Here is a 108,181-nt window from a genome sequence, read left to right on the forward strand (position 1 = left end):
AACTTTTAAGGCTGCTGCACATCAGTTTTATGTTGTTTGCACAGAAAGTTGTGATGTTTATTTCCATATAATTCAACAGGGTATGTATTGTCTCTAGCAACTTCCATCACCTAAGTTCCTGATTCTGCACTCCTTGTGTATCCAAAACTTCCACTGCCATCAGTATAATAATTATTTGTAATACTTAAGCAGTGATGGGCCAGAAAGATGATATTCAGAACTAGGGATCAGAATTTAAATTCAAATCTGGTCCAGAGCTAAGTTTCAGAGATCTCCTGAGCTGTCCTTGTGTGAGACCAGCCCAAATTGGTGGAATTTCCATGTTATCAGCCATTCTCATGAGATTTCCACCAGACTGGGCTAAACTTTAACTGGATGTGAAAAATAGTCCCTTTTTGGTTTTGGATTCAGCTTGGAATCAAAAGCAGTGTGGCAGGTCCAGATCTGGAAATTCAGATTCCTTCTCCCTAAATATCTGGGTGTTGGGATTTAAAATTCTGTTTCAGACTGATCTCTAAATGGGAAACTATGAAGTGAAAAGGATGAATGAATTATTTGGTAACTTTAACTTTCCCTTCTGTTTATAAACTGTCTGCTGACAGAGTACAAAATTCTTAGACTTATTCATTAGTCAAAACCTACTGATTTCTTCTGCAACTAATTTTTGGCAATTTAAAAGCAGTTGGTTGCCAATATTCACAATTTGAAATTCACCGTCTGTTGATTAGCCCCACAAGCCCATGGTATTGGTGCTGTTTCCTGGTTTAAAAACATGCATATCTAACATAGCACAAATTATAAATTGCAAATTACACAAATTTAAATTCATTTTAGGGAAATATTTGAGCAATCAAATTAAAAAAAAACCACAAACCACTTCAAAAGTATCCGTGGCATACTATAGTGCCTGAATTTCCAGCCGAGGCAATTACATTTCTTGGTTCCTTTCATTCCCATCTTTCTTTTTTCCATGTTGCTTTCCACATGGAAAAAAAAGATTATTCACAACTATGAACAATGCAGTATTTGTAATGGCAACATTCTCTGTGCTAACAGGTATTTGAGCCAAGAGACGATGCTCAGGTTAAGCATGTTTGACTGTTAGATCAAGAAGAAAGCAAATAAAACAAACAATTGGTTGCCTATATAAATGCCACAAAATGCAAAGGCAACAGGATTTGAATTCAAGTCATTCAGCTCCAAAATCACAGTCCTGGTGTATGACATGCTTCTAACTCATAGACTAGCTTAGAGTTACAAAAGTAAGAGATGGAAAGATGCAGTCTATCACCCTGCAAATGCCATTCCATATAGCCGTCTAGGTTCTTATGTGCCTTATTCCACATCACTGTACAGTACTGAAGGGAAAGAAATATAATTTTAATGGTGTAGTGAAGAGAAGTGGGGTACTCAAATGACATCTGCTAAGAATGTACAGAAAATGTTGTAGGAAAAAAACACCTGGTTCTCAAGTGATCTACTATTGGGAATATGTTGGCATAGCTGTTACTGAGAAGTACAAAGTAAGTGCAATAGTAGCTTTAAGCTACCTCAATCCTGGACTGTGTCTGGGGACCGCTTTTCATTATACCTAGCTGTTTATAGACTCAACAGACCACTCCAGCAGCTGGGAACAGTTGGGAGTATAGTGATGCTTTGACCACACCCTCTATACCAGTGGACTAGAAGGAAAGCCTCTATATTCTCCCAAAGGAATCTTTAAATAACTGATTAACTGGCTTTCTGGCTGCTTTCTAGTACAAAGCAGACTGACCATAGGGGAGATCTAGGGCCTACATATAAAAAAAGATGTGCTTGTTAAACACTAAGTAACTGGATGAGGAAACAATCTAGAAATTCTCAAGAAAACATGCAACATCTTGTATCTTATTTCAGTAATTACTGTTTCTTCAGAACATAATTATCAGGGGAAATATAGAAGGTCAAATTCATCCATAGTGTAACTCATTTGACTTCAGTGGAGTTACAAAGTAATGAATCTGACCCAATAATTTGGGAGAAAATTATTATTAATGAAACCCATTGTTGTTGTGCATGGTGCTTTTAAAAAAAAACCACCATAAAATCCAATTAAACCCATTTTGAAAAATTCCAAATATTAAATGATTGAGGGTGGTGTCGTTTTTTTTTATTATTTTATTTTATTTTTATTTTTTGGTTGGTGGTTTCCCTCCCCCTACCCAGAGCCTTGTGAACTGCGTGGAGGCAAATGTGGAGGCAAATGTCCCTTCCCCAAGAGACAATGATAATAAACAACATCTACAGAACAGCCTTTACTGATCGTCTTTACTCAGCTGAAACATTTGCCCCATGTAACAGGATGGCTTTCCCATGGACTGGACAGCCTGGGGCTAAGCCAGCACTGATTATACAATATGACTCAACTGGCAGGAATCAAAGGATGCCAATATAAAAAGCAACAGGATACTGCAGGGGTGGATATGGACAGAGGAGGGGATACTATGTGCTAGGCATCTGCTGAGTGGAATAAGGTCTCTGTGGATGACTGGGGTGTTGGAGATGGGTATGAACTATGGGGCTACTATGGTGGACTTTGTGTTTGGGGCAGTGAGGACTATTTTAAATTAGGGCTATTGACCCAGTGTCAATGGAGTCCTGGTGATAGTACTTAGACTATATGCTGGTCCCAAGGGCCCCTGGGGAGAGGAAGGGCCCTGCCACAACACCTCTGGCCATAAGGTGAAGCCTGGGAAATGGCACCCATGCTACACCAGAGAACTGAACAGGGACCCTAAACACAAAATGGCTAAAAAGCTATGCAGATCACATTAGTGTGCAGTATATAAGATTGTACTTGTATTAATGGCTCATAGAGAGAAATTGCAATTTACTTCCACAGTAGCTTCCTAGCATTGTGGCAACAGCATGACAAATGAAAGGTGACAATGAGAAAATTTTACATTCTCAATCTTACTTTCTGGTATGCTAAAACACCTGGGGCATTGAAGCAAGGAGAGAAAACAAGCTGTGAGCTTTCTCCACCACCGTATCTTCAGATTGCTCTTCTACAGTCACATGTAGCCCCCATTCTTTTCTTGCTTCCCACTGAATGCTGCCCACCTCTCTTCACAGTGGGTCAGTGGTTCGCTCCAGGGATGCTCTGTAAGCAGGCATAGACTTTCTTTTTATGATGACATTAAATCTCCTTTCTCCATCAGTACAATTGTGATCAGTGCTCTTATTTCAGAAGTGCTAGTTAAATGTACAATGTAATTCTAGAAGACTAACTCACTTATCCCATTTATCACACTATAACCTTTCTCCTTTATGTAATACGTAAGTTCTTTCCCCACACTTCTCAGGATACAGTTAGGTTTATTTTACGACTTTTTTCAGGTTAGAATAAAATAAATGCTATTGTGTTGTCTTATTAAGTATCATTAAACTTTGCCTTTATGCTTGTCTCAACCAACTAAAAGACTGCATTTGCTTTTGACATGTTGTTGTGCTTTCCAGACACGGTCATGGACCACTCAGAAAGTTGTATTTGTCCCAGAAGTCCCTTTTTAGCTCAGGAACTAAATCTGAAGTGCACACATTGGAAGTTCTGTTTTAGTGCTACCCCATGGGCCAGAAATCTGATTTTTGCCAGAAGACTTTTTCCTTACCCAATAAGAAATGGGTTTTGATGTGGAGGTATCTTTGATTCCAATAGGCCAGTTTTATTAAAAGAAGGATACTGCTAAAGGTACAAAACTTAACATGTTGTTTATATTATTTAGTAGAGTTAGTGAATGTTGGTTGTTAGCTAAGGTTGTCTAAGCTTTTCCATTCCAATTTTTTTAACTCTTTATGATCTTAGTCAAACTTTCATCTGTGAGTCTGAAAGCTAACAGGTCTTGTCTGTCTTGTTTTCTTTCTCTTTTTTTAAGTTAAGGTAAAACTACTTAGCCATTTGAGTCTGAAGGCCGTGAAGGAAAAATACACTTTTACATTACATAAGAAAAATGCTGAGGTTTTTAAAAATAGCTTCAGAGACTCAGTAACAGTTGGTAGAAATCTGGCACAGAGTGAGATATCACCTTTAAGTGGTCTGATCTGGTGAAAATTAATTTTGATATGAGCAAGTCATAATGGTTAAAAACCTATTTCACCTATGCACACTAATTCTACCCTAACACATTTTTTTTTGTTTTTAAGTAACCTTCCCACAGTTCTATCACTGCTTCTTTTGTGCTAGCAAACTGAATGGAAGCTTCAGTCTTTCAAGGAACATATGGAACAGCATTCTCTGTGATGACTGAAGACACCTATGGAATGAGCCAGGGCCACATAGGAAGCCATTTATGTTTGAAGATGACTAGGGAATGAGGCAGGGCTTAAAAAAGATTTTACCAGAGTGTGTACCTTCTTCAGGACCCAGCACTCTACTGCTGTCTAGAAAGTATTTCCACTTGAGCACAATGTACTTAGATTTGAAACATGATTAAAATCCACAGTCTTGCACAATTTTTCATACAAAATCTTAAACATTTCCCTGAGGAGCCTTGCTCTAGAACCTCCTGGTTAGAGGCATATGGGGTGTCACCAGACTCCACTGTTCTGGATAGCTAATCTGGCCCACTGGGTAAGGCAAAGAGTCAGAAGGGGTTCTCTTTAATTGTACCCACTAGGAACAGAAATGTCTGCAATGACACCATGTGTCAGATCTCATGAGTTAAGCAGGATTGTAGTGAGTCAGTACTTGGATGAGAGCTTGCTATGTGGTTGGCTGCTACTGGAACTGTTATGTGTGATTCAGCAATACCGATGGCACTCTTCATTCTGAGTCACTTCTGAAGCAGAAGGCACTATTGGATGAGATGTAAAACTGATCCTTTTTGTTTGTTAGAGATCTCATACCACAGTTTGAGGGCTGCTGACATAGGTGGTTTAGTGTGTCTAATTCGAACTGTTAATTATATTCTGGTGACCGAAATTTCCCCACAGTTCTTATTGGATGTATTCTCTTGCCTACAATTGTGTAGTTTTGCTGTGTGCTGCCTCTGCATTTCAGTATGCAGGATGAAGTGATCCCTGTGAATAATTTGTATTCCCTTTTATAAAGGACTTTAGGAGGAAAGATGATCTTTAAATATGAGTATCCGATACCTGGCTTGCAGCCCTGTACTGATGAATGATTATACAAGAGATAAATTATCTGGGGAAACGCCTTTCTCTCCTGCAGCTCCTCACACAAGGGGGCCTCTGAGAGCTGTGGTAATATAAACATCAAATAATAATGAGTCAGAACCATATTAATTTCAGCGGTTCCCTCCTCTGTCACTATTCACTATGGCAGATATGATTGCTGGCCTCTGTCAGTGAAAGCCTTAATGACCCTTCCTCATGAATGTAGTGACTTGTTCTCTGTTGCTCTGAGAGAAGGGGGTTGAAGTGCTCATTCCAGGGCACGAAGGAGCTGTGGAGTGGTGGCTGGTATTAAAGGGCTGATTACTGTGGACTGAATTACAAACGTTGCCTCTTTAACAGCAGCAACAGAGTTAATGCAGCAATCGGGAGCCAGTCGCTGTGGCCCTCGATGCTAGGAAAAGGAAGGGTGGGTTTATGAAATGGGGCGCCCGGGCGCCCAAGGATTGTTTTGGCCAGTCCCAAATACTAACACTGCATCACCCGTTAATGTAGGAAACCAGCATCTCTGGGCTGCTGCTTTCTCCCATCCCCGCCTCTTCATGGGCTGGAGGCTGAGGAGTTGCGGAGATCAGACAAGTCGCTGAGGAGCCTCTTCCAGAGGCGTCCCCGGCCGCAGGCACTGCCGCGTGTGCCGGGGCTGCGCGGAGCCAGTCTCCCGCCAGGAAATCCCGAGGAGAGAGGAGGCGCAGACGGAGCAGCGGGGCTGGCGGGCGGGGGAGGCGGGAGACCGTAAGGCCGAGCAGCAGGAGGGGGGGGAGAGGAAGGGAGGGGTGGCTGCCTGGCAGATAGCGCAGCGGGAGGACGGGAGCGGCGCCCCGCCGGGTCTCGGCCCCCTCGCTGGCTGGCGGAGGTGGGACTTGGTGCTGGCCGCGCCCGGGGAGCTGGGCTGCAGCCGAGCAGTCCCGGTGCCGGCAGGATGGGCTGCGGGGGGAGCCGAGCCGATGCCATCGAGCCGCGCTACTACGAGAGCTGGACCCGCGAGACCGAGTCCACCTGGCTGACGAACACCGACACAGAGCCCCCGCCGCCGGCCTGCGGCCACGAGAGCACCCGCGCCGAGGCCGGAGTGCGGGACCAGGGCGCGCCGCACCCGGGTGAGTGCTGGGCTGGGCTTGGGGGGAGGGTCCCCGGGGCCGCAGCCAAAGCCCCTCATCTCCTGCCCCGCCTCCCTCCCTCCGGCTCGGTCCCCGGGGCGAGCTGGGGTACCCCGCCGGCTCTGAGCTGGGGCGGGTTGGCTGGCCAGCCATCGTCCCCCCTTCCCTCCGGAGCCTGGGAGCGGGCACAGCTCCTAGCATCTGCCCCGGGGGAGCCCCGTGTTGTGAGCCGCAGACCCTGGGTCGGCAGGACAAGCGGCTTTAAACCAGCGGCTCCGGCTGATCTGCTGCGAACCTGGCCGGCGAACAGCATCTGTACATCGCGATAAGACAAAAGCGAGGGGTCGGGGAGATCGCTTGTTAAGGCTTCCTCCTAGCGATCTGTGAAGTATGGGCCGTTTCTGTCTCGCACGAGTATACCACGGTACTGCCCCAATTAAGCTAGCCCCAGTTATTGGAAATTCCCGCTGAAGCCTAACATCTGGCACATAGAAAATGTCCTCACTTATGTGAAACACAAGATATTTGAATCCACCCTCCCCAGGATGGACGGACAAACGGCCTGTCTGAATCTCTTTATTGTTCTGTTAAGAGTTTAATCAAATGCATGGACACGGGTTTGCAACTAGCACCAAAGCGGTATTATATGTAGTCTATTTCTCTTTTTCCCCTTGGGAAAAGATGCTTTTTTACGCCTATTAGGAAATGCAGGCATCTAAGTCTGCACTTTAAAAACTTCGGAATTGTACAGCAGCACTGCACCGTGTATCAAAAAAAACCCTTTACTGCCTCATAGTTTCTTGTAGTTTCCAGTGGACATGGAAAAGGAGGAACTTTCACATTCCTGCGCTTTTATTAGAAAAAGATTGTTCTCTACCTACCACACTTTGATAATGATGCTTAATTTTTTGAGAGAGAACATATAAATGGCATTAGTTTTGTGATAATCCCACTGGAAGAGAATGTGGCTGTATGGTCTCTTGGTGCAGAATAAATGACCATGCAAAACAAGGCATTGAGGAGTATATTTTAAAAGTGGCACAAATCAGCCAATCCTCCCTTCCTTAAAACCCTCTGAAAATAAAATTCAATGGACCATGAGGTTGCAGAAAATGAAATTGACCTAACAGTGTGAAATAAGGCAATTGACCTGCAATTTTGACTTTCTATTTTTTTAACATCTGTCACATTGTTAACCAGCAGTGGATCTAAGAATTTACAATGGGGAAAGACAGGATGAGAGAGAAAGGGGAGGTGAGATTCAATATGCAAGTGTTAGATAAATTAGATTCTCAGGGCATTTCAATCTGGCTATGGGATCATAGAGACAAGAGAGAGAAAACACTTAAGTTATTCTTCTGTTTTTCTGGCAGTCTGGGATTGTTCTTACAACACATTTTTGTGTATTGTTGGAGCTGTGTTGGCCCCAGGATATTAGAGAGACAAGATAGGTGAGGTAATACCTCTTATTGGACCGACTTCTGTTGGTGGGAGAGACAGGCTTGGGAGCTACATGGAGCTCTTCTTCAGGTCAGCTATTACTTCACCCATCTTGTCTCTCTAATATATGTATTTTTGTGTTTTGTCCTCAAGTTTTAAATGCTCCAGCTGATGGAACTACCACCACCTCCTTCGATATGATAAGTTCTTGGGGTGATGTGCCAATATGAGACAGGGTTGCTCCTACTACATTTTAGGTATTATCGCAGAACAAACACTGCAATAATAATAAGAATTAACTTAATTCTATTGGGAGGCTATTTCTTAGCTATATCTCACTGTCAGGAATTTTTCCTACTATTCAAACCTGGATTTTCCCTTTCTTGGTTATCCTGTCATTCCTAGTAATACTCACATGTACCACAATAAATAATCTACCTCCTTCTTTGGCATTAATATCTGTCAAAAATATTTTCAGAATGCTAGTACATCCTTCTGACAGTATATTTAACTCTATTTATGTACTTGCACTATAGATAAATGTGTGTGTAGACAAACCTATGATATTTCATAACATTTTGGCATAACTTTTTATTAAATGAAATCACAAGTCATTACTGTATGTCTTTTTTTCTCACAAGAGTAAATACAGAACAATATTAATTGTTATAAACCAATAAATGAAATATTGAAAACTGTAGAAGAACAGATCCTCTGTGCTCTGACCAGGATCATAACAGTGGTAAAATATACTCAGTAGCAATTCATGGAAATCCAAAGCTGAGCCTTTGATAGCACCAAACAGCCTTTCATATTGAAGAGGGAGACAGAGATAAAAATACAGGTAACATTATTAAGCATTGCAGGTGATGAAATTGAAAGAAACCTTTTAAAAGACAAACTTGTCTAAACTTAGGTTGAGTGGTTTCCAGTAGTGAGAAATGAGATTTTCTAGCAGAACACTGATAAGAGCCTCCATTTCATTGTAAGCTAAGAACTTGTCATAGATTCTTTGTTTCCCAAGCCTCCGCCAATGCTCGGGCTATAGTTGGGAATAATAATAGTACTATTTTTCCATAGAAACACATAGGGCTTCATCATGCAACTCCTTACATTTGGTTCTTCTCACTTTAGTTGCCTGATTGACTTCAGTGGAACTGCACGAGTAAGGGTTTACAGGATCAGACTCAGTCACCAATAGGCTAATCCCTCACAAGAAAACCACAGGATAAATAATTTTCAAATAAACACCAAAACTGTAATGTCTCAGTTCATATTTATGAATAACTTGCTGCAAAAACTGTGATAAACATCTAGTGTACATGTAAACAGTCTATTAACTGCAAAACACAACCTCCCATCAAAAACCATTAAGGGGTCCATTAACTAAATTACAACTGAAACCAAACTCAGTATTATTGCTCAGAGGTAGCTTCTTTTAAGTCATTCTATTCCCACTCCTAAACCAGCAGCCATGTTAAACTCAGTTTTTGCTTATTCCAGAAAATGACTGTGACAAGGGTATGGCTACATCTGGAATTTCAAAGCAAGTGTGAGTGTAGTCAGAGCGGCAGCGCTGGGAGAGAGCTCTCCCAGCGCTGCATGTAAACCACATCCCTTACGGGTGTAGCGTGCAGCGCTGGGAGCCACGCTCCCAGCGCTGCTGCCCTGATTACACTGACGCTTTACAGCGCTGTATCTTGCAGCGCTCAGGGGGGTGTTTTTTCACACCCCAGTTGCAGCGCTGTAAAGTGTGAGTGTAGCCAAGAAGAGCACATCTATTGTGGCAGAGCTGAAAAGCTGCATATTGATTGACTTAGAACTCTTATTCTGTACCTCAATCAAACACTAGTTCATTGATACAAGTAAGACTTATTTGTAATTACTTGAGTAATTTTGTTGTTTGACTTGAAAAAACAAATAAACCTTTCGGTATTAGTTTTTGTATACTTTACAGTTGTAACATATCAAAGAACATTATCCACAGTATATTTTATGCAAATCAGCCTGACATACAGTGGTTCTCAAACTTCTTTTTCATGGGCCACTTGAAAATTGCTGAGGGTCTCAGTGGACCACATAATGATCTTTCCAAATGTTGTTTGTACTGTTAGCTAACTATTGTAAAGTGTTTGGATAAAAGCACTATATAAAAAACCCCTTAATTAATGTTTTTTTGTTCTACCAATTAAAACACACAACTCATTAATACCAGTAGTCTTACCTTTCTAATGCGATGGATGTACCCTCTCTCCTCCTCCGTGGCAGCCTCCAAGCTGGGGCTGGGAAGAAGTGTGGGGGTCTCTCCCTCTCTCCCTCACTGCAGCAGCTCCTAAGCTGGGGCTGGGAAGGAGCGGGGGTCTCTTCCCCACCACAGAAGCCCCAGAGCTGGGGCTGGGAAGGAGGGCCATCTTTCCCTGGCAGCTGCAGTCCTGGAGCTGGGGAAAGTCGCCTTTTACTCTGGCCGCTGCAGCCCTGCACATCCCAAATTCCCTCCAGCCCCTCTTCTCACCCCACTGCTCCATCCCACCTACCTCCTATTCCCCCCAAGACCACCACCTCACCTTACATGTGCATCTTCTCCAGGGTCTAGGCACCTGATTAGTGAAGCCATGCCTGCGCAGCTCCACTAATCAAGTGGGTGGCCCTTCATTCTCTCGTGTGTGGCTGCACACACGCGCACCTTAGAGGGAACTATCTGCAGACCACCTGAAAGGAGCTCATGGACCACTGGTGGTCCACAGACCACAGTTTGAGGACCTCTGCTGTAGAGGAAAACATTTTCATGACATTAGCAAAAATAGACTTATTAGCAGAAAAATGTATATATCATGGGCCGAATCCTTCTTCTGACATCATTGGCCAAAATGTCCATTCATTTAAACAGGATCAGGATTGGGCCCTTCATGAACATGTTAGGGAAATTCCACCAGAATAATGGGAGAGAAAACTCAACAGTGACACCAAAAAATTAATAAATTAAGATCAGCTAACCAACAATATCAGACTGATATTTGGCATAATTGTCTCTATTTAGATGCATTTGTGTGTATTTATGAAAAAAATTGTTCTATTACATTTACTTATGTAAAATACTAACTGGAGAATGATATAGTTGTTCTACAAATGTGTGATCACTCACAGCACCAGGAAAGGCTGATAGATATCACCTTGGCAATTAGGCTGAGGATTCCTGCTTAAGATTCAGCATACTTGAAATAAAAAGGGGTTCAAAGCACTGGCCAAATTTTTTATGGAAGTTTCTGAAAGTTGCCCTTCCCTTGTGTGTTGCTTTACAGTAGGAGAAACTGAAAGGAGCTGTAGAAAACCAGGGCTGTTTGAACACTAGTTGCCATAACAACAGAGCAGTATTGGTTATAACCACAGCTGCAATTGTCTGCTGTTCCATTCACCAGGTAAACATGAAATTAGAAGTTTAACGTAAGTGAGGAAACAACAATCAGGTTGCGGTTGCAAATGAAATTCTCATCTTGTGAAAAAGAAAGATGCTTTATTAAATCATTATATCTTTTAATATACTTTACAATAAACAGTTTCTGCTAGAGAGCTCATTAATGCAGTGTCCAGGTTCGGTAATGCATAATAAAGGCATATCAATACCCCGCTCTATGTTCTTATACCTGTCTTTTCCTCCCCCCACCTCTTATGTTCATTTAAGCTCTGGAATATATAAGGAATATGTCATAATAATTACTCTGATGTTTAATCGCTTAATACGAAGTGGTGATTTTATTACAGTCAAGTGTTGTAGTGACCAGTAGATAATTAGGACATCTTTACTGAGTGTAGATGTGTTCCAGAACTTTAGTATAAACATTACTGTTCTATTAAATTACTAGATAATGTGGTCCATTTTTTATTGTCAATGGATTTTATTCTACATGCTCTTTCAACTTCCATTACCCATAACTTCTGCTGGGGATATATTGTATTGAACAGGCCCAGTTCTCAGCAATGAAGAAGAGAGTAAAAGGGAGGAGGAAGAAGAAATGCTAGGAAAATGATGTCTAGTTTTCAGAAAGTGGCCACTTTATGTGTACGCACAGTTGAGTAGACACACTTTTCAAGCATTAATATCTATGCATGCAGGTAATATGCAAAACCTACATACATTTTATTTGTACAGTGGGTTAGTACAGATGTTTGTGCATGCATAAAAGGATGAGTTGGAATAGTTTGTGGGTTGAGACCCCTTTGCAAATCAGTTCCTTAAAATTATGATTTGATGGGGATGTTCTCCAGATAGGCTTTGAATGGCACCAGAGCTTGCAGAATATTCAGCACCCACGGAAGAACATATAAAGAAACCTCTGTGCTGCCAGTACTGTAAGTACAAACACAGTATTAAATGTAATAGCAAGCCAAAAGCAATCTGAAAGAGTGTAAGACCCTGCTGCTTCAGAGGAATTAATCCGAATATGTCATTCACATATGTACCTCTTAGTTCAATGATAGCAAATTCAATTTTTCACAGACTGTCCACCAAAGATTGATGGGAAGTACTGCAGGGACCAAAAAGAAATAACACTGATGCACAGCATAACCACCTTTCTCCCTCAATTTTCCTGCCAAAAACAAACCACATCTTTAATTCAGCCCATGAATCAGGGAATTATAAATAACCTTAAATGGCAGTAGATGAAAAGAATAGGTAACTGGATATAGTGTGCAATAAATGATGGGAGCAAACCCACTGGAATTTGCACTACATTGAATATTTGCATTCTTCATTCAAATATATAGATATAGATAGATATAGATAGCATTCAACTTGGAATCCAGTTAAGGTTTCCATTTTGTAGCCTTACTTATATTTACATTTATATTTAAATTAGACATTGTCCTAGCAGATAAAGAGGAACTGATCACAGAAGTAAAAGTTAATGGTAGCTTAGATACAAATGATCATGACTTGATTACATTTATAATGTGCAAACAGAATAAAGTTCAGACTAGTAATGTAATGTAGCCCTCTCTCCCTCCCCATACCCACCCCCCTACACAGTGCTTTAATAGGGCCAATTTCACAAAACTGAAAACAATTATGGTCCAAATCATAATTTTGGAAGAATTTAAATAGAAAAAATATGAAAGATAATTTGGGAATCACTTAAAAACATCCTACTAGATGCCCGAAGAGCCACAATTAAGGAAGAAGGCCATGCTAGTTTAAAAAAATCAACGACCTAGTTTAGAGGGAAATGAAGGTAGCTATATAATAAATGGAAGAAAGGGAAAGTTGATAGTAAGGAATATAAATCAGAAGTTAGGCATTGTAGAAAATGATAAGGGAAACAATGGGACAAAAGGAGAAATTTATGGCTAGCAGAGGTAAGGACAATTTTTTAAAGTTTTTAAAATATATGAGGAACAAACAGAATTCTGACAATGGTATTGGTCCATTAGCAGAATTATAATGGTAGAATTATCAATAATAATGCAGAAAAGGCAGAAATAGTCAATAAATATTTATATTCTCTATTTGGGGAAAAACAGATGATGTAGTCTCATCATATGATGATAACACTCTTACCATTCCACCAGTATCTCTAGAGAATGTTAAGCAGAAGCTACTAAAGTTAGATATTTTAAAATCAGCAGGTCTACATAACTTGCATCTCAAGAGTTTTGAAAGAGCTGGCTGAGGAGCTAACTTGATTGATAAGGTTAATTTTCAATAAGTCATGGAGCACTGGGGAAGTAAATGGGATAACCCAGGTAATTATAGGTAATTATCTGATATCAATCCTGGGCATAATAGAGTGATAATAGAATGGGAATATATTAATAAGGAATTAAAGGGGATTAATGTAATTAAAACAAATCAACATGGATTTATGGTAATCAATCCTGTCAAACTAACATAATGTCTTTTTTTGATGAGACTACAAGATTGGTTGATAAGGGTAATAGTGTTGCTGTAATGTACTTAGATTTCTGTAACATGTTTGACTTGGTTCCGCGTGACATTCTGATTAAAAAATTAGAATGATATAAAAGTAACATGGCACACATTAAATGGATTAAAAACTGATAGATCTCAAAATGTAACTGTGAATGGGGAATAGTCATTGAGAAGGTGTGTTTCCATTGGGGTTCTGGAGGGATCAGTTCTTGGCCTTATGCTATGTAATATTTTTATCAATGACCCAGAAGAAAACATAAAATGATCACTGATAAAGTTTGCAGATGACACAAAAATTTGGGAGGAGGTCACTTATTCAGAATAATCAGGATAACTTGGAAGCTGAGCACAAGCAAACAATATGTATTTTCGTACAACTAAATGAAAATCTATACATCTCAGAACAATATTGTAGGCCATACTTATAGGATAGGACTCTATCCTGGGAAGAAGTGACTGAAGAAGATTTGGGGGCCGTGATGGATAATCATCTGAACATGAGCTCCCGCTATGATGCTCTGACCAAAAGAGCTAATACAATTCTGGAACACATAATCAGGGGAATCTTGAGTAGGATTAAAGAAGTTATTTTATCTCTATATTTGGCACTGGTGCAACCAGAGCTGGAATACTGTGTCCAGTTCTGGTGCCTGCAATTCAAGAATGATGTTGATAAATTGGAGACAGTTCGTTGAATAGCCACGAGAATGATTAAAGGATAGACTAAGAAAATAAGAATGGCTATACTGGGTCAGACTAATTCTCCATCTAGCAAAGTATCCTGTCTGGTGACAGTTGCCAATGCCAGATGCTTCAGAGGCAATGAACAGAACAGGACAATTTTGAGTGATCCATACTCTGTCATCCAGTCCCAGCTTTTGGCAGTTGGAGGTTAAGGACTCAAAGAGCTCAGTCTGTTTAACTTAACAAAAAGACAGTTAAGGGGTGACTTGATTCCAGTCTATAACTATCTACATGGGAAACCAATATTTAATAATGGGCTGTTCAGTCTAGCATAGAAAGGTATAACACAATCCAATGGCTGGAAATAAGCATGACTTTTTAACAGTGAGGGTAATCAACCTTTGGAAAAACCTGCGAGGGTCGTGGGGATTCTCGTTCACTGACAGTTTTTCAATCAAGAAAGAAAAATATCCAAAGAGATATGTTCCAGGAATTATTTTGGAGAAGTTCTATGGTGTGTGCTGTACAAGAGGTCAGACTAGACAATCACAATGGTTTCTTCTGGTCTTGCAGTATATTAAGCACGTGGCTAGTTCATAGATTCATTGTTTTGCTGGATCAGGGCCATAAATGGAAAACATCCATCCCATTCTCCAGATATTGTGTAGCAATCTTTCACGCCACTCTCAGTTTTATCCCTCCAGCAATCAGACTGACACCAGCACCTCTGTGAAATTAAGATGGCATTATGTTAATGACCTATATTAGAAGCTGGAAATTTGTAGATCAGGAGAAGTAACAGAAATGTTTGGGTTGAAGAGTAGGGACAGTATTTAAGCAATATTTACTTGGTAAAGCTGATTTTTCTGAAAAGCTTTTCTACTGGTTTAGTTTATTCTTAGCTTCCAAGGCCAGAAGCGACCATAATGATCATCTAATCTGACCTCCGGTATAACACAGGACATAGAGCTTCTCCAAAATAATTCCTAGAGCAGATCTTTCAGAAAAAACATCCAGGCTTGATTTAAGAGTAGTCAGTGATAGAGAATCCGCCACGACCCTTGTAAATTGTTCCAGTGGTTAATTACCCTCACTGTTAAAAAGTTACACCTGTACCTTGTTTCCTGTTTGAATTTGTCTAGCTTCAACTTCTAGCCTTTAACCTTCTCTTTGTTAAATAGATTGAACTCTTTGAGTCTGTCATTGTAAGGCATGTTTCTAATCCATTAATCATTCTTGTGGCTCTTCTCTGAACCCTCTCCAATTTACCGGTATGCAGTATTCCAGATCTGGTTGCACCAGTGTCAAGTTTAGAGGTAAAATAACTTCTCTAATCCTACTCAAGATTCCACTGTTGTCATAACATATTTCCCAGATTTGGACCTTAGCGTCCAAAATATGGGTGTTAGCATGAAAACCTCCAAGCTTAGTTACCAGCTTGGACCTGGTAAAGCTACCACCACCCAAAAAATTAGAGTGTTTTGGGGCACTCTGGTCCCCCCAACAACTTCCCCTGGGGACCCCAAGACCCAAATTCCTTGAGTCTTACAACAAAGGGGAATAAACCATTCCCCCCCCTTCTCCCTTCCAGGTGTTCCCTCCCTGGGTTCCTGGAGAGATACACGGAAGCAAGCTCCGTGAATCTAAACAGAGGGATTCCACCCTCCCAGTCTCCAGTCCTGGAAAACACAAGCACCGGGATATCTAATCTCTCTTCCACCCCCCCTTCACCCAGAGGGAATGCAAAGTCAGGCTAGTAAACCTAACACACACAGATTTCCCCCTGACTTCTTCCTCCCACCAATTCCCTGGTGAGCATAGGCTCAATTCCCTGGAGTTCCCCACTAAAGAAAAACTCCAACAGGTCTTAAAAAGAAAGCTTTATGTAAAAAGAAAGAAAAATACATAAAAATGGTCTCTCTGTATTAAGGTGACAAATACAGGGTCAATTGCTTAAAAGAAATATGAATAAACAGCCTTATTCAAAAAGAATACAATTCAAAACACTCCAGCAACACATGTAAATACAAAAAAAAACATATAAACCACTGTCCTTTCTGTACTTACAACTGGGAAACAGAAGATTAGAAAGCAGGAGATAGAAAAATCCTTCCCATAGCCGAGAGGGACAGACACAAGACCAGAACAAAGGACTCACACACGAACTTCCCTCCACCCAGATTTGAAAAAGTCTTGTTTCCTGATTGGTCCTCTGGTCAGGTGTTTCAGGTTACTCCTTTCCAGGTGAAAGAGACATTAACCCTTAGCTATCTGTTTATGACACGCCCCCCAAATTGCAGACAGTGGGAAAGCTCACTGGCGGCGATTTCCTCCTAGAACTTTAAAATAAACAGATTAATACAACACATGCACCTTTACATATACCACTAAGTATATAACTAACAGACTTTTACATTTTAAGAACACTTTTAAACTACTGGATTCTGGGAAACTGTCACGGGAGAGAGCATCAGCTACTTTGTTAGAAGCTCCTGAAATGTGCTGAATTTCAAAATCAAAATCTTGGAGAGCTAAACTCCAATGAAAAAGTTTCTTGTTGTTCCCCTTGGGAGTATGAAGCCACTTTAGCGCAGCATGGTCAGTTTGTAGCTGGAACCGCCGTCCCCAAACATATGGGCGTAGCTTTTCCAGGGCGTACACAATGGCATAGCATTCCTTTTCACTGACTGACCAGTGACTTTCCCTCTCAGACAGTTTCTTGCTGAGAAACACGACAGGATGGAAGTTGTGATCCGTTGCTTCCTGCATGAGCACTGCTCCTATACCACGCTCAGATGCATCCGTGGTTACTAGGAATGGCTTGTCAAAATCCGGGGCCCTGAGCACAGGGTCAGACATGAGCGTTGCCTTAAGTTGGGTAAAGGCCTTTTGACACTCATCAGTCCACTTGACTGCATTCGGCTGGGTCTTTTTGGTCAGGTCGGTCAGTGGGGCACCGATTTGGCTGTAGTGTGGTACAAATCGCCTGTAGTACCCGGCCAAGCCTAAGAAGGATTGAACCTGTTTCTTTAACTTTGGGACAGGCCACTTTTGGATAGTATCCACCTTGGCCTGTAGGGGGTTTATGGTTCCTCGACCCACCTGGTGCCCCAGGTAAGTCACTCTGTTTTGGCCTATTTGACACTTTTTGGCCTTAACAGTTAGTCCGGCCTGCCCTAGGCGCTCAAAGACCTTTTCCAGGTGTAGTAGGTGTTTGGGCCAGGAGTCCGAAAAAATGGCCACATCATCGAGGTAGGCAACTGCATATTCTCCCAGTCCTGCTAGTAGACCATCTACCAGCCTCTGGAAGGTGGCGGGTGCATTTCGAAGGCCGAAAGGAAGGACATTAAATTCATACACCCCCGCATGGGTGACGAATGCTGACCTTTCCTTGGCAGGTTCATCTAGCGGTACTTGCCAATACACCTTGGTTAAGTCTATTGTAGAGATGAACTGGGCACGTCCCAACTTCTTCAATAGCTCATCGGTGCGTGGCATTGAATAGTTGTCCGGACGAGTTACCGCATTTAGCTTACGGCAGTCCATGCAAAAGCGTATTTCCCCATCTGGTTTGGGTACCAGAACCACTGGAGATGCCCATGCACTGGTAGATGAGCGGATTATACCCATCTGTAGCATGTTCTGGATCTCCCGTTCTATAGCAGCTTGGGCATGAGGAGACACCCGGTAGGGTGGAGTTCTAATGGGGTGAGCATTACCTGTGTCAATGGAGTGGTATGCCCATTCAGTCCATCCTGGGGTGGCTGAGAACAATGGGGCGAAGCTAGTGCACAGCTCCTTGATTTGTCACTGCTGCAGACGTTCCAGGGTGGTTGAGAGGTTCACCTCTTCCACGCCACCGTCTTTTTTCCTGTCGTAGTAGACACCGTCAGGCCACTCAGCATCATCTCCCTGGACTGTAATCTGACAAACCTGTAAGTCTCTGGAATAGAAAGGCTTGAGAGAATTAACATGGTACACTCTAGGCTTTAGTGAGGAATTGGGAAATGCTATGAGGTAGTTCACAGTTCCCAGGCGCTCTTGGACCGTGAATGGCCCTTCCCATGATGCTTCCATCTTATGGGCCTGTTGCGCCTTCAAGACCATAACCTGGTCTCCTACCTTGAAGGAACGTTCTCTGGTATGTTTGTCATACCAGGCCTTTTGCTCTTCCTGAGCATCCTTTAGGTTTTCTTTAGCAAGGGCTAAAGAATGTCAGAGGGTGCTTTGTAGGTTGCTTACAAAGTCCAGAATGTTAGTTCCTGGAGAAGGCGTAAACCCCTCCCATTGCTGCTTCACCAACTGTAATGGCCCCTTAACCTCGTGACCATACACAAGTTCAAACGATGAAAACCCTAAACTGGGATGTGGTACAGCCCTGTAGGCAAACAGCAACTGCTGCAACACTAGGTCCCAATTATTGGAGTGTTCGTTGACGAGTTTACGTATCATGGCCCCCAAAGTTCCATTAAGCCTTTCCACCAGGCCATTGGTTTGATGGTGGTACGGGGTGGCAACCAAGTGGTTCACCCCATGAGTTTCCCACAGTTCTTTCATGGTCCCTGCCAAGAAATTAGATCCTGAATCTGTAAGGATATCGGAGGGCCAACCTACCCTGGCAAAAATGTCTGTTAGGGCCAGGCACACAGTGTTAGCCCTGGTGTTGCCTAGAGCTACTGCTTCCGGCCATCTGGTAGCAAAGTCCACGAAAGTCAGTACGTACTGCTTTCCTCTGGACGTCTTTTTTGGGAAAGGACCCAGAATATCCACAGCTACTCACTGAAATGGGACCTCAATTATGGGGAGTGGCTGGAGAGGGGCCTTGACCTGGTCTTGGGGTTTTCCCACTCTTTGGCATACCTCACAAGACCGGACATACTTGGCAACATCCTTGCCCATCCCCTCCCAGTGGAAGGACTTCCCCAACTGGTCCTTGGTTCTGTTCACCCCAGCATGGCCACTGGGATGATCATGGGCTAAGCTTAAGAGCTTCCCCCGGTACTTAGTTGGAACCACCAACTGTTTTTGTGGCTGCCATTCTTCCCGGTGTCCACCAGAAAGAATCACCTTGTATAAAAGTCCTTGGTCTATAACAAACCGGGATCAATTAGAAGAGCTGAGAGGCGGTGGGGTGCTCTGTGCCGCCGCCCAAGCTTTCTGAAGGCTGTCATCTGCTTCCTGCTCAGTCTGGAACTGTTCCCTTGAGACTGGGGTCACCAGTTCTTCCTCAGACTGTGGACTTGGGCTTAGTCCCTCTGGAAGCGATGTAGGTGATGGGGTTGTTTCCGTTGCTGGTGAACCACTCTCCGCTGGTGCACCTGAGGGTATTTCAGGCTCTGGCTGAGCCTTTTGGGTATGGGTGTCTGTTGCTTCTGCCAGTTCTGGCTCGCTGGTGCCCACTGGCGTTGAGTTTGAAGATGTGGTTGCAATTGCTGGTGCTGGTTGCTGTTCCAGTTCCGGGCCTGGGACTGGAGGTGCTGTGGCTGTTTCAGTGGTTGGCATGGAATCTGGGTCCACTACCTCTGTCTGGGTCTCTGATAACACAGACGGGGCGCCTGTGGATGGCTCAGGAACAGGAATGGGTTTGGAAGCTTGCCTGGTTTGGCTGCATGTAACCATTCCCACTCTCTTGGCCCGCTTCACCTGGTTGGCCAAGTTTTCCCCTAGTAGCATGGGGATGGGATAGTTGTCATAAACTGCAAAAGTCCACATTCCTGACCAGTCTTTGTACTGGACAGGCAGTTCAGCGGTAGGCAAGTCTACAGTTTGTGACATGAAGGGGTAAATTGTCACTTGGGCCTTTGAGTTGATGAATTTGGGGTCTACGAAGGATTGGTCGATAGCTGACACTTGTGCCCCCATGTCTCTCCACGCAGTAACCTTCTTTCCGCCCACTCTCAAATTTTCCCTTCGCTCCAAGGGTATTTGAGAGGCATCTGGGCCTGGGGATCGTTGGTGTGATGGTGGTGTAATGAACTGCACTCGGTTGGTGGTCTTTGGGCAGTTGGCCTTGATATGTCCCAGTTCATTACACTTAAAGCATCTTCCAACTGATTGGTCACTGGGTCGAGGTGAGTTACTGGAGACTGGTGAGGTGGAAGAATAGGGCGTCTGTGGCTTTACTTGGGTTGTATGTGGGGTCTTTGGCTGTCCCCGGTTGTAGGGTTTATGGTCGGTGTGCCCCCTGTGGTATTCGTTCCCCTTGACAGTAGCTTTCTTGCTTTCTACTACTTCCATCCATCTGGCTCCAATCTCCTCCGCCTTGGTGAGATTTTTGGGTTTTCCATCTTGTATGTACCGTGTTATGTCCTCAGGAACACCATCCAAGAACTGCTCCATTTGTATGAGGACGTGCAGTTCTTCCAAGGATTTAACATTGTGTCCTGATATCCAGGCCTCATAATTTTTCCCAACGTAGTAGGCGTGTTTGGGAAATGACACATCTGGTTTCCACTTTTGGGTTCTGAAATGCCGATGGGCATGATCTGGGGTTATCCCCATTCTGTATCTGGCCTTGGTCTGAAAAAGTTTGTAGTCGTTCATTTGCTCCTTAGGCATTTCAACCGCCACCTCTGCTAAAGGTCCACTGAGCTGTGGTCTCAATTCTACCATGTACTGGTCTTCAGAGATGCTGTACCCAAGACAGGCTCTTTCAAAATTTTCCAAGAAGGCCTCAGTGTCATCACCTGCCTTGTAGGTGGGAAATTTTTTGGGATGTGGAACCATAATTGGCGAAGGGTGTTAGGATTGGCTGGAGCATGTTGCTTAGCCTTTTCTAATTCCAGTTCATGTTTTCTCTGTTTTTTCCTCTCTTCATTTTCTTTTTGTTGTTTTTCCATGTCTCAGCGGTGGGCCACCTCTTCTTCTTCTAGTTTTCTGTGGCGGGCTGCATTTTTGGCTTCTTGTTCTCTTTTATGGGCTGCCTGTTTGATCTGTTCTTCTCTCTTTCAGCTCCACCTTTTTCTCTTTGTTCCAGTTGTCGCCTGTATTCTGCTTCTTTGATCTGTTCTTCGGCCTCCATTTTTGTCTTGGAAGGCATGGTTCCTGTTTTCTTGTGTTGGGGTGCCCTCTGGTGTTTATCTTCTGAACTGCAGGTTCTCTGTTGCCTGCTGGGGTCTGCCTAGCAACAGTGCCTTTTCCCCTTTTTTCCTTTAGCTAATCTTTTCAATGTAAAGTAAACCAGAAAAACCACTTTATTTGCATGTGTATTGTGCTGGTAATTGCCCCCTAATGGGAGTGCTATTGTGTGACAAAAGACCCATAATAGTTCCTTAATGGTTCCTTGCTTAATATGCAAGCCAAAACTGCCAGAGAGAGCAGAAAAAAAAATTCTCTCTGGTTCCTTTTGAAACCAAACTGTTTCTCTCTGCTTAAAAGCCCCTAGCAGAGAAAAGAAAAATATAATATTCCTACTGGCTTCTGGATTCTATCTTTCCCACAACGCTGCACACCATGTCATAACATATTTCCCAGATTTGGATCTTAGCGTCCAAAATATGGGGGCCAGCATGAAAACCTCCAAGCTTAGTTACCAGCTTGGACCTGGTAAAGCTGCCACCACCCAAAAAATTAAAGTGTTTTGGGGCACTCTGGTCCCCCCAACAACTTTTCCTGGGGACCCCAAGACCCAAATTCCTTGAGTCTTACAACAAAGGGGAATAAACCATTCCCCCCCCCTTCTCCCTTCCAGGCGTTCCCTCCCTGGGTTCCTGGAGAGATACACAGAAGCAAGCTCCGTGAATCTAAACAGAGGGATTCCACCCTCCCAGTCTCCAGTCCTGGAAAACACAAGCACCGGGATATCTAATCTCTCTTCCACCCCCCCTTCACCCAGAGGGAATGCAAAGTCAGGCTAGTAAATCTAACACACACAGATTTCCCCCTGACTTCTTCCTCCCACCAATTCCCTGGTGAGCACAGGCTCAATTCCCTGGAGTTCCCCACTAAAGAAAAACTCCAACAGGTCTTAAAAAGAAAGCTTTATGTAAAAAGAAAGAAAAATACATAAAAATGGTCTCTCTGTATTAAGGTGACAAATACAGGGTCAATTGCTTAAAAGAAATATGAATAAACAGCCTTATTCAAAAAGAATACAATTCAAAACACTCCAGCAACTACACACATGTAAATACAAAAAAAAACATATAAACCACTGTCCTTTCTGTACTTACAACTGGGAAACAGAAGATTAGAAAGCAGGAGATAGAAAAATCCTTCCCATAGCCGAGAGGGACAGACACAAGACCAGAACAAAGGACTCACACACGAACTTCCCTCCACCCAGATTTGAAAAAGTCTTGTTTCCTGATTGGTCCTCTGGTCAGGTGTTTCAGGTTACTCCTTTCCAGGTGAAAGAGACATTAACCCTTAGCTATCTGTTTATGACAACTGTTTATGCATCTCAAGATTGCAGTATCTCTTTTGTTCAGAACATCACATTGGGAGCTTATGTTCAGCTGATTATTCATCAAGACCACCAAGTCTTTTTCAGTCACTGCTTCCCAGGATAGAGCCCTCTACCCTGTAGGTATGGCCAACATTCTTTATGCCTAGATGTATATGTTACATTTAGCTGTATTAAAATACATATTGTTTGCTTGCTCCCAGTTTACCAAGCCATCCAAATGACTATTAGTGACCTGTCCTCTTCATTATTTATCACTCCTCCAATTTGTGTCATCTGCAAACTTTTTCAGTGATGATTTTGTTTTCTTGTAGGTCATTGGTAAAAATGTTAACACTCCCACTCAATGACAATTCCCCATTTACAGTTACACTGAGACCTATCAGTCTCTAATCCATGTAATGTGTACTATGTTAATTTTATATAATTCTAATTTTTTTACTAAAATGTCATGTGATATCAAGTCAAACACTTTACAAAAATCTATTACATTAGCGCTATTATCTTTATCAACCAAAAATGTAATCTCATAAAAAAATCAAGTTAGTTTGACAGTATCTATTTTCCATAAACCTATGTTGGTTTTCATTAATTATATTACAATCCTTTAATTCTTTGTGAAGTCCTATATCAATCTCTCCATTATCTTGCTTGGGATGGATGTCAGTCTACCAGACTATAATTACTCAGGTCATCCACTGAAGTCAATGACACTACTACACACATGCTTAAAATTAAGCACGTGTTTAAGTGCTTTGCTAGTCTGTGGCCTATATTGGAAAGGATACTACAGAAGCAAATGTGGCTACGGGTGATGAATAGGGAAAGTGGATAATTTTTTGAGGGGGCGTGGGGGAAGTTTGTGCTGCATGGCCATTTAGCATTTTTACATGTTATGGGGTTGTTTCTTTTAAAATATTGTTCATTTAAATATATATTTGTCAGAAATACCTAGTGTATTCTGATGGGCTCCTCTAAATACATAATATTCCTCTATCTCCTCCAAAATATTTTTATTTGTTTATTTTTGGTAAATAAGTACCAGAAATCCTTAATGAATAAATTTTAGTTTAAATATTTGACACAATTGATGGAAGGGAAATTGTTTTTGCCATTATACAAACTCGAGTTGTAATCTTATCAGGTCTTGCCCTGAGCAAGGCTGGATCTTTTCAGCACTCAGATGGGAGATTCTCAAGGAAACCCCATGTGCCTCACTAAGTGAGGTTTACAGTTCTGTTGGTGGTACTCTTCCCTAAATCAGTGGTCTTGTATTGAGCTACTGTGCTGATAGAGGTGGGGACTTTAGGATGGGTTGTATAATCAGGACCCTCATCATTTGTGGTTCATCAACAGACCATACCATTTTTCACAAAATCCCAGATGAATTCCAATTTGTATAATTACAATCTGTCTCCCTAGATTCCCCCTGCATTTCAAAGTAGATGGAGTGGGACTGATTCCACATGGCCTTCCACCTTGTGTAGTCATTTGCACATGGGTAAAACAAATTCACTGAATGTGCCTTGTGCATAGGCCCTCAGTAGAGGGCCTCCCTAGCTGTCTTGGTATCTCCAGGAGAGAGGCTAGTGGGTCCTGAGCCATGTGGGATATACAGATAAAACACACACACACACACATACACCGCTAACATTGAACTTGGAAATGTAATGGAAGTTAGTCCCAATCACAGAGTACACATGTAATGTGTTTCATATGTAAACACTGCTAAGGCTGCTGCATTCTGCATTACTGAAACTTCCTAATGGTGTTTAGGGATAGCCTCATGTTGAGAACATAATTGTAATCCAGTCTCAAGGTGACAGAGGTTTGGATACCTGTAACAAGAACAGCATTATAGGCGCAAAACAGTCATAATAACCAGTCCAGTCCCACTTTCAGTGTAGTGCACACCTTAAAGGCAAAAGAACTCAATTGCAGTGTAAGAAATTCTGAGGTTCAAAGTTGTTTTTTATTTTAAGCTCAGATTCAGTTAATGCCAGGACTGAAAAGCTGTGCAGCAATGCTGCTAATTTTTCTTTAACATCAGGCCTCCTGTTGGACAGAGATGGAGCAGTGCTATTTTGTTGGATTATGCCAGTTTTTCTGATCAGATGCAGAGCTTGCCAAGCCACTTCGCAGCACCCTCATTAGCAAAGTGCAGAGCCCTCAGACCACCCTCAAATCTGGTCAGAGGGCAGTTTTTAGTGCTGTGTGACATTGTCTGTCTTTGGCCACAGCCATATGTAGGATTCTCTCATTGGCCTCAGGTGCGGGGTGTTGGAACAATTTGTCTAGTGGGGGTGCTGAGGGCCATTGAACCAAACTGTAAACCTGTATATGATGGAAACCACTTCAAGTCAGGGGCTGCAGCAGCACCCCAAGCATCCCTAGTTCCAGCACCTGTGCTCAGGCATGAAGATGGCTGCATATTGACCCTGGTCCATTCGATATGTGTTCAGAAGGACCCATGAGCAATCTGGGCACGGCAAGTGGGCCCACAATGGGTGCTTTGAAGACAGGTGTGCTTTTGGGTAGTCAAAGAGGAGTGTATGATGGTAGGTTTGGGTTTGCCCTGATCTTCTCAACCATTGAGACTGTAGCATCCTCACAATGGATGTGTGGATGAGTGGCTACCTCAGGGAGCCACAGTGCTGGTGTGGATGGAATCCTCCCAGTTACAGTGTGCACAGTTGAATGTATTTGTGTGTCAACCAACTTCTTGTGAGATGAATGGAGCCAGGCCAGAGTACAGCTGCAGAGTAACAGAGAGCTAACTCAGATGATCAGAGAACTGGAGCATTTGCTCACCACGAAGTCCTGGCCAGTTTGCTTAGAAGATATGTTCTGAGTCCTCACGTTAGGTGCAGTTTTCCTCAGATGGTTAAGATATGTAAGAAATCTATCGAGGATTATGCTAAGGTAGTTGGGTGGGATTCATATTTCAAGTGACAAGAAAGAGGTTCAGCATTTTTTCGTGCAACCCATGAGTACCTGGTTCATACCAGGGAAACTGATGATCCAACCAGCAGACAGCATTTGAAGTCCTTTCCAGGACTGAATCTTGGTCACTTGCCAGCCAACATTCCTGATGTAATTCTGCCCACCCACCAACATTTAAGCCTTTGAACTAGCCCTGAGAATACTACAGCTCAACATTGAGGGACTGTTGACAGCTAAACACAGCATTCTCAGCGATTAGGCCAGTGATGCTACATGCTGTGTGAGTATGTACATTTCCCACCAGTGGACTTGCATAGAAACGATGGCTTGTCCCTTTTTTGTACAGTAATCAGTAATTTGCTCCTCTCCAACAATTTTCTTGGCTGTTGGCTTAAGTACTTATAATTATTTCTTTAGCATCTAAAACCTATTTTGCCTTTTTTTTTCTATTATGATCAGTAACAGTGTATGCTTTTAAAAAAGGAAATGGGTAAATGAAGGTGCAGTTTTGTACTGAGGGAGTTTGTGACTGTGAGCGTCACAGCAGGAGGTCAAGTTGTTGGGTTTTTTTTTTAAAGTTGTTGAATTTATTTTTAAATCTTTCTAGTCAGTTGATTGAAGAGTCAAGTTTTCTGATTTGCCCTCAGCTGGTTGAGTGTTAAAATCTCATGTACCTCATCAAGCAAAAGTTATCTTGACCCTTTAGGTCTTCCTGGAAGATCATGTATTCTGACTGTGTTGCAGGGCAACCCATCCAGGGGAAAGGCTGGCCATCTGCAGAAGAGCAAAATAATTGCCCCATCCCACTAGTTTTGATTTTTGACTCTCCATTCTTCTAGCAATAGATTTTGTTGTGTTTCAGTTCCTGCAGCTACCAACCTTCACACCCCATTCATATCCTCCCATTCCCAGCTTTGTGCCTCCCATGCTGCTGATCCTACGGAATTCCTTCTCACTCCAGCACCCCAAAGCCTACAATCTCTTCTCATTCAAATCCTTCCTAAAGTCTCACGTCTGGAATTCCCGCAAACCTTAACCCACATCAGTTGCCTTCCTTTTACCGGTCCTTTCACACTGCCTCTATTGCACCAGTGGATTTCATATCAGGAAGATCTGAGTCTCAGCATCAAAGAAAAATTAAAGCACTTTATATCTTGCAGACTTCCAGCGCAATAAGGTGGTTGGGACTAGCCTAATGGTACGGAGTAGCACAGTGTACTGCTGTGAAATGAATCAAGTTCTCTGGTACCTGAACAACACATTCAGCTGCTGGGAAGATGGACTACTGTAGCCAATTACTTCATTTTATCATTCATTTATTGTGTAATGTTATGAATAACTAACATATCATGTAATATATAATAATTGTATGCTAAATAGATTTAATTGTAGGATTATAGAAGTATAAAATTGATCAGTAGTCAGAAGGGATAAGAATGCATTAGGTATTTAAGTAAGTAGGGCTGAAACGCAAAGCCTACAGACATGTAAAATGTCAGCTTGGCCATACTAGGCCTTATGCCTAAGAAATGCTTGACATAAATAAAGTGACCAAAGAATGACCCTATGCTACAAGATTACAGGAAAAGATGTGTCAATGGCTTAAAAATTAACTGTAAGAGTAATTTTGACTACAAGATACCTGGTAGTCACGTTGTTCTAACACGGGCCCTAACCGCAGGCTATATGTTATGCATAAAAGCTAAAGAGAATAAAAGGAACTATAACCAACCTATGAAAAATGGGGTACACCCAGGGCTGGTGCAAGGAAGTTTTGCGCCCTAGGCGAAACTTCCACCTTTCGCCCCGCCCCAGCCCTGCGGCAGCTCCCCACCTCCCCCTCCGCCCTGACGCACCCCCCCCACGGCAGCTCCCCCCCTGCCCTGATGCGCCCTCCCCCATGGCAGCTCACCCCCCCCGGGAGCCATGCAGCACCTCCCCACCCCAGTTCACCTCTGCTCCATGTCCTCCCTGAACATGCCGCCACCACTCTAATTCTCCTCCCCTCCCAGACTTGCGGCGCAAACAGCTAATTGGTGCTGCAAGCCTGGGAGGTGGGAGAAGTGGAGCAGCGACCATGCGCTCAGAGAGGAACCACTGTAAAATAAAAATTGGGGGCACTGCTTTTTGGCACCCGCAAATCTTGGCGCCCTAGGCAACTGCCTAGTTCACCTTAATGGTAGCACTGGCCCTGGGTACACCATTATTTTTAAGGAACAAATACAAATAAGGAAAAAGAGGGTGGACACCTTCACACACTTGTGCAGAGTGTAGGTGTCAGAATCACAAGATAAAAGAAGGCTCCCAGACTGGGTAAAATGAGTTCCGTATAGGAAAACTCCAACAGGAACTATCCTTCTACTGATGATCAATTGGCAAGGCATCCATCAGACCTTAAGAATATTGTTAAGGATGCGAATCTGACTATATTTGTAACTTGTCCATAGGTCTTTACATAATTTCCATATGCATGGGTAATCATGACCTTAATTGCAACTTTAATAACACTTGTAAAACATACTAGACCCTGTACTTCAGAATGTATGCATGTCACTATGTGTTCCTAGAGACTCTAAATCTGAAGCAAGTAGCAGAAGTGACTTTCACTCTGTTGAGCTTGAAACTAGCCACCAGAGCCAAACCTACAGTGGCATAATACCACATTACTAAATTCACTTTAAATAACATAAAAGGCTACAAACACCTTGAAGAGATTTCTAGTGACTCCAGCACACTCATAAATAATGCTTATGGGCTTCAGAAGAAGTGAGATCTAATCCTCATCAGTCAGAAAAGAGTCCAGCTTTGACATTATTGATATAAACTGGGACCATATAGAACATGGTTTGCAACCAAGGTCCTGTAGTGGCACCAAATCTTGTGTAAAGGGGGTCATATAAGGTGTCTAGGACCAGGTTATGGGTTACTGGTTATGATTATGCTGTCTGTATGTCTGTATCATTTTGTAGTTGAAGTTATAAGTATTGGCTGTATACTGTCTGTATTTCAAATTGGTGCTGTAGTTCTGGGTGACACCCCAGACACGTTGGTGTTAGCTCTGCTTAGCCTGCTTGATGGCCCATTAAGGACCATCAGCTACACAACTGACCCATTGAGAGGAGGCAGATACGCCTTGTAACTAAGCAAAGTAGGCAGGGACTTGCCCATGTGACTCCAGACTCAATTTTGCTGTAATTTTCCACAGTAAGAACAAAGTGTTCTTACACCTGGAAGAGCCTGTATAAGGCTGCCTCATCTCCATCTTGTCTTCAATCCTGCTTCCTACCTCTGGAGCGATTTTGCTACAAACCAAAGCTCTACACAAGGCACTGATGACCCATCCCAGCAGGGGATGTTCTCCAGAGACTTGATTTGAACCTGCAGTTTACTCCATCACTGCTACAAGCCTGAACTAAGAACTTTGCCATTACTGTATGTAATTGATTCCATTTAACCAGTTCTAGCTCTCACCTCTACTTTTTTCCCTTTATGAATAAACCTTTAGATTTTAGATTCTAAAGGATTGGCAACAGCGTGATTTGTGGGTAAGATCTGATGTGTATATTGACCTGGATCTGGGGCTTGGTCCTTTGGGATCGAGAGAACCTTTTTCTTTTATTGAGGTGTTGGTTTTCATAACCATTCATCCCCAGGACAAGTGGCACTGGTGGTGATACTGGGAGATTGGAGTGTCTAAGGAAATTGCTTGTTTGACTTGTGGTTAGCCAGTGGGGTGAAACCGAAGTCATTTTTGTCTGGCTGGTTTGGTTTGCCTTAGAGGTGGAAAAACCCCAGCCTTGGGCTGTGACTGCCCTGTTTGAGCAATTGGTCCTGAACTGGCACTCTCGGTTGGGTCCCACCAGAACAGCATCGTCACACCAACACATGGTTGAAGGTGAGGAGGAAAGTCAGAAAGGGGAAATGTTGTGAGGGGATGCTATGGTGACTCTTACAGGTCAGAGTAGGTCTTGTATAACCTCTCAGATAAAAAAAAATTTCATTGTTTTGTAATTTAAGACATTAGAACTGAAAATAATTGTTTACCTCCCTCTCTAAAGAAGAATTAATCACCTATTTGCTGTTCTTTACCAGAGTAAAATAATTGATTTGACATATGGATGTGCAGAACATAAATGCAATATTAACCCAGGATTATACGTATGTTACTGTTGGAAAACTTTGCTGTGGTAACAAGTGGAGATCTGAGATCTCTGATAATGTAAATACATTTTCCAGTGGCTGAATAATGAAAATGGACCCTGTTTTGTTTGCCTATGGATTATTTCCAAGGTGCACAATAGGAAATTCTTGGTAAGAGTTGTTGATTGAAGAGTTACAGCTAAAAGGATGTCAGCAAAATAACAAATGAAAATTAGTGTTATATTCTAGTACTTTCATAACCAGAAACAAGAAAAACAATCATCCCCAAAGTTACATTAATATTATTGTTTTAACCCTTGGATAATACAGAAGGAATATTGAATTCCTAGTATTTCTTTAACTGGTTTAAACAAATACATTTTCACCATAGCAACCAAGGAACATGTCAGCTGAGTGATTCAGAAGCACTTTCTCCCATTCAAAACACTGTAATTTTTTATCACTAATTGACTTATTATTGCAGAACCATTTGTGTTGCTATATTTAAGGCTATGAGAACAACATTGCCCAAACCCTGTGGGAGTACTCAGAAAAGTTAATAAAACCTAACACTGTTTAATGTTTCTGCTCCCTCTCCCTGCACTGTGGAATCCATTTTCACTCTTAAGGTGCTTCCAGAGGACTGGGAGGCAGCAAAGAGACACTAGGCTGCCATGCAGGAGGCCCTGGCTTTCTGAGTGTGGCTCTCAGAGGATCCACAGAGAGTGGCAGATTGAACCCCTGCTCCTCCAGGTGGAAAAAGGGAAGGCAAATGCCACCCCAAAATAGAAGAATCAGGAGGAAACTGTTTTTGTTTCCTTCTTCTTTGCCCTCCTCCTGTGGGCACATCAGCAGAAGGAAGAGGTCATGTTAGATGAGTACTGTATCCAGTAAATAAGAGCCAGAGTGCAGGACAAGGAGCCGGAAGGTCATGCTGGGATCTAGCCCCGTCTGGCACTGGATTCCTCTGTGGCTTTGGGAAAAATCAATGAAGGTAGTAATGTTTACCAACCTCCCAGAGGTGTTGTAAGTGTTTGCAGAGTTCTTTAATAACATAAACCTCTTTATATACTAAGTATTTATTATTTAAGGCCTAATAAAAGGGTTATTGTCAAGGCTGACTGGCCCCAATTTATGTTTTGGTTTTGTTTTTTTTTAATTTTTACTGCTCTCCTGGACCTGGAAAGTCATTCCACTCCTTAAAACGAAGACCACAACTTACATTCAAATTTCTGTACGAGATGATTAGACAAGTTTTAAGCCTGTTATTTTGTGTGTGGTGTTGTGATCACAGGCATGTTGTTAAGTTTGGTACCATCTGTATTTTCCTTCCAGAACAAATATAGCCATGATATTTGTCTCTTTATTTTATGATGGTGTATCAGTGCATGGGGTGTGTAACAGGGTAGCACCCACCTCTTGTGAGTGTCCCCAGCCCAGGTGTGCATCTGCTCCACTCTCAGTCTGTGGTGACTCCTGTCAGTGGTTTTTCAGGTAGTTCTTTGGAGACTCAGCCCTTTGACCAAGTCATGCATAGTTGGCGTGCAACAAAACAAATCCCTTCTGCGGCATACAGTCCAGCTGGGCCTACTTCAGGGCCCTCCATAATGTCCTTCATCCTTTCCTAGGCTCAGTCCTTTAATAGTATGACAGTCTTTACCTGGCCTGAATATTGAGCCATACCCCAAGGTTCCTCCATGGAGGCAATGGCTTTGCCCTCTCTGGATCCTTCTGGCCCCAGATCTCCAGCTGAGCCACTAAGCAATTCAGTTCCCCTTCTGAGAGTGTGTACCATTTCAATATTCAGGCCACTCCCCCATGGCTAATGTGGGGAGGGAACCCAGGCCCACCCACTACTCCTGCTCTCAGCCCAGGAACCCTCTGAATAGGAAGTATATGCTACTGTGTCCTCTTTAGCTCTTCTGTCTGCAGTCCTGGACCTCCCTCAGCCATCCAAGAATGCAACCCACACTCCTCCAGCTCCAGGCAGCAACTGCTTGTCTTGAGCACTGCAGTTGTTTTTACATGGCCCTCCTGGGCCCTGATTGGCTGCTCCTTGCAGCCACTCTAGGCAGCCTGGGGACTTCTATATTGCTTCTTTCTGGGATAGTGTGTGGCAGTATCCTGAGGCCTTCAGCAGGTGCCTCTGGGCCTGGTACACCCCATCACAGGATGCAACATCAAGTCTATTTGCAAGACAGTTACAACACCCAAACATATCAGTATCAAGGCGTTATTCTGTATCCTGACATATCAGTGGGGGAAAAATCCCTGTCCCAAAAATCTGCAAAAAAGCTCCATGTTAGTAAATGTCTGTACCTGCACAAGCACAGGGGTGAGTCCACATGGAGCTCACTGCGAGAGCAGAGTCTGTAAGTGCTTGATCCTGTCCTCTGTCTTTCATTAGGTATCACCTGTTGTAGTATATTGAAAAATCACTGATTGCGCTGCATGGGATGCATACACTTCATATTACTTGTGTTGAAAATGCATGAGCTACTTTCCAAACAGAACAGGTGGTCCTGTCCATGATCTGAAGACAAATTAATGTAAGACAAACATACAGAGATTAGTCCAAAGGGCATGACACATAAGAAGAGTGGTGATTGGCCATATCTTGATAAGTTATTTATTTTGTATACACACAAGATATATAGCTTCCTGCTGCTTTCCCAAGCTTTGTGGTATGATGCTGCCAGTCAGAAAGCAGCACTGAGCCCTAAATGTTTGCAAAGGTAGGTGGAGTCTCCCCTCCATGAATATATATGAAGGGGCACACCCCCAAGCAGATCTCCCTCTGTTTGCACAGAATGCCTTCTCCCTGGCATGTAGTGGAAGCTCTTCCAATGGTGCTCTGTACAGAAGGGACTTCTCAGGGGTTTGGGACAGAAGAAGGTGCAAATGTCGCTTCAGCATTTCATACAGATCACAATTCTCCATTCTATTTCTTATGTAGCCTTATTTGCTTTTTTGCCCATAGCTGAACATAGAGCCAAGATCTTCATTGAGCTGTACATAGCGATGCCCAGGTCACTTTCCTTAGTTGATACAGATAATTTGTAACCCTGTAAAGTATATTAATAATTCAAATGTTTCTCTCCAATGTGCATTACTTTGCATTCATCAACTTTGAACTTCATCTGCCACCATGTTGCCCCATCACCTAGTTGGTCAGGCCCTCTGAAGTTCCTCATATCTTTTGTGGACTTAGGGTGATCAGATGACAAAACTGAAATATTGGGATGTGGAGGGCGTCAGAGGGAAAAAAAAGCCACCAGAGTGCCCCCCCCACACCATCTCGCCTCCTCTCCACCTCCCCCCGTAGGGGAAGGTGCCCAGCTGGTGCAATCCCACAGGCAGCCCTAGAGTGGGGGCAGCAGGCCCCAGCCCTCTAGTCCCTCTCAGGTTCCGCAGGGGAATGAACGGGGCTGCCGCTGCCTCCACCCCGGGGAGGGGTTTCCCTACAGCCCGCCCTGCCGGGTGGTGCAATCCCATCACCCTGAATGTGCCCGGGCCCGGCCTGCACCCAGCTGCCCCACAGAGCACCGCAGGTGGCCCCAGAGTGGGGGCAGCAGGCCCCAGCTCCCCCATCCCACTTGGGTCACGCAGGGGAACGAACGGGGCTGTTGCTGCCTCCACGTGGCGGGAGGTGAAGCCCCATTGGAGTCCTCACACAGGCAGCTGCTGCCCCCCCACCCCCACCCATGGGCACGTACAGGGAGCCGGTTCCTCAGTCCAGACCCAGGGCTGCCCCTGCAGGTACCACCCCATCCTCCTGCCTGTGCTGGAGGCCAGGCCGGACTCACTCACTCCTGCCTGTGCTGGAGGCCAGGCCGGACTCACTCACCCCGTGCTCCCCTGCGTCCTCCGGGCCTCCCTCCAGCTCTTGCGCCACCATACAGCTGATCGGCACAAGCCTGGGAGAGAGGAGGAATGGCACGCTTGGGGAAGAGCCAGGGATTTGGGGAGGGATCCAATGGGGGAAGGAGAGGGCAGAGTCGGGGCTAGGGGGCACGAGCCCCTCCGGGCTCCGCCTGTGTGCTGGAGCGGAGGGCAAAATTGCTTGTTTGTCCAGTGTCCCGACTGAACATCGGTCAGGATGTGGGACAAACAAGCAAATATCGGGACAGTCCTGATAAAATCTGGACGTCTGGTCACCCTATGTGGACTTGACCAGCCTAAGTAAGTGTCATCTGTAAGGTTTGCTACCTAACAGTTCACTTCTTTTCCAAGTCATTAATAAATATATTAAACAACACTGGACCTAGTATAGAACCTTGAGGCATCCTGCTGCTAACCTTTTGACATGATGAAAATTCACTCTTTATTCCTACTCTTTGTTTCTTGTCTTTTCACCAGTATCATCCATGACAATACTTTGCTTCTCAGCTGATGGCTACTTTACTTCTTCTGTAGCATCTTGTGAGGAGTATTCGCAATGATCTTTTGAAAGTCTAAATAAATTATGTCAACTGATACCTGCGGGTGGGACACTGCTTCTCTGAGAGCTCTGCAAGTGAAGAGAGAGGAAGGGGTGTGTGAAAACAGGCACTCTGACATTACTATGATAAGAACATAACAATGGCCATAGTGGGTCATAACAATGGTCCATCTAGCCCCATAGCCTGTCTTCTGAAAATGGCCAGTGCCAGATGCTTTAGAAGGAATGAACAGAACATAGCCATTCATCGAGTGATCCACCACCTGTCATCTAGTCCGAGCATCTGGTAGTCAGAGAATTAGGGACACCCCGGACCTATCCTCCATGAACATATCTAATTCTTTTTTGAGCCCAGTTATACTTTTGGCCTTCACAACATCCCCTGCTAATGAGTTCCACAGGTTGACTGTGAAGAATTACTTTCTTTTGTTTGTTTTAAACCTGCTGCCTATTAGTTTCATTGGGTGACTCCTTGTGTTATGTGAAGAGGTAAATAACGTTTCCTTATTCACTTTCTCCACACCATTCATAGTTTTATAGACCTCTGTCGTATCTCCCATAGTCATCTCTTTCCAAGCCGACCAGTTTCAGTCTTTTTAATCTCTCCCTATATGGAAGCTGTTCCATATTCCTAATCATTTTTGTTGCTATTCTCTGTACTTTTCTAATTCTAATATCTGTTTTAAGATGGGGTGCCCAGAACTGCACACAGTATCCAAACCGTGGATATACCATGGCTTTATATATTGCCATTGTTATTTTTGTCTTGTTATCTATCTCTTTCCTAACAGTCTGTTAGCCTTTTTTGTCTGCGGCTGCACATTGAGTAGATGTTTTCAGAGACACAATGACTCCAAAATCTCTTTCTAGAGTGGTAGCAGCTAATTTAGTCCCCAGCATTTTATATATACAGTTTTCCAATGTGCATTACTTCGCATTTATCAACATGATGATGATGACATAAATGCCTCGGCAATTTGGTTTAAATTATACTTAGGTGAGACTCAGATATAGGATGTTTCCACCTTAACAGCTTGCAACTTCCAGATGGTGAGAGAGGGAAAAAATGTAACCAGTCATTCCTTTATTTTTGAGATGGCAGTATTGTACTTTTTTTATAACACTGCCAAATGCTTGCTATCTGGAGAGCAAGAAGTTCTGTGCCTGGTCCTTTCTTTACGACCTTGTTTGTTCTCTAATTAGGATTCAGATATGAATTAATGAAATAGCCAGCATCTAAATTATGTTTCATGTTCTGATTTGTTAACACAATCTTGTGCTCTAGCTTCCATTGCTAATGGATTGTTGTTCTGATTCCTTCACACCAGTGATATATGAAGAGGAAAGTGAATACATTAAGTCCTTAAACTTGCAGCAGATTGTGCTAGAATTTCCAAGAGTCAGTTTTTCTCTAGTCTTGTGAGTGTTTTATGCTTTGTTGTGTCTGGATCTTCTGCCACATAAGGTCTCACTCAGGGTTTGTTGTGGCTGCTTACAACATGGCTTCTTCAGCCTCCTGAGTTCTCAGACAGTTCTCCAGTAGCTGTTGCTTTCAAACAGTTCCTCCCAGGAAACAGCATGCTGCCTGTCTTTCATAGTGTTACAGCCAGCTCAGTAAATCATTCCCTTGTTGATGAACAAGGATTCTAAAATAGTTTCTTACTTTTAGAAAAGCAAACATAATAGCGTCAGACTAAAACAAGGCTAAAGCCTGCAGTACATCAATAGACCCTGATAATGGCAATGTAACTGATAACTGGGCTCAATGGAAAGAGAGAATGGAACTGATATTTGCAGTCCCAGATGCTGATAATTGGTTAGTTTCAGATAAGTATTGGACAGAATGTCTAATCTCAGCAGAATATGGCATTTAAGCAGCAAATTAACAGAGGACACAAATGAACCAAATCTCCCATTTCCACTGTTTATGGTTTTCCACAATCCCAAGAAAGATACATCTATGCAAATAAATCTGTTCCAAGACTAACACGGCTACCCCTCTGAAACCCATCTTTTTACTCCCTGGCTCCTCCTCCAGGTGCAGGCCAGGCAGTTAACTGTACCACCTAGCTACCTTAACTCCTTCAGGCCTCGTGTGGAGTGGACACCCCATCACAGCTTATGTTTGAAATGTCCAAATGTAGGTATTAATACTTAGCACTTATAGCACTGTGCATCTTCAAAGAGCTATAGTAAGTCATGCTTACAACACCTCTGTGAGATAAATTAGTATCCTTAGCTCTGTTTTCAGATGGGGAAACTGAAGCAGGGAGTAGAACCAATTTACACAAGGCCTCACTAAGTCAGTACCAGAGGGGGGCATAGAACTTAGGAGTTCTTGGCTAACAAGCCTGCATTTGTTTCCATAGGCTATGCCATAAATACATAAATAGTTCTTGAGCCCTTGTTCCTAAATAACTGACTGGCTCCTCAGGTCCCTTCCAGCAAATCATCTGAGTGTGCAACAATAGTCTAGAATCCTTTGTAACCCTGATCCATGCCAGGTGACTGGGCCAAGAAAAAAAGTAGCATATGACTTTTAAAAACTAACTTTTTATTTGTAGATAATCTAATATTAGATGTACAGACACTCTTTTCCCAACATATGTATTATATAATTTTTTTAACATTAGCTTTAATAAAATGTTTAAATTTGTTATTACTACTCTGCTGCACACCTTAGTCTGGAGAGTGGCAGGGAGGTCTGAGATTTAAAATGCAAGCTGCTTGAGTAGACTTCATGGAGGTGCAGGAGAGGAGATGTTTATTGCTGAATGTTGGAAGGTGTCAGTGCTGTGGAATAAGAATATAAGAGCTACCACACTGGGTCAGAACATCATTCATCTTGCCCAGTATCTTTACTCCGGCAGTGGCTCATACCAAAGGTTCACAGGGAGTGTACAGAACAGGGCAACTATGGAGTGATCCACCCCCATCTTCCGCTTCTGGGGGTCAGAAATTTAGAGTTGTTCTGAACATTGGATTGTATCCTTCACCATCTTGGCTAATAGCCATTGATGGACTTATCCAGTTCTTTTATGAACCCAGTTATACTTCTGGCCATCACGGCATCCCATGACAATGCGTTCCCCAGGTTAGTTGTGTGTTCTATGAAAAGTATTTCCTCTTGTTTAATAAACCTGCTGCTTGTTAATTTCATCAGCTTTTTGTATTGTGTGAAATGGTAAATAACACATTTCTATTCACTTTTTCCACACTAGTCATGATTGTATAGACTTCTATCATATCCCCCTTAGTCATCTCTTTTCTAAAACAAACCTCATTAATCTTTTTAATTTCTCCTTCTATGGAAACCCTTTATCATCTTTGTTGCCCTTCTCTGAACTTTTTCCAATTCCACTATATCCTTTTCGAGAGGAGGCAACCTGAACTGGTTCAAGGCTTGGGTGTACCAGGGATTTATTAGTGGTATTGTGATATTTTCTGTCTTATTTTCTATCCGTTTCCTAATAGTTCCTAGCACACTGTTAGCCTTTTTGACCACTGCTGCACACTGAGTGGAAGTTTTCAGAGAACTATCCTCGTGGTGATTCCAAGATCTCTTTGTTGGGTGGTAACAGCTGATTTAGAACCTATCACTGTAAATGTATACCAGAGATTATTTTTTCAAACGTGTATTACTTTGCCCTTATCTATGTTGAATTTCATCTGCCATTTTGTTGCCCAGTCACCCCATTTTGTGAGATCCCTCTGTAATTTCTCACAATCTGCTTTGGTGGTAACTATCTGAATAATTTAATGTCGTCTGCAAACTTTGCCACTTCAATGTTCATTTCCCCTTTTCAGAACAGCACAGTCCCAATACAGATCCATGGGCGGCAGTCCATTGAGATCCACCTCTCTCAATAGTCAGTCTTAAAACTGACCATTTATTCCTCCTGCCCTTTGTTTCCTGTCTTTCAACTAGTTTCTGTTCCATGACAGGGCCTTCCCTCTTATCTCAATTGCTACATAGTTTCCTTAAAAGCCTTTGATGAGGACCTTGTCAAAGGCTTTCTCAAAATCCAAGTACACTATATCAAGTGGATCCCTCTTATCCACATGCTGGTTGACTCCCTCAAAGAATTCTAAGAGGCATGAGTTCCCTTTACAAAATCTATATTGACTCTTCCCCGACAAATAATGTTTATCCATGTCTCTGATAATTCTGTTCTTTACTATAGTGTCTACCACTTTGCCCAGTATGATGTCAGGCTCATCTGCCTGTAATTGCCAGGATCAACTCTGAAGCTCTTTGTTAGATGCAGATAAAGAGATGAGAGAAACACCAGTTTTTTCCTCTTACAGAAAATGACAACTTCCAAGCATTAAGGACTTTTAAACATATTTCTTTACATAAAATGCATTATTAATGTTAAAAAAAAAGCCAATTCCATTTTTTTATTTATACAAACCAAGATTATTTGGATTTTTTTTTAATTTCTTTTCAGCTGACAGTCCTAGAGAGAAACTGGCACATGGACGCTCTGTCACCATCTGCTAACAGTTTAGGAAAATGCAATAATATATTTTTATTCATCTTTCTCACACATTGTCACCTTCATCACTTTCAGCATCAAGACTGGAAATTTGGATGGACCTTTTTTTGCAGTTTGGACAGCTGTTTTGGTATGTCCCCTGTTGCTATTTCAGTCAACTTTACTTCTCTCGGTCATTTTCTTTGGAAACCTGTTACTGAAAAGTCTTTCTATTGATAAGGCAGCTTTTCCTGCCAGGTGTATTCCCTGCAGATTTCTGGGTGAGAATACAGAACTACATCTCTTTCATTTATAGTGTCCTTAATGCTACACTTGAATTCATATCTGATTTATGAGACTGGGTTTGGTGATGCAATACACAGTTCAAACAGCAATAAATGTTTTCTGTATAGTTCCTCTTCACATTTATTTCCCCTTTATATCTCTGTACGCACCCTTACTTCTCCATCCAGTGATCACAACACTTGTACAGCCATAAAATAAAATTATAATTTTTTTCTGTTGGCATGTAAGCAAGCCTCTTTATAAATAGAAATTGTTAAGCATTTTTGAACAATGAAAGCTACATTAGCCAAAGTGACACATCCAGCCTTGTTCTTTTTTTTCATTGTTGTTATAACTTTGGCCAGATCCACAACTCAGATTTGAGACCCAGCATTATAACTACAAGTTTAATGAAGTAGGCTTATTATAAATGATAGCTTAGTTCTGTTCATGCAATAAGATGAAGAAACTCTTTTAGGCTAACCCATATCATATTGCTCTATGTTTGCCTTGCAGTACCTTCAACCAGAGCTGAAAAAAATATTAATAATTTGACTATTGATGGACACAATGTTTTAATAAAATATGTTTGTTTGTGACTATTATGCAATAAGTCCTCATAAAAATTAATGGTACCCTTCTAAATAAAAATAATATTTTTATCGGAATATTTCTTACCTACCATTTTTATAAATAACCCCTAAGATTACTAAGGTTAGAAGGGATTCAAGGGGAGAGATGTCTAGTTTTTTTCCAATGTCTTCCTTTTTATGAATTTGATAGTACTTTCTATACAGTCAGCATCATTGTTTCCTTGTATAGTGAGTTAGGACCTGATCTTGCAAGCCTCTCTGCATGGGGAAACTCTTGTACTCATGAAGTCAACAGGGCTCTGAGGTAGAGAGAAGGTCTGCTCATGTTCAGTGGCTTGCAGGATCTTGGCCCATGTTAACTCATATCCCATTTTGTTTGTGTGGGTCTTTCATGCAGTGACAATGATGGGAGAGGCATTTTTAAGACAGAGAAATGTGAAAGTAAAAATCACAAAAATAGATAGGAGACACAGAGGCAGCTTTACTATCTGAAACTTTTAACTCCTTGTTTTATAGAAACTAGGTTTCAAGTTGACAGTATTCTTTAGTTAAAAGTTACAAAATAGTGATACAATGCAAGGGAACGATGGCTGTTAGTGTCAACTGTTGTTGGAATGTGATTTCATGTATTCTTATTAGGTATGCTGGAGGATGAAAAATCAACTCAGACCTGTGTTACCATGTCCTCGACTGCAAGTGGAATAATTAACACTGAGAAGAAAACTAGCTGTGGTACTCAATGCACAAAACCCACGGTCCATGCCCCTGGAACTATGACACAGAAACACAATGGCTTCAGAACAGCAGAGGTCTGTTTATAATTATGTTCCGTGACTCTCAGGGCTAGTGTCAATGGGACTAAAATTATTTTTGTGATAATTACAATTCTTCATTTTACAGTCAAAACCCATTTAACATTTTGAAATACAGTAAAATACTTACACTGCAGCCACAGCATATTGCATGAGAAGCTGCAGATCTGGGCAGAGGCAGACTCTGAATCTACATCTTCTGACTGGTGATTAAGTGCTGACAGGGGACAGACCCAGAGGCCCCTACCCAGCTGCACAGTAGGATCATCAGACAGGTTCTATCAAACATTTACCTTTGAGATGGGAGAAGAAGCAGGGGAATTTGAGCCAAAAAGGAATTTGTCTGAGAAAATGGAGAGCAACTGGAAAAGGGAATTTAGAATGGAAGCCACATCTCAACTTTACTTCTAATGTTCATTAATAGCAAACACAATAGTATGTGTGTGTTTATTTTAAACCTCCTTGTACTGTATTATTCATCCTTCATTGCTTCTGCAGCATGGAAGTATTCCCCTGTGACCTAGACCCCATTGAGTCTTTCCATTTAGTTATTGCAGTAGCAGGAGTACAGGGGCACATTCCACGTCAACATGACTTCAAGCGCCATAAGGGGATTGCTGAAAATGAAAAAGTGCAAATGCTTGTCATAATCATGAGTCCATGGAGAAATTTAATCAGTCAAATTGAATATGGTGTAACAGAATCAATGTAATTATAAAATCCAATTTGTAAGATATTTGGCAACATTTCAGAATTCGATTCTACAAATGATAGAGCTAATCTATTCTTATTTTTTTAGCAACAGGAATACAAACATCTTAAGAGGAGCTCTGTGTAAGTTCGAAAGCTTGTCTCTCTTGCCAACATAAGTTGGTCCAGTAAAAGATATTATCCCACTCATCTTGTCTTTCATTTTATTTGGTGTTACTAGAGATGATGGACCAATTCCTGCAATCCTTAAATCATGTGACCATTGACTGCAATGAGGCTACTGACATGAGTATGGATTACTTAATTGGGCCCTCTATCATTGGCTTGAAATGCATTCTTCCAACTTTTTCTGGCACACAAAGATGCATGCAATCAAATCTTGTTATTGTTATATCCATGTGCATAGAGAAGTTGGTTGACACTAAGTCAAATCTTGGTCATCTGACTTATGTGAGTATTCTCACTGACTTCACTTTGCCTTCTATCTCTATTGGGAGGCAGTGTTGCCTAGTGCACAGCACACAGGACTGGGGCTCAGGAGACCTGGGTTATATTGCTGGGTCTGCCATTGGGCTGATGGGTGACCCTGGGCAAGTCACTTGGTCATGCGGTGCCTCAGTTTCCCCATCTGTAAATTGGGAATAAAGCTCTTTGAGATCTACTGATGACAAGTGCTATCTATCTGTATAAGCTAGGTATTATTATTTATTACAATATCTATTCCTCTGTTGTCTTGCTGAATCAAACTGCAGTGCCAGCAAAGGTGTATGTCAGTACGGTGGAAAGGATATGGGCCTAAAAGAAATTGATAATAAAAACAATTAATAAAATAATGAAGGAAGTGCAACAGTTGGACACTCAAGGGGTTAATGTTGGGTCCTGGATTATTAACTATATTGTATGAAAGATTCGACGGAGGAGGTGCACTGGGAGTTGAAGTTTGCTGACTGACATTAAGTTATTTTGATTAACAAAATCTATGGAGAATTGTGAGAAACACCAGATGGATGTGAACACTTTGGATGATTAGGCAGCACAATGGCAGATGTAATTCAACTTGCGTAAATATAATGTACGTTGGCAAATGTAGGGGCCCAGTTCTGCCCTCAGTTACATGGGTGTAACAACCACTGACTTCAGTGGGAGTTACACTTTTGGAAGTGAAGACAGCACTGGCTCTATAATCTAGATAATCTGCAGGAAAAAATATCAGATTCATTGTGAGTGGCTAATGAAATGTTTGCAGGTACATAGCAACATTTAAAAGACAAATAGGTGAATTAAAATAGAGAGATAATATTATAAGACCATTTCAAACGCTGGTGTGCACTCATTTATCTTGTCCAGATATGGTTAGCACACCTTAAAAAAGGTAGAGTGAGGACTGGAAAGGTCCAGAGAAGGCATGCATATATATAAACTATGCAATAATTATTTAGTCTGGAAAGGCAGAAAAAGACTTGAATGAATTATTCAAATTATGAAGGGCAGATTGAAGATTTCATAAAATACAAGGAGGCAATCACTGAAAATAAAGGGCAGTAAATTTTAGATAATTACAATAAATATTACTCCAGATAGTGTACAGTCAGCCTGTGGAATTGACTACTGCGGTAGGTCAGTGAAGCATTTGCTATCACTAGATTTCTAAAAGGTGAATCTTTATTTGCATGGGGACTATATATACTGTACATGTCCCCAATATGTACTTTATTTAAAGCTCAGCTTGAGGAAAAACACAGCTCCTCCTATTAAAATAATCAGATTAATATGTATGAGCAGAGATTAATGGCGAAGGACAGTTCACATCTGTAATGGGACATATGCCTCACCTTTCCTTGTTCACCACAGAAACTGCTCAGACTCTCTTCTCTTAAGGGGGGAGGGATAGCTCAGTGCTTCTGAGCATTGGTTGTGAGTTCAATTCTTGAGGGGGCCACTTAGGGGTCTGGGGCAAAAATCAGTACTTGGTCCCATTAGTGAAGGCAGGGCGCTGGACTCAATGACCTGTCAGGGTCCATTCCAGTTCTAGGAGATAGGTATATCTCCATTACTATTACTTCTTTTCATGTCCACTCCATATAATTTATTGAAGTCCCTTTAACCAACACCTCTACAGTTCAGTACAACAATTCTACTTCCTGTAGCCCTATTACCATCAGACCCCTGTTCATCAGGGCTCTGGAAGGAAAAGAGATCTCCCTTCCTTGGGATCTTCTTCAGTTTGGGCACAGCTGCCCTGGCCAATAACACTTCCTTCCTGCCTTTTATCAAGCTAGTCATCTGATGAGCTAATTAGTTTCTTAACTCAACCAGTGTCCCCATCTGATTAGCTAATTCCTCCCTATTTCCTCAATCAGATACTGCTGGGGAAACTAACTGAGACTACAGTGATCAGAGAGCTGACTCATCTATTAGGCCTCATCACTCTGACACAACCTCATTTAAAAATGGACCATCTGAGCTACTATCTATATGATGGCACAGACATTCTGGGACAAATCCTCCTGGCTCTACTTGCCCAGGTTGGCCCACAGGTTAACAAAGGATTTGGCCCTCTGTTTCCTGTATTTCACAGGACAATATAATGCATCATGATTTTTACTTCAGGGAGTAAATAGCCAGGGTTACATCATTACATCTGGTTTTAAACAGAATTGCCCATGGACTTCTTGATGATTACTAAGAATAGAGTAAATCAGAAGAAAGCGACACATCTTCTACATCACAGTGATAGAACACCCCAGATTCTCATGACATTTTTTATATATTTACTTAAGTGGAGGTCAAGCAAATTGTCAGAGAAATTGTGCTGGTTTTGAGTAACAAATGTGTGGGTTTTCTTCTTGTACAAAACTTTCAGAAGGGTCAAAGGAGTCCAAATCTATAGCATGGAAAGAAAAGCACGTCTTTGGGAAATAAGCATTAAAAGCTCATGGCCTTGTCCTGCACATAATCCCATGTTGTGCAGGATCCCACACTGCATGGCTGCATCAGACCTACCTAGATCATGGCTCTGAGGGCAGGGACATTGTGCTAGGTGCTATAAAATCACAGAACAAAAAGACGGTATCTGTCCCAGCAAGTTTACAAACTGTCTGTCTGTATCCATCTGTTGTCTCTTGTTTTATACTGAGATTATAAACTCCTTGGGGCATGGATTGTCTTTTTGTTCTACATTTGTATAGCACAATGGGTTCCATGACAAAGGCCCCTGGGTGCTTTGGTAATAGATGTTATTACTAATCATCATCAATCATCAACAGCATCATCATCCAGGCATTAGACAAGAGAGAGATAGACAGATGGGGCAGCATAAGGAAATAATACAACAATATTGGCCATAAGAACATAAGAATGGCCATACGGGGTCAGACCAAAGGTCCATCTAACCCGGTATTCTGTCTTCCGACAGTGGCCAATACCATGTGCTTCAGAGGGAATAAACAGAACAGGTAATCATCAAGTGATCCATCCCCTGTCACCCATTCCCAGCTTCTGGCAAACAGAGGCTAAGGTATGCATGACAGGCAATGGTATCAGCGTACCAGCAAGGACTCCACCTCTTCAGGCTGGCCAGCAGAGCTGATTGGATACAAGAGGGGAATGCTGCTGCATCTTGCAAAGGGCTGATGCAGCATTCTCCTGGAAAAGGGAGCTTTGGATGATGTGTGTTCATAGTGATGTCTTTAAGACACAACTGCTTTCTGTGCTGCGCCATATTCTGGGTTGATCCAAAAAGGTTAGGACACCAAGAGGAGTACCTGTGTAAAACTTATTTGTAAGTGACTAGAACCTGAGGATTAGGGCCAGTCCAGCTCCCATTGACATCAAAGAGAGTTTACCCATCAACTTTAGGGAATCAAACTATTTGTAATTGATTCTATTTTTAAGGGACAATTGGTATTACCAGGATTGGGTTAGCTGCTAGTGAATAAAATAAACTATTAATTTTTTATGTATTTTAACCTTTTTTTTTAAATAGAGTGACTTTTCTTCCATGAGAGCTGTATTGTAAAGTTCTTTATTCTTTGGAAGTGATTTGATACAGAACTGTACCATGTATATAAGACTTAATTCTCTTTTATACAAACCTAAACTATAATTTTGAAAAACCTATTCTGGTTTAAGAGCAGGAGAAACCTAAAGAAAACTCAAGCCAAACTTTGCCCTGAGCAATGTATGTTCAAATCCCATTGGCTTCAATGGGAGCCCCCCAATGCCATCCATTCACTAAAACTAGCCCCATTGTTGTTGAAAGGGATACATTTTTCAATCTGTGCATAGAGGTGCATGCGCAGCAGGGTTAATGTCAGTCAAAAGGATTTATTGGCCTGGTCCAATACCCACTGACATCTATGGGAGTCTTTCCCTTGCTGTCAATGGGATTTGGATGAGGCCAGATAGATATCTATTGTGCTTAACTAAAAAATATACCCCAAATCACAAAAATGGGTGGAGAACACTTGGTCTTTCTGTGTATTTAACATATTTATTTTGACAAACTTCAGATAGCTGTTGTAAATGTCTCACAATTTGCTGCCAAATGTTGAACTCATTATATTGTTTTAAACTTTTTAACAGGGTAAATGGGACACCAAGAAAATGTCCACAAAAGAAGTCACTATTAACGTTACAAAAAGCATCAGACAAATTGACAGCGACAGAAGAATCACAAAGAATTGTGTCAATTAAAGGAGTAAAGCAAAAGTGAAGATGGACCTAACAATACTTTGCTGCACTTTAACTGTGACTAATCACTTAAGATTTGAAGATCTCAAGATGTTCTGTGTTGAAAGCAATGGGCAGTGGCTGCTGAGTGCCTTGAGAAACGTTGTTTTAACTAACAGTAAATAGCTGCAAACACTGTTGGATGTTCAGACATGTATTTATCTATTGCAATGGCACTGTACAAAAATATAACAAAATATGTGCCATTTTTCTCTCCAAACCCTGTGCTATCTAACTGTAGATTTTCTATGCTGCATTGCTGTTAGGGATTGGACAATTAGAGCTGCAGTTCATCTCACTTTAAAACAGAGAATAATTAATCTGTCAAGTATCAGAGGGTAGCCGTGTTAGTCTGGATCTGTAAAAGCAGCAAAGAATCCTGTGGCACCTTATAGACTAACAGACGTTTTGTATAGTCTATAACGTCTGTTAGTCTATAAGGTGCCACAGGATTCTTTGCTGCTTTTAATTAATCTGTGTTACTAGTAAGTAGCCTGAATGTGTTACCTTCTGTTTTATAAAGTTAAAGATCTGACTTTCATAAAAACTCAAACCCAGATATCTCAGAAGTAAAGAAACACAAATGGCTTCCAATTTTAAACTATATATGTGATCCATGAGTCATATTGTCTTCTGCTTAAATTACCTTGTTTCAAGTTAGTTTCTATATCAGAAGAGTTTAGGTCTTGAAAGCAATAATACTCATGTTGTTACCAGTCTAATGAATCCAAAGTACCCAGTTTTAGCTCACAGGTAGTGTTCAGTTTACATTCTGTCTTGGCTCTTGCTCAATTCTCCCTTCAGAAACACCAAACTGAGAACTGTTTTACAAGATTTTGTAAGACACTCTTCACTTTCTAACTTTATATATAAATAAGCAGACTTCCCCAAATAATTTCATAATGATTACAACTGCAAGAATATTATCTTTATTTGATAATTAAATTTAATTGATTTAGCTTATATTCTTGTTCTTTCAATATATAGAAAATGAGCAGAACATACATTTTAATTGCATTATATCCTGTGTCACTGTACTGTATATTTAGCATAAGTATATTCCCAAGAAATCAATGTAAACTTTTGTACAGACCACTAATTAATATAAGACCCTCTTAACAACAAAGTAATGAATTTGATATAAACCCACTGTGGTTTTGACTTTGGACTTTTATGGCGATAAGAGCAGTAAAATCATTTTACTCACTCATTATACACCTATGAGCATCCTTGAGGGGTCGTTTACAATAAACTATTCAGCAACCATTAACGCTCATGACTTATAATAGGTGGAGGTGGGCAGAAACTGATCAATGTCTGAGCTGCATAAGGTACTTCTTTTTTATACCTAGGCAAACACAATCATAAATAGATTCCTGGAATGGCATCCTAATGTATTCCACATGAGAAGTCTTTTAAGAAGTCAGGTTTATGAGTATTTATTACTTTACTTGGAATACAGCAAGTATATGCAGTAAAGAATGTTTAAATAAGTAATTGTTTTTATAATTCTTATAGAAAGTGAAGTCCAGTCTTTGCCAGAAATTTGTTGCATGCAGTAAAGTTTGTATAGTTTTAAAACCATTTATAATATGTAGATTTTCAAAGGAGGGGGCCAAAGATCCCATTCTTAGCAACTCTTTTAAACTCATTGTTTTACCTGAGCTGTGCATTTATGTACCATAACTAAGCAGCATTGAAAGTTGAGTGGTGTAGGTGAAAACAGCTGCTACTCACATTTATCTCACCTACTTAATGGAACTTGCCATCTTGCTCTGTACCTCTTAGACTCACTCCTTAAAATAAGCAGTGGCTCTTGTAGCTCAATATTCTTCCTTAGCAATGGGTGGCCATTGTTGTCTTTGGCAGTATACAAATCTAACTGAAAGTACAAATGAATGATTCTCTGTTATTTATGTAGAGCATAACATATAGATGGTATTGCCCGTGGGACAGCTGTGCCAAACCAATAACGTTCTTGACCCACAGGGCTTACAGTCAGAGACAATATAGTACAATCCAATCCAGCAAAGGAGCAGTTGGTGGCCCGTGTAGCCGGAGTGTGTCAGGGAACAAATAGATTTAAAAGTGTCTTTTGAAGAAGAGAGAGGTTGCTTTACACATGTTTGCTGTTCCACTGGTATGGGAGAAAGTAAGGAGTGGGGTGTGAGCAAAGGAGACAAAGTGAAGAGAAGGATTTCAGGTAGCAAAATAATTTGTAATCTAATAATTTAAATGGAAACACTGTTTTTATTATTTTGAGGTTTTTTTAAATTCTGTATAGCTTGTGTTAACCATACTCAGAAACTGAAGACTTATTGTCCAATAACAGTAAACTGAGTTCAGAGGAACTTTTTGTATTAAATAACTGGAGATACTCATAGTACTACAATTTAAATGTGGAACTCACTAATGACTAAACCCAGCATAACAGGAAATCAAGACATGGAAAAGAAAGGTTACAATCTAGGTGTTGTGTGAAGATTCTACCACAAGCATTACTTGATTTTTGTGACCCTTGTATATGTATTGGGAATATGTATAAACTGTTCCACACATCTTTTTCTCTAGAGATGGGCCCAAACTAAAACATTTGATCCAAACACCCATGAATTTTATGGCTTTTGAAATCCAGATTCAAATTCTGTGTCTTGTGCTATTCACTAAGTTACGACTGTTTCATAAAGGCCTATGGAAAAAAAACCATTTCTCTAAAGGCTGGATACCCTTTGGATCATACACTCTTATGGTTATTACTTAGGCTATGTCTTCACTACCCGGTGTATCGGCAGGTAGCAATTGATCGCTCGGGGATCGATATATCGCGTCTCATCTAGACGCGATATATCAATTCCCGAACACGCTTATATCAATTTCGGAACTCCACCAACCCGAACAGAGTTGCGGAGTCGACATGGGGAGCAGCGGACATCGATTCCGCGCCTTGAGGATGGTGAGTAATTCAATCTTAGATACTTCGACTTCAGCTACGTTATTCACATAGCTGAAGTTGCGTATCTGAGATCGATTTTCCTCCATAGTGTAGACCAGCCCTCAGAAAGACAACTACTATAAACGCTCAAACTGGGGCGGTCTCAGAAATCTTCATTCAGTCCATGTGTGACTTTCAAAGAATATAAGGTAGTAGATTATAGCCCCAACTATCCATTCACTTTCTGACAATGTGAGATGAGCTGAATTCTGTGAGATACTTTGTTTTTAACTGCTTTATTTTACACCGTGGACATAATATGATAGGATTTTTGTTGACAGGAGGAGAAGAGAAAGCATTCTACAGATACACTGTTCCTGGTAGGGAAGTTTAAAGTTTCAGATGGAGAAGTTTTGCCTTTGTTCTGAATGCCCTGAAAGCTCATTGAAAATTATATCTAGCTTTTTTGTCAGAAGCACATTGGGTTAGTCTGTGTCTAAGGAATTGTGTCCGTGTGGTTGTCCCCTTGAATTTTTCATTGCTGTTCTTTAGAAGAGGTACAAAATCATATTCAGTCAAATGTGTGACAGCAACATTGGCCAGACTCAGCATGGTTCTGTTACAAAAGAGAATTGCAGTCCCAGAGTTCATAAAATATGTTTGCATACCTGCTTAGAAACTGTATCAGGAAGAGAATCCAAATTTTCCCAATTTATAATTAAAAAACAACCTTAATGGTTAAAGTGCAACTAGATGCAATGCAAAATTAGGTGTCATTCATAAAGTGCATGGTTCTATATCATTTGAAGGAATTTCAGCAGGTGCATATTGAGAAACCCACTTGAGATGAAGTTGATGAAAGGCATCAGAATCCTAGTCACTGGAAATAATTGGTTACTGATGACCTCTCAGGAAATGATAGATGCAATGAAGTTTTCAATCTTTGCAAAACTTTAACATTATGGTAAAATTACAGCCAGTTCTGTCAGTTTTGACCTCTGAGTGAGCAATTCTCTACACTGGGATAAAAGCTTCTCTTGATTTTGAGGAACTGGTGGTTATGAGTCCACTTCAGAAGCTATTCATTTATGAATGGATCTGTTTCTCTGGACTGGGAAGTGACTGGCATAATGTCTATGCATGGGTATAGACCGGGGTAGTGAATAGGCAGACCATGGACAAAATCCAGATCACCAGATGCTTTTGAATGGACCCTGAAATCTTTGTATTCACTTATCATTATTTGTTTTTTTAAATTATTTTCTCTGGAGTCTGGACCTTGACTATACCTTGACCAAGAAATTTGGACCTTGACAAAAAATAAATTGACTATCTCTGATATAGACAATGTTACATGTGACCTGAGCCTTGCTGTGTCTTAGACTCTGGGTGCAGCGGGTGGATCCAAAGGAAGAGTTGCTATGCTGGTTTCAACAGTGAGAGTTGCAATCCCAGTAATTTCTCAATGTTTCCCCCAGTATCTCCTCTTCAGCAAATTTTTACACAGACAAGATAATCATTTAGGATGAGCAATGGCTATCCATGGGTGTAACATGGCTTCATTGTAGTCACCAAGTTGGAATCCATTGCTCACAAATCACATCAAGGTTTTCACCAGCACAGAACCCAAGACACCTCACTCCAAACAAGGATCATACCTCTAGACAATGAGCCACTTGTTTGCCACAAAATAGGCTTTCTTTATTTAATATATGAAAAACCTTTGGTCTGAAAGGCTATAGCTGAGGCTTTGGAATTGCTGTGCAGTGTGTCATCGTGTCTATGGGGTATTTTGGAAGGAATTTCCCTTCTGAAGTTGAGACAATATTTTTGACTGGTGGAGATACCGTGGCACCAACCTTAGGCTCCCCCAATTCATGAAAGTTCTTTATTTTATATAAACATTTTAGATCATGATTTAGTTTAATCTGATGTCTTTATTGGGCTCTTACAAAGGTGCCTTCTTTGAGGGCATTGTATCTAATAATGCTGGAAGGGGAAGATATTTTATTAATATTAATGAGTTCCTTGCAAGCCTTTGACTGACTTCCTGTCCTGAAAAAGTCCGGTAGGTTGCTTTTGTTTCTTGTGATGTATGTGTGGTACTTGTTCTCCTAGCTGTTTACAAGGGGGAGGTGGCACACTACTCACCTGGCATGGGGGAAGGGTCCTGCTACACATAACTTGATTGTGGGAGTAGCTTGTTAAATGTCCCTGAAAGGCTGCCTGTCTGCTCCCTGAGGCTGGCTAGCACCCAAGTAAATAGGTAAATAGTAAACTAGTACCATCCAGGGTTTTATTCAATAAATCAGGATAATTGTGAATTTTGAACCTAGGAAGGGATTTCTCACTTACCTCTCTGTAATCCCATGAGAGCACACCTTCATGGGGAGTGGAATCCTCATGTGCCTCTGTTCTCATCACAGACTTTCTGAAGTGCTCCTAAGACTTTAACATGAACCCAGCCTGTGGAGTGGGGGAGGGGTGGAGAGAGACCTATTTCCTGCCTTTCAGAGCCTGATCCTCTTTCCCTGGCAGAGAAGTGGTTTATGGCTGATGATCAGAAGGCACATATCCTATGCTGCTGCTGCCTCCGATCTGGCTAAGCAAGGGTCCTTGGGCCGAAAGGTAGACAGGCTCAATTTCTAGTAGGCTGTAGCCTGGGGTGATCAGATGCCCCAATTTTATAGGGACAGTCTTGATTTTTTGGACTTTTTCTTATATAGGCTTCTATACCCCCCCATCCCCTGTCCCAATTTTTCACATTTGCTGTCTGGTCACCCTACTGTAGCCTGAGGCAGAGCTGCACAGGAGGAACAAGTGTCTAAGCTGGCCCAGACATGCTGCAGGGTGGGGTGGGGCAGTAATCATGCTACAGAGCAGAGAGAGAGAGAGACTGTGTAAGAGAAAAGCCTTGATTTTCACCCATGAGTAATGAATGAGGAGGAAATCTGTGCAATAGAAAAGCATATTCAGTCAAACCTGTGACAGCAACGGTGGTTAAATTCAGCTTAGTTCTGTTACATGAGAATTGTAGTCAAAATAACTTTACAAACATTACTGCTTAGAAACTGCTTCGGGAAGAGAATCCAGATATTACCAGTCTAATCAGGACAACCTCAATGGCTAACTTGCAATTACTCTTTGAAAAATGATCAAGTGATGATGATTGGATTTCTGCATTGTGTTTCAATGATTCCACATCAAATTTAAACAGTTTACAGGTAACAATCTGTTTTCCCTTATTTGTCAATCTGTCACACTCAGACTTGGGATTTGAAAGTCAGGTTGTATTTTTCCTAGCACATATATCACTATCGATTATAAAATTCTGCAACCAGAGCTTAGTTAACAATTTTGTTGATAATGTACAAGCTAGAATGTAACTCAGCTCACTCTTCTTGAACTATGTTGGTTCTGTAGTGTCAATATGAGTGTAAAATAGTAAAAGCATATTTTTTCAAAAAATGAGCAGGTATGCCACTGAATTGGCATAGGAAACAGATAGTTGAGTGGAGAAGACAATATAGCCATGTTGGTTGCTTCCCTCAAATGTAGGAGGGCTTCTACTCCAAACTTAAATCTAATAAAAAGAACAGGAGTACTTGTTAGTCTCTAAGGTGCCACAAGTACTCCTTTTTGTGGATACAGACTAACATGGCTGCTACTCTTAAATCTAATAGTCTTCATCCCTTTAGTATGCAAGTCCTGGGACAGAGCTAAGATGGAACTTTTGTTAGTTTATTGCTATTCCTACAGCATCCTGGAGTCCCTGTTAAGCTAACCAAGTGCTTCACTGTGGTGGTGGTAGTGGAGGAGTCATCAAGGCTGATTGTTCTGAGTGACTTCAGCATCCCTACTGATGATGACTTGTTTGGGTTAGTTCAAGATCTCATGAACCAAATCAAACTCTGAATCTCAACATTAGCAGGTTAGAAGATTGGATCCAGATTGCGTGGTCTGAATCCATGTCTAATTACAAGCAACTTGTAAAATCTCTTACGTAGCATATGACAATTCTCATGAATGTAACGGGTAACTTGAAAAGAACCTACAGTACGTGTTTGCTTTCCTAAGCTAGCTGCATTAATTTTAGTGAAATTTGATGCAAAAGTTTTGTTCTTTAATGACTTAGTCATACTCTTAATGACTTCAGAAGGAATATGACTGGGCTCTTGAGGAGTATTACATGAGTTACTGCATTTGTGCTCACATAGGGCAAGATTCTGTTGGTTTTACTAATATAGAGTAATACCTTACTCTACGAGTGGCCCCACTGAGGACAATGGAGCTACTTGTGGAGTAAGGTACTACTCAAAGTGTGTGAAGAGGGTAGAGTCCAGCCCATATTGATAGATACAACTGAAGTCCTAAAAGTAACATTTCCCTTATATTATTTCAATGGTATTTCTGAAAGGGCAGAGACAATTTCTCTTGTGTCTCTTATTGTAGGTAACTTTAAACAGAAAGAGCATATTTAAATGAAACACTTATATTTTGATAGCCCACTTAAATATTTATCAAGCAACAATTCTGACTTTCAGAAATAGTTAATATAAATGAACATAAATGAAAGGTACTTTATGTTTGTTGGTGATTTATTTTATTTGTTATTAGCTTACAGTGGCTATGCAAATGGTATAATTAAAATATTTAAAAACATGCACTCAATAAAATCTAAATGAATTACCATAGCACTGACTACAGTAGCCAATAGTCAGATTATTATTTGATATTGACAAGAAGAAAAATATATGCAATTTAATCAGAGCACACAGAAACTCCAGAAAGCTTAATAAATAAAGTTTAATTAATAAAAATGCATCCTAGAGATGGGAAAGTAATTTCTTCAGAAGGGATGTTTTTTCCAGTGTGATTTGATTCTCCTGTACAGCTGCAGATTGGGGAATAAACTAAGTGGCATGATTCCTTGCACTTGGAGTGAAAGAGAGGTGTTGGGAGAATTAAATTTGAAGCTTCCTATCACAGGGTGGCAAGATAGGGAAAGTTCTTTTTTCTTAGGGGATAATGCCATCTACAGCAATCATTTTGTTTTATAAATTTGACCCAGTTAACATTTAAAAGACTCCCTTTGATTAACAGATTTGGTGAGAATGTTCATTCATCGAAATGATACCTCTGAGTACGGATGTCAGGATGTTTTTCTGAGCATGCTCACTGCAATCACCTCTGATCATTGGCAGTTGACCTCAATGGCTGTAGAAATAGGAACTCCATAAAGACCCAGATTTTATGGGCAGGTGAGGAGAAAATGGCACAGAAGACTGATGCCGTTATGGTGTGGCTACTAATAACTTGTTTATGCTAATGACCAGTATTAGCTACTGTGGCATACCTAAAGGTAGTGAAGCAAAACCAACATGCAAAGGCATTCTCAGAGTCAGAGCAGCTGGTAATGGTGGATAAAGTTTATTCTGTATCTGAATTACAATAAGATAAGCAATGCCTACCTTGAGGAACCTCCACTGCATGGCTATGAAGTCACACACTGTTCAGCAGTTGCCAAACATTGCTCTCAGTTGCAGGGATATGAATCCCAAGGAACTCTTTTGAAGTTATTGGACCCAGTAACTTCTCCCGCTGGAGTCAGTGTGAGTTTTGTCATTGGATCCAGTGGCACCAGGATCAGACCCATGGAGTTTCACTGATTTATAGAGGTGCAACTGAGAGCAGAGTTTATCCCTAACATTGAAATATAAGCCAAAAATCCATTGTGCTAAACCTGTCATGATTTACACCTCACGTAACCCTATTGACTTCATTGACAATGCTACTGAAGTCAATAAGGCTGCATAGAGTGCGTATCACTGAAGCATATGGACTTCCACCCATTATTTCATGCTGATTGCACAGTAGTCTGAGTTAATGATGCAGTGTTGCCAGGAACTCTGAATTTCCTGTCACAGAATTTATATACAATATAGCCTTTTTGTATTAAAATTTTAAAAGATAAATGGTGAAATATGCTGTAGTGATATCCTAAAGTGTCTGTTGGGCAAAAGAGTTGGTCGGGGAAACAATGAGAAAGTTAAAAGCCAGTTTATGGAGTAAAGGGTGATATGCAGTTCTCAATAAAAAAGTGATAATTTGGAATTGTATGGAGAGCATTTAAACAGAAAAAGAACAACTATGCAGTTATGACAGGAAATGAATGGGGTGGGGAGAAGCAGATCACAAAGGTCTTGATTATGGTCTGTTAATGCTAACCATAATATTAATACTTACTCCCAATAATAATAATAATAATAATAATAATAGAAACACAGTGTTCATTTTTTTAATTTAAAAAAGTACAGATCTGTTTTTTCATCTTTTAAAAAATTTACATGCCGCCCCTGACCATGTTGTTGACCATTGTGTACTATTGGTGGTTGCACTCTAAGTGCAAGGAATCATGCCATTTAGTTTGTTCCCCAATCTGCAGGTGTACAGGAGAATCAAATCACACTGGAAAAATATCCCTTCTGAAGAAATTACTTTCCCGTCTGTGGGATAGGTTTTTATTAATTAAGCTTTATTTATTAAGTTTTCTGGAATTTCTACGTGCTCTGATTAAATTGCGTATATTTTTCTTCTTGTCAATATCAAATATGTGTTTATAGGCAGCAGGAAGACAATAATTAATCTGACTGTTGGCTACTGTAGTCAGTGCTATGGTAATTCATTTAAATAGGAGTTCCTATTTCTACAGCCATTGAGGTCAACTGCCAATGATCAGAGGTGATTGCAGTGAGCATGCTCAGAAAGACATCCTTACATCCTTACTCAAAGGTATCATTTCGATGAATGAACATTCTCAGCAAATCTGTTAATCAAAGGGGGTCTTTTAAATGTTAACTGGGTCAAATTTATAACACAAAATGATTGCGGTAGAGGGCATTCTCCTCTAAAATAAAAGAACTTCCCCTCTCTTGCCACAGCTACTTCTGGTTTCTCCTGTGACAGGAAGCTTCGAATTTAATTCTCCCAACACCTCTCTTTAACTCTCAGTGCAAGGAATCATTCCACTTAGTTGATTCCCCAATCTGCAGCTGTACAGGAGAATCAAATCACACTGGAAAAACATCCCTTCTGAAGAAATTACTTTCCCGTCTCTGGGGTGGGTTTTTATTATTTGCATTAATTCAGGTTTAATTTCCCCTGGAAATTAGCTCAAGTTGGTCTGTGAGTTGTAGAACTGCATGATCCAGAGAAAACACACAGATAGGATTTTCTTCTGCGATTTTACCCAAGATGCAGATTTACATTTTTCTGAACAGTGAAATAGAGTTGCTCAGAGAAAATTTCAAAACTATAATTTGCAGTAGAATTTGCATCAAGATAATGCAGAATGAGAGATCTCACAGTTACCAGTATCAAAATTCAGCCCAGCTGTCAGTGGAGTTATGCTCAGTTACATCATTGCTCCATTTAGGCATATGCTTTCTCAAAATACTTAGTAATTTCATCACCTTTAACACTGGTGATTGGAAGGCACACACCTCTACAGTGCTACAAAGCTGAACATTCATAGAAAAGGGAGGAAAGTATGATTGTTTTGTAAGCAATATACAGGTACTAGGGTTAACTTGCATTTTTTAAATTGTCTGACTAAGGTCTCATATAAAATAAGATATGTTGATATTCCTAGTAACTTTGTTATATATATATATGTTGTGTATGTAGATGTAATGTCTTTAATGTGCAGCTATGTTATGCAGAACATACGTGTTTTTGTGAACCTTTTAGTTGTGAGTTCTTAAATCTGAGATACCAGTCTAATATGTTTTAACTGAAATCTGTTTAACATGCCATATGAAAAGAGTGAGATGTATAATTTGTGCACATAAACATTGTTTGAAGAAGAAGGCTTTGTTTTATTTGGAAATAACGAAAAATCTAGTTAAACAGCAATGTAAACTAGAATAAAAGGAGCATTTTTGTACTTGCATTTTATTTGCAAATAAGGTTTATATATATAGCTACATTAGTCTATTTTTGTTTTCAAATTCAATATAAATATTTAATACACATTTGTATACAAATTTTATATATATATATATATTTGTATACAAATGTGTATTAAATATTTATATTGAATTTGAAAACAAAAATAGACTAATGTAGCTATATATATATTTTGTGTACAGTAATATTGTTTCTGGCAGATAGATACTACAGAAATAGAAGTAATGGCTGGGGAGATACAAATAGTCCCTCCTCTGTTATAAAATTGGAATATTCTATTTCAGAGGTTCTTAAACTGTGATCCATGGACCACTCACATTAAAATCAGTTAAAATAAATTAAATGTTTTCTTAATACTTTTCCACATAGGCAGTTGCTGTAGTTGCCACAGAGATGCTATGCAGTTGCCAGTGAGAAGGGAAGTCGCTCACAGGATTGGTAGATGGAGAGTGGGGGTGCCTGCAATGGCAAACTGGGAAGGCAGGAGACCCTGAGAAAACTGTTATCCATGATATGGCAAAGCTTGAGAAACCCTGTGTGATGGGTCCACCCCGGGGTGCCATCTGGAACTGAGGTACCACTGAGCCCCCTGATGCACCAGCCTGGGCTCTCTTTAACACTGTACTGCTGTGACAAGCTAAAGAGCCTTCCAGCCTGCACTTTCACCAGCATACATACAGGTAGGGACACACCGAGCTGCAGTTACATGCAGGTGCTCTGACCAGTCCCTGCATGGGAAGACTCCAGCTGGGGTATCTCCCAGCTCCTCAGACATGCACCCCCTCTGGAGTATAAACCCCAAATTATACTATCTGCACTGCACAGGGAACTGTACAACGCAAGCTCATAAAATTCACCCCTCCCTCAATGTGGAGAGGCATGTGCAACAGCCTTCTGACCCTCAATTTTGATTCCCACACACTGGTTTAGATGAAACAAAAACAAGTTTATTAACTATAAAAAATAGAATGTAAGTGATTATAAGTGATAACAAATAGATCTAAGCAAATTACCTAGCAAATAAACAAAAAATGCAAACTAAACTTAATACACTAAATAGATTGGACATGAATAGCAGATTCTCACCCTAAGGGATAATACAAGCAGGCTGCAGATTCTTAAGGGGCAAGCTGCATTTGCTTACAGCTTAGAATCCCCAGGTGTTCTATTCACAGGCTAAAATCCCTTTAGCCTGGCTCCAACACTTCCCCCCATTCAGTCTTTGGCCTGGTCTACACTACGTGTTTAAACCGATTTTAGCGGCGTTAAACCGATTTAACGCTGTACCGTCCACACTACGAGGCCCTTTATATCGATATAAAGGGCTCTTGAAATCGGTTTCTGTAGTCCTCCCCGATGAGAGGAGTAGCGCTAAAATCGGTATTACCATATTGGATTAGGGTTAGTGTAGCTGCGAATCGACGGTATTGGCCTCCGGGCGGTATCCCACAGTGCACCATTGTGACTGCTCTGGACAACAAGCAATCTCAACTCGGATTCACTGGCCAGGTATACAGGAAAAGCCACGCAAACTTTTGAATTTTATTTCCTGTTTGGCCAGCGTGGAGCTCTGATCAGCACAGGTGACCACGCAGAGCTCATCAGCACAGGTAACAATGCAGTCTCCTGAGAACTGAAAAAGAGCTCCAGCATGGACCGCACAGGAGGTACTGGATCTGATTGCTATATGGGAAGAGGATTCTGTGCTAACAGAAGTACGTTCCAAAAGACGAAATGAAAAAATATTTGAAAAAATTTCCAAGGCTATGATGGAGAAAGGCCACACCAGGGACTCAGTGCAGTGCAGAGTGAAAGTTAAGGAGCTCAGACAAGCCTACCAGAAAACCAAAGAAGCAAACAGAAGGTCCAGGGCAGGGCTGAAAACATGCCGCTTCTACATTGAGCTGCATGCAATTCTAGGGGGGATCCGCCGCCACTACTCCACCCCTGTCCCTGGATTCCGAGGTGGGGATGGTAATCTCAGCCATGGCTGAGGATTCTGCAGACGGGGAAGATGATGAGTAGGAAGAGGAGGATGAGCTTGCAGAGAGCACACAGCACTCCGTTAGCCCCAACAGCCAGGAGCTTTTTCTCACCCAGACAGAATTACTCTCCCAGCCCTCCCAAGCCACTAGCCCAGACAGTGAAGCCATGGAAGCGACCTCTGGTGAGTGCACCTTTGTAAATATAAAACATGGTTTAAAAGCAAGCGTTTTTTAATGATTGATTTGCCCTGAGGACTTGGGATGCATTCACGGCCAGTACAGTTATTGGAAAAGTTTGTTAACGTGTCATAAACAGATAGTTAAGGGTTAATGTCTCTTTTACCTGTAAAGGGTTAACAAACAGGGAACCAAAAAAACACCTGACCAGAGGACCAATCAGGAAACAAGATACTTTCAAATCTCGGTGGAGGGAAGCCTTTGTTTGTAGTTTTGGGTTTTGCTTTGTTCTCTCTAGGCTCTGAGAGTGACCACACATACGTACAGGTTCTCTAATCTTCTGTTCCAATTTTGTAAGTACAAAAGTAGAAAGACAGTTTAGTCTTTTTAATTGTTTTTCTGTATTTGCAACTGTTTATCTGGCTGGTAGAGTTTTAATGTGTATGTGGGTGAAAGTATTTTAAATTGTATTTCTGCTGGAGAAAGCTTTCTTTCTATTGTCTATAAGCTGAAAGACCCTGTAATATTTACCATCTAAATTACAAAGATAACTTGTATTTTTTTCTTTTTATTAAAAGTTTTGCTTTTTAAGACCTGTTTGATTTTTTCCCCAGTTGAGGCTCAAGGGAATTGAGTCTATACTCACCAGGGAATTGGTGGGGAGAAGCGAAGGATAAATTTCCTCTTTGTGTTAGATTCACGGAGCTTGAATCTGTATTGCCCCTGGGTGAGGGGAAGGAGGAAGAGTGAAGGGGGAATCCCTTTATTTAGATTCACGGAGCTTGAATCTGTCTCTCTCTCCTAGTGTACCCAGGGTGGGAAGAGCTGGGAGGAAGAGAGGAGGGGGAAGGGAAAGGGTTTATTCCCCTTTGTTGTGAGACTCAGGGAATCTGGGTCTTGGGGTCCCCAGGGAAGGTTTTGGGGGAGACCAGAGTCTATCAGGCACTCTACCTAAATCCTGATTGGTGGCAGCATATCAGATCTAAGCTGGTAATTAAGCTTAGGGAAATTCATGTTAGTACCCATATTTTGGACACTAAGGTTCAGATCTGGGAATTATACTATGACATACATGTCTGGGGATGGAGCGGAAATCCTCCCCAGGGACATCTCCATGAAGCGCTCCTGGAGGTACTCCAAAAGCCTTTGCAGAAGGTTTCTGGGCAAGAAAGCCTTATTCTGTCCACCTAGGACACTTTACCACGCCATGCATGTAGCAAGTAATCGGGTATCATTGCATGACAAAGCATAGCTGCGTATGGTCCCAGTGATTGCTGGCATTCAAGAAACATCCGTTCTTTATCTCGCTGTGTTATTCTCAGGAGAGTGATATCGTTCATGGTAACCTGGTTGAAATTCAGGAATTTAAGTAAGGGGACAGAGATGGCCATTCCTACTGGGCTGTTTGCCTGTTGCTTAAAAGAAATCCTTCCTTGCACGTAGCCAAATGGGAGGAGGGGACTAGCACTGAGCTTTTTTGCGTTTGGCTATCAGGGATCTTTCCTGCTACCAGCCACGCGGGGGGTGGGGGAAAGGGAGGTGATTAGCAGTGATCTTCCATGATACCAGCCATGCGGTGGGAGGAAGGGTAAAGCGATCATCCCACAGAATTGGAGAGGGGGGTGGCTTCTGCTGCTGCATGCTAACAGGAAAGAAGCATCACTGAACGGGATTTGCTTGGTATTTGGGAAAGGAGGGCACTGTGTATATGAAGGCTGCAGAAGCCGAAAGACAATGGCTTACCATGGCCGCATGCAAGCTGAATTCTGATGCCTGGGCCTGCGTTTGTGAGATCTGTAACACCAGAGCCACAGGCACTCAATATTAAGATGCAAAAGGCGACCTTGTAGTGAAATCACATGTGCTATGCAAGGTGAATAGTGTTGTTCACTGTGAAAGAGTATAACCATTGTTCTGTAAAATGTATCTTTTTAAATACTTCTCTCCCTTTTTTCCCTCCCTCATGCAGCTGCACATTTTTCAAGTCTCCCTACTCCATCCCAAAGGCTATCTCAGATAAGGCGGAGGAAAAAGAAGACGCAAGACGAAATGTTCTCAGAAATCATGGAAGTGACCCGCAATGAAAGAGCTCATCTGAATGAGTGGAAGGACGTGGTATCAAATTACAGGAAAGATGCCAGTGAACGTGAGGACAGGAGGGACCAACGTGAGGATAGGAGAGAAGCTCGAGATGAGAGGTGGTGGCAGGAAGATCAGCGGTGGCGGGATGCAATGCTGGGGCTGCTGCGTGATCAAACTGATATCCTCCGACGTCTGGTGGAGCTTCAGGAAGAGCAGCGGGGTCACAGAGTGCCGCTGCAGCCCCTGTGCAGCCCCGCTGCACCCTCACCACTCACTATGTTCCATGTCTTCCTCACCCAGATGTGTAAGAATGCGTGGGGGAAGGCTTCGTGCACCCGCCCACTCCACCCCTGTGGATAGCCCAACCAAAAGGCTGTCATTACATTGAAATGTTTTTAGTAGCCTTTTCCTTCCCTCCTATCCTCCTCCCAAACCAACCCGGGATACCTTGTCATTTCTCTCCCTCTTTTTATAATGACTTTTTAATAAAGAATACAAGATTTTTAAATGATAGTGACTTTATTTCCTTAAGCAAGCTGTAATCGAAGGGGGAGGGTGGGTTGCTTACAGGGAATGAGTCAATCAAGGGGGGGGAGTCATCAAGGGGAAACAAATAACAGTTACACCGTACCCTGGCCCATGAAGAAACTTGTTTTCAAAGCTTCTCTGATGCGCACCGCTTCCTAGTGTGCTCTTTTAATTGCCCTGGTGTCTGGCTGCGCGTAATCAGCGGCCAGGTGATTTGCCTCAGCCTCCCACCCCACCATAAAGGTCTCCCCCTTACTCTCACAGAGATTGTGGAGCACACAGCAAGCAGCAATAACAAAGGGGACATTGGTTTGGCTGAGGTCTGAGCGAGTCAGTAATGTGCGCCAGCGTGCCATTAAACGGCCAAATGCACATTCTACCACCATTCTGCACTTGTTCAGCCTGTAGTTGAACAGCTCCTGACTACTGTCCAGGCTGCCTGTGTATGGCTTCATGAGCTATGGCATCAAGGGGTAGGCTGGGTCACCCAGGATAACGACAGGCATTTCAACATCCCCAACTGTTATTTTCTGGTCTGGGAAGTAATTCCCTTGCTGCAGCCGTTTAAACAGAGTACTGTAGTTCCTGAAGACGCGAGCGTCATGAACCCTTCCTGGCCATCCCATGTGGATGTTGGTGAAACATCCCTTGTGATCCACCAGTGCTTGCAGCACCATTGAAAAGTACCCCTTGCGGTTTACGTACTGGGTGCCCTGGTGCTCTGGTGCCAAGATAGGGATATGGGTTCCATCTATTGCCCCCCTACAGTAGGGAATCCCATTGTAGCAAAGCCATCCACTATGACCTGCACGTTTCCCAGAGTCACAACCTTTCATAGCAGCAGCTTAATGATTGCTTTGGCTACTTGCATCACAGCACCCCCCACAGTAGATTTGCCCACTCCAAATTGATTCCCAACTAACTGGTAGCTATCTGGCGTTGCAAGCTTCCAGAGGGCTATTGCCACTCACTTCTCAACTGTGAGGGCTGCTCTCATCTTAGTATTATGGCATTTCAGGACAGGGGAAAGCAAGTCACAAAGTTCCATGAAAGTGTCCTTACGCATGTGAAAGTTTCGCAGCCACTGCGAATCGTCCCACACCTGCAAAACTGTGCGGTTCCACCAGTCTGTGCTTGTTTCCCGGGCCCAAAATTGGCGTTCAATAGCTGGAACCTGCCCCATTACCAGCAGGATCTCCAAAGCGCAGGGGCCTGCAGTTTGAGAGAATTCTGTGTCCATGTCCTCATCACTCTCGTCGCTGTGCTGCCATAGCCACCTTCTCCTCCTCGCCTGGCTTTGCAGGTCCCAGTTCAGCATAGACTGCACGAGAATGCACGAGGTGTTTACAACGTCCACGATTGCGGTATTGATCTGAGCAGGGTCCATGCTTGCCGTGCTATGGCGTCTGCACAGTTCATCCAGGAAAAAAGGCGCGAAATGGTTGTCTGCTGCTTTCAGGGATGGAGGGGTGAGGCTGTACCCAGAACCACCTGCGACAATGATTTTTGCCCCATCAGGCACTGGGCTGTCAACCCAGAATTCCAAGGGGCGGGGGAGACTGCGGGAACTATGGGATAGCTACGGGATAGCTACCCACAGTGCAACGCTCCAGAAATCGACACTAGCCTCGAACCATGGATGCACACCACCGAATTAATGTGCCTAGTGTGGCCGCATGCACTTGACTTTATACAATCTGTTTTACAAAACCAGTTTATGTAAAATCAGAATAATCCCATAGTGTAGACATACCGTTTGTTCCTCAGGTGTTTTCAGGAGTCTCTCTGTGTGGGGAGTGAAGAACACCAGATTTGTCACTCTCTGTCTTATATAGTTTTGGCATATGGTGGGAAGACTTTGTTTCAAAGCTTGATTCCTAGTTCCCAGACCATCTGTGAAAAATTACTGGCATCCCAAGATGGAGTCTAGAGACATGTGGTCTCATCACATGTCATTGCAGAGTCCTAGTAACCATTACTCAGAGGCTTTCTGTAGGCTCCCCAGGCAGGAGATAAGCTTCTTCTAAGGCCTATTATATTCCTAATGGCCCATTCCCCACCCACTGTCTAGAATGAAAACTTCTCTAGTGGGCATTACTCAGATGTAACTACATTTAAAATACAGATACATAGTCAATATTAATAACTTGAGATAAAAAAGTGATATATGCATACAAATAGGATAATCATATTCAGCAAATCATAACCTTTCCAATGACATCTCACATGACTTATCTTGCATAAAATACATCATAAGTATGTCAATCATATCATAATAATATCTCTATGAAGAATATGGTGTGCAGTGTCACACCCTGTTCTATTTAATTTTCTAGAGAGTTGAAGAATTTTCTAATTACAGAAAAGGTTATTTTATTGCCATATTCTGAATGGCTCTTTCCTGATATAACAAGTGAATGACTTCATTCCTTTGTGAATGAAAGACGATATTTGATATTAGATTTCCATAACTTTAGTTCTGTGCTATTGATCTCTGTTGCAGTAGCCTCAATCAGGATCAGGGATCCATTATGCTAGGTGCTGAATAAACACACAGGAAGACACAGTCCTTGTCCCAAAGATTATGCAATTTACTTTGAAATAAGATACAAGAAGTGAGTGTAGCAAACAGTAGCAGGAAAGTGGGGAGGGAAGGGGATGAGGATAAGATAAAGTGGTTACATAAATTAGCCATCTGTACAGTATGATGGTTTCTTGTGCAAGTACCATCACTGAAATCTCAGAGAAAGCTTGTGCAAAAGTTGCTGTGAACAAAGGAACTATAGGCCTCATTATACATGGAAAGAATGTGAGTTCCACTACAGAAAAACAAAATTTACCTTTGTTTGCCGTGTTGGTGCCAAGATATTAGACAGACAAAGTAAGGTAATATCTGTTATTGGACCAGCTTCTGTTCATGGAAGGGACAAGATGTGAGCTGTACAGAGCTCTTCCTCAAGTCTGGAGAAGGTAACCAGAGTGTGTGAGCTAAATACAAGGTGAGATAGATTGTTAAGCATAAGAGGTTACACATGCGATAGAAGACCACTTAAAATAAAATATGTAGTTGGCAATTAAGGTTTAATAGGCAGCAGGGTGTGTCACAAATTGTTGTAATGAGCCATAAAACCAGTGTCTCTGTTAAGTCCATGATTTTTAGTGTCCAGCAAAGTTATGAATTTAAGTTCCTAGATTTGTCTTTTGAAGATGTTACGCAGGTTTCCTTTGAGGATGAGGACTGAAAGTTCAAATATGGCGTTATCATGTTGTGAAACATATTTACCTATTGGTGATATGATGTTTTTGTCTTTTATAATTTTTTTGTGCACATTTCATCTGCAAGCATAGGATTTGTTTGGTTTCACCCAAGTAGTTGTTATTGGGGCATTTGATGCACAAGGCAAGGTACACCATATGTTGTAATATGCATGGATCTTGAAAGGTGTGTTGTGAAAGGGTATTGATCATCGCAGCAGTGGAGATAGGTTTTTCATCTGTTGTTCTAGCAGGGTCTGGGGCTGCCTGGAGTTGGTGTGTCCAGGTCTGTGGGGAACTTGCTTTTGATAATGAGCTTGGTGAAGTTAGGGGTGGCAGTGTTGAAGGTCTGAAATAGGGAGTTCGGGAAAGATTTCTTTCAGGATGTGGTCCTCATCAAGCATGGGTTGTAATTGTTTTATGATACCCAAAATGATTTCCAGTGTGGGTTGGTAGGTGACAATTAGGGGTATGCAGTCAGGGTTGGGGGGGGCGGGTTTTGTATTGAAGCAGGTTCTCCCAGTGTATTTGGTTAGCCTGATCCATGATGTGATCTATTTCTCTGGTGGACTGTCCTTATTTAGTGATGGTGGGTTTAAGTATGTTTAGGTGTGTATCCTGGACTTTCTTTTTGGAGCAAATTCTGTGGTATCTAAGTTCCTGGGGTGTAGATAACCAATTTCTTGTTGTGTCTGGGATGGTTGTTGGATCTGTGGATGTAAGTGTGGTGATCCAGGGGTTTCTTTTATATAGTAGTTTTAAAAGTTTGGGGTTGGGGTTGAAGCTGATCATGGTATCCAGGAAGTTGATGCTGGTGTGAGTGTTTTAGAGAGAGTTTGATTGATGGTTGGTTACTGAATCTGTGGTGGAAATCTCTGAGGGAGTTTAGGTCACCTCTCCAGAGGATGACAATGTCATCAATGTATCTCAGGTATATCATTGGTTTTATGGTGTATTTTTCCAAAAAAAATTCCTCAAGGTGGCCCATGAGGAGGTTGGTATATTGAGCAGCCATCCTAAAACCCATGGCTGTTCTGATGTTTTGGACAACATGTTTGTTGTCTGATGTGACGCTGTTGTGAGTGAGAAATAAATGGATGAGTTTGGCAATGTGTTTGGGGTGGATTTCTGAGTGTTGCATATTCTCTTGTAGGTATTTGAGACAGGCAGCTATGCAGTCATTGTGAGGGATGTTGATGTGTCAGGTGGTAACATCCATGGTGGCAAAGACGGTGTTCTGAGGGAGTGTTGTGGGGTTACAACTCACTGGCAAGGTGCCTCCTGCTGGTTGTCCAGGGAATTAGCTCTTTTCCAGCTCTGGAGCACCCTCTTCTGGCTGATGTCTCACCTGCCGCTGGCCCCGTGTCCCTGCTGGACCCTGGTGCCCTTTTCCCAGGGGTTCTGCCCACCGCAGTACCCCCTCTGTCTGGGTCTCCCCTCTCAGGGGAACCCCCAACCTCCTATCCCCACCTTGTCTCAGTGGCTACTGCCAGTCATTATCTAGCCCCTGCTCCCTGGGGTAAACTGCAGTCTATAATGCACTCATCATTGGCAAGGGGGGGTTGCCCATGAAATAAAGAATAGATTCAGCCAGAGGAAATAGTACTGCTGCTGTAGATATGATAAGAATGTAGTATTGAATTGTTTAACCCTTGCTATAGAAATTACACCAGAACTCTTGGTGGTGACTCCTACTTTTGTCTCCTTTTAATTAAACTGTGAGTTGTTGAGATTTTTTCCCCTACTGCCTGAAAGAGTTTGTGGCTAAAATATCATCTCCAACCTAATTCTCTATGCCTAGCGGGTTCTTCGACAACTAGCTTTTTCCTTTTTGATTCATAGCCAAGATGCTGACACAGCAACTGGTTTGTTTGTTTCCTGCTGAAAAGAAATAACAGTAGAAATAAATGGCTTTCAGATGTGCCAAAAATAAAGAATTTGGGGGGCACGGTGAAACCAGCGTTCAGCAGTTGGACACATAGCAGCACATGGGATTCTGAGAACAGAATGTTCTGAATATCTGGGGTTACACTGTGCCCTAAGAGCAGAGGCCTGTGGTGTGGTGGGGAGTGACAGAGGGGGACCCACAGCAATGGGAGTCCGAGAGGAAGTCTGGTTGAACAGATTCTGTTTGGAATTCCTCTGATATCTCCTGGGGAGAGCCTGGAGCATTGGCAGCTCTGCGCACACTTTAAATGAGTGCAACATAGAATCATAAAAATGTAGAACCATTAGGGAACCTGGTGCCCCATTGACCCCTCTTTAGCAGAGGAAAGCACGGAACGTAGGGTTGTCAATTTTGGTTGGAGGTATTCCTGAAGATTTAATCACATGACATAATCTTTAATTAAAGATTAAATTTAATTCCTGAAAACTCCAGGCCAATCCTGGAGGTTGGCAACCACAACAGAACAGCATGTCCACTCCTCAGGTACATTGTAGCTAGCCCCTGCACAAAGGCATAAGAGGGAATATGCTGTGACAGGTTAGACCACAGAAACCCCCTTGGGAGCTGCCACCCAATATGCCAAGACTACCTCTGCTCCTGCTTTCCCTGGCAGCGCAGGACTCCAGCACCCTGTCTTGCTGAGCCAGACACACCCATCTGCTCCAACAAAGACCCAGGGTCTGAATTACTTGCCCCAAAGTTGCAGGTTTACCTGAAAGCAGCTAACAGAAGTGTGCTTGTCTTTAACACTTAGATGCCCAACTCCCAATGGGGTCTAAACCCAAATAAATTTGTGTTACCCTGTATAAAGCTTATACAGGGTAAACTTTTAAATTGTTTGCCCTCTATAACACTGATAGAGAGATATGCACAATTGTTTGCTCCCCCAGGTATTAATACAGACTCTGAGTTAATTAATAAGTAAAAAGTGATTTTATTAAATACAGAAAGTAGGATCTAAGTGTTTCCAAGTAGTAACAGATAGAACAAAGTAAGTCACAAAGCAAAATAAAATAAAATGCGCAAATCTATGTCTAATCAAACTGAATACAGATAAGATCCTCACCAGTGCCAGAATGCTCCCTTTTACAGGCTAATCTCCTTTTAGCCTGGGTCCAGCAATCACTCACACTCCTTGCACACTGCTCTTTGTTCCAGTTTCTTCCAAGTATCCTAGCGGGTGGAGAGGCTCCTTCTTTAGCCAGCTGAAGACAAAATGGAGGGATCTCCCAGGGGTTTAAATAGACTTTATCTTATGGGTGGAGACCTCCTCCTCACTCCTATGCAAAGTCCAGCTCCAAGATGGAGTTTAGGAATCACCTGGGCAAGTCACATGTCCATGCATGACTCACAGTTTTTACAGGTAGCATCCATTGTTTACATGCTACCTTGAAAGTCCTCCAGTAGACTTCTCATGTGGATTGGAGCATTCCAAGATCTATTATCCTTTAAGTGTTTCTTGATTAGGTACTTAATTTCAACATTCCTTTCTCCAGGAACTGACCAAATGCTCTACTATGGTTATTTAGAAATCAAGCCAGTACACAGCCAACATTCATAACATTCATAACTTCAAATACAAAAATGATACATGCATATAAATAGGATTAATATATTCAGTAGATCATAACCTTACAGAGATATGTTACATGGCATATGTAGCATAAAACATATTTTAAGTGTAAGCAGAGTCAGGATGAGCTCTACCCTGACATCTGGTGGAAAGAATTTCAGAGAGTGAATTTGCATAGGCACGCCTATAGGATATAAGCAGAGTCAGGATGAGCTCTACCCTGACATCTGGTGGAAAGAATTTCAAGAGTGAATTTGCATAGGCATGCCTACCCCATCCCAGGCTGCCGAGCTGTGGGACTTTGTGACAGAAATGACTCAACCTCAGTTGGGTGGTACTTGCTAGACAAGGGACATGGGTTCCAAAACCCAGTGAATTGAGAGAGGTTGGGGGCAGGTATCTGTGCCTGGAGATGCAGTCTCCTTGTGGAGCCAGAAGCACCAGTTCTACCCCCTCCTCTCACCACTGTGGAATGTCAGAGTTGATTTTTTTATTCCCTTAAGAATCTAGATACAGGTGACTGAGCTGAACTCACTTTGGGCTAATGGTGCACTAGCACTGGGGCTCCCCTACTAAGAGCTGAGATCACTAAAGAGCTGAAATTACTGAGCTGAGAGCACTGAGTACTGTGCTAACTAGTGGGGGAGCCTGAAGCTATACTGTGGAACAGAGCAGCTGGTGGAGTGGAGCAGTTTGTGGGGATGGCTGGAGTGGATCACAGGACAGCTGGTGGAGTGGAGCGACTGGCAGAGCGGAGTAGCTGTGGGATGGGTGGAGCGGCCCACAGAGTGAGCGGAGCCGGGCAGTTTGCAGGGAGAACTGGAGCAGCTCATGGAGCAGAGCAGCTGGTGGAGCGGAGCAGTTTGTGAGGATGGCTGGAGGAGCAGAGTGGAGCGGCTGGTAAAGCGGAGCAGTTTGTGGAGAAGGCAGAAGCAGAACCCATGGAGAGGCAGGGCAGTTGACTCCGGACCACGTAAGGTGCCCCTTTCTACCCAGGCTTGGGGGAGGGTCCTCTACAGATAAACTCTCGAACTCTGGGATGGCATTGACCAGAGACTTTTGGGTTGTTGGACTTTGGGGTGATTGGACTTAAAACCCTAAGGGGAAAAAGGACATTGCCAAACATACTTGGAGGTGGGTTTTTGTTTATGGTTTGTGTTATAACCCCGTTTGTGGTGTTTCTCCAATGGGATGCCGCATTGATTCCTTCCTTTATTAAAAAGATTTTGCTACACTCAGAGTCCATGCTTGCAAGAGGGGAAGTATTGCCTCCTAGAGGCGCCCAGAGGGGTGTGGTATGTGAGTGTCCCAGGTCACTGAGTGGGGGCTCGAGCCAGTTATGCATTGTGTTACTGAAACAGAACCCCTGGATACTGAACCCGGCCCTTGTTGCTGCCAACTCAGAGGGGCAGAAGGGTTACATAAGCATATTTCCATAAAGCCTTATGGGAGGTACTGTCACACATGCCTTCTCCCACACCTTGTGTCCCCATGCAGGACTATGTGCAGTCTGGCCCTTCAAAAACACTGGAACATAAAAGAACACCCTGTCTTTGGAGACAGTGAATTTAATAATTCACATAATTCACAGTTCCAGTGAGAGGGACTGGCCACTGCAGAAAGACATCTCTGGGGACCTTAGGGACTGGGGTCACTGATTGTTACCTGCAAGACAAGGTTAAGACTGGCAGAGTCTCAAGGCATTTGCTGGTGAGGCGGATAGACTAGTGTGGCAGGGAGCTGACACATGGTTCAAACCCCAGCAAAACTCATTCTTGCTGAGGCAGAGGGGTAACAGTGGTTTATGATTTTGGGTGCCCTAGGAATATGTCACAGAAGTCTGGCCACAGCTTTCTATTTTGTACCAATTTCACAGCTTTGTTCACCTCTAAACCTTTCCGTTCAATGTCATTCTTCATTGTGTCTTTCCAACGCATCCTCAGTCTTCCTCTATTTGTAGTTCCGCGCACTCTGGTCTATATTGCCACGTATGGTATTCATGTTCAGCTGTTTCCTAGCATTGTAAACGGTTTCTCTTAAGAGTGTTACTGACACTTTTTCCAGTTCAATAAAAGCCCATACTACTGAATTCTTGGAAGCTCTTTCATAAATCTAGTATTCTTCTACCTGATTATCCCTTTTTAACATGTTAAAGGTATTAATAACACTGCTTTACAGCCAAAATGCTTCTGAAATAAATGTAGGCCAACTTTACTAATTCTGGGTCACTGAGAATGAAAATGATGCTTAAAATTGTTGATTGGCTCTAGTTTTCAAGATATGCTATTGGGTCAGTATATACGACCCTTGACTTGGGAATGGCGGAGGATAAGTGAGTTATAAAGGGAAGGGATCTCAATTTAAACCAGAAATGATTAAAATACATCTTTGACTGGATCTATGAATAAATCTAAGACTGGGTTTGGACAGTACTTGCTTTTTAGGCAAAACAATGAATGATGCAATCTGAAGCTGGTAATGCGTCATACATGATATGAATTGCATCATGTTATTCCTAGAAGTCATGGATGATGCAATCATAACGAAGCTTACATCACTCTGCTGAACAAATTGCCCTATATCAGCTCTAGAAATCATACAGTGTTGTGCTCTCTTATTTGTCAGTGTTTGATTTTGCAAAGGGACACATTTCTGTTTAGTCAAAGTGAGCAGAGATGCCTCGTACTTGTGTGAACACTGCAGATAACTTCTGTTATGTTTGTGGTGAAGTGACTTTTGCATCACAAAAGCACAGTATAACCACTATGGTTAAGAAAGCCTATCACCTTTATTTTGGCTGCAAAATTGGAGATCAGGACAAGAGGTGGGCCCCACACATATGCTGCAACACTTGTGCAAAAAATCTTCGCCAGTGGTTGAACAGGAAAAGGAAATCTATGCCTTTTGCAGTGCCAATGATTTGGAGAGAGCCAACAGAGCATACCAGCACTTGTTACTTCTGCATGGTGCCTCCAGTTGGGAAAGGTGTGTCAAAGAAGAAAAAGTGGACTGTGCATTATCCAAACATTGCATCAGCTATACGCCCAGTACCCCACGGAGAAGGACTGCCGGTTCCTGATGCACCAGAATCATTCTCACTTGAGTCAGACGAGGAAGAGGAAGAGGATGAAACTTCTGGTCCTGAACCATCAATGTTGCAGGACCCACATTTTCTCCCATCCTCCTCCTTTCAACCACACCGCATAACACAAGGTGAACTGAATGACCTTGTCAGGGATTTGGAACTACCCAAGAGTAAGGCAGATCTGTTGGGCTCCAGACTACAGCAGTGGAATCTCCTGGCAGGCTATCAGGGCAAATGAAGCCCATCAATGCTTGCAGACTATTGCTGGACAGTGACAAGAGATGCTCCATTTAATGAATACAAGAGACAAGCCAAGAAGCACCGAGTGGACACTGAATAGGACTAAACTATGTACATAACAGTTTTTTGCCTTTTGTTTCATAATAAATTTTATTTATATAACCCTTTTGCTGATTTTTAAAGTGTTACATAAACAGGACAGGTGAAATATTATCATGTAAAGCAACCATAAACACATGAAAAGACCTAGGTTTACAATTTACGATTAAAACTCTACTATCTACACAATATACATAGACATAAAATGTAAAAACTTATATATCTTAGAAACAGTAGCCAATCAGTTGTTTTAATTGTCATATTTGAATTCAGCACATCAAAATACATAATAAATATCACATTTTATCTCTGAAGCAGATGACTTCTCAAAAATTGTAAACCAGTGTAATAATACTAATAATTGATAAATTAATTAATACCTAACCATTATATAGCGCTTTTCCTCCATAGATATCAAAGTGCTTTACAAAGGTCAGTATCAGTTTGAACCTCATCTATAAAGTGATGAAGCAAATTAATCATTTACTTCATCACATCATAAATGACATTCAGGGTGGGGTAAGATACACTAGCAGAAATCAGTGTAAATTGAGAGCTGACACTAGGACTTTTCCTCGGGCAGCTAAAACAATAATAAAAATCCAGTGTGGCTTAGATCTCTGAGCTATCTTTCTCCCTTCCCCCACCCTTTAGCAGCACCAAGCAAGAGCTGAGAATTCATCTCTGTGACCCTGATTTTCATTTACACTACACCAGGGGTCGGCAACCTTTCAGAAGTGGTGTGCCGAGTCTTCATTTATTCACTCTAATTTAAGGTTTCGCATGCCAATAAAACATTTTAACATTTTTAGAGGGTCTCTCTCTCTCTATAAGTCTAAACTATTGTGGTATGTAAAGTAAACAAGTTTTTTAAAATGTTTAAGAAGCTTCATTTAAAATTCAATTAAAATGCAGATTTTATCAGTTTAGTGCAGTGGTTCTTAACCTGTGGTGCACACACCCCCTGGGGCAGGGCTAGTGCAAGGATATTTTGTCATCTAGGCAAAACTTCCACCTGGCACATCAGTTCATTGAGGGGCAAATCCCCAACGAGCCTTTATAGACCCCAGGGGCCAGCAGTGCCCAGGGGCTGCTCCCCAGACTAGGTTTCCCCCTCCCCACCCCCTGAACTCCCCTGGAGGGTGCACAGCCCGCCTGCGAGCCCTCCCAACCACACCCAGGTGGCCCCCGCCTCGAGTCCACTCACTGGCTTTGCCGGGCTTGGGCCGCTGCAGCAGCTTGGCAGGGAGGAGCCACCTTCTGGAGGCACCTGACAGACAGAGCGTTCCGCTTGCGGCAGCAGTGAGCCCCAGCCATGAAGGAGCCGGCGTGGTGCAGGAGGGCAGCAGTCCTGCAAAGGCGGCAGTGGTACTGCTAGCAAGGAGCAGCTGCGCCCGCCCGCCCCTCCTGTCCATGCGCCTGGGGCTTGTAGGCTGCACTGGATGTATGCAGGCGCCAGCTCCCATGCGCCCCCTGGCTCCCCACTCGCCTAGGGTTACCATATTTCAACAATCAAAAAAGAGGGGCGAGCCCTACCCTAGCCCCCATCCACTCCCTCCCAGTTCCCACCCCGATTGCCCCGGTCAGAACCCGCAACCCCCCCCTGCTCCTTGTCCCCTGACTGCCCCCTCCTGGAACCCCTGCCCCTAATTGCCCCCCAGAACCTCACCCCCAACCTAAGCCTCCCTGCTCCTTATCCCCTGACTGCCCCCTCCTGAGACCCTCCCACCCTAACTGCCTCCCTAGAACCCTACCCCCTACCTGTCCTCTGACTGCCCCAACCCTTATGAACACCCCCGCCCCCAGACAGACCCCCCGGGGACTCCCACACCCCATCCAACCACTCCCCACCCCCTGACAGGACCCCCAGAACTCCCAACCCATCCAATCCTTCCCCTGCTTTCTGATTGCCCCCCAGGACTCTCCTTACCAGGCCCATGCTGGTGAGAAGCTGGCCCCACGTGGATACAAAACTCCACGTGGAATGCTGAGGCAGCGGGGTGGGGGGAGCTTCAGGAGGGGCAGCGGCGGCTTACACTTCCGGGAGCCACAGAACCCGAGCGCGGAGAGAGGGGAGCCAGGGGGTGTGCCTTCCACCAGTCTGGGCTCCCAGCCCCGCTTCACTCAGCCAGCCGTGCACGCGTGCCAGGCAAAATCGGCTCGAGTGCCAAAGGTGGCATGCGTGCAGTAGGTTGCCAACCCCTGCACTGAACCATACTGGCTGTGTAAAATGACCTTGAAGTGTTCATAAATTATATTTACTCTAAGGATCTATGTATTTATTCCTGGTTTTTAGGGCAGATTGGTTTATATAATTTTAGACCATTTAAAAATAAATTACTTTTCTGATTATTGACAAGTGAAAATAGTCATTTTCTTTGCAGGGGCAACATGAATTATGCTCCTGCTGTCTTTATGCAAGTCAATAATCCACAATCAATCACGCTATTCTAGAATGAATGATGTTATGGTGATCATCATGCCCACTAAAGCAGATTATTTTCTTCTGTCTTTTTGCTTTCAAGTTCAGTAACAAATTAAAAATGGCCCTTGGAGTGACACAGCCAGAATGGGGATAGATGTAGATTCTTCTAAATTGGTTTAGATTTGAGAACTCTTTTATGGCACTTAACAATTTCACTCACATAATTCACGTGGAGCAGTAACAAAAGCTTAGCTGAATTATTTTCTGAGCTTCCAGGAGTGTAAAGACCTACTGGATCTGCAAGTGGCCAAAAAACAACAACAACAAAAACACCAGAAAAAAATGCAATTGGCAGAGATGCTCAAAGAGGTACTTCTTGCCAAAAGAGGCACAAAGGAGGAGAACGAAAACAGAAAAACAGATATGAATTATGGAAACATCAGTCCTTTGGGCCAAACTCTGTTAGTTATACACAAGTAAATCAATGAAGTCAGTCATGTTACTTCAGATGTACATTATGTTGGTATAAATGAGAGAAGAACTTGGTCTTATTTTTTGACAAAAGCATTGACTATTTTTTGAAGAATCAGTACAGTAGCATTGTGTCAATACAAGCTGTTCAGCGGCTGCTGCATTACGGATAAATTAGTCTAGAACAAAGTGACTATAAAGACATGTAGTATATGTAAAACGCTGCAGACAAATTGGTACCACTCTAGTTAAAACCATTCCCTGGTAATCCAGTGTATTATGCACCCGAACTGGTTTGTTTATCAGAATTTAAGCTTTGTGAGACAGGTAATGTTTCTTCCTCCTATGTTTATACAAGGCTGGGTAATCTGTCAGTGATTTTTATACACTAACAATCTACTTTCTAACAGTCTGATAGGATATGGTCTCTACCTTTTACAAAACAGCTCTGTATGGTCTGTTCTTGCCATTGTGATCACTTCATTGGCTTGTCATTGTGGTGTTGGTTGTGTTTAGATTTTCCTTTCCTCTCAGCTGGGTTTTTTTCTTCTTAGGGGAATCCTTGTTGTAACCATTGTAACACTGAAAAAAAATCCTCCCTGAGGAGCCCATGCTTCCCCTACTAAACAAGGCAAACACTTTTTCATTGCAGGGAGTGGCTTGTGTGTCTCAAAATCCAGCTGTCCTTCTATACAGTTGACAGGAATTCTGCAACTTATTGAGATTTCCCCAAAAACTGTCTGAATAATAATTACAGCTTTGGGGTCAAGACTAGAGAACTTTTGCAAGAAGGCCTACCAGTGGTGTATTATCGTGTAGACTGACAAGGGCCTAGGGTGGCAAATTTGCAGGGGCAGCAAATTTATAATAGCAGCATTTTTGTAATCACAGCATCAGTGACGCTGCGATTCTACCAATCATAGCGCATACCGAAACCACCAATGACAGCACGATGCCATTTAGTAAACATACTCACGAGAATCCTAAATGTTAATAATATGACTGGAAGGAAGAAATTAAGTGATTCTGAGTTTTAAAAAAATGCTATACAAAAGAAAGAATGGAAAATGAAATGATAGCAAAAATGCGCAAAATAGATTCCTTTGTTGTATCAGTTAGTGCTGACAGTGAGACTGAAAAAATAGTTGAAAGTAGTAGTGAAGTAAAAAGTGAAAATATTGGTGTTGATATTGAAAATATTGATGTTTAATAAATTCACATGGGGCCAGGGGCACAAATTATTTCAGGGCCTAGGGGCAGCAAAATCATTAATGTGCCACTGGGGCCTACAAACTCTAAGTACGCAACAAACTTTTCAAGCTGTTAGCTGAATGCACTAGTGTGGTTATGGTTAAGGAAAAGGTTATTTGTTTAGAAAATTGGAGAGTTTGGAAAATAATCTGGGCTTGTGATGGTGTATACAAATCCCACAATGGGCCTGAAGGTGTTAAAAGGCAATACTAGGACCAGGTAGCCCTGCCTCTCCAGACCTGCTGATCATGCTCCTACTGGAGGAGCAGATTAAAAACAGCTCAGAAGCCCAGGCAAAGAGTATGGACTGGCTGCAGCAGACTGGAATTCTTCTTCAGGAAGCCAGACAGAAGAGCGAGCCTGAGGGTGTGTTTACACTTAAACTGCTACAGTGATGCAGCTGCAGAACTTCAATGTAGACACTCACTACAGCGATGGGAGGGGTTCTTCTGCCACTGTAGTCAGTCCAACTCCCCGAGAGGTGGTATTTGGGTTGACAGAAGAATTCTTCTGTCAAACTAGCACTGTCTACATTGAGGGCTAGGTCAGCATAGCTCCATCTCATAGAAGTGTGGATTTTTCACACCCCTGAGAGACAGCTATATCTATGTAAATTTTCTGTGTAGACCAGCTCCGAGAAGGGGCCCCAGAGTGGGTAAAGCCCTCAGGCAGAGCTCTTTCTAAACACCAGTCCTTTGAGAACTTGCAAGTCCAGGAGAGCCCTGCTGCGATGGACACGTTTGTTGTAAGGTCATTGACTGTTTGGATTATAGGGCCCATGCCCCAAACTGAAGGGATTTATAGGTAGAAAGTAGTCCAGGGAAGCAACTTAGACTCACTGTGGGGAGGAACCTGCTGGGGTCACTTCCCACAGGGTGCTGGGCTGGGACCTGGTGGAGAGGGAGGGCCCGGGTCTCCCTACCACACTATCTTAACGATCTAAACCCAGATATGGAAAGCCAAAGATCCCCATCTTAAGGTCAGGAACAGGTACTTCTACTGCTCTGAGAGGCACAGTGCTGGAAGTTGGATGCACTAACCACTAGACCACCGGGCTCTCCAAGCTCCCTATCACAGCAAACTAGATATGTTCACTTTTGGGTATGCAAGTCACAGAAGGTCCTGTATGGCTCCTTGTGGCATTAGTTGACCTACTCAAGCTCCCACTCTGAGCAGGAAGCAGCCTCCAGGCCTGTATAGCTCAAAAGACTATGTCCAGAATTTTCTTCTGCTTTGCACCTTGTGTAGTCATTTACTCTAGTGCAAAGTAGGTGTCAAACACTAATATTCTTATTTGGTATTTACACCTATTTTGCACTCACTTAGTATAGACATAAATAATTGCACAAGGTGCAAAGCAGTGGAGAATTAGACCTTAATCTATTTATTTTAGGCTCTTAGGCCTGGGCTACACTCAAAAGGTAGGTTAATATAAGTCTCCTTGAGCTGACCAAGTTGTCATGTATCTACACTCAATGTGCCTCTGGCAGCCATAAGCGCCCCATTACAGTAACAGTAACACCACCTCCCCAAATGGCATTGAGTTGAGGTTGACGCAGTGCAAGCATAGAACCAGCATGGCCTATGTGCCACAATGCCCAATACTGACTGCTCTGGTCACAGTTGTGAACTCCACTGCACAGGGTACACAGAGACCGGAAGTTACTCCTACCTTTGAAAACCTCACATATTTTTGATTCCCCAGCTTGATGAGCACACCTAGCAGCTCTCCCTTGTATGCAACTGCGAAGTGAACCATGCTGATTACACACTCTAGACTTGCTCCTGGCTGGAGCAGACAGGGGGTATTGGGTCTCCTGTGCCTATGAGGAGAAGAGGCTGTGCAAGCACAGCTACAGGCCAGCCATAGACATGTGGACATGTATAAAAAGATTGCACAAGGAATTCAGGCAAAGGGGTATGACAGGGATCAGCAGCAGTGCTGCATGAAAGTGAAAGAACTGTTCAAGGCATACCATAAGGTCAGGGAGATCAACAATAGATCTGGTGCTGAGCACAGACTTGCCGCTTTTACAACAAGCTGCATACCGTACTTGGCAGAGACCCTATCAGCATAATGCAGAGCACCAAAGATACCTTAAAGGAGCCTGAGACAAGGACTCCTGCCAGGAGCAATGAGGAAGAAGAGGACGGGGGACACATAATGGGAGAGGTCCAGCTATACCATGAGTGAAGACTTTTTCCGACTTCACTGTAGTCTAGCCAATCCTGTCAGCCTAGCATGGAAGATCCTGGTGCGGGGGGAGAGGGACCTTGGGTAAGTGTATGTATGGATTTTCCATTACAATGTTTAAATGTACAGATGGTGCCTGACCCCAACTTAGCAGGACACAGGTATCAACTCTTCCATTGTTTACTTGTACTAGAAGAGGTAGTGGTACAACAAACAGAGGTAGAGTTGTTATCTGCTTTTCATTCTCCTGTAGAGTGAGGTGGGGAATGGCGAGAGGCAGAGCAGTTTGTTTATGTACAAACATAGGGTTGTCCCTTGAATAGATCTTGAGAGATTTTGATGAACCTTCAATGCAGGTACTTGCAATTCTCTCCTGGCAGTTTCTAGGGGTGGCAGCCTTATTTCTTCCTATGTGATAGGCCCCTTTCCTATTCCACTCCACAATGACCTAAGCAGGCACTATTGCTGTAAACAGCCTAGCAGCATACTGGCTTGAGCAGCTTTGCGACACCAGCAACAGCTGTGCTGTGCCTTTGTTACCCTCAGGAGCGAGATATAAGCTAAAATCACCACTGCATATGGAAAATAGTGCCAGTGTTCAGTGCCGTTGCCCTGCACCCATACCCATGGAAATTAGGGGCTGAAACTTTATTGTTTCATGCAGTTGAACAATTCCCTCCTTATCCTCCCTCCCCCCACTCCCATGGTTCAGTGGCAGCGAACTAGACCACTCCAGTGTTCATGAAAAGGGAACACAAAGGGAATGAGAATGAGGGAAAGCGAATCCATTAAAAATATTGAAAAAATATTTGTGGAAGATAGTTTTATTATCCACTCAGTTCTAAAAGTTACATTTGGCTGATAAATAATAGCAAATACCCTGAGAATGCAACTACGACTTTTTATTTATCTTGGTCTATAGAAGCACCCTGAGACCATTACTTGATAACATGTTGGGAATTCTGTGTAGGGTTGAATTATTTGATTAGATCAGTGGTATGCTTCAGCTGGTTCAGGAAACATGAACCTTGAATGTACATGCTTTTAAGACCTTATCTAAAATACTTAAAATATTTGGCACTTCTTGCTTTGATGCAATTCCTTGCTAGTGAAAGACTCTTTTTCTGTTCAAAAGCTTCGAAAAACACTCCTGACATAACCTACAGCCTTTCCTTTCACACTTATTATTCATTTTCTTTCATTGACTTCTGTCTACTAATGCTTCACTTCTTTTTCCTCTGACCCAATTTCTATTCTGAAACTGTTTCTCACTGCACAGATGGTGTGGGCTCAACATTATGAATAACTTTTTCTAGACATTCTTGATTGCAAGTGTTTCTTTTCTGGATATTGCTTTTCCCCCCATGGATTATAAAATAGGAAAACAGTGGAACAGTGGTTGATCCTAACCACCACAGATGAAGAGAGAGAGACTTAGAACTGTTAGTGATCTGCACTCTCTCCTAGGCAACAGCATACATGGTCAGTAAACACATTTTCCAGATTCTAGCTTAAAACAGTAAAGTTGATATAAATCTTGGGAGTGCAGCAAAAGGTCAGCTGTTATGTGATTGCAGTTACCCTAGGGGTGTGTACTGTGTCTCACTTTTGTATTCTATAATGATCTCCTGAAGAACTGCACTGGAATCCCTACCTGAGTGAGGAATCCCTACCCGAAAACATGGTTAGTATTCTGTATGCTGTTTCACTCTTGTCAAGGTCAGGGGTACCCTTCAAATGGTTCAAAAAAAGCAAATGCATTTTTTCAGTTTATTGCTTGTTGGATATTAAAATTGTAAGAATCAGAGAACTTAGGTTGTCATCACCATAAACAGGAAAAATAGCTGGAAAAACCACAGCAGTAGAAAGTGACTTGCTGCTTGTGATAAGGTGGTTTACCCCCTAGGGTATGTTTACACAATGTTTTGGAGCTTGTAGGAGTGATCCTTCCAGCCTAGATCTACGGACTTGGCCTAGCATGCTCTAAAAGTAGCTGTGTAGACAGTGCTTTGAACTTGTGGCTCGGGCTGGGCCTCAAGCTCTGAAGCCTGGAGAGGGGGTGGGCTTCAGCCAGGGATCAAGATCCAGCACAAGCAGCAACTTCAAAACACTGTCTACTATTTTAGAGTGCTAGTGTGAGCCATGCTAGCCCAAGTCTGTCTGCCTTCCATTTGGATGACTCACTGCTGCAGGCTCCAAAACACTGTATAGACATATCTTTAAGGGCTAATGACAACTCTAGTTACTAAGGAGGCATATCGGAACAGGGATCACCTGATTCCCCTATAAAGGGCAGCAAGATGCTGTGGAGGGTGGAAAAGGTTGCATTGCTCAGGTCAACAAAGCAAGCTGTAGAGAGACTGCAGGGAGTAAGAAAGGCTCCTGCTTGAAGCCCTGAGACCAGGGGAGTTTGAGCCTGTGCCCAGCTTAAGGCTAGTGGGAAGACTTTTGTGTTTATTATTGAACTTCAGGTTCATACACCAGACCCTAAGGAGGGTTGCTGGCACAGGACTCATGAAAACCTGCGTGGAGTTTATTTTAGAAGCATCTTGAAGCGGGAGAGAGAAGCAGGCTACTTGCCAAGTGACTTCAGGCCACAAGGGGGAATGCAAGTGATGGCCTGCCTGCTTATATTGATCTATAGTTCCAACCAGATGGGTATCATGATCTTTTTTTGCTGAGTTCTGAGAGTCATTGTTAGCACAGCAAATTTCTTAACTATGCATGATTAATTATTTTTTTTCCAAAGATGAGACTATTATGCAATGCAAACCAAAAATCTTGTACTTTGATGTTGTATCCTTCCTTTTACTTCCCTGCTTGCAGTATAGTGAATTAATGTTATTCTATTGAGACAGAGAGAGTGAAGAGATACAAGATCCTGATAGAGCTGGCTTTTGTATGTCAGGTACTCTGTTTGTTAAGTTTTCTGAACTTGAGAGATCACTGCTATATTGTTATATCTGATGTAACTTGAGAGATCACTGCAGGGCTGCATTGTTATATCTGATGTCAAAACAAATTATTATTATTATTTGTATTACCATAGCAAGTAGGAGCCCTGGTCATAGACCAAGACCCTATTGTGCACAGATGTTGTACAAACACAGAACAAAGAGATAATCCCTAACCATTAACTCTGTCTGTGTTCAATGTTATCAATATCCTGGAGCTTTGCTGTGGATACTGATTTAGTCTGATTAGTTTAAAATGCTGATTAGTTACTTAAGAAATTCCTTAAGGTCTGCCAAGCTGCGAAACAGAACCAAGAAACTCTGTCAGTTCCTGAGCTTTGAAATGTTGTATCCCTGGTATTTTGATGTTTTGACAAACATACTTTAAGAAAAGTGTCAGCTTAAAAATATGGTGAGTGAAATCTACACAAAGACAGTCTTGCTCAGCAATAAGATACTAAAAAATAAATAAGGGAAAGTGGAATCACCTGTTCACACATAATGATGGGAGATACAATTTAACCCAAAGTTAATGGATCAACATGGCGAAGAGAACTGTGTACAGACATACTCCATTAACTCCAGCTTTGTTCTCTCTTTTCTTGCCCTTTATCTGTATCCTGTACTGTCATAATATACAGTTATTCTGTTAGTCTATAAGGTGCCACAGGACTCTTTGTCTCTGTCATAATATAATGTTAATGATTGTTTGGTTTGTGTACCTTAGGCACTGTCCATTGGGAATGCATTCATCATACTATATGGGGTACGTTGGGCATTAGACTCCAAGTTGCAGCCTGGGCTGCAACATAAACTCTGTTATTTTTAGCACACTAACTCAAGTCCCTCTAGTGCAGGGGTCGGCAACCTCTCGCATGTGGCTCACTAGGGTAAGCACCCTGGCAGGCTGGGCCAGTTTGTTTACCTGCCGCGTTGGCAGGTTCAGCCAATTGCGGCTCCCACTGGCCGTGGTTCGCCACTCCAGGCCAATGGGAGTGGCAGGAAGCTGCAGCCAGCACATCCCTCAGCCCATGCCGCTTCCCGCAGTCCCCATTGGCCTGGAGCAGCGAACCACAGCCAGTGGGAGCCACGATCGGCCTCACCTGTGGACACTGCAGGTAAACAAACTGGCCTGGCCTGCTAGGGTGCTCACCCTGGCGAGCCGCATGCAAAAGGTTGCCAACTCCTGCTCTAGTGGAAGTCTGTTTACCTGGATTTGGAGACTCACTCCCAGCTGCAGTATGTAGAGTGACATACCCTGAGAGGCTGCAGTTCTCCTTGGGTTCTGGAGAATTCAGGTTAAACACATACATTTTGAGGTCACACTACAGAGGTTGAGAAATCATCCCTGTGAGATGATTAGAAGGGTTTGTGTCTGTCTGTGTGCCCTAAAGTATAAAAGTGTGTGTGTTCTACTGAAACCTTGCACTGTAAAATGTATAACAGCAGCAAAGTGAGGAAGCCTGTATAAGGAACACCAATAGATTTGCCATCTAATAGTTTTGTTGAAGAAGTTATTCAAAAGTATTCCAAATACTGCTTACCAATGTGTATGTACTTAATGTTTGTTCACTAAAGCCTGGGCTACACTGTTTTTGTTTTTTGGTAGATAATAACTTAGACACAGTGCACCTGTCAGATAATAATGTCTAATTTCTATATAAAGAAAGAAAATTAAATTAATATTAGATCCACTCAGCTCTAATTCTTGTTCTGACATCTTGTGTCAGTTCTCTTAAGGGACACTGATTAGATTAAAAAAATTAATGTATATTCTTACTTTGTTACTAACTCTTGAATACAACAATTGAAACAATTGTAGAAAAACCTACATTTCTTTCTATTATTTTTTTGCAGTTCATCAAGCTTGGAATATATCATTCAACTTTTGGAAACATCCTATTAGGGCAAGGCCTCGTGAGTTTATACTGCACCTGCCTGGGGCTCTATGGGTGTTATACCACTGCAAATAATAGACTAGAACATGACTAAATAGGAGTGAAACTGACACTTTCAAGTTACTTCCATAATATTGCCAACCCCAAATGTTCAAAAAAATCAAGAATCAGGTTCACCAAAAACCATGAGGCTGGCTTTAAAATAATGAGATTATGTAAAAATAATAGATTTTGTGTTCTCTTTATTTACATGCTGCTTTTTGAGCCTTTAAGGTGCACTGGGGTCACATTCTGAAGCTTTCTCCACATCCACAAGGGCTAGAAACTTCATTTTTCTTTAGGAATAAAGGCTGAAATCATCACATATCCCTTGACTCCAGGAGCTGGGGCTTTAAGGAAAACAATAATTATCATGGCACTCATGACAAGATCATGAGAGTTGGCAACACTGTGTAGTAAGTAGAGGTCCTGAGACATAAATCTTGGTACGAAAGGCCCGGTATGAGGCCTGAGGCCTGAACTAAAGTAATGGTAAAGACTTTGCTAATATAAAGCAAAGTTAAGCTGTGAGCCAGAGGCAGGCCCTGCTCACAGAAGCTGGCAAGGAAAGGGCTGATGCTGCAGAAAGAGACATAACTAAAAGGTACTGGACACCAGATATCAGAACATTTGCATACTTGTACACTCCACACAGATAACAAGGAACAGACTAACCCATCCCAATGATAGGGCAAAAGGGTAATATGATGGATAGAGTTGTTTTTTTCGAACCAACATGTACAAGGTGAGAGGCGGCACCTTACTACGTAGAGGGGTTGTACATTGCTACGTAGAGGGGTTGCACCTCATATGTCAGGAGAGATGTGTAACTTGTTTGTACCTGTGTATAAGAATGCATCCCTGGGGCGATGTCTTCCACGGCCGAGGGGGCAGTGGAAGGTCCCACCACTGACTGAGCCGAGTCCATTGACCGGGGGCACATACTCGTGGTATGTCCTGTAAAGTAACAATCTGGAGGAAACTATTATTGTGTGCAATACGGCAATAAACCTGGCCGAAGTGCCTTCGTACCTTACAAGACTCTGTGGTCACTGGGGGTTCTCTTCGGGTCTGCTGTGTCAGCTATCTGCGCAGAGCTGGGACAGCACACAGAGGGAACACACGCACGCAGCCAAGTGATATCAACATTGAACAGAGCAGAGCACCACACCGGCAGCATCTGACAACACTGGTGACCCCGACTGCTGATCTGGTGAGTAAGCGAGCTGTCCGCTGTAGGAATTGCGATCTACCATGGCAGAAAACCTCGAGCTAGGGAACCCCCTGATCTCCTCCCTTTTGATCCCCATGGAGTTTGATAACTCAGGGACCCGCTGGATTGCCAGTAAGGGGGGTCCATATGAATTTAAAAAAGAGAGTGGGGAAACATGGATTGGCATATGTAGAGTGATGGTAGAAACCGAGGCTCTGAAAAATAGTAATAAAAGTAAAAAAGCAAGAATTTTGCAACTCATGTCTATGGCAGTGAGATGGCTTAGAGAGCATGCTGGCATGCTGGCCAAACAAGTAACAGAAAAAACAGGAGAAGTAGAAGAGGCAACCCGGGCAGTTGAGCACTGGAAAGCCCAAGCTCTTTTTGCAGGGCAACAGGCAGTCCAGATTCATGATATGCTTGAGCAAGTAAAGCAGGAAAATAAAAAATTGGAGACAGCTGTAGAAAACCTGCAGAAGCAAAAAGTGCCGTCCTCTGGTGTTCAAAGCACTTCAAGTGCTGTTACTGTGCCTGAAGAATGGGGACAGAAGTGGAAAAAGGTGGTCCTAGTAAAATTAAAAGATGAAATGGGGTCCACTGCATTGCAACCATCACCTTATGATAAAAACCAGGTCCTAGTTAAACTTAAACCGGAACCTAGACTGGTGCCTGTCAGAACGGGACAAGTAAGTGCACAGAAGGAAAGAGTAGCAAACAATACTCTCACTGAATTGGTAAATCAAATGAAGGAAAAAATGGAACAGTTCACAGAGCACATTAGGAGACAGGAGCTGCGACTCGATCGCAGGGGATTGAATAAAAAAGAATTTCAAAGTAAAGAACTGAAATTAAGCGGGTTAACACCTAGAATTGATGCATTAACACATGGAGCTGCCCAGAAACAGTTAACTGCAGCAAAAAAGGGCACTCCCACTATCCATTTGGCATGCACACAAAAGCAACAGACACTGGGGGAACAAATTCAGGTTTTACAAGAGCAGGTAACTACCCTCAATCTCCTCTCAGAGCCAGGATAAAAACCAGGGGCGCAATTCCCAACTGTGCAGGTTCCCAATTGCTTTGACCCATGGAACCACACTCCGCGCTCATATCTGAAAATATAACCTTCTTTCTTATATATTTTTACATACCAGTTAAGTTTTGTCCTTTATATATTTTCTCAGTTTGCTAAACTTGCTGCTGCTGCCCGTACTTTCAAATACCTTGATAGAGTTAATCTCTCTTGGCTCAGGTCTCGCTACCTTCCTAGGTTGCTCTTCACCCTCCCTTTTCCCCCGCCACTCCTCACTTCTGCTCTCTCGCTTTGTTTTAAAAGTTAAAAGTTATAGTTTTTACAGAAATCTCCAAAAGATACAGCAATTGAAAACAGAACAAAACAAGAAACAAAAAGAAAACAAGATAAACATTTTAAATAAATCCAGTAAATTAATTATTTTAACCCTTCAGGAATGCAGCAGCTGGAATTATTCCTAACTTTCTGGAAGATATGGTTGCCAAGCAACAGAAATGCACTCTCTGCTTCTAATCCTAACCACTAACTAATATTTGAAACATGGGCTTTTCTTATTTCCATATAGCAGAGTTTTAAAATAATGTTAAATATAAAGTAATGCAAAATTCCTTGTTACCAAATTAATACAATACATTTGGCAAATATTAATATATTTTTATCAATTTATGTTACAAGTTTTACATAAGGTAATAATTTGTTTATTCAAATGTTTAACTCTTTTTACTTTTTATTTTTGGTGGTGTTATTTTGTATAGTTATGAATAGAATTCTAGCGCCATTTGTTTTTAATTGTAAGTTTATCCTGTATATCATGTGTGTGTCTTGAATCTATGTTGTCTGTGTCACAGGACTATTTTTTTTAAAAAAAATTATTTTGTTGCAACAAAAGTCAATTTTATACCCTTTTTTTAAAAAAAAATATGTAGATGTGGTACCACACTATTTTAAAATCATGGTTGGGGTATAATCATAGTATTATTAACACCAATTTTTGGTGCAAAGTTCAAAAAGGTTTCAGTTACAAATATATGTACATATATTTCTGCCTCAACAAATAATGCAATTGCAAACAAAAAGAATTCTCTTTTATCAATCACAGTTTTGTTTTTTAATTTTTTTTTAATTGTTATTCAAAGAAAAAAAATGTAAGGGGAAACGTCAACATTAAGGTAAAGATCATATTAACAAAATATCAATTTCTTGTTTGGGCTTTTTATAAACTTGTTTGCACTTTTAAATATAGTTATAAGAATGTCATAACCAAAATGTTTTAAAATAATAATTTATGCATAAAGCTAACCAAACAATTTCAACAGGTTTCCACCTTTGGCTCCCAAACATAACAAAGCATCTTGAGAGTATACCCTCAAATACTGTCAAAGTATTTGCAGATATCTGTATTTAAAATTTATTTTGGTTTAATTTTATAGTTGGTTTAATTTTATACACTTTTCTTTTGTTATGTTATGTTAATGGGAAGCAACGGTTGTTAAAGTTTGTGCTTCTAAACAGTTAACAAAAGTGAAATTGGTATCACAAGCAAATTAACTCTAAAAAGCTTGTTAAAATTATGTTACTAACTCTTTTGCTGTAACAAAGTGTTCAGCAAGGGAAAGCAATAGACCTTCTCATGATAGATCATGAACATTTATTTTAGCCGTTAAGCATTACATTTAGTATGAAATATTTGTAATGCACCCCAAATGAAAATGAATGTCTAGACAACAATTGCAAAAGTATAGTTTGTGTTATAAAGGGCTCGGTCCCTATTACATTGTTCATATTACATTGTAAACAAACTAAGTTAAAACTGTGTATTAAGTTTGGGTTACTGAAAACAAACAAAAGAAACTTTACTATGTTAATTAACAAAAGTTGTTTAAGTTGCATCCCACAGACCAAAGACGCCAGAAAATATCACACCCTGAAGACACCAGATAATATCAATATACAGTGAAGAAACCCCCAAGCATCAAGAAAAGAAAAATGAAGTGCTTTATAAATAAGAGACTGGTCAAATACACCTCTGTCTACCATATATGGACAATTAAGTTAACAATCAGCTAAAAACCACTAGCTGGACCAGGAAAACTGTCATTTAATTTCAGCTTGGTTACTGTGTAAAAACAACTGTATTCTTGCTGTACTACTGTATTATCATTGTACTGCTGTATTATTGCTGTATTGTATTATTGCTGTACAACATGTACAATGCGTATAACCTTGCTAAACTGTTTAACCAACACACAGGTAAAAATCAACAAACAAATGGAAGCCAACAACATAAAGGCAAGAAAAAAACAAATTGGTAAAGAAATTAAGTTACATAGTAACTACAAATTGGGTAAACAAATTGCCTGTTAGTACCAATCATAATTTGGGTCGGTGACACTGCATCCTAACTGAGGCACATGTTATTCAAAACAATCTTGTTCAGTGTCTGGATACCAATATTAAATCCTGACACAGCAGTATTTGATAAATTGGTTACTGTCTGTTCAGTAGGTTATCTGGAAGATAGCCAGAAACAACTGGATCTACATCAACCAATGGAACAGAGAAGTTACCCACTTCTGTTTCTTGCCCAGTGAAGCTTACCAGAGGGTGACAACCATTAGTAAGGGTAACCTATAACATGAATGGACAGTACTGTGTGGTAACTAATTACAACATATTTATATATAAAGGCCTCAGTGGTAGTGTCACTACTCCAAATTTCTGTTTTACTTCTCATATACATAGCAGTGTGGGATACACTATCATAATCCCTATCCCAGTATTTCAAAACCCTCAGCCTACTACTAATGAGGAGACAGGTGATAACTGGAATTGCCCTAATAGGAGTGTGGTTCTATCTGTATCACAAAAGTAAAAGGGCCAGAGTACACCAGCTGCCTGGAAAAACATGGTTACACTTGGATATAAGTTGGTGTCATATGTACACATACATACTATACATATATGCCCATACACACTACAAACGTATATGCCATATCCATATAATTCATATATATTAATTATCTGGGAGTGCTTCTAAGGCTCAATCATAATCCTACATTCCTCAGTCATGGTCCCGGGCCTCACATTTCCAGGCTCACCATAAGGGACTAAAAAATAATTGGATAATAAAATCTGCCTAACAGTCATACGAGGGAATGTATACTTGTAGTATGCCCTGTAGAGTAACAATCTGGAGGGAACTATTATTGTGTCCAATACGGCAATAAACCTGGCTGAAGTGCCTTCGTACCTTACTAGACTCTGCGGTCACTGGGGGTTCTCTTTGGGTCTGCTGTGTCAGCTATCTGCGCAGAGCTGGGACAGCACACAGAGGGAACACGCGCACACAGCTGAGTGATATCAACATTGAACAGAGCAGAGCAACACATCGGTAGCATCTGATAACACACTGCACTTCTATTTAAAGGCTAGTTACTTTCCAGAGGGCTCTTAAACACAACACTACAGCGATTGAGTTGCAGTTTTCACAGGAGAATATTTTAAACACCAAGAAAGTTCAACATTTTAAAGTTGGGGAAAAAATGAGACTTCTGAGGTATATCAGGGCCACTGCAGGTGGAAAAGGAAAATAAACAGGCACAGGAGGTCTGGTCAGCTCTTCCTCTTGAAAGAAAGTTGGAGGGTCAAATCTTCTAGTCCTTAATAAAGTAAAACTTCTATTGCCATCAGTGCCTCTGCTCATAGATATAAACATCACAGTAAACATGCAATTATAGTTATTGACCAAACATGTTCACTTCATACTTAAATATCCGAGCCATCTTATCCCGAGTTACTCATCTTATATGCATTGGTTCACGGATTACATTTTCTGGCATATTCTGAACACAGATCATGCCCAGTGAATAACACAAGTCACGACAATAATGGTGACTTTATGGTCTCTGTGGATGCAATTTCTGTTCTTTGTTCTGGAATTGGCCTGAATACAGCTGAAAACCTAAAAATTTGATGTATAATCACATCTGATACTCATACCACACTCTTTCATTCCTTCCTTCCAGAACAAAATATGACAAACAAAATGGATTTCAATTAAAATCTAAAATTGCCCAGCAGGCATGGCTGTACAAGTCAGCCTGGGGCAGAACCTGCCACCCGTTGGCAGTTAAGTGCTCTTCTCTCATCTGACGCTCATTCTCTTTCTTCATCCTACCTGATCTCTGTGCTGCTTTTGATACTGTCAGCCATTACATTGTTCCCTATGATCTGGGAACCATGTGCTGGAGGCTCAGAACTGACCGTCTTGGTTTTGCTCCCATCCATTAGAGGCCTCTTTTTTGCAGCATGCAGCAGAGAAAAAGGCTAGCCCACTGGATAGGGAGCTAGCCCTGAGAAACCAAGGTCCTACTCTCCCCACCCTCCATGGACTTCCTGTATGTCCCTGAGGTCAGAGTTTCAAAGGTTTTTAGGCACTCAAAAATGTAGCTAGGCATCTAGTGGGATTTACAAAGCACCTAACCTTCTAGGTGCTTTTGAATATCCCACTAGGTGCCTAAATGCCTTTGAAAATCTGGCTGTTAGTCTCTCTGTGCCTTGGTGCCCCATCTGTACAGTGAGGATAACAGCACTGCTCTACCTCACCAAGGGGCTCTGATATGAGGAACTCAAATACTACAGCGATGAGGTCACATAAATACCAGCGGTAGAGTGGGAACTTCTCTACACCATGAAAACCAACAAGGAGTCCAGTGGCACCTTAAAGACTAACAGATTTATTTGGGCATAAGCCTCTGTGGGCTAAAACCCACTTCATCAGATGCATGAAGTGAAAAATACAGAAGCAGATAGAAATACATGAAAGGATGGGGGTTGCTTTACCAAGTGTGAGATCAGTCTAACGAGATAAATCAATTAACAGCAGGATACCAAAGGAGGAAAAATAACTTTTGAAGTGGTAAGAGGGTGGCCCATTACAGATAGTTGACAAGAAGATGTCAGTAACAGTATGGAGAAATTAGTATTGGGGAAATTAAGTTTAGGTTTTGTAATGACCCAACCACTCCCAGTCTTTATTCAGGCCTAATCTGATGGTATCTAGTTTGCAAATTAATTCCAGTTCTGCAGCTTCAAGTTGGAATCTGTTTTTGAAGTTTTTTTGTTGAAGAATTGCCACTTTGAGGTCTGTTATTGAGTGACCAGACAGACTGAAGTCTTCTCCTACTGGTTTTTGAATGTTATGATTCCTGATGTCAGATTTGTGTCCATTTATTCTTTTGCATAGAGACTGTCCAGTTTGGCCAATGTATATGGCAGAGGGGCATTGCTGGCACATGATGGTATATATCACATTGGTAAATGTGCAGGTGAATGAGCCCCAGATGGTGTGGCTGATGTGGTTAGGTCCTATTCAGCAAAGCACTTAAGCACATTAAATTTAAGTACATACTTCAGGTCTTTACAGAAAAAAGATGAGATTACTCACATGCTTAGCTTAGCCTAAAATAGGAAGAACCCAAACCTCTTAGATCATGATTCTGAGAATCTTGACTCTGTTAATAGTTTTCTAAATGATTATGTTTTGGTGAAATTAAATATAATAACCTGACAGAACAATGGTTTATGGTCTGGTCTTTCTGGTAGACGATTATGCTATATGAAACACAAGAATCCTGGTTAAAAAAAACTACATGTTCTTGCCTTAGACCATAAAAAGGGTTAATTATGTATAAAAATTCACTTGAGAAGGAAATGAGGGAAGCCATTACAAGTATATATAAGTACAGTATACGTATAAGCAAAAACAAAGAGGAGTACTTGTGGCACCTTAGAGACAAGTACTTCTCATTGTTTTTGCTGATACAGACTAATATGGCTACCATTTCGATATGTGTATAAGTACACTAAAACAGGGGGATTTTAAATTACTCCAACAATTGCCATTGAAAGCTTTACTAAGGGCTAGATCCTGCAAATGGATCTTCACAAGTGAACCACTGTGTCCACTGGAGCCCCATTGATTTCAGTGGGGCTCTGCATGGGTTTAATGAATTTCAGGATCAGGGCCTAAATTGGGGTGCTTCACTACAATATTGAGAGGTGTTAAAATGATTGAAACAATTGGCCAGTTAAATATTGAAGACACTACAAATAATGGAAATAGTGATGACATGAGAACAAAAAGAAAAGGGCATGACACTGCAGAAAGTAGGCGTGATGTTGCACTCCATAAGATTTTATGAAAATATGCTAATAGACTCATAGACTTAAGGTCAGAGGGACCATTATGGTCATCTAGTCTGACCTTCTGCACAATGCAGGCCTCAGAATCTCACCCACCCACTCTTGGAACAAAGCCCTAACCTATGTCTGAGTTATTGAAGTCCTCAAAGAGTGGTTTAAAGACCTCAAGGTGCAGAGAATCCTCCAGCAAGTGACCTGTGCCCCATGCTGCAGAGGAAGGCGAAAAACCTCCAGGGCCTCTGCCAATCTTTCCTGGAGGAAAATTCCTTCCCGACTCCAAATATGGTGACCAGTTAAACCCTGAGCATGTGGGGCAAGACTCACCAGCCAGCACTCAGGAAAGAATTTGCTGTAGTAACTCAGATCCCACCCCATCTAACATCCCATCACAGACCATTGGGCATATTTACCTGCTAATATGAGTGTGAATATAATGTAACTGGAATATGCTTCATGCAAAAGGTCACTTGTAAAGTATCATTACAAAGCTTATAATCTACTGAGTGTGGTCACCCTATTTGTACAAATGTATCATTCCTGTATCTAAAGCTAGAAATATGAAATATAATTCTGAGGTCCTATGGTAATTATGCAAAGTGTGGGCCATTAATGGTGGTTTGGAATCTTAATGGCTCCTATCAACTAGGACAATTGACTGTAAATGGCTCTGTTTACTTGCAAGCCTTCCTGTGAGTCAGGCCAGGAAGAATGAAGGCTTAGCATGTTTCACAGGACATGTGACCATGTCACCTGGTACTGGAATCCATCTTAAATCTGGTATTTTTCCATATAGGAGGAGGGTTGGGGATCCAGAGAGACGAAAGATTCCCACCTTGTGCCAAAGCTATATAAGGGTGTGGAACAGAACAAAGGAGGCTGCAGCCATGAGAAATCACCTAGTTACCACCTGAGCTGGAACAAGGACTGTACCAGGGGAAAGGATTGGACCCAGACTAGAAAGGAGTCTAGTCTGTAAAAGAAGCTTATTGGAACATCTCTGAGGGTGAGATTTACCTGTATTCAGTCTCTTAAGTGTATTAGGCCTAGACTTGCGTGTTCTGTTTTATTTTGCTTGGTAACTTACTTTGTTCTGTCTGTTATTACTTGGAACCACTTAAATCCTACTTTTTGTACTTAATAAAATCACTTTTGCTTATTAAGAGTAAGCAATTCATACCAGGGGGAGCAAAAAGCTGTGCATCTCTCTCTATCAGTGTTATAGAGGGCGGACAATTTATGAGTTTACCCTGTATAAGCTTTATACAGAGTAAAACAGATTTATTTGGGGTTTGGATCCCATTGGGAGTTGGGTGTCTGGGTGCTATAGACAGGAGCACTTCTTAAGCTGTTTTCAGTTGTCTGCAGCTTGTGGGGGATGTGGTTCAGACCTGGGTCTGTGTTTGCAGCAGGCAAGCGTGTCTGGCTCAACAAGACAGGGTTCTGAAGTCTCAACCTTGCAGGGAAAACAGGCTCAGAAGTAGTCTCAGCAGATCAGGTTGCAGTCCCAAGGGGGTTTCTGTAATCGAACTCATCACAGTAGGGTTATAGCAATTTTACAACATCTAAATGTAGCAGTGCCGACTCACCGCCGCAGTGCCTCCTGCTGGTCGTGCTGGGAATTGGCTCTCTTGGACCACCAGGGCGCCTTTTACTAGCAGTGTCTCACTCAGTCTTACTTTCACTTCCTCCATTTTCTTGACCATCTGGACTCATGTCGTTCCCAGACTAGCTGTCCTCTTCAGGACATGGCCCTCTGGCTCTGCCCCAGCCCGCTGTCTCACCACTTTTGAGAGATAAGTGGTCCTCAGTCCTTCCACTTGTCTCAGCAGCCAACTGCAGTCTCTAGTCTAGCCTCTGGCTTTAGAGCCAAACTGCAGTCTGGATTTAGGGCACTCTCCTCATTGGCAAGCAGGGGTAAATGGGGGAGGGGGCAGGCCTGCCCACTACCCTGGGTCCTGGCCCAGGAACCCTATAGCTGGCAGTTACTTACTGCCCATCCTCCTATTCCTGCTGCCTACTTTCCCTGGGACACTTCCCCTGTAGCTCTAGGGCCTTCCCTGCCCTTGCTTCAGGGCCTCAGCCTGGCCATGGTCAGCCAAGAGCTCCCCAATTGCTCCACTACCCTTCCTTCCCCCTTGCCCTCCAGAGAGAGACTGCCTTTTGCTCTGCTGAGCAGTCCTTTATATATGGGCTGCTCCAGCAAGCCTTCTCCTGATTGACTCTCCCAATGAGCCCTTTCCTGACTGGCGGGATTCTGTCCAGCCTCTCCAAGGCTGCCTTACCCTTCTGCTTGTGTGGGGCAGCCACCCCGCCACACTAACTCATTCACACATTCCCAAGAAACAACACTAGGACAACAGTCATAATATACAAAAAGTATTATAAATATTAGTCAGAAATCATTTATTAAAAATTATATAGACATTTCTAGATATACTTTTGATAGTGACGTGAAGAATGTACATCCTTATTCATACTGACAATAGCAACTGTTATGTATCACTACATATAAATACTATAGTGTAGCCAGCGATAGCAGAGATGCTTAATGATGATGGGGAGGGATAGCTCAGTGGTTTGAGCATTAGCCTGCGAAACCTAGGGTTATGAGTTCAATCCTTAAGGGGGCCATTTAGGGATCTGGGGGGGGAAGTTGGAGATTGGGCCCCCTTTGAGCAGGGGATTGGACTAGATTACCTCCTGAGGTCCCTTCCAACCCTGATATTCTATGAACAAGTTGCCTAACATTTTCCAATATAAGACCGTTTTCAGTTGTTTAGAACTTTACCAGACATTTTGGCTGAATTTTTCCATTCCTCAGGCTGAAAAAAAGATCAAGTGTTTTAGAGAATGAAAGTAGGGGAAAATACATCATTTTATTCATGTTAAAAAAAATGTACATCTGTTTTATTGAGAAGCTCTAGCACCTCCATTCTTTGGAGAAGATACTTGACATTTGGCCAGGGAATGCTCTAATGTCAGGGATGTGCCTGCACTGGTTCCCATGAAAATCTACCCACATTCAGTCAAGGTATAAGCATCTGAAAACTGGAGTTTGCATATTCTCAGAAGAGGCCAGTTAGAGTTTTGCAGCTAAATTCTCCTAAGATTCCAATGGCGCTGAGTATGCTTCATCCCCACACAGCTCCTGTGTGCTGGCCAGACTAAGCATGTGCTATGCCCATGAAATGATAGAGCATCCTCTATCATGGGGTGACAGGGGCTGAGCAAGACCTGCAATTGTTTCTCCTGGCAGCCAGGCATCAGAAAAGATAGCAGGGAGACTCTCTCTCACTGACCCCACTCCTGGAGCCCAGGCAGCAGGAGACTGTTGAAATCCAGGAGGAGAAGGATGCACCCTTCCTGGAATGCAAAGGGGTAAGAATCTTGGGGGGGCAGGGAAGAGAAGATTGGGATAAGAGCTGGTAGGGGAGAAGAATTGGGACAGAGACAAGGCAAAGAGGACAGGAATAGAAGAGCACAGAGGTGGATGGGTCCGCAAACATTAGGCACACTCCTTGCTAGAACCTGGAACTGAACGCAGGATTGTTCGGTCTTTACATTTGTGACCAGAGGCCCAGGGGGAGTCAGCTGACATCACTCAATTAGGGTGAACTGCGACGAATAGGGCAGACAATCCCCAAAGCTGGTGGATATTTTAATACTTAGATTTACCAAACCAGCAGTAAACAGCTTCTGTTATATCTTACTGGTTACTCAGAAGTCCAAAACACAGTTCCCTTAAAGTAACCCAGCTTCAGTCTTCACCCAGATACCCAAGTCAAGAATGAATATTACTGAAAATCTTATTCATCATATAAAAGAAAAGGTTCTCCCAGGTTAATGAATATTTCAGATCTTACCCAAATATATGCTTAGTCAGTCATTAACTAAACTAAAATTTATTTTAAAAAAAAGGGAGAGAGAATATGGTTAAAAGATCAATATACATACAGACATGAGTCAATCTTGGGATACAGATTCATAGCAGAGATGGTAAGATTTGTAGTTGCAAAGAGTTCTTTTAGAATTTAGTCCATAGGTTATAGTCCAGTGTTTATCTTCAGGGCTGTCCGGTCAGAACTGGGATCTCAGTCCTGAAGCCTTAGGTTTCCCCTGCATGAAACCTCAAGCAGAACTGAGATGACAGGATCAGGACCCAAGGATCTTTTATACAGTTTCAAGCCTTCTTTGACAAGTTGGAGTACCTTGGCTTACAATAAGTTATCAGGTTGACTTCGAAGTAGGTCCATCACCGGTTCTTAGCTACACAAATTAACGTAAGGCAATTGCCTGTTTTTCCACAATTCGTAGATATACATTTTGAAGAGAGATGAATGCAGCCACATCCTTGTTTATAGTTCATTTAAATGTTATGATGTTCTTTTGATCTCTGAATCAACAGAATACAGCATAGACAGGGACTGTTGATTACATTGTTAACCACTACAAATATACATGTAAATATACAAAACCACAAACATTATCTCCCCATATGTCTTTAAGGGTTGACTTTGTCATTTATCCTGCAAGATGTTTAACTTTCCTCTGTCATCTATAGAATCCACTATCAAACTTGAATCTCAGATGTCTCTAGTGGCTGGTCCACTGAGGATAACAACCTATTACTGTTGTCAGTTATTCTGTAAGCTCAAATGGCAAAGGTGTGTGCTGTTAAACCTAAATATTTCAATCCTGCTAATGGATATCAGTTTGGCTGCACATGATGGAATTTGTTTTAGTTTGATTTAAAAAAACAAACACCTTAGGATATTACACACAGAAAAGTTACATTAAAAGAATGTTAGTTACAAAGCCAAGCACTAAAGGTTAGGCCAGGTCTACACTATCAACATATATCAGTATAAATACATCACTTAGGAGTGTGAAAAATCCACATTCCTGAGTGACACAGTTATACCAACCTAACCCCACTGTAGACAGTGTTGTCTTCTCTGGTTGACATAGCTACTGCCTCTCATGGAAGTGGATTATCTATGTCAATGGGAGAAATGTCTTCACTGAAGCACTCCAGTGGTGCAACTGCACTGATGCAGCTGCATCGCTCCAGCATTTTAAGTGTAGACCTTCCCTCAGGAAATGCCAAAAAAAAGCAAGGTTGCCTGTGCAACATTAATTTGGTCCCTCTGTGCATATGCATTATGATAATCATTAATTTCATGATTACTCACTCTTTTTTTTCTACAGGAGCTCTGCCTCTTTCAGTGTTCAGAATGGACAGTGCGCAGGAAATGAGTCAGGGTTGTATAGGGAATGAGACTGTTGTTTGTAGGGCCCTAGCCTCATTTGTTTCAGAACTTGAAAGGTGTGTAGTGGAGAAGCAGGAGACTGCAGGAAGGGAAGTAATAGTCTCATGCTTTAGACACTTGAAAGTAAATCTTGAGAACTGGACTCTGTCCCTGCCTTTGCCAAAGTTCCTCTGTGATACTGGGAAAATCACTTAACTCACTGAACTTTTCATGGGTGGCCACTAACTGTAACACATTTCTGTGTTCAACTTGGCACACCTGGGCTTGATTTACAGAAGTGTTGTGTGCTCACAGCTGCAACTTAATTCAATGGGATAAGAACATAAGAACAGCCATACTGGGTCAGACCTATCTAGCCCAGTATTCTGTCTTCTGAGAGTGGCCAATGCCAGGTGCCCCAGAGGGAATGAACAGAACAGGTAATCATCAGATTACAGAACAGAGGCTAGGGACACCATCCCTGCCCATCCTGGCTAGTAGCCATTGATGGACCTATCCTCCATGAATTTATCTAGTTCTTTTTTTAACCCTGTTAAAGTCTTGGCCTTCACAGCTTCCTCTAGCAAAGAGTTCCACAAGTTGACTATGTGTTGTGTGAAGCTGTACTCCTTTAATTTGTTTTAAATCTGCGGCCTATTAATTTCATTTGGTGACCCCTAGTTCTTATGTTACGAGGAGTAAATAACGCTTCCTTATTTACTTTCTCTACATCAGTCATGATTTTATAGACTTCTATCATATCCTCACTTAGTCGTCTCTTTTCTGAACTGAAAAGTCCCAATCTTATTAATCTCTCCTAATATAGAAGCTGTTTCATACCCCTAATCATTTTTGTTGTCCTTTTCTAAACTTTTTCCAAATCCAATATATCTTTTTTGAGATGGGGTGACTACATCTGCACATAGTATTCTGCAATATCTGCTCTGAATGTATAAATGTTAAATATTCTGAAAAATCAGGACATAGGCATCTTAAATTAGGTGCCATCCATCCCATGCAATGAATTGAGGAAAGGATCCTCTGGAAAATACAGTATGTGATCATGTAATTAAAACCTGTATCATCATGCATATGCACAAGGGACTGAACAGGCAATCTTAATTTTGCCTTTTTTACTATTCCTGAGTGCTTGATTTCGCAAATTTAATGTTCTTTTAACAAGTTTTTGGATGATGTAATTATACTCACATACCTTCAGTGATTTTTGTTCCGACCATGGCAGACACTAAAATATGTTACAAACTCCCTGCACCAATTAACTTTTAAAGGAGTAACAAATAATCCAATATATACTTTATTTCAAAAGCTATTATCAAAAACAACTACCATCCTTCTCATATTCCCATATAAAGCAATATATCAGGTTTCCACACTACTCCCTTTGTTGTTAAGTTCTGAGTGTTGCACATTTATGCCTCGATGCTTCAAACATTTATGCACATGCTTAACTTTACTACACTTATTGTAGTAAAGCATACACATTTTTTCAGGACTGAGACTTTAAAATTGTTCCTTGGCAGTGTTAATGGACCAGATATACAAGGATTTAGGAGCATAACTCCCCACTTTTAGCACTTAAAGCCAAAATTTAGGCACTTCACTTAGCTGCCACCTACCCTTGTAGGCACTAAACTCACTCAGTACCTAAATTTTGCTGTGAGAGTCTGTCATAAACAGATGGTTAAGGGTTAATGCCTCTTTTACCTGTAAAGGGTTAAAAAGTTCACCTAGCCTAGCTAACACCTGACCAGAGGAACCAATGGGGGAACAAGATGTTTCAAAAGGAAGGAGGGATGTTTTTCCTTTGAGAGTTTCAGTTTCAGCCGGAGTGAAAAAGATCAAGGAACCAGCCTCTTATCAGAGTAGTAAGTTTTAGAAAGGAATAAATAGGTTTTTGTTTATTTCTTTGTAACCTGTCTTATGCAGTTAGAGGTAGAATCAAATTTGGTATTTAGGTATTTTTTTGTGTAACTAAATTTGTGCCCAGGGCAACATCCTCTGTGTTTTGAATCTGTTGTCTGTGAGAGTAGCTGGTATGCTAATCTCTCCCAGAGGGTTTTCTTTTACCTTTCTTTTCTTTAATTAAAAGCCTTTTTCTTAATACCTGATTGATTTTTTTCTTGTTTTTAGATCCAACGGGTCCAGGAGTTGGTGGGAGAAAGGAGGGGGGATGGTTAATTTCTCCTTGTTTTAAGATCCAAGGGATTGGATCTGGACTCACCAGGGAATCGGTGAAGGAGTCTCTCAAGGCTACCCAGGGAGGGGAAGGTTTTGAGGGGAAAGGGAGTGATCCAGACACTGAAAATTCTGGATAGTGGCAGCGATACCAGATCTAAGCTAGTAATTAAGCTTAGAAGTGTCCATGCAGGTCCCCACATCTGTACCCTAAAGTTCAGAGTGGGGAAGGAACCTTGACAGAGTCTCTTAGTTTCTGGCTCAACTCCTCACTCTAGGGCCGGAGTCCACATGCCTATCTTATACCATATCCCCTGTGGGCTCCTCAAGCAGAAGACAGGTGCCCTGCCAGTGGTTAACACACTCTAATGAGAAGTTGGAGGACCATGTTCAAACCCCTTCTCCCCATCATGAGAATTGAATCCAGGTGTCCCACATACCAGGTGTGTGCTGTAATCACTGAGCTAAAAGTTATAAGGGAGGTACCACTCCTTTCTCCTCCAGCATTTCTTAAGAAAAGTAGCTGAGATGACTAACTCCAAGAGAGGGTTCATGGTTGTGGATCCCAAGCAGAGAGGTGTCTCCCTCCACCCCAAGTTCCCTGTAAGCTGCGCAGCTGCCTATTTAGTGCTGTGCAAGCACACAGGAAACCCACCTGGGACCTGCTGTGGCCAGGGCCGGTGCAACCATTTAGGCAACTAGGGCGCTAGGATTTGGGGGGTGGCATTTTCTTTGGTAGCGACCACGGCGGCTGGATCTTCAGCTGCCCTGGTCGCTGCCGGCATTTAGGCGGAGGGAGCTGGGGCAGGGGAGCGCACGGAGGGCTGCCTGCAACAAGTAAGGGGCAGGGTGTGGCATGCAGGGGAACTCCCCGCCCCAGCTCACCCCTGCCCCGCCTCCTCCCCTAGCACACCGTGGCTGCTTCACTTCTGCCATCTCCCAGGCTTGCAATGCCTAAGCTGAAGTGCCCAAGCTAAGCGGGAGAAGTGAAGCAGCGACGGTGTGCTCAGGGAGGAGGCGGAGCAGGGGTGAGCTGCTTCACTTCTTCCACCTCCCAGGCTTGCGGGGCCAATCAGCTTAGGCACCGCATGCCTGGGACGTGGAAGAAGTGAAGCAGCGACAGAGTGCTCAGGGTGGAGGCGGAGCAGGAGTGAGCTGGGGTGGGCGGGTGGGGAGCTGCTGCGGGGGGGGGGCACCTCAGGGCGGAGGTGGGGAGCTGCTGTGGGGGGGGTGCCTCAGGGCAGGGGCTCAGGGAGGGCGCAAGGTGGAAATTTCTCCTAGGGTGCGAAACATCCTTGCGCCGGCCCTGGCTGTGGCCAGGGGAGGGGCACCCGGCCTCAACCTAGCCAAGCCTCCAACCTGTAATGGCTGGGGCAGCCCCCTAGCCCAAACTATACTGCGGCCCAGACCTGCCGCAGCTGGGGCACCCCTACCCTGGGCGGCTCGGCCCCAACCGTGGGTGGTCTGCCTCAACTCCAGCCATGGCTGGGGTGGCCCGGGTCCAGCCCAGCCTGAACCGGGGTGGCCCAAACTGGACCCAGGTAGGACAGTGCGGCATGGCCTGGACCTAGCCTGGGCAGCACGGCGTGTCCCAGATCCAGATGCAACTGGAGCAGTGGAGCCTGGACCCAGTCTGTGAGCATGGCTTGGCCTGTACCCAGCCATGGCCAGGGAGGCCCAGCCCAAACCCAGGCAGCCCAGCCTGGACCCAGCTGTGATGGTCCACCTGAACCTGTCGTGGGGTGCCTCTCCCTGAACCCAGCCCCAGCCCAGACCTGTCACAGCCAGGGCACCCCTCCCTGAACCCATCCCATCCCAGAGCTGCTCCAGCCAGAGGAGAGGCGCCTATCCCCCCCCAGCCCAGGTGCTGCTGTGGGGAGAGAGAGCTGGGGGGGATAGGTGCCTGTAGCACTGTAGTCCCAGAGCACCCTCCTGCACCCCAAGTCCCTCATCCCTGGGCCCACCTCAGAGCCCGCACCTCCAGCTGGAGTCCTCCCCCGCCCCATGCCCCAACCATCTGCCTCAGCCATGAGCCCCTTATCCCAGGTCCCACCCCAGGGCCTGCACCTCCAGCTGGAGTACTCACACCCCTGCACTCCAACCCTCTGCCCCAGCCCTGAGCCCCCTCCCATACTCTGAACCCCTCAGCCAGACCCCCACCACATGAATTTAGTTATGTGCACCGTATTGGTGCACATAACAAAATTCATTCTGCACATGGGTGTGAAAAATTAGAGGGAACAGTGCCCTCCACCTGCATTTAGGCACCTAAATCCCAGAGAGGGGTATGGTTTAGGACACACCCCTGTCATTGCCATCTGCTATTAGTTAGCTTAGGTAGCTCATTGCCTAGCATGCTGGCTTTTGTGAATCTCATTCTCAGGTGCCTATCTCTTGCCATGTATTGGGAGCCTAGGTGCCTAACTCAGGCTTTGTTCATTTCAGTGATTTTCTGGATGTCTAAGTCCCTTTGTGGATCTAGGCCATTATCTAAGGCCCTGATCCTGCAAAGACTTATGCACATGTGTCATAAAAGGATGGTTAAGGGTTAATGTCTCTTTTACCTGTAAAGGGTTAATAAGCTCAGTAAACCTGGCTGACACCTGACCAGAGGACCAATAGGGGGACAAGATCCTTTCAAATCTTGGTGGAGGGAAGTCTTTGTTTGTGCTTTTTGCTTTGTTCGTTGTTCGCTCTCAGGACCAAGAGGGATGGGACATCATTCCAGGCTCTCCCAATCTTTCTGAATCAGTCTTTCATGTTTCAAAATTGTAAGTAATAGCCAGGCAAGGCGAATTAGTCTTATGTTTGTTTTCTCAACTTGTAAAGGTTTCTTTTTGCTGGAAGGATTTTTACCTCTGTTTGCTGTAACTTTGAATCTAAGGGCTGGGGTGAGGGGTCCCTCTGGTCTATATGAATCTAAGTACCCTGTAAAGCATTTTCCATCCTGATTTTACAGAGATAATTTTTACCTTTTCTTTCTTTAATTAAAAGCTTTCTTTTTAAGAACCTGATTGATTTTTCCTTGTTTTAAGATCCAAGGGATTGGGTCTGAACTCACCAGGGATTGGTAGGGGGAAAGGAGGGGGAAATGGTTAATTCCTCCTTGTTTTAAGATCCAAGGAGTTTGGATCTGTGTGAAGCCTCTCAGGGCAACCCAGGGAGGGGAAAGTCTCGGGGGAAAAGGAGGGGGATGGTTAATTTCTCCTTGTTTTAAGACCCAAGGGGTTTGGATCTGGGTTCCCCAGGGAAGGTTTTGGCGAAACAGAAAGTGTGCCAGACACTAAATTCTGGCTGGTGGCAGCATACCAGACCTAAGCTAGTAATTAAGCTTAGAAGTGTTCATGCAGGTCCCCACTTTTTTGTACTCTAAAGATCAAAGTGGGGAAAAAACCTTGACATGGTGAGCAGCGGTTTGGGATTTTTAGGAACCAAAAGCCAGTACGATTTTTTTTCTCTCCTTTCTATCTGCTTGGAAAGCAGCCTGAGGGCAGAGGTGTTAAGTTTTTAACAAGGGTCTTTGTTAAGAGGAGGCTTCAAGCTGTGAGCCAGCAGATAGCCAGCAAAAGGTGTTTACAAGCTGAATTGTTTTCTTTCTTTCTACCTCTTGGGTATAGCTAGTTAGAAAATCTCTGTTAACCAAGCAGCCCTGAGCTGAAGCATCTCAGTCAGTAAGCTGCAGCGGGGTGCGGCCAGCACAAGAAAGCAGAAAAATGAGTGCCAAGAAAGCAGTTAAACAGGAAATGGCTAGGCTGGATGAGGAAGAGAAAGCCAAAGAGACTGACCACAGAAGAAAGCTAGAGATGAAAGAAAAAGAGATGGAGATGAGAGATAAAGGGAAGAAAAAGCCAAAGAAGCTCACCACTGGAGGGTTTGGAGCTCCAGAGGGAGGCCCACCAGCAGGCCCTGGAACTAGCAAAGGTTAAGCCGGATGTACCTGCCAACCCTAACAACCCTTCTCCAGGTACTGTTTCCCATCCCAGAAAATTTCCCACCTACAAGGCAGGTGATGATACTGAGGCCTTCTTAGAAAATTTTGAAAGGACCTGTCATGGGTACAACATCTCTACAGACCAGTACATGATAGAGCTGAGGCCACAGCTCAGTGGACCTTTAGCAGAGGTGGCAGCTGAAATGCCTAAGGGGAACATGAACGATTATAAACTTTTTTCAAAGCAAGGCCAGAATCAGAATGGGGCTAACACCTGAGCATGCCTGTCGGCGGTTCCGAGCCCTAAGGTGGAAACCAGATGTGTCATTTACCCGACACGCCTACCACATTGGAAAGAATTGGAATGCCTGGATATCAGGAGCAAGTGTTAACTCTCTGGAAGAGCTGTCCCTCCTAATGCAAATGGAACAGTTCCTAGAGGGTGTTCCTGAGGAAATAGAAAGGTACGTCCTAGATGGGAAGCCCAAAACTGTAACTGAGGCAGGGGAGATTGGAGCCAGATGAGTGAAAGTGGGAGAAAAGAAAAAAGCTACTAGCAAGGGGAGCGAATATCACAGGGGACAAACCGAAAATAAACCCTATCACCGAGGGCAACCCAAGACCCCATCTACAATCCAAGGAAAGCCCCAGACACCCTATTGTCCCACCTCACCAGTCTCCAGCAACCCACCTTGGCCCAGTGACCAGTCAGCTGGGTGATGTTTTAAATGTAATGAACTGGGACATATAAAGGCCAACTGCCCCAAGAACCCCAACCGAGTGCAGTTCATTACACCACCATCACACCAAAGATCCCCAGGCCCAGATGCCTCTCAAATACCCTCGGAGTGAAGGGAAACCTTGAGAGTGGGCGGAAAGAAGGTTATCGCGTGGAGAGACACAGGGGGCACAAGTGTCAGCTATCTACCAATCCTTAGTGGACCCCAAATTCATCAACCCAGAGGCCCAAGTGATAATTTACCCATTCATGTCAAATCTGTAAACTTGCCTACAGCTGAACTGCCTGTCCAGTACAAGGGCTGGGCAGGAATGTGGACTTTTGCAGTCTATGACAATTATCCCATCTCCATGCTACTGGGGGAAGACTTGGCCAACTAGGTGAAGCAGACCAAGAGGGTGGGAATGGTTACACGCAGCCAATCCAGGCAAGCTTCCAGACCCATCCCTGTTCCTGACCCATCCACAAGGGCCCGCTCTGTGTTACCAGAGACCCAGACAGAGGTGGCGGACCCAGATCCCCTGCCAATGACTGCAACAGCCACAGTGCATCCGGTCCCAGAACCAGAACTGGAGAAGCAACCAGCATCAGAACCGTTGCCAGCACTGACGCCAGCGCTTGCAAACTCATCTTCAACCCCAACACCAGAGGGCACCAGCGGGCCTGAACTGGCAGAAGCAGCAGACAACCCTACCCAAGAGGCTCAGCCAGAGCCTGAAATATCGCATAGTGCACCAGCGGAAAGCAGTTCACCATCAACGAAAACAACCCCATTACCTACATCACTTCCAGAGGGACCAAGCCCAAGTCCACAGTCTAAGGAGGAATTGGTGTCTCCAGTCTCAAGGGAACAGTTCCAGACTGAGCAGGAAGCAGATGACAGCCTTCAGAAAGCTTGGGCAGCAGCACAGGGCACCCCACCGCCTCTCAGCTCTTCTAACCGATCCCGGTTTGTTGTAGAACAAGAACTTTTGTACAAGGAGACACTTTCTGGTGGACACCAAGAAGACTGGCATCCTCAAAAACAGTTGGTAGTTCCAGCTAAGTACTGGGTAAAGCTCTTAAGCTTAGCCCATGATCATCCCAGTGGCCATTCTGGGGTGAACAGAACCAAAGCCAGGTTGGGGAAGTCCTTCCACTGTGAGGCGATGGGCAAGGACATTGCTAATTATGTCCGGTCTTGTGAGGTGTGCCAACAAATGGGAAACCCCCAAGACCAGGTCAAAGCCCCTCTCCAGCCACTCCCCATAATTGAGGTCCCATTTCAGTGAGTAGCTGTGGATATTCTGGGTCCTTTCCCAAAAAAGACACCCAGAGGAAAGCAGTATGTCAAAGTTAGAATCAGGACTCACAATTTGTCAGACCTCTCTGTTTATTAGCGCAGCGCTCCGCCAATAACATTCAGAATATGCGAGTGGCCATGCAAGGCCCAAACAGTCTTATTTATACAGCTAAAAGAGCGGGAATTAGACAAAAGGACAAAGAGAGCAAAAGAGTAAAATTCACCTGGGGCACAGCATGCATATCCTACTTCCTTACTAACTGTTATTGATCTAAGGCTAATACTTCACCAATTGCCCTTAAATGGTGCAATTGTTCTATGTTAATGTCTGTATTCCTGACACCTGGATTACAACATTCCAACAATTTTGCTTAAAGGTACAGACCACATTTCTTTAATCCTTTCTATTCTTACAATATAATTTATTCTACTTTCACAAGTACATACTGACTTTTGTGGACTTTGCTATCCGATGGCCGGAAGCAGTAGCCCTAAGCAACATCAGGGCTAAAACTTTGTGCCAGGCCTTAGCAGACATTTTTGCCAGGGTAGGTTGGCCCTCAGACATCCTTACAGATGCGGGAACTAATTTCCTGGCAGGGACTGTGAAAAATCTGTGGGAAGCTCATGGGGTGAATCACTTGGTTGCCACCCCTTACCACCATCAAACCAATGGTCTGGTGGAGAGGTTTAATGGAACTTTGGGGGCCATGATACGTAAATTCGTAAATGAACACTCCAATGATTGGGACCTAGTGTTGCAGCAGTTGCTTTTTGCCTACAGGGCTGTACCACATCCCAGTTTAGGGTTTTCACCACTCGAACTTGTGTATGGCCACGAGGTTAAGGGGCGTTTACAGCTGGTGAAGCAGCAATGGGAGGGGTTTACGCGTTCTCCAGGAACTAACATTCTAGACTTTGTAAGCAACCTACAAAGTACCCTCCGACACTCTTTAGTCCTTGCTAAAGAAAATCTAAAGGATGCTCAGGAAGAGCAAAAGGCCTGGTATGATAAACATTCTAGAGAGCGTTCCTTCAAAGTAGGGGACCAGGTTATGGTCTTGAAGGCGCAACAGGCCCATAAGATGAAAGCATCATGGGAAGAGCCATTCACGGTCCAAGAGCATCTAAGAGCTGTTAACTACCTCATAGCATTTCCCACCTCAACCCTAAAGCCTAAAGTGTACCATGTAATTCTCTCAAGCCCTTTTATTCTAGAGACTTAAAGGTTTGTCAGTTTACAGCCCAGGGAGAAGATGACGCTGAATGGCCTGAAGGTGTCTACTATGAAGGAAAAAGTGATGGTGGCGTGGAAGAGGTGAGCCTCTCCACAACCTTGGAACGTCTGCAGCGGCAACAGATCAAGAAGCTGTGCACTAGCTTCACCCCATTGTTCTCAGCCACCCCAGGACGGACTGAACGGGCATACCACTCCATTGACACAGGTAATGCTTATCCAATTAGAACCCCATCCTACCGGGTGTCTCCTCATGTCCAAGCTGCTATAGAATGGGAGATCCAAAACATGCTACAGATGGGTATAATCCACCTCTCTTACAGGGCATGGGCATCTCCAGTGGTTCTAGTTCTCAAACCAGATTGGGAAATACGCTTTTGCGTGGACTACCGTAAGCTAAATGCTGTAACTCGTCCCAACAACTATTCAATGCCACGCACCGATGAGCTATTGGAGAAATTGGGACGTGCCCAGTTCATCTCTACAATAGACTTAACCAAGAGATAATAGCCCGCTAGATGCACCCGCCAAAGAAAGGTCAGCCTGCATCACCCATGCAGGGGTGTATGAATTTAATGTGCTTCCTTTCGGGCTGCGAAATGCACCCGCCACCTTCCAAAGACTTGTAGATGGTCTCCTAGCAGGATTGGGAGAATATGCAGTTGCCTACCTCGATGATGTGGCCATTTTTTCTGATCCATGGGCAGAACACCTAGAACACCTGGAAAAAGTCTTTGAACGCATCAGGCAGGCAGGACTAACTGTTAAGGCTAAAAATTGTTAAACAGGCCAAAACAGAATGACTTACCTTGGACACCAGGCAGGTCAAGGAACAATAAACCCCCTACAGGCCAAGGTGGATGCTATCCAAAAGTGGCCTGTCCCAAAGTCAAAGAAACAGGGCCAATCCTTCTTAGGCTTGGCCGGGTATTAGAGGCGATTTGTACCACACTATAGCCAAATCACTGCCCCACTAACAGACCTGACCAAAAAGGCCCAGCCGAATGCAGTTGAATGGACTAATAAGTGTCAGAAGGCCTTTACCCGGCTTAAGGTGACACTCATGTCTGATCCTGTGCTAAGGGCCCCAGACTTTGACAAACCATTCCTAGTAACCACAGATGCATCTGAGCGTGGTGTAGGAGCAGTTTTAATGCAGGAAGGACCGGATCGAGAATTCCATCCGGTCGTGTTTCTCAGCAAGAAACTATCTGAGAGGGAAAGCCACTGGTCAATCAGTGAAAAAGAATGCTACGCCATTATGTATGCCTGGAAAAGCTACACCCATATGTTTGGGGACGGCACTTCCAGCTACAAACCGACCATGCTGCGCTAAAGTGGCTTCATACTGCCAAGGGAAACAACAAAAAACTGCTTTAATGAAGTTTAGTTCTCCAAAATTTTGATTTTGAAATTCAACACATTTCAGGAGCTTCTAACAAAGTAGCTGATGCACTTTCCCATGAAAGTTTCCCAGAATCAACTGGTTAAAAATTGTCCTTAAAATGTAAAAAGTCTTGTAGTTTACATAATTAGTAGTATATGTAAAGGGGCATGTGTTTTATTAATCTGTTTATTCTAAAGTTCTAGAAAAAATCTCCACTAGTGTGGTTCCACACTGTCTGAGATTTGGGGGGCGTGTCATAAACAGATGGTTAAGGGTTAATGTCTCTTTTACCTGTAAAGGGTTAAGAAGCTCAGTGAACCTGGCTGACACCTGACCAGAGGACCAATAGGGGGACAAGATACTTTCAAATCTTGGCGGAAGGAAGTCTTTGTGCTTTTTGCTTTGTTCGTTGTTTGCTCTCGGGACCGAGAGGGACGGGACATCATTCCAGGCTCTCCCAATCTCTCTGAATCAGTCTTTTATGTTTCAAAATTGTAAGTAATAGCCAGGCAAGGCAGATTAGTCTTATGTTTGTTTTCTCAACTTGTAAAGGTTTCTTTTTGCTGGAAGGATTTTTACCTCTGTTTGCTGTAACTTTGAATCTAAGGCTGGGGTGGGGGGTCCCTCTGGTCTATATGAATCTAAGTACCCTGTAAAGCATTTTCCATCCTGATTTTACAGAGATAATTTTTACCTTTTCTTTCTTTAATTAAAAACTTTCTTTTTAAGAACCTGATTGATTTTTCCTT

General features: G+C 42.6%; 1 protein-coding gene across 1 annotated transcript; it reads left to right on the forward strand.

Annotated features, from left to right (window-relative positions):
- The first annotated feature begins 6,044 nt into the window (after positions 1 to 6,044).
- On the forward strand, positions 6,045 to 46,176 carry BAALC (BAALC binder of MAP3K1 and KLF4). Its single transcript, XM_030549596.1, has 3 exons — positions 6,045 to 6,269; positions 40,243 to 40,412; positions 45,711 to 46,176. Exons 1-3 carry the CDS (start codon positions 6,092 to 6,094, stop codon positions 45,819 to 45,821), a joined length of 459 nt encoding a protein of 152 aa, XP_030405456.1. The 5' UTR covers positions 6,045 to 6,091; the 3' UTR covers positions 45,822 to 46,176.
- Positions 46,177 to 108,181: the final 62,005 nt, after the last annotated feature.

Source organism: Gopherus evgoodei, chromosome 2 (genome assembly GCF_007399415.2).
Source record: "Gopherus evgoodei ecotype Sinaloan lineage chromosome 2, rGopEvg1_v1.p, whole genome shotgun sequence".
In the NCBI taxonomy this organism is placed as follows: Eukaryota; Metazoa; Chordata; order Testudines; family Testudinidae; genus Gopherus; species Gopherus evgoodei.

Bases quoted from the DNA above. Each gene is read 5' to 3' on its own strand.
- BAALC (XM_030549596.1), top strand. From the start codon at position 6,092: ATGGGCTGCGGGGGGAGCCGAGCCGATGCCATCGAGCCGCGCTACTAC. The intron at 6,270-40,242 runs GTGAGTGCTGGG...TATTCTTATTAG, and splicing joins CCAGGGCGCGCCGCACCCGG to GTATGCTGGAGGATGAAAAA. The intron at 40,413-45,710 runs GTCTGTTTATAA...ACTTTTTAACAG, and splicing joins ATGGCTTCAGAACAGCAGAG to GGTAAATGGGACACCAAGAA.